Below are 144,179 nucleotides of genomic sequence, written 5' to 3'. Positions count from 1 at the left end.
ACAGAAACTGGTGAGGGATAAAAAGATGTAGAACTTCCTAGGCCTTATAGGTATAGAGAAGTGGCCGGGGAGGGATTGGGGTATGGGGGGGTGGGAAATGAAGAGGCAGTGAGTGAGCTTAGAGCATGAAGACCGGAGTCCCAGAGGAGAGATCTTTCAAGGTTAAATAGGAAAATACATTTCTCAATCAGGGACCAGACCAGAATCCCAGGAAGCTAAAAAGTTGCTTAGTATCATGCAACTGAAGGCTGGAGGGGATGAGCTGAGGTGTCCACATATAGAGCTAAGACTAGATATCAGGCTCTTACAGAGACAGCAGATGCCAAGAGGCCTGGAAGCAGTGCCAATCCAAATCTACCTCTGGCTAGGAGTCTTTGTTTAGCATCTGCTACAGACGAGGTTGAGATGAGAAAGACTAGCTAGGGCTGGAGGCCTTATATACTATGCCAACCAGGGCCATGTTTGGCTTAGATGGTGTTTGAAGTCAGGATTATGAATTTGAACTCAGGAAATTAATTTATTTTAATGTTTGGGTTTTTTTTAACACAGCCTTAAAAAGCTGTTTCCCCTTATTTTTTTAACAAAATTTCTCATTGAGAAAATAAAATTTTCTTTCAAGGGGTAAAAAGACCTCTCTCATGCTTCAGTAAAGGCTTTATAGAAGGGGGTCAATGTCTTCTTAATGTCCTGGTATGGTGGGGACAGTAGAACTGGAGCAGTTTGAGTGTGGCAACCCAGAAGGGAAGAAGGACAAAGACTCCCATCTCCTGACTACCAGGCCAGTGCTCTTCTATTTGGCCATACTAGCTCTGCGATCTTAAATCCCTACGATCTAAAACTATCTCTGAGATTTGAGAAGGTCTTAAAGATCTCCTCAGTGTCCCTATTTGCCACCTGGATGAGCTCATTTTAGATATCCTAGATTTCTTTGGCTGTCCTGCTTTTGGACTTCTTGGACTTCCCGCCATGACCCTATGCGTAGGTACCTTTCCCGATTTCCCTTGCCATCTCCTTTTCCAACTTTATTTTGTGTGTTATCTTCTCATGTTAGATTGTAAACTCCTTGAGATCAGGGTCTGTATTTCTTCTTCATATTGTATCCCCAGCACTTAGCAGCGTTCCTGGCATAATAGTAGTTGTTTAATAAATGTTTATTGATAATTGACTCAATTGTATCACCATAGGGAATTAAATAAATTTACTAAGCACTCAGTACATGCATTGGCAGGTAGGTGGCACAGTGGTAGAGTGCTGGGCCTGGAGTCAAGAAGACTCATCTTCCAGAGATCAAATCCAGCCTCAGCTGTGTGACCCTGGGCAAGTCATTCAACCCTCTTTGCCTCAGTTCCTCATCTGTAAAATGAGCTGAAGAAGGAAATGGAAATCCACTCTAGTATCTTTGCCAAGAAAACTCCAGGACTGAAATGACCAAATAATAAGAAAGTATACACATGGGCATGAAAGCAAAAATATTCTCTTGGCTTCATTGCAAGACCTGAATTTCAGAGACATCTGTTGCCACCCCACCCAATTCCAGAGCCTTTTCTCATGCGCTGGATCCTCCGTTATTCATGCCTCTATCCTCTGGCCCCTCCATTGCCATCTTGGGCTCTGCCATCCTTCCTTCACGCTGTGTGCTGCAGCATGCATCCTGAGAGCCTTAGGCTGCTTCATCATTTTCTCCGTGCACTGCAGGGTATCCCCACTTACTCACATTTCTATGATTTTTATCCTCCTCTGTTCCTCATTTTAGATGATAATGCAAGGATTTAGCTACAGGAGAGCTGACCTGGGTCAAGTACAGATTTGTATGTAGTGCTTTTGTCCATCTGAGAATGTATGTGACTCCACATTAGGATGTGAGTCCCAATGTGATGATGTACCTCTATCTAAATTTAAGTACATAAATATGACTGTGATGTGCACAACAGAGAAAGATATTGATGCATTTCACCACAAGAAAATCCAATATTCATGGAACACACGGCCTAGAACCAAAAGTTCAATCTTGGCAGTTTCACTAATTATTTTTCACTAATTTATCTCACTAATGCTTCTACTCAGGGTTCTCCTGGGAACATCAGAATTTGACTCATTACATAGGTTTTTAGTCTCTCTGCTAACAAAACATTGAATATGGAACAGGCTTATTTAATCTGACCAAAAAAATAAAATGCAAAGGATTCATACTTCAGTCCCAAGACAGCAGAGACAACTCTCTCCCTTTTTGTTAAGTCACCACCTCTCAGTAACCTATATAAAGTCTTCTAGATTTATGGTGGCTCAGTGGATAGAGTTTCAGGGCCTAGAATCAGGAAGACTTATCTTTCTGAGTTCAAATCTGACCTCAGACACTTACTAGCTGTGTGACCCCGGGCAGGTCACTTTACTCTGTTTGCCTCCGTTTCCTCATCTATAAAAATGAACTAGAGAAGGAAATGGCAAACCACTCTAGTATCTTTGCCAAGAAAACTCCGAATGAGATCACAAATAGTCAGACACAAATGAAAGCCTGAATTACTCCTGGGAAGTTGTGTATAGCTCCTCTCTTCTCTAAGTATCTTTATCTCCAGTTTTCCATCTTCAACCTCCTGACCTTTTTATTTTAAAGGTCAAGGCCCAAGAATATAGCCCAGAGACATGAACTGGGCATTAAACAATCAGACCAGCCTAATCTACATCTTATCAAAGAGCTAATCTTATCAAGAGAAATTAACCCCTTGGTAAGGAGGCTCAGTAGAGATTCTTGAGTTCTGTTCAGCTTCACCTGAACACAAACATTACAAAAAAATTAAATTTATATAACTAATCAATGTGGAAGCTGCCATAGAAGAGGAAATAATTATTCCCTTTATAAATGACTTTACCCCAAGATTCTTATTGCCAATACCTTCAGTGCACTTGAAATTTAATTTAATTTAATTTACAAGCATCCTACTTTTATACAACTTTTCTGAAAGTAATTTGTCATTTAAACTGCAATAACTCAGGAAGGTGCCAAGGATGGTACGTATAGGGTCTCAGGTTCATGAATGGTTGAAGAAATTAGTAATGTTTAGGCTGGAGGAGAGAAGACTTGGAGGGACATCATGGCTATCTTCAAATATATAAAAAGCCACCCAATGGCAGCTAGATGGCTTGGTGGATAGACTGCTGGGCTTGGAGTTAGAAAAACCTGAGTTCTAATTTTGCCTTAGACACTTACTTCACTGTGTGACCCTGTGCAAGTCATTTAAACCCTCTATTACCTCAGTTTCCTCATGTGTAAAAAGAGAATAGTAATGTCACCTACTTCACAAGGTTGTTGTGAGGATCAAATGATACATGCAAAGCTAGCATATAAATACTAGCTATTATGGAAGAGGGATTGTATTAGGGATTCTCTTGTGTGTATGAATGAAAATACATATTTAAAACCGCTTACACATAGTGTGCCAAGCAATGCTAAGCACTGGGTATATAAGTAGAAAAGTGAGACAGTCCCTGCTTGAAAAGATTTTCCATTCTAGTAGAGGGAGACAGCACACATAAGATGGTCCAACTGCAGGGAAAATGGAAAAATCCTAAGGATATGCCTGCAGAGTGGATAGGGTCCTTAGAGTGGATCAACAGGTCATGTGGTAGTGCCTTAGGGTCTGGAGGGTAGAACAAAAAGGAAGCACAGAGGACCTTAAGACACAGTAGAAAGGCAGATAGTAAGGACTGGTGACCAGAATTGTAGCTGGTGACGCTATTCATCCAAGTGGTGGAGTAGCTCTGTCTACTCTAAGGGCAAGTAGGGCCTAGAAGGACCTGGACTGGGAAGGAAGAATGGGCCTATTCCTCCTTCAAGATGTCATTGGTTCTCTTCAAAAACAAAGGATGAACAACTATAACAACTCTGTACCTGAAATGAGTAGGTAAGACGAGATGGCCTCTGAGACCTCTTCTAGCTCTATATCTATGATATCTCTTCTGTGTCCCCAAGACTGTTCATTAGACAGTTCAACTGGTAAGAACGACTAGTTTATCACTTGGTACTCTAGGCCTTGTCTCAGAAAAGTAAACTCATAAGGAAAAATTTCCTAACAATTAAAGCCAATACTGGAATAGCCTTCTTAGGGAGGTGGTAGATTTCCCCCAAGTTGGGGTCTGTAAGTAAAGAAGCTTTTCATAGAGTTATAGATGGGTTCCTTCTTCATTTATGGCCCAGACCAGAAGGCCTCTGAGGTCTGTTCCAACGCTGAGGTTCTGTGACAGAAACTGTCAGTGGGGGGTGGAGAGTCTGGCCTGTGTCTAGCCTAGCCCTTAGCTGAACTTCTTTTGGAATCTTGTAAGCTTCCACTCTAGGGAGCAATAAATGATGCATTGCACAAATCCTGAGTTTTGATCCGGGTGCAGCCTCTAGCTGAGAAGATGCTGATCAAGTAAAGTTGAGCATTGAGGAGACAGACAGGGCCTGGAGGACCCTGCAGAGCTAGGCTTATGGGCTGCCAGACCACAGGAAAAGACAGCAGGAGCCAAAAGCTAACAAAACGGACCCCTGCACACAGCACGACATATTAAAGAGTGGGGTGCTTCTCTCCCTTCCCCTTTGAAGACAAGCCCAAAGTTTCCCATTCTTGGTGGTATTCAGGAAGCTGCATGGCCATTTGTCAGGTTGTGGTAGAGGGGTGCTGGGTAGGGGGTTACAGTTAGGGAAGAAATTGGACTTGGTGACCTCTGTGGTCCCTTGCAAACTCAGGTTACAGTGTAAGAGTTCTATGATTCAGTCTGGTTCTAAAGTTCTCTTCCCAAGGACAAGCATACAGCTGCACATGGGAACAGAGTGAATGTTTCTGCTATCTAGAAACTGGGTGATTCTGGGAAGATTTAAGGCTCACAAAACATCTGTCACTGGGTTTCAAATACTGCTTTTTTGACAAAACTCAGGATGCCTTTCAACTAGTTACTCCTCTCCCTTCCCCCAGCCCCTTCCGTTACACCCCCTGTGTATTTGAGGGGAAATTTAATCCTTATGTTTGGGATGGATTTACTCCTGACTCATCAAAATGCAGTTTTGTAAGACCTGATTTTTGACATGAGCTGGATTCTCTTTCTATCTGACTCTGAGTCGGGAGGTCTGCTTTGGCTGGAACACCAAGGCTCCGAGGGTGGGTGATTTAGAGGGATGGGAGAAACTGATAGATTTTGACCTCTCTGGGGCTCTTTCTTTGGTTTCTCTCACTTGCTTGCTCTAACCCAAAGTCTTGAGTTTTAAAACATTCACCCTGGCTCCAGTTTCTTCCTTCTCCACTCCATCCTACTCACAGCATCCAGCAGACATCCACCCTTGCACGGGTGATTATCCAATCAGTGTGGGTGCTTCCTCCATAACTGACACTCACAATTCTCCCAACCTTCAGGTCCCATGCAGTCGAGAAGTGTGTATTTAGCACTTCCTACTTGCCAAGCACTGTGCTCCTCAGCCAGCGGGACTCTTGTCCGTGTCTTCCTGTAGATCCTTCATGGCAGCTCTCCCCAGTGTGCTAGAAACCTTCCTCTGGTTCTTCTGATAAGATAAGTGGAGCACTTTGGCTTGACCATCAGTCTTGCTCCAGAGGCTCTCATGGTCTTGTCATACATTTCCTTGATGATGTCTTTCCTACCCCTTCTCATGCTCCAGTTGTCTCATGCAATTTGTGGCAGCCCACATTCTCTCAACTTGCATTTTTCCATTGCTTTTTAGGATAGTCATCTTCCTAAACTATCATTTTGTGCATTCTTTGCTGCCCCCTTTACTCCCCTTCATAACTCCAAAACATTCAATGACTTCCCAGTGCCTATGGGACGAAGTCCAAATTCCTTAATGTTGAATTCAAGGTCCTTTAATCTATTTCCCCAAATTCCTCTCACAATTTTCTGACATAAGCCTTGCACTATAACCTCAGCATCTACAAAACATACCAGTACATCCCTCTCTTCCTTTGCTAATACTATTCTCCCTCCTTGAAATTCCCTTCCTATTCATCTATATTTATCTAAAGTTTAGATTTATTATATCTAAAGTTTTGAATTATTCTAAACCCTACATATACTTCAAGCCCCAGGTCAGCTCCTCCATGATGCCTTCCCTATCAACCCCAATCCTCAGTACCTTCTCTTGACCTGAACTCAGGGGTGTGCTGGACCCAGCTCCCAAGAGTTGATGGTTAAAATTTCAGTGTGAACATTTACACCTCAGAAATCAGAAAATGCTATAAATCTGGGCTTGATTTATTGTTTTCTTGATTTCCAGACTTAAGAAAGTGATGGAGAAAATGTTAATAATGCCTATTAATCTTTTAAAATACATCATTTTTTCCAGAGAACCAATTGTTAAACATTTACCATCACATACCTGCTTGAATTCCTGGCTCAGCCCACCTATTATCTATAATAGTGATCTCCAAATTTCTTTGATTATGTAGAAAATTTTTTTAGCATACTTTTCAATTAGTTTTTAGTAATCAGCTCTGATTTCTAGCTATGTTGTCATAGAGTAAGGAATAGTTATTGAGGGAAATAATTCAGTTCAATGCAATAAACATTTATTAAGTACCTACTCCCTACCAGGCTTTGTGCTAAGCACTAGGATACAAGACAATTCCTGCCCTCAAGGATCTTACAATCTGAAGGAGAAGATAAGATACAAACAAATCTATGCAAAGGAAGCTATATACTGGATAAACAAGAAAGAATTTAAAATAATGCAAGAAAAGAAATCAGGGCCCATAAGACAGAATGGAATATGTAGATTAGTGACTACTTCTGGAGACAAAATGTGAGGAGACAAGGGCAGAGCCTTGGAATCATACTCAGGGTATAGAAGTAAGAGGAAAGGCTTCTACTTGAGGAGCCTTGGATTTCCATGGCAGGTGTGTGGGGAGAGATTTCTGGGCCAGGCTAAGTATGTGAACCCTGGGTGCTATATCAGTCCCCATAGGCAGGGGTGGGAAACCTAAGGCCTCGAGGCCACATGTGGCCCTCTGGGTCCTCAAATGCAGCCCTTTGAGTGATCCAAACTTCACCGAACAAATCCCTTTAATAAAAGGATAGTAAAATAAAAGTGCACCCTTGTACTCTATGGCATAGAGTGATATCTGCTTTTGGAAAGTAGGAGGCCTTTGATGACGCCCTAAGGTAAATTTCTTACTTTCTTTCTTATTCTTCAGCCTCATTATTTTTTCCACAAAGAAAGAGGGTCAGGAAGAAGACATCAAAGTCTAGGTAGAAGCATAATTAGCAGTAATTAATATTTAGCTAATAATTTTAGCTAATTAATATTTAGCAGTAAAAAATACTTTATGAGCATATTTGTATGGGTCTGCATCACAGAGCTTCACAAGTCCAAATTTTAGTCCTATCACAAACAGGTTTAACAACCTTGGAATGTCACTTACCTCTAGACATCCATTCTGTTCATGAAAGACAGGTAGATTTCATCCCCAAGCACTATTTTACGAGTGTGTGTGTGTGTGTGTGTGTGTGTGTGTGTGTGTGTGTGTGTGTGTGTAGAGGGGAAGAGTATAGGAGGAGGGGGTAATACATAGAAGCACTAATAAAAAAGGCATATAATCCATTGGTTTAAAACAATGGGTCTTTGATTCCACTTTCCCAAGAAATAGGGTGATGTTTTGTGTCATTGGGTACACAGAAGTAGGCCTACTCTTCCTGGAGCACCATTTCATTCTGCTCTAACCCATTCCAAAGCTCATCGTCCCCTGACAGCCAAATGAGAGCTGGTCAGAAGGTGTCATTTATCATCTAAAAATGTGTGTCTGCTTGGAGTCACAAAGCTCCCCCCCCCAGCATTCATATATTGGCAGGCATGAACACACACACACACACACACACACACACACACACACACACACACCCCCTTCTGTTCTCCTCGCTTCTGGCCATTCCCTTCCAACTCAGCATAGCCACCATGTCTTCAGAGGCATCTCTGGATGTTTCTTGCATGATGTCATTTCTTACAGTTTGCCAGGCAAATGAAACTTGTAAATCTCCCTTCAGGGATGCTTTCCATGGGATAGTATTTGCAAATAGCCCAGATGGCTCTCTGCTGAGGGGGATTCTGGGAGCAAGGAAGGGGTTGTGTCTGCTCTGAGGACGCAACATGGGACAATAGAAAGAATAGTGGCACTGGCATCAGAGGACCTGGGTTCAAATCCTTAATCTGCTGTTTACTACTTATGTGACCTTAGCAAAGCAGTGGTCTTTTTTAGGCTCTTCTGCAAAATAAGGAACTTGGAACACACAACCTCAACACTCCCTTGTAGCAAGTAACTCCTCTCCCTTCCCAGGAAAACCCCCAAAACTTCAAACCCAGAAACTTATATTAGAGAATATAAAATGACTACAACTATACAAATAGGGGACAGCTAGGTGACATGGTAGATAGAGTGCTGGGCCAGGAGTGAGGAAGACTTCCCTTCCTGAGTTCAGATCCAGCCTCACAGACTAGCTGGGTGACCCCGGGCAAGTCGCTTAAACCTGTTTGTCTCAGGTTCCTCATCTGTAAAATGAGCTGGAGAAGGAAATGGCAAACCACTCCAGTATTTTTGCTAAGGAAACCCCAAATGAGGTCACAGAGTCAGAGATGATTGAAATGACTAAACAACAACAACTATGCAAAACAACAACGGCAACAATGACAAACACCCTATATACCAGGTGTCCCAAAAGCGTAAGTGCAGGCTTACTTAAACCTGCACTAAGACTTTTGGGACACTTCGGATCTAATACCCATACTAATCGTACAAATACGGAAAAAAACAAGAGGAAGTTATTAACAAGCTGGTGATGAGCAATGACTGGAATTTATAGAGGGGCGACTTGAGGAATGATGTAAGGAAAATCTTCCTAAAAATGATAGCTGTCTACAAGCAGAACATATTGCTTAGAAAGGTAATAAGATCCTCAAGGAAGCAATGACAATGTCAGGGGCGTGCCGGTAAATGTTTAACAACCAGGTCTCTAGGTGGGGGGAGAATGTATTGAAGCTACACTTTTTAATTTAATCTGCATTATCAACCTTGAAGGCTAGACATCTAGACAACTAGTAAGTCAAACCTAGTGTATAGCCTTTGCTGATTTTCAAGGTCCAAATGCTCACCTCAAAAAGTTAACAATCAAAAAAAAAGTTAACAATCAGCTCTTAAGGGATGATATGTTGTTCTTCTGTTGTTTTTCAGTCATGTCAGACTCTTTATGACCACATTTGGGTTCACATTTCCTTCTCCAGCTCATTTTTTTTACAGATGAGGAAACTGAGGCAAACAGGATTAAGTGACTTGTCCAGGGTCACACAGCTAGTTCAGTATCTGAAGCCTAACTTGAACTCACAAAGATGAATCTTCCTAATTCTAAGCCCAGAACTCTATCCACTGTACCACATAGCTGCCCCAGAGTTGGTATGATCTAGCAGCTCCAAAATACCTCTGAAAGAAACACAGGATCTTAAAATAGATGACCCAGGTTTATGTCTTGTCTCTGTCCTTTATTACTCTGGTGACCTCAGGCTATTCATTTGATCTCACTAGACCTATTCATCTGTGAAATGAAAAGCTTGGACTTGATGTTGGACTTGGCGCCTAAGGTCTGATCCAGCTTCAAGCTTAGGATCCTATGATTCTCCTCCCCTCCCTCCACCCTCAGATCTTTGAGTCAATGCCAAGTGACCAGGTATTGTTTAGACTGGATAATCTCTGAGGTTGCTCCTAGCGAAGAGATTCTGTGATTTGAGCATACTTTTTTCTCATAAGTAGTTTAGGATTCAATATTCATTGGATTCTTTCGTTCCTGTGAAGTTACATATATTTATAATATGGGATATTTAAATAAATAAAAGCAGAAAGACAGTTGTTTTGAAAGGGGAAAATGAGCCGAGATAGTCTTATTTTTATTGTTGTTGGTTGGGTAATGGGGGTTAAGTGACTTGCCCAGAGTCACACAGCTAGTAAGTGTTATGCATCTGAATCCAGATTTGAACTCAGGTCCTCCTGCATCCAGGCCTGGTGCTCTATCCACCGCACCACCTAGCTGCCCTAAACTAAGACAATCTTCATGAAATTCATAGGAACAAAGCACTCCGGAACTCAATCCACTCACCAGTATCTGTTCAGTCCTTACTATGGTCCTCAATACTATGTTAGTGGAGAATACAAGAAAAAAGCATAGACTTGTCCCTGCCCTCAGGGAGTTTACAACCCAGCTGAGAGAAACGAAACTGAAATACACAAAATAAACATATACTGACACAATCACAGAAAGAGAAACTTAGATTTGTAGAATTTCTGAACTGGAAGGAACCCATAGAAATCATCTGGTCCAATTTCTATCATTGGAAAGATGAGGAAATTAAAGAAAAGAGACCTTGCTTCTCAGGCTCCATGTACTCAAAGACCTTTCTGGTTGGTGTCAGGGCTTGCCAAGAAGAAAGATAGATGGCTAGTTATGGAATAAGACAAACGGTACAATACTAGTTAGAATCCATATCCTCTGGTCATGACAAAACAAAACACGTTATGTATCAGGAGTCTGGGCAGAGCCTTGGGTTATAAATTAGTTTGTAATGAAGAATCTGTAAGAGGAGAATATGTGCTTAATATTCTGCTCTGTGCCTTCTTCATTCAACTCTTTTCTTCAGGGAACTCAAAATGACTTTTAAATAAAGATTACCTCTTTATCCTGGCAAGCTTAGATGGAAGGAAAGTTTACTGTTATGTCTTTGGCTTTAAGGGTCCATTGACTGGGACTATAACAAACAGTATGTTAATGGGGGGAAAACAAACCAGAAGTAGATTGCTTGCCCTATTTGGCCTTTGGCCTTCTCTAGCAGGTCACCTTACCACCCGATCAAAAGGTAAGTAAATGAATTGCTTGTTTCTCTCTTCTATTCTTTGATCATCTCTCAACTGGTACCATATTCCAGTCCTGAGAAGGGAATGTGCTACTGTGAACAAGTATTTGATTTGGAGTCAGAGGGCTTGGGTTTAAATCCTGTTTCTTCTGTTTATTGTCTATGTGACCTTAGGCAAGTCACTTAACCTCTTGAAAAATAAAGGAGATGAACTGGATGACCTCTAAGGTTCCTTGCAGTTCCCTATCTATGTTTCTAAAGATCACTTGTTCCAGTACTCACAGCAAATAACAATTTACATCAAATGAATTGTAAAGAATGATTGGAGGTGGGGGAGGGGAGGGAGAATGGGATTTTTGGTGGGATTATGCAGCAGGCTTTTATTTGTCTATGTTCTACTTCTTATTTAATTTGTGCATGATTTGAGTCTGGATTCTTTGACTTTTCTTTTTCTACCTAGCATTTGGTCCTGTTACTTTCCATTTACATTGCTTCCAGAGGACATGGGAAAGAAAAAAAGAGGTTGATGGGATCTCAGCTTTAGAGCCAGAAAGTATCTTAAAGATAATCTGGTCTAGCATACTCATTTTCAAAAAAAAAGGAAACTGAGCTTTAGAAAGATTAAGTGATTTGCCCAAGGTTATACAAGTAACCTTTTTGTTGTTTTTCAGCAGTGTCAGCATCTTCATGACCCCATTTGGGGTTTTCTTGGCAAAAATACTAGAGTGGTTTACTATTTCCTTCTCCAGCTTTTTTTTTACAGATGTGGAAACTGAGGCAAACAGGTTTAAGTGACTTGCCCAGGGTCACACAGCTATTACATGTCTGAGGACAGATTTGAACCCAGGAAGATGAATCTTTTTGATTCTAAGCCAGGCACTCTATCCACTGTATCAGCTAGCTGCCATGTAACCTTTACAGAATAAGGATTTAAATCTAAGCGTTCTGATGTGAAATTTAACACTCTTTTCACTATTAAATGCAAGTCAATCAATTCCATTTCAGTTTCTATAAAGGCCTTATGAGGGAGAAAGTGGAAGCTAGTGAAATGGTTGTCATATTTTGGGTTGGTCTGGATTTTACTTTCCCCATGCTTTCTCTTCTCACCAATCTGTGAACTAGCCTGGCATTTATTAGTCAACATGGGGCTGTACTTCACACAGCTCATCCCAAATTCAAGGAAATAGGATCCTGCAGCAAAACATAACAAATCCTGACCATTTAATATTTCCAAAAAAAAAAATAATAAGCCTGGCTCTTCAAAGTGTGATATCTACCAAGGGAGTTCTGTTACCAATGAGCCTGCCTGGAAGAATAAAGTTAAATCTTACATAAAGACTGCCCATCCTTCTCCCCTCTCTCACCCCCAAACTGTTTTAACCCCATGTCTGTCCAAGTATATATCTTACATTATCACGGTAGGAATTACCAGGGGGAAGAGAAAAGAGTATGGGGGAGAAATGACAGATCAACCAGTCAACAAGCATTTCCTAAACTCTTACTCTGTACCATGTTGGGAATACAAATGCAAGCAAAAGGAAGATAGTCCCTGGCCTTACAGAGCTTCTATTCTAATGGAGGAAGACAACATTTAAAATAGAGCTGAGAAGCATGGGGGAGGGAGGGGAGAAGATAGTCACTCCAGGTAAGAAATCTGAATAATCAAGGGTGAAAGCAGAAGAGGAGAAAGGCTGGGAGGGTGGTGCCCACACTGGTAAACACGGTTAGCTTGAGCACTTCCTCAAAATAGGAGAACTCAGAGGAACTCAGTAATAAGAGGAAGGGGCACCAGGGGAAGAGAGATCTTCTAGGGGCGATGGCTATATAAGAAGGGGAATCTCCCAGGGTCAGAAGGCAATAGAAAAAGAGACATCTTCCAGAGTGGGAAGGAAGGAAAGAAGGAAGGAAGGAAAGGAGGGAGACAAGGAAGGAAGGGAGAGGGGAAGGAGGGAAGGAATGTAGGATGGAAAGATAGCATTTATTAAGTACCTTCTATCTGCCAGGCACTGTGCTAAATACTTTAAAAATATTACCTCATTTGATCTTTACTGCTACCCAAGGAGGTAAGTGCTATTGTTACTATCTCCATTTTTATAGATGAGGATACTGAGGCAGACAGAAAGTAAATGATTTGAATCACATAGTTAATAAGTATCTGAGGCTGGATGTGAACTCAGGTCTTCCTGACTCTTGGTCCAGAGCTCTATGTAGCTTACCATCAATCTGCTTCTATGCCCTACTTTCTGGGGAACAGCAAAAGAATCCAAAGAGTGAGGAATAGAGCTGGGAAAGGAGTGAAAGATGAAGACTACTTGGACATTTCCTTAAAATGGAGGCTTTTTGGAGGAACTCACCAAATGGGGAAAGAAAATTTAGAGATGGAGGGATCTTTCAGAGTGAGAAGGCTGCTTGGAATAGTGGAGAAGTTCAGAGAGTCAGAAGTAGAACTGAGAGAGGAGGGGCAAAACAAACCTTGTTTAATCTGCTACCTTGGACAGTTAACTTCATGATGTACCCTTTTTGCCCATACTAACATAAAGCAACTAACATACATATGTGTGCGCGCACACATACACACACACACACACACACACACACTATATATATATATATATATATACATATATATATACATATATATATATATATAAGCACACATGTACATACATTTCTATCATCTATCTGTCTATATTTGTTATTATGAACATTTTGGTTGCTGAAAGAGGCGGAAAAAAAAGACTTTGCATAAGAAACACTGAAGAAATACATCCTCTCAGATGAAAATACTTGAAAGATATAGACTGTTTTGAGGATCTGAGATAAAACTGACCCCTCAGATAAATGCACTGAGAAGATTTGTTTTAAGGCAGATCACTAATTAAGTTAAAGGTGGCTGTAGTGCACTGTGATCAGTCAGCAACTTTACATATGACCATTTTTGAGAGTTATGAGGTACTGAGCTGATAAACTATAAAGCAAATAACTGTTGAGAGGCTATTCATAGAAAAATTATACAGGGTGTCTCAAGACTCTTAGTGTGATTTTGAGTTTTAACAGCTTAAAACCACACTAAAATTTTTGGGATGCCTTGTAAAAGAACTACTGGGGCAATACTTGGTGGGGTTTTTTGTTTGTTTTACATTATAAATTAGAGTCAGGTCACTAAATGGAAAGAAATCCTTATCTGAGGCATTAGAAGTTGCAGGTAGAAGGTGAGGCAAGGAGAGGAATCTCCTAGAAGAATCAGGAAAGGAAGCTCAGGAGGTCAGTACAGAAAACACAACAGGCAATGGGAGAAGTTACATAACAGACAATAACAGAAGGTGCCAGGAGGTGGGCTTACAGGGAAGCTCTGTAGTTGTTTTGCTAGGAGATGTGCTGATTAGAAGAGATATGTTGCTTTGCTGAGAGCTGATTGGAGAAAGGCTAAGTCATCTGTGACCGCTGACTACAATTTCACAAGATCTACAGCTTCTGGAATTTGACTGGAGGAAAGCACAATCTTCTCCTACCTGAATAGCTACCTGTCTTCTAGAGCCTCCTGCAGCCTAGGAAAGGAGAAACACCTCAGCAGTATCTGTTGCTCCTTACTGACTTCTATAGCTTCAGAGAGGGGAAAGGAGAAGGAGAAAGACAACTATTTTAAGCTATCTGGATCTTTTTTGCTAAAAGAATGCAATGCTTTCTCAGAACCTTGTTAAAGGTGGCAATGTGATAGAAAGACTTGACATAACTTCAGCAGTCCAAGATCAGCACAGGAAGTAGCTTTGCCTAACAAGAGAATGTAAAACCAGAAAGAAAGCATATAGCAGGGAGGTGGCTTTGCCCAACTGGTGACTCAGGGTGCAGACTGCTATCTAAAAGTGATCTAAAAAGATCAAGGCTATCAAGCCAATCCAGGGTCATGAATTGCCCAGGGCACATGAGCTTCCTTACTCATATAACTCCCTGTTAGGTTTCTATAAATGTGTGCCCAGTCTCCCCTAAAAGATACTGTGTGCATTATTGTGAGACTCTAATCCATTTTTATGGTTGACATTTTGATTATTGCTGCTTTTGCCTTCCATTGAGTTCATTACGATTATTTCTGTTCTTGTTTTCTATTAAAGGAATGCTATGATTTTTTTCTGGTTTTTATGAGTATTTTTTTCTTTCTATTGAGAAAATACCATGATTATTGCTGCTCTGATTGCGTCAGAGGTATAACCACTGGTTTCATACAAAGAAGAAATCAGGCAATCATTCATTTTTGAGGGAAAGAAGACATTTCCTATGAATAGCCTCTCAACAGTTATTTGCTTTATAGCTTATCAGCTCAGTACCTCATAACTCTCAAAAATGGTCATATGTAAAGTTGCTGACTGATCACAATGCACTACAGCCATCTTTAACTTAATTAGTGATCTGCCTTAAAACAAGTCTTCTCAGTGCATTTATCTGAGGGGTCAGTTTTATCTCAGATCCTCAAAACAGTCTATGTCTTTCAAGTATTTTTATCTGAGGGGATGTATTTCTTCAGTGTTTCTTATACAAAGTCTTTTTTTTCTGCCTCTTTCAGCAACCAAAATGTTCATAATAATAAATATATCCTCAGAGAAACAGACACCTTCATTTACCATTCCTTCCTTCAATTTTTCCCATATAGTTTTGCTTTCTATTTGCTAGTCTGTACAGCAGTGTGCTATGAGGCAAAAGCATTTACTCTGAAGCCAAAGGACTTGGGATCAAATCCTGCCTTTGACAGATACCCATATTACTTTGGACATGTCATTTAACCTCCCTGTGATTGAGCTTTCTCATCTAGAAAATGAGAGGATTAGCCAAGGTGCCTCTGAGGCCCCTTCCAGATATAAATCTGTGGCATTTAACTGACATTCACCATCATCTTTTTATTTTCTAAATTACCTTGAGGGGCAGCTAGGTAGTGCAATGGATAGAGCACCAGCTTTGAAGTCAGGAGGACCTGAGTTCAAATCTGGCCTCAGACCAAACACTCGACACTTACTAGCTGTGCGACCCTGGGCAAGTCACTTACCCCCAGTTGCCTTTAAAAAAAATTAATTAATTAAAATAAAAAATAAATTACCTTGACCATTTTTACTATATACTATTTAAAAAATACACTGAAAACCACATCAATTCCACTTTGGATTTAGCCTCTGCAGCAAAGGAAATCATTCCATCACATTGCCAAGTTTATCTCCACAGATAGAAACTGTTACTTTCTCTCTCTCTCTCTCTCTCTCTCTCTCTCTCTCTCTCTCTCCTCTCTCTCTCTCTCTCTCTCTTTCTCCTCTTTCTATCTCTTTTTCCTTCCTTTCTCCTTTCCTCCTTTTTTCCTTCCTTCCCTCTCTTCCTTTCTTCCTTTCTTCCTCCTTTCTTTTCTTTTTCTTTCTTTTCCTAGTATCTCAGTGTCAGTAAGTCTCTCAGACATGATGAGATAATAAGCATCATTCGATCTATCATAGTCTAATACCCTGGAGTTTCCATCAAGGTGTTTTCTTAAATAGAACAATAGTCTCCCTTTACCCACCTATCTGGAGCCAAAACGATGGCTCATATTGAATAGAACTGAGGTTTAAAATTTGGTTTCAAAAACTTGCCTTTTGTACTCAAGGGATATGAAAGAGATTTGCTAAACCATGAGTCAGATGCTGGGAGGAGGGTAACTGTGTAGATAGACAAAGCAGCCATTATATGTTCAGAAATTTCCCTCGTGTAGCTTTGGGCATTTGAACTTATTCCATTGAGGGGAAGTGACCAGGGCAGTGGGGTGATCCCTGGTTCTTTTTGAAGAATGCTATGGGATCTTTCATTCCCCCCTGGGGACAAGCAGAAGGAACCCTGATTTAATGTCTCCTTTGTGCCAGGGGTAGCATTATTAGATTACCCATTCTCTTCCTTACCCAGTTGCATAATGGTAGCCCAGTTTCTATGTGTAATCTGGCTGACCGTGAAACCCCACTTCACTTTATTTCTGGGGTAGAAAGATTTGTGACAGTTGGCTTTCCCAAGCCAGCAGGGATTCAGAAAGTCGGCAAGTCTGGGGTCTGATCACTCTTAGGTAAGATCCTTTCTGTTCTTTGAACAAGACACACACACACACACACACACACTCTCTCTCTCTCTCTCTCTCTCTCTCTCTTCTCTCTCCTCTCTCTCTCTCTCTCTCTCTCTCTCGCTTTCTCCCCCCCCCTTCTTGTCAGGACATTTTCATTCCTCATGAGGTAAGAGTGAGGGGTGAACAATCTATCCTCATCTACAATTCAGGAATGCCCTTACCCCTCAGTTCCTCTTTTAAAATCAGAAGCTATAAGGGATCTTAGAGATCATTTTGTTCAACCCCACACACCTTCATTTTTATAGATGAGACTCCAAGAGTTTGAGTATTTCCAAAGCCACACAGCTTACTCTCAATTTAATGTTCTTTTCATTTGATCATAGATTTAGAATTTTACAAACCATTGAACCTGCCCCCCTCCCCTCTCAGTTTATAGATGAGGAAACTAAGATACAGAATAGTTAGGTATCTTATGCAGGGTTACACAGCTGGTAAGTGTCTGAGTGAAGATGTGAACCCAAGTCTTTCTGGTTCTCAAAGGAAATGGCAAAACCACAAACTCTACATTCCTCCACCCCCACCCCAAGATCATGGAGTTAAAACTAGAAAGGGCCTTAGAAGTCTTCTAGTCCAATTCTTTCATTTTACAAATGAAGAAACTGAGGCACAATGATGGTAAGTGACTTGCCCAGAATCCCACAGAGCTAGCCAGGGTCTGAAGTGGAAATCATACTAAGTCTTCCTGACTCTAGGTCTAGCACTCTACCCATTACATCATATTTCTTCTATGTATCCTGTGAATGTTTGAACTAAGAGCTGGATTTCTAGATGAGAAAACAAAAGGAACTCCATTCCTTCACCATAGCCATCAAGCTTGCAGAGTGTCTACCAGGAGTATGGAAGAGAAAGGTAACACTACCATTGTGCAAGAAGGTTCTCATCTATTCATGCCTAGACTATTGCAATAGCCTTCTAAATGAGGATTTGGCAAGCCCTCCTGACCCATACACCAAGACGGTACATCCAGCATTTGGTCTTTCTTATTTTGGAGTGTATAAGAGGTGCTACAGACAATGTAAGCCAGGCTAACGGAGAAAAAAGGAGCCTCTATGAACAAGCATGAGACAGCTCAAAGGACATGTTTAATTCCCTTTGTGAACAGCTTAGCAATGGGGTATTTTAACACAGATTAGGAAATCTAACATCACTGGCTTCCAAAAAGAATAACTGAAATCATGATGCAATCAAAACTCAATTATCCATTATAATTGAATGGGAATGGTATGTGTGTGGGGGGGAAACGGGGGGGGGGGAAGTAGATACAGGGCTAGTAAGTGGAGCTAAGCCAAGGACTTTGTGGACCCTAGCCTTGGTTTAAAAATTGTCTTCCCCTGGGAGTTTCTGGCAATCTGAGGTCCTGAGCTTTTGCTGTAAACTTTATGAGATGGCCATCATCATCTCATTAATCTACGGCTGTGATCTGCATGGATTTATACAATTAGTTTCTTGATTCAGCCCCTGGCTAGGAGACTCCACCCTCTTCCCTTCCATGCTATATTTCAATAGACTCAAATCATATGAGCATGGCATCATTGAGTCAGTTCACGCAAGCATGAATTGACTGCATAAGCATGAATTTGCTCATGACCAGTAAAACAAAAGAAATAAAGTTAACTGTATTTTTAAAACTACAGTACAGATGGCACAAGGACAGATGTTCCCAAACCTAGGCAACTGAAAGCAGTCTGAACACGTCCCCAAGCCTAGGAGTTCAAGAAAAGAAACAGTTTAGGTGTGGACTCAAACTTTTCCTTCCCCCTGCTGCAGTGAGAATGAAGGATTAGCCACAAATGAGGTTTTGGCTATCTAGTTACTGTAGGATCCTGCTGGCTCCCCTATGTAGACATTCTTCCCCATATATTTCTCTTCAGGAGGTACAGAGGATATGGGTTCTCATAGGACATAACCAACTGGGGTCTCCCAGTCATGTATAACAGCCAGGGAATAACATTCACGATGGTATCTCGGTGCCATTATCCAGGGTTCTCTCCATTCTTGCTTCTTCTCTTGGCTGTCACGTTTTCTGCCATTTCTGTCCTAGTTGTCCCACTAGCTGTTTAGCTGTTTATGTATTATCTTGGCTTTATGGATGGCACCAACCTGAGGCATGGAGTTTCCAACTCATTCTCTTCTTAGCAACTCCTGTTAAAGCAGAGTATAGAGGGTCATAAGACCTATAGGGAGTAGAAAGTAAAACTCTCAGGAATTCAAAATATGGACAATTATTAAAAGTGTACCTTGTAGAATTTTAGAGCAATAAATAGCAATTTTTGCAACTATGGCAAGTCAAGCATAATGACACCCTTGTTACAAGTGAGTTAGGGGTGGACATGGAGAACCTGGGATACTGCCTAGGAAGATTCTAGGGGGTGTAGAAGACCCCTACATACCATTGGATGTGGGGTAGATTCCAGCATCCTACTGGAAAAGCTATAGGGGAATGGGGCATAGGAGAACCTGGGATATTACTAAAGAGGTTTGGGAGGGTGTTAAATATCCTATGACATTACTGGGTCTGCCAGTTTGAAGGAGAAGAAGATCAAGTCAGGGAGGAGCTCATTGAGTTTTGTTGTTTCTACGTTGCTGAAGGATTACGAGTGCTTACACTTGTACAAAGCCCTGACTGCCCTTACCTAGTTATTGTTCTGGCGAATTGTGCTGCACATTGTATCTGGAGGTTGCTGCTTTGCCCTTTTACCAGATCTGAGAGCAAGGACAAAAGAGATTCACCGATGACTGCAAAAATCTCATGGTAATCATTCATCTCAAGCCCAATCAATTAACAAGCATTTATTAAGCACTTAATATGTATAGACAATGTGCTAAGTGCCTAGGATGCAAAAACTAAAGTGAAATACATCCTGCTCTCAAGGACCTTACATTCTAATGAGGGAGACAACATGTACACATGTTCATATAGATATAATATATAACAATATATTCACTTACATACATATGTATATATACATAGACATGTAGACACATATATGTATGTGTATATATACATACCTATGTATGTAAAATGAATACAAGGTAGTTTGGAAAGGGAATGAACTAGTTGCTAATGGAATCAGGAAAGGTTTCATATAGCAGGGGGTGCTGGAGCTGGGTCTTGGAGGAAATCAAGGATGCTAAGAGGCAGAATTTAGGGGGGAGTGAACTCCAGGCAGGGTACACAGCCCATGCAAATATATGGGGATGGAAGATGAAGGCATCATGTGTGTCAAAGAGTGAGTATGACTGGATTACACAATACAAGAAAGAAATTAATGTGTGAGAAGACTAAAAAGATAGGAAGGGGCTGAGATAGGAAGATATTTAGATGTCAAACAGGAGTTTATATTTGATCCTAGAGGTAACAGGGGGCCACTAGACTTTAATTGAACAAGGAGGAGACGTGGTTAAACTTTGCTTCAGGAAAAGCACCTTGGTGGCATGATGTCATTGGGAAAGCACTCTACTGGGAATCAAGTGACCTCGGCTCTACCTACCTGGGCCTAAATTTTCTCATCTGTAATAATAATAGCTAACCTTGATACAATACTTTAAGGTTTATAAAGCACTTTATATTTATTATCTCATTTGTTCCATAAAATTAGAGGGTTGGATTGGATTGTCTCTGAAGTTACAGATCTATGATTCTATGATTCAAAGTCACCAATCCCTCACCCAACTCTGCTAAAAAGAAGAAACACTGATAGTTTAAGTGTCTGCCCTGAGGAAGACTACATCCTCATTAAGCATAAAGGATCAGATCAAGAAAAATCTTTCAATTAGGTAGAGTTTCTCAGCTAATAGAAGGTTTATCCATGGTATGTTGCCAAACAATGCTGTTCTTTTTTCACTATGTCATTCATACAAGCAGGCCTCTCTCTGTCACCTGGCCACCTTCCAGTAACTCCCTCCCGCCCCATACTGAAACTTGTTTCTAGGAAGTGAGTTTTCCCCCCAGGTTTTCCAGGGTCTGCCTGGGGACACAACAGTTCAGGCTTCAGCCTCTTTTTAAAAAGAGAGAAGCAAGAAGTAGACTGTGAACTCATAGGTACCTCATATTCTCAGCCCCAAACATCCTCATTTCCTGTCCTATGACTTCTCAAATGCCAAAATCATTTACGTAAAATGCAGACCAAGTGATGGTGTACTAATTAACCCAGACCTTGGATCTGATCCAGAATCATAAGCCCTAGATCAATAATTACTGATTAGGAAAATGGATGGAGCAAAAGGCAGATGAGGGTGAGGATCAACAATATTGACTCTGGGAACCCACTATCCCGTCATTGTTATTTGATCAAAAGTCTGGCCTGCTGGTAGAACCAGTGAGACATGGGGCAATGCTCTTTCATATGTGTCCTTTTTTCCCTCCCCATCCTTTTCTTGTTCCAACATTATTTCTATCCCTGCTGACCAGTTTGTGATCCTCTTCTTCTAGTCTGTTTTATTTTAATACAAAATTTCATGCCAAGGAATGCCAGCTATACATGTAGGTGAAATAGATTGTGGTCTGGATGTTAATTGAAGGTTATGGCTAAAAGACCTCCCCATTACCTCAAACATCTCCCCATTTGTCTTGCCATGATATCTGGGACTACTATATTACTCTTTCTTTAGGACTGACATTGAAGTTCCCCATTAAAATACAAATACATTATTTAAGAGTCCTAATGCATTCCACTATCACAACATAATATGAATTAATTGATCTGATTAGCCAAGAGTTGGGCCCTAAAAGGATAGCACACTTGACACTTAATAGAAAGAAGGGTCAGAAAAGATTCACTACAGGGATAACTCTTTGAGAGAATTCTTTCAACTGAATTCTAGAGATAAACTACTATAGTTGCCACAGCTCTATAAATAATAAGTGACAACTACATAAATTTTTAAAGTTTACAAAGTACTTTACATATATTATTTCATTGTGTCTCACAACAGTAGTTGTGTACTACAGAAATTAACCTCATTTGACAGATAAAGAAACTGGAGATCAAGGCTTGTCCAAGGCCACCTATAGTAAGGATCAAAGGTAGGAGTCAAACCTAAAATGTCCTAACTCCAAGGCCCATGCCCTCTCTGCTGTGTCACATTGCCTCAGCACCAGAAATAGCAGGAGCTACTTGCTTTGTGTCATGTTTCTTTCCTTTTCCTTTTTTTATTCTTCTCTATGTCTCTCATCTCTACCACACTTCCAAGTCAACAATCTGACATTCTGGCATTTTAAGATTTTGGTGATGCTGTTCTATAAGCATAATGCATAAGATGATATAATATCATGGAAAGAGTGCTAGACTCAGAGTCAGACAACCCTTATAAGATTCCTGGCTCTGTCTTTTCTAGCCATGTGATCACAGACAAATCTTTGAGCCTCCATGTTCTCATTCATAAAATGGGCATCATAATGTTTATAACACACATTTTCCAGAGCTGTTGAGAAAGATGCATTTTGTAAACTAAAAAAATATCATATGAATTATTTATTGTATGTTTAGGCTTCTATTGGAAGGATAACAGTGAGACTCGCTGCAAAGTGCCATGGTTGCTAGGAATGGGCATGATGGATCACCAAGGGGTAACATGAAGACATTAGACACCTTGGGGAAGAGGGAAGAAAGGTTAGATGAAGGAAAAGAGAAGGAGAAGGAAGAAGACCAGTTTTGCCTGAGCTTTGCTTATTTAAGACAAGCCCTGTGGCCAAGTCTCTCAATCCGCTATGGTTAAGGACCACATTAGGAATGTTAAGTTGGGACCACCTTGGCACAAACTCCCTAGGTCTTTTATGGTCAAAGGAAAAGAAAATTAGTCCGGCTTTGAGAAGCACTAGATCCCTTGAAGGGGCAGCTAAGTGGCTCAGTGGATAGAGTGCTGGGCCTGGAGTCAGGAAGTCTCATCTTCATGGGTTCAAATCTAGCCTCAGACATTTACTATGTGACCCTGGGCAAAATCACTTAACCTTGTTTGCTTCAGTTTCTTCACCTGTCAAATGAGCTGGAGAAGAAAATGGCAAACCACTCCAGTATCTTCGCCAAGAAAACCCTCAATGGGGTCACGAAGAGTCAGTCATGACTGAAAAATGACTCAACAACAACAACAACAACAAAAGAGGCCTTGAAGTCAACACTTGGAAATTCGAAAGGGAAAAGAGACCCACCTCAAAGCGAGAATGGCCTTCTGTGATCTAAAGACAAGGGAAAGCAAGGCCTTCCTGCACCAAGAGGCTTCCTCCTCGCCCAAGCACACGTCAAAAGGAAAGAATTTGCATGTGATTCCTATTATAAGGGAAAGATGGTTTTCTCACAAGCTCATGAGGGCCCATCAAAATGTTAAATTTGGCTAAAATCATTTCTTGCTTTATGAATTCTCTCTCTAAATACTTCTGTGGTAAAGTTTGATTTGCATGTTAGGTGGTTTAAAAAAACAAAACCAAAAAACTTCTTTGCCTCCCTTCAGAAGAATTAGTTCCACTCACTTCAACACAATGAGGCAACCCTCTGAAATCTTCAAGTGAAAGGGCATTGATTTATATGGAATTAATTCACTCAGCACATATGGGCCATACCAAGACCCCGTGGGTTTGTGGGAAGTAACTGCCATTTTTACACTAGGCAACACTGACTCTTCAAAAGCATAACCAATCCTCCAGGCCACAGGATTGCCTCCCCTTTCCTTTTTAATTCCCCCCATATACACTTCTTATTTCTGCTTAGGATTCCTCAGGTTCTGTGCCCCATCTTCAAAAAGATTTCAATTTGTTTACCAAGATGTGCACCAGTTCCCTTCTCAGCCTCTTTTCCCCAACAAGCAACCACAATACCAACATGTCTGGACAGTGGCTGTCATGGAAGCTTTTGGGGTGCCAGGATAGATGGGCTACCCCATCCATCCCTCTCAACCAGGGGTTCTTGACCTTTCTTATGTCATGCACCACTTTGGTGAAGCCTATGGACTTCTTCTCAGAATAATGTTTTTAAATGTGTAAAATACAATACATTGGATTACAGAGAAAACAAAATTATATGGAAATAGAGTCACTGGAATTTTTTTTTTAAAAAGGAGATCAAAGAATCTCTAAGAGTCTCCACCTTCCCTGACAAAAACACACTCAGGCCCACAGAAGCAACTCCAGAAAAGATGCCTCACTCAGAAAACCTCCTTCTAGCCTAGGGACAATAGCCTGGGTTCCCCAGGGGCTGGGGGGGGGGGAGTTGTGAGGTTTCAGTGTGGAGGGCTGGGGACATTATACATGGATTCCCAGCTGACCCTGGAATCTTGGGGTCTAGCAGCATCAGTGCCTGCTGAGTTCAGCTAACTACCAGGAAGAGACTGAATTTTAAAACAGGCCCAACATTGGCTAGGGCTTCTCCCTCGAGCTGATGCTCTGGGCTCCTTAAGAAAGCAGTCATAGAGTCATTCTATTAGCATGAACCCACACCCCAGGAAGGGTTTTATCTATGTCTGGCACATTTTTAATATACCTCATTAATTCTTCCAAGAAGATTCTTTCTGAGGGGTTGGCATGGTTGCTGATGTCCTGGAAACAGGGCGGCTTTCCCAGCATTCTTTTTTCACTCCCTTTACCAGACTCCCCCTGCCCCTCAACTCTTTTGCCCCTTAAAAATAAAGGTTTCCTGCTATATCCTTACCTATGACATTTTAAGGGGCAGGGGATAAGTGAAGGGAAGCATATATCTGAGAGTCTACATGAAGGACAAGTCAGGAGACAGCAGCCTAGTACCTGGCATCTGCCCAGGACAGCTATCTTCACATATTCAGTTCACGCATCAGTAAATATTGTTCACTGCTCCTTCCAAAGTCAAAGAGCATGTGTAGGGAAATTGAATTATCAATGGCACCTACAGAAACATACTGGTCCTCCTCAGGGCCAGTAAGCAGACAGCTTCCTAGTAATGTGGTTTGAGGGTGCCCTAAATTACAAAAAAACCTCAACCCCAAACAAACAAACCAAAAAAACCCTCCTTCTGACCCAAAGTAATTACTCAAGTAGGCAACTAGGTGGTATAGTGGATAGAGTGTTGGGTTTGAAGTCACGAAGACATGAGTTCAAACCTAGCTTTGGACAGTTATTAGCTGTATGACCTTGTGTAAGTCATTAACCTGTTTGCCTCAGTTTCCTTAACTATAAAATGGGGATGATAACAGCACCTACCTCCTAGGGTTGTTTAAGTATTAAATGATAATATTTGTAAAGAATTTAGCACAGTACCTGACACAGGTGCTTTACAAATGCTAGCTATTATTATTACTCCTAAAAAGATGAGGCACTATGTTTTCTAGTTGGAACAGTATGTTAGCCCCTTACCACAGAGTCATTTCTCCCATTAATCCATTGTGAAGTGGAGGTCAATAGAACCTGTAGGGAACTGGATACTAGTGGAGATCGGGGGCACCATAGTAGGAGTCTTTGGGAGTTGAACCAGGCCAAATGAGGATACATGTATGGGAGTAGGGGGTTCAGGAAAGAGGTACACAGCACCAGAATTAGGGCAGAAGGGCAGAAAGCAGAGGACTAGAAGGCCAATAAAGGTTAATTAAATAATTCTTATACTCTGCATTTCACAAATTTAATTCCCTTGCTGGAAGAAGGATTGGTGGTCTCCTAGAGTGGGGAGGATGCTTCCACTCCCAGGGTTCTTGTGAGCTCTGTTCTATAGTGGCAGCTCTTCTATGGTGCCATCACCAGCTGGCATTGGTGATCCCCTTGTCCACAGTGATTGTTCTCCACAGTACTGATTTGGGAACCCCAGCTAGAAGCAGGGATGGAGATCATCACTATAATCAAAACTCTCAGACTTAGTCTCTGGGGCCATTTTAACTGGGGTTTGAGGGGAGTTGGTGAGTATGCACAAGGGTGGTAGGATGTTCCAATAAGTGAGGAGGCCCTAGCTACTGAAGGAAGTTCAAGGGTAAGACAGCAGTAAAAGCATGATTTTGAAGTCCAGAATGTCAGGAACAGAGCCCTTGAGGGGCCTAAAGTCTGCCATGACTTACAATATTTTGGAAATTCTTTTTTGACATTTATTTTCAAAAGCTGCAGCTTGTCCTTTTAAATTTCCTTTTTCTCCTTTGAGTGTCAATTTGATTTGAAAGACAACCAACAGTCATATGGAGTCCTGTGAAAAAGAGGAGAAAGCAAACTGGGTAATACCGTTTCGGGTCAAGAACAAGGTGTGCCTATAAAGTGATTTGATTACTTTTCCTTTGTGGTTCATAAAATTGCTCTGAAGGCAATTGTAAAAGAGGAGCCTTCAAAATCATCTGAGCAGCAGTAGCATCATTGGAATAAGCTTCACATGGGGACTACTTTGGAGGAAGACTTTTTAATCAGATAACTTTTGCAATGTTTATTTGAAAATCATTTTGACTACTACATTAGCAAGCCTCATATACTATACTAGGAAGGTACATCTCTTATGCCATATACTCTGCTAGATAGACACACCTCAGAAAAAGGGAGCCTAGAAACCTGGCTTCTCTTCCCTAATTCCTTTGTAACAAGTTTTTTCATCAGCACCAGCTTCTCCCCTCCCCCCACCTCACCACCAAGAGGAATAAATAAGGCAGGAGGGATAAGGATTGACAGATTTAGCACTTACTGACTACACTCAGAATGTGGCTTTGGTTCTTTACTTTCTCATGAGCAAGCACTTATGGAAAAGGTAATCAGATCAATATTTATAAGATATTTAGCTTAGAAAAGAGATGTTGGAGTCAGGGGCAATGATTCCCTGAAAATATGTATGCAAAGGTTGTCTGGAAACAAAATGTCTAAGAAGGGACCAGATAGCACCAGGGTGAGTATTTAAAAAAAAGACAAAAACATAACCTGACCCTTGTACCAATACTCAGTGTGTCTTCTTCCAAAGGCCTATACGCAGATCTGATCAATGCCTCCCAATCAAAGTAAAATAGATGGCATTTATTGAGTGCTTTCAGGGGTAATGAGGTGGCTCAGTTGGATAGGGTGCTGGGCCTGGAGTCAGGAAGACTTACCTTCCTGAGTTCAAATCTGGCCTCATACATACACTAGCTGTGTTACCCTGAGCAAGTCACTTAACCTTGTTTGCCTCAGTTTCCTCATCTGTCAAATGAGCTGGAGAAGGACATGTCAAACCGCTCCAGTACCTTTGCCAAGAAAACTCCAAATGAGGTCACAAAGAGTCAGGCATGACTGAACAGCAACAAATTAAGGTTTGCAAAACCCTGTATGACATTTTATTCAATTTTATCCTCACAACAGAAGGTGGGTGCTATTCAATAGGTAAGTTCACTAAAGCTCAGAGAGTTCAAGGTGTCTTGCTTAGGGTCACACAGCTAGTAAATATCTAAGGTGGAATTTAAATGCAGAACTTCTTGACTTCTAGCCCTATGACAAGCTACCTAAAGATGGAGACACAGAAAGACCTAATAGACCTTGGAAAAGTCTAGGGAGACTAGAATGATCAAAGGGGCCAATGGACTTTTCTGAGGAGAAACTAAAAAAACGAAGACTCTTCCATTAAGAAAGGTAAAAGCTGAAAGGCGATATGATAGAAGTCTGTACCAAGTATGAACTTTATAGATAGGGTAAATGGAGTTGTTCTCCATATCCTGGAATACTAGAATTAGGGGGCACCTCTTGAAGGAGGCCAGGAAAGGTAGGAACTACTTTGTATAACAAGTATAAATATAGGCAAATCATTACCCCCAAGCACCACAGGATGTGAGATTTAGATCCAATCCTCCAATTAGATTGTAAGCATCTCGAGGGTAGGGACCACCTTTTGTCTTTCTTCGAATCCCCAGCACTTAGTACAATGACTGGCACATAGCGGTCACGTAATAAAATTTCATTGACGATCTGATTTTATAAATGAAGGAGTGAAGGCCCAGAGAGGTTGAGGTGATTTTGCCAAGATCACACAGGTAAGCAAGTGGCAAAACTGAGATATTGTTCTCCCTATTATACAGGTAAACTCCACATAATCTTCAGATACAGAGAAAGATGAAGAACTGGACTAGATGACATCTATGGTACCTTCTAGTTCTCTGGTTTTTCCATCAGAGCTATAGTTATATTATTATCTTGTATAAATATTTTCATTTCTATTGCCACTCCAAGTCTGTTGTTATTTGTGACCTGGGGGATTGTGTCTTCTTCTCAACTCCCTTTCATTGCTTTCAAACTCCTGCCGGAGGCAAGAAACCCTGCTCCCCTACACACAAACCAGTTTTCATAAGGGATTTTGAAGTCTGTAGATGAGTAAACACCAAGCAATGTATTAACATGATTGTTCTGAGCTTTTGCTTCCACTTGGCTGTTAGGACCTTGGATTTCAGAGGGGAAGGGGAATGGCAAGTGGAGAATGTGGAAATGATCAAGTCTCATGAATAGAAAGGCCCCTCTCTGGTTGGCTTTGAAGTCCCACGTCCTTATCTCTCCCCTGAGCCTTGTAAGGCTCACCATCCCTAAGCACTCCTGGTACCAGAAGGAAGTAAACATGCCTAAACCTGCCAGTCTTCTAGGGCAAGGGCATTAAGCTATATTTTGACAACTTCCTCTTCCTGTTTTCAAATTGGTAAACGGTTCACATGAAAAGCCCCTGTTTAATACAGGCCAAGTTCCTTGTCCGCATTACATTCTTCCGTTCTGCTCTCTCCACTCCACAGTAAGACACCTCTTTTACAGGCTAAGTGCAAGGGTGGAGGGAGGAAGGGAGGAAGGTGTATTGGGACTCCTGACATCTTCTGTGTCAATTACTAGATGGCACTCACTCTACCTTCAAGATCAGCTCCCTTTCTTGAGCAAATAAAAAAAACCCCACATTTATTAAGCACTTACTACGTGCCAAGCACTGTACTAACTCTCAGCTTCTTTCCTTACTCTTGGGACTTTCTCACAGCCTCACCAGCAGACTTGTCACTCAGGAGATGACTCCATCTTTTCACACTCTCTTCTAACAGGTGAGTCTCTAGCCTGGAAATTCATTTCATTGAGTGCCTAGACCATGCTCAATTCACTCCCAGTTCCACTCATCACGCTTCAGATTCCTCCCTCCCCAGCTCTCTTTTATGTATTGCCTTCCCTCATTAGAATGAAAGTAACTTGATGGTAGGAAATATTCTTATTGCTTGTATTTGTACTCTCAGTACTTAGCTCAGTTCCTGACTCATAGTTAGGGCTTAATAAATGTGTCTATCTATCTATCTATCTATCTATCTATCTATCTATCTATCTATCTATCTAATCTATCTAGTGCTAGGAATACAAAAGCAAAGGCAGTTCCTGCCCTCAAGAAGCTTACATTCTAATGAGGGGAACTTCACATATAATGAAGATGGAAGGAAGGAAGGGGCATTTTGGTCCAGAAAGTTACAGCGATAATGTGTGGAGCTAGAGAGAAGTAGATTGACATACCCTATCCAGGAACAATGATAAAGTCGATTTGATCTTAGTTCAAGCTCTAGAGTTGGCATGGGGGATGGGGGAGGGAAGGAGCATGGGTAGAAGAAACGACAGCAGAGGAGAGATAGACAGGGGAGGACAGGAGAGGTTGAGAGGAGAGAAGAGGAAAGAAAAGAAGAGAGGTGGAGAGGGAAGGAGAAGAGAAGAGAGGGAAAGAAAGGAGAGGAAAAGGGAGGAGAGAAGAGGAAAGAAAAGGGGAGGGGAGGGAGGAGTGAAGCATAAAAGAGATCTTTCATTTTAAGTTTAGGGCAAGGCATCCAAATCCCTTAGATTGGGGGTTATAAACCTCTGGCACAGCTGGTCAGCAGCATTCTACCATTCCCCACCATATACATCTCTTTTTTCTTTCCTTTTCTTTTGTCTCTTCATCATCTTTGCTTCCTCACTTCCTTTCTGTTTTTCCTATTCCCTTTCTTCCTGATATCAGTGAGAACAGCAAATGTTCTCTCTCTCCCTTTCACTTTTTCCTTCTTCCCTCTGTGATTTAGCTACCCACTAATACTACCTTGGTTTTGTTGATGACTTAGAGGGCCAAAGAGACTGCTAACCTCAGGCTTAAAGGAAGCTCCTTTTTGCTTAGCCAAATCTCCAGAATAGGTAGGAAGCCATATGTCAAAAAAGTAAGAGAAACTGATTTCCCAGGTGGGGAGAAAACTAAAAACCCTTTCAGGTCTCTGATCTTTATAGAACACTCCAAGGCTCCTGCTTAAAACGAAACAGCAAAGGACCCTCACTCTTTCCTAGGAAACACAGACCACTTTCCTTTCCAGGCCACTTTTAAATAGCCACCTCACTCTCAAAGAATTTCAAAGCAAATTCTATGTTGGGTGTCTTAATAGGCACCTGTCATGCAGCCTGAGTCAGCAGGAAAAGTGGTAAGCAATCCACAGAGGCAAATTATAGTGTTTTAGTCCCATTATTACGTTCAAAACTAAAGCAGCACTCTCCCTTATCACCTAGGCGAGAATTCTGCTGAACAGATGGATCCTCAAGGTGGAGGGGATTTGTAGCCTACATTCTTAATAACATTCATGCTGTGATGAAGCCAATGATTCGAAATTCAGAATCTTGCCTCACTGCCTGTTGGAAAAGCCAGGTCTGGTCCCGGCAGAGGCCACTGGGAACTTCATTCTTTCCAGGATAAAATTACTTTTCTGTGCCAATTCTTTCAGGCGTCAGAGTGTTACTTGTCTTTCTGAGCAGCTCTTATGATAGGCAAAACAGGAAGGCTGTTTATTCATATAGTGTTTTTGTTCTCTGGACAAAACTATATGACTATAGCCTTGGCAAGGCACCCATGTGTATATGTTGCAGCCCAAGTCCAAACTCTAGGCAATCTTAACATTAACCAGTTAATCTTGGTGACAGTCTAGATATAGCTAATACCTTTTCTCTCCTCTGACTCTGCCACCACATAGAACTTCATGTCAAATCAAATGAATAGGCATTTAAATTATGTACCAGGCACTGTGCTAAATGCTAGAAAGACAAAGGAGCTTACCCTCTAAAGGGGAAGACAATACATAAAAGTAAGCTGAAAAGCAAGGTGGGAATGAGGTAGGAAATGGAAGTACTGGCTTTGGGGCATGAAAACAAAGTCCTGTGGGTCATCAGGAATTGATACATACTAGCTCAGAGACTCATATAGATATATGTAGATATAGGTGGACATGCATATACTCATATAATAGCCTTATAAATAATTATTCCTTCAAATAATATAATAAGCTTCCTAATCATATAAGTATCATGTATTTATATAGCCAGGATGGAGGCTTCATAGAAATGAAGACATAGTTGTCATGGATCTCTTCCTTAAAATGTATATTCTAGGAGAACCAGTCAATCAGAGGGAAAGGCCAAAGGGGTAGAAAATATTTGCAATGTGAGTTGTGCTGGGGTAGAGGGACCTTCTAGAGTAAGGAAGTAGACATGGAATGGTAGACAAAATCCTGTGGAAAGTCAGGAGTGTAGTCTAGAAAAGTGTGAGAAATGAATATTTCTCTCTTGTATTTAATAACTCCAAGGTTTTCCCCCTTTTCTACTTCCTTATCCAGAAACCAACCAGTGTGGGACATTAGTCTTAAAGATTTACCTAGGCCAAGATCTAATCAGACAGTAAAAGAAATTCTAAGTTTGGGCTAATGGGTATATTCCTGTTCATTGTGTTTGCACAGGCAGGTCTGGGGAAAATGTTGATTCTCCCTATTATCAGGACAGATGAAATGGAAATTGATGTCTCTCTGACTAAGATTTGGGTGACCTAAGTCACTTACCCCAAGACGATTTGGGTGACCTAAGTCACTTACCCCAACACCCTCATTTTAATATATCCCACCTCCCATTGTGTTAACCAGAGTTGATTGGCACCCTCAGGAACACCTACTCTTCTAAGTGCATATAAACTGTGAGCCCACTGCCATTAGGAGACTAAGGTCTAAGAGAGACCATCCTTTTATTAATTAACTAATAACATGCTGGCCTTATTAATAAAATGATTAAATTACCCAGAAACTATGTCTCCCGAATTTTTTAATCCCCACAAAGGAATGAAGACTTCATCACCTCACACTTGTACTATTGTAATAGATTTCTGGCTAGTCTCTTCCCTGCTCCAATCCATCTTTCATTCAGCTACCAAAGTATCTTCCTAAAGGGTGGATCTGACCATGTCATTCCCCTACTCAAGAAACTTCTGTTGTCTCCCTATAAAATCCAGGATCAAATATAAAATACTCTTTTTGGCACTTAAAACTTCTTCCCACTACCTTTCCAGTTTTCTTACACTTGACATTTTACTCCATCTATTCTTTGATTTAATGACACTGGCCTTCCCGCTGTTCCTTGCACAAAGTACTCCCATCTCCCAACTGGGCATTTGTCTTAGCTGTCTCCCATGCATGGAATTTTCTCACTCTTCTTCACCAGCACCTCTTGGTTTCCTTAACTTTCTCTAAGTGTCAGCTAAAATCCATCTTCTGCAAAAGAGCCTTTCCCAGTCCTCTTCAATACTAGTGCCTTCCCTCTGAGATTATCTCCAATTTATCTTGTATACATCTTGAATGCACATAGTTTTTTTATATGTTGTCTTCCCTCATTAGACCATGAGCTCCTGGAGAACAGGGGCTGTTTTTGCCTTTCTTTACATCACCAGTACTTAGCACAGTAAGACTGGCACATAGTCAGCTTGTTGACTGACTGACTGACTGACTGTTATAATTTTTTAAGAATGAGAAAGTTTGCTTTTTTAAGCAAGAACTGACGCCATATATTAAGTGTACTGGTAATTCCTAATCCTAATAGCAGAGCTTTAGCTAGAATTTAGCAAGAACAGTGTCAGAAATTTCTGCATGTTCACTTATTTTTAGGAACTTAAATAATTAATAAATTCCCTTAAGAAGTCATAGGAAACTTTAACAATCCATCTCCTGACTCCATGGCTTTGCCTAGACTGTAGACTCATGCCTGGGATGAAACACCATCCTCACCTGCCATTTAGAACCTTCCTTTAAAGCTCAGATAAGGGGCCACTTCTTTCTTTTAGGGGACCTTTCCTGAGCCTCCTCCCTAAATGGTTAGTGCTTTCTCTCTTCTGAAATTACCTTGTATTAACTTCTCAGAGCACATGCTGTATCCCTTGAACAAAAGTTCCTCAAGGTCAGAAATTGTTTCATTTTATCCCTAGTGCCTACCATAGGGCCTTACACATACACATTAGGAATTTACTAAATATTTGTTGAATTGGAGTTAATCATAAAATAATTTGACATGTTCTAGCTCAGAGACTCACATAGCTACATGTAGATATAGGTGGGCATACATATATTCATATAATAGCTTTACAAATAATTATTCCTTTAAATAATATAATGTGCTTCCTAATCTTATAAGTATATATTTATATAGCCAGGGTGAAGGCCGTCCCAAAAATCATAGTACAATGTAAAGTTTTAATAGCTTAAATATATGTGTGTATATAATAATAATAATGACAATTTGTATAGTGTTTACTATGTACCAGGCAGTGTGCTAAGTGCTTTACAATTATTATCTCATTTGATCCTCATAGGTACTATTATTATCTCCATTTCACAAATGAGGAAACTGAAGCAAACAGAGGTTAAATATTTGTCCAGGGTATGTAGCTAGTAAGTATCTGAGGTCACATTTGAACTCATTTCCTGATGGCAGGCCCAGTGCTCTATGCAGCTAGAATCACATCATATCCACATTTAACTTATGTAAATTAACTGCACATATGTGGCAAAATAGAAAATAACCATTTGCATAGGCTCCACCACTCAATTAACATAATCCCCAGAATGAGTGTGATGCAGGAAATCTGCCCAACAACCTCCATTGCCAACCCACCCCCACAACCTTCTACCACCCCTTTACCCAAGACTCCTTATGGGGCAGCGGTACATAGGGGCTGAACCAGGGCTGCAGCAGGGATTGGGGGAGCCCTGGGCAGGGAAGTTGTGTCATCCAGACACAACTTGTGTCCAGCCACATTCACTGCCTGCCCCCATCCCAGTGGACCGACTCAGACCTTAAAACCAATCCTGATCCAGAAATTATAGACCACACTTGCAAAATTCCCTTGGTTACTGCCCTTTATGAGCAATTTAAGGATTGTGCGCATGCGTGTGTGCGTGCGTGTGTGTGTGTGTGTGTGTGTGTGTGTGAGAGAGAGAGAGAGAAAGACAGAGAGAGAGAGAGAGAGAGAGATTTTGACTCTGATTTGCACCCCATGTCCCGACTTTTGAACCTAACCCTTATATAAGATGTGATTCCATTGTCTATGTATACATATCACATACCATAGGAATATGGCATCATATATATATAGGATCAGACTAGCCATTGTACAGTTCTGGCAAAGGATGAGAGAATCTAGTCTCCATCAGCTCTCAGTCCCATCCTCCAGAATACATTCACTCTAGGTGGACGCTATCCTTCCTGGGGTGGGGAAAGGAGGTGGATAAGATTGTAGCACCTTCTATACAATCATATGAGAGAATTAGAATCAAAATTCTACAATTACTCGTGTGCGTTATAAGCCTGTGAGCTTTCGTTCATTGATTGAAAAGATCCAAACATATACACATCCACTCACTGAAGAGGTTCAAATACACATATTCAACAATAGATGCAGCTTTATTCTTTGACTCAGTGATGCCTCTACTAGGCATATAGACAAAGAGATGAAAAAAAAAGATGGAAAGGTCCCCTACGGACAAAAATATACGAATAGCACTTTTTGTTATGGCAAATAACTAGAAACTACAGTGGTGGCCATCAGTTGAGGAGTGGTTGAACAAATTATGGCATATGAATTTAATGAAATTGTAATATGTCATAAGAAATGACAAAATGGGAAGATTCAGAGAAGACTGGGAGGACTTGTATGGACTGATGCAGAGCAAAGTGAGCAGAACAAAAAGTATAAGTTATACAATGACTAGAGTATTGTAAAGAAAAACAATCATGACAGGCTTATGGACTCTATATCAGTGCAGTGACCAAATATCCAGAAAAATGATGATAAATTTAGTTACTTTATTTTCATAATTTCAAACTTTTCCAAAATAATGGGACCAATTTGTGCCTCTACCAACACTGGAGATACATTAAGTGCTAATAATTAATAATGCTTACTTAATAATTCTCAATAGTTATAAAGAAGTAATAATTAATATTATTAATTCCAAAAAATAGCTGATTCTATCTAATGATTTTCCTACCTTATCTTATCTCAATTCTGTATCTCACCCACAGTTTAGGACAATGCTTTAAGCTTATAGAGGATAGGGACTGTTTCATTTTTGTCTCGTATTCCCAGCCCTTAGCACAGTTAGCCTTTGTAGTAGGTGCTTAATAAATTCTTGTTGGTTGATATACAGCCCATAGGCCCCTGATAAACAGTGGGGGTTTTTGCTTGTTTGTTTAAGTGGAAGGGACTCAAGGAGAGCCAAAATTCTCAGCTTAGCTGTTTTCGTGATTAGCAAAACTGGTTTTAAAAGAATCCTTAAATCAGTAGGACAAAAGTAAAAGGTGAAACATTGCAGATCCACATCCAACTTAATCAAATACTCATTTAAGAAGAAAAAGGAAAGAGAAAATTGATGCTGTGTTATCTACCTCTGTACACCATAAACTGAAAGAAACCTGGAAGAAGCCTGCTGGCTGGCATTCAGTTCAGATAATTCTTCTGATATACATTATGCTGCCGTCATTTCTTTCTTCTGTGGTATTCAGCAAGCAGGGAAATGTCTGACATGCTAGATTTCTTTGTAAACCACACGTAAGACGAGAAGTTCTGAATATGATTGGGAGCATTAAGGCACCTTTAGCTCGAAAGTGCCAGAGAGAAGGAGGCAGGGCATGATCAGGGATCAGGTAGAGGGATGAGGAAAGAAAAGAGCAGAGCCCAAGTAGAAAAGAGGGAGGAGATGCAGGGGGAGAGGGGAGAAAGCAGGCAAGTGAGTCGTAGAGGACTACATGTTGGCCAGACAAGCTAAACCTAGCCACACCAGAAGGATGACATTCCCTCAGAAAAAAAACTTATTCCAATAAATACATTCCTTAATTGCAGACACATGATCTCGGGGCTCCCAAAGAAATTTCTAAATAGAGGGGAGAAAAAAAAAACCAGCAAGTTTTTGATCAAGAATTAAAATTCTTACCCAGTGGATTGATTGCCCACAGGGCAGTCTGCTTCAGCAATAGCCTCCAGGTGTCAGGCCTGGCAGGCAGTGAAACCATAGAGAGTGAGAGGCTTGGAGGAAAAGGGGGAATGGAGTAAGGGTGGAGAGAAAGCCATGGATGGCAAGGAGCCAACTTGGAAATCAAAACCAGAACAGCCAGAGCAACCATGTCTATCCCACGAGTGATCTGGAAGCCAAAAGGGAAAGACTTGGTTCCACTGCCCACACTGGCGATCAGCAAACCACAAAACAAACTCTTCAATGATCCCCAAAGTCGTCAACTTAAACTTTTTTTTTAAGCCGGCTTGGAACTTCCCCTCTTTACATACTTCTTCCTGCCATGGGTAAGATGAGTTGGAGATTGTTGATGTACGGAGTGGACTGGGCATGTTCTGATAAAATCAGAAAAGATCTGAACCTGGAGTACAAATCTGAAATGAATTGGAATCTGGAAAAAATAGTCTATGAAACATTGAAATGTAGAAGTTTGACTCAGGAAGATGTTTTCTTCCTTTTCTCTCTTCACATACCTTTAGACTTTGGAAAGAGTCGTAAGTGTATTCCCAAAAACAGGGCAAAGAACTCTGAAATCTTCAAAACTGAATAGAGTTCAAGCATGAGGGACTTGATGGATGGAGAATTTTGGAATCCAGGAGAACTGGGTTCAAGTCCTGACTCTGGCCAGTCAGCGCTGTGTGACTTTGGGAGAGACATTTAACCTCTCAGTGTCCCCAGGCAACTCTCAAAGACTAAGTCACAAAGCGAGTGCCTCTTAGCTTTGGTAGATGGAGTTTCCTCATGAAGAGTTTCCAATACCAATTAAATCACATAAAGTTCCTTACTCTGGTTTCCCAGCTCCCCCTTCACTCTCCCTCCCTACCCCCCACTTCCCAAAACATTTCTGTGGCTACAGAATCTTAGGAAAATAGAGGGTTGGTTTTTTTATATTTAATTTGCCAGGGACATTAGCTAGGATCATAGAGTTGTTAGGGGTCTTGAGAAAATCTAGTACTCTCTCATTTTACAGATAAAGAGCCTGAACGTCAGAGTGGTTAAGTACCCCAGCTCTCACAGAGAGGTAGTATCAGAACCAGGATTTAAACCTAGGTCTTCTAATTCCAAATTACTCTTTTCACTACAACATGTGTTTTAAACCTCTTATGATCTTTTAGTCATTTTTACTACATGGACTGCCAACTTTTTTCCTATGAGAAGCTACCTATAATTTTAGGTTCTAGCAAGATGTGCCTAATGAAGCATTAATGAGATGCCTAGCACAAAGCATCATTAGTCAATTTGTTTTTGGTAAGTATTTGGTGAAAACAAGCCCTATGTAGTCATCAGGAAGTGAGAGGTAGAAATGGAAGAGGTAGTAGTAAAAATGACATGGTACAGAGCCCCACTTAGTCAAGAATGGGTACACCAAGGAAACAGGCATAGTCAAAGTAACTCATGCTCCTAGGGCTTCATACGGACTAGAATAACTGCTGGAGGCCCTCTCTGCCTCCAAGGCTTCTGCAGGGCTGCTAGTGTGATTTGCAGGTCTCATAATGCCCTCAGGCTGTGAGGTGCTTCTTTCCCCCTGCTGCAAACTTCTAGTTCAGTCTCGGTCAGACTCTTCATGACCTCATTTGGGTTTTTTTTTGGCAAAGATACTGGAGGGATTTGCCATTTCCTTCTCCAACTCATTTTACAGATGAGAAAACAGAGGCAAGCTGGGTTAAGTGACTTGTTCAGGGTCACACAGGTAGCAAGTGTCTGAGGACAGATTTGAACTCAGAAAGATGAATCTTCCTGACTCCAGGCCTGGCACGCTATTCACTGTGCCAGCAAACTGTTGGAGTCCTCTGCTAATCCATTTGCTCTGCTGTGCTTTGAGGTTGTGATGTCCGCTGAGCTGTCCTCTGTTGGGTTTCTGCTGAATGTGCAACTGATAGATCTTTCCAGAAAGAGCCACACTTTTATCTCATAGCCCCAGGCGCTATCTCAGGTCTTTGTGATTTCTATCCATAGCCACTCAGAGAGTATATAGCCTTTCAGCTCCAGAGCTCCTGTCATCTCCTCCTGCCTCCCTCTTACCACTGTCCGGATAGCCTCCAGGAGGTAGCCTCCAGCCACCTAGTGGCTGGAAAGTGTTTCACTTTCCTCCCTGTGTATCTTCTTACCTGTCACATCAACACTCTAGTCTCTCCTCCTTTTTCATAATCAGATACCGGAAGATTTGTCCATTTACTCCCTTAAGGGCTCAATCCACCATTCCTGTGTTTGTATCCCCAGAGCTTGGCACAGTGCTTGGCCCATTGTAAAGGCTTAATAAATGCTCCTTTATTAATTTCTTCATTCATTCAGGAAATCCTTGGGCATTATTTGTCTTTTAAATGCTTTTCTTCATGGGGCAGCTAAGTGGCGCAGTGGATAGAGCACCTGCCCTGGAGCCAGGAGGACCTGAGTTCAAACGTGGCCACACTTACTAACTGTGTGACCCTGGGCAAGTCACTTAACCCCATTGCCTAGCCAAAAAAAAAAAAAATTAAAAAATTTCTTCTGTCTCAGCTGCCACTTCCTGAATATGGCTACTCTGGGTAAAATAGCTTACAACTCCCATCATTCACCTGGTCCATGCAAATCAACCTGGGAGCTTCATCTAGCAAGACTGAAAATTTTGGGCAGGGTTGGGCACCTTTATCCTGCTTTCTTTCCTGCAACAAAGGCACCACTCCTTAAATCCAATCCTTCCAATACTACTTTCGTGACCAAAGTCAAAGTTGGATTCCCCTCAGGTACCTGTATAAAACTCCATACTACAGTGGGTCTTATTTAAGCACATTTGTCATTGGTCCTCTTCAAGAGGAAAGATGAACAACATTCTTGCCATTTCCAATAGGAAAGCTGAGCCCCAATTCCCATCTGTCTCCCTGCCCCTTCTATACATGTATCTAGTATCTATCACTGCTACCTGGAGATGCACATGTACTCATCCAGAGAGAGAATTTGGCCGACAACATCCATACCTAACAAGGCATATCATTGAATTACTTTGTCGTTTTTATTTAGTCATTTTAGTTGTGACTAACTCTTTGTGACCCCATTTGGGGTTTTCTTGGCAAATATACTGTACTGGTTTGCCATTTCCTTCTCCAGTTCATTTTATAGATGAGGAAACTGAGGCAAATAGGGTTAAGTAACTTACCCAGGATCACAGGGCTAGGAAGTATCTGAGGTTGGATTTGAATTCAGGTCTTCCTGCCTCCAGGTCCAGTGCTGTATCCATTTCGACACTCTGATGCTCTTTAACTTAAGAAAATGAAATTTAAAAATTCCAAGTTACCGCTTTAAAAGAAAGATGTGGAAATTGGTGTCAGGGGGAAAAAACATCAAAGCTTTTATGGAAATGTATTAGAGAGATTCAGAAAGATCAAGAAAGATAAACAAAGATTATCTCTCTCTGAACAGGGGAAGGGATTAGGGAAAGAAAATTAGGAGAATAGCAGCCAGAGCTTTTTCACTGTCTCTCTTCTTTCCCAGAGAGAGATTGCTACATGCTTCTCCGTGAAGCTGGGAAAATGGTGCCTAAATCAGTTGGTGGAGACAGAACCATTTAACTGGCAGACAGACAACATTCTACTGCATGCAAGGAAGCTTGTAGGCTGCTCTCTTTGCAAGCAGAAAAGGCCCAGGCACAGCAATCTTCTTGGTGGGTATTTTTGGCTCTGGGCTGTTTGATGGGGTAGCCTGTGGAGAGAACAGAGAGAAGGTAAGGGCACAAGGCAATAGAAATAAAATTGTACTATACTTCATCTTTAGAGTATACCCTAAATTAGCTAGGTAATTGCTCCAGTTCTGGAGTCAGGAAGACTTGAAGGAAATAAATATTTATACAGTTCCTCCTCTGTGCTGGCAACATTACAAATATCTCATTTGAATTTCACAACAACTGTGGGAGGTAGGTGTTATAATCCCCATTTTACAGTTGAGGAAACTGAAGCAAACAGAGGTCAAGTGACTTGCTCAGGGTCACATAAATGTCATCTGAGGCTGGATTTGAACTTAGGTTTTCCTGATTCCAGGCCCAGCACTCTATGCACTGGGGCCACTTAGCTGCTATTTCTGAACTTGAGTTCAAAATCCAGCCTGATATTAGTTTTGTGGCAATTTACTTGACCTCTCTCTGCTTCAGTTTCCTCATTTGGAAAACAGGGATAATAACAATCACACCTATCTCCCAAGATTGTTGCAAGGATAAAATGAGATCTTATTTAACAAGCACTTTGCAAACTTTAAAATGCTATATAATGCTGCCTGTTGTAAATGCTAACTAGGTACCTCATTTTCAGAGCTTGGGATCACATAAACTTATTAACTGGTTTTAATGTAAGGATCACTGAACAAAGGCCCATCTTTTTAATATCACTGTTCTTCTGGTGATGTTGTATGGTGATGGACCTCTGAAGAAATAAAGTGGATGATCATGGGCTGAGAGCTGGAAGGAGCCTTAGAGACTAGTTCAACCCCTTGATTTTATAGAGGAGGAAAAAGAGACTCATAGAGGTCCAATCAGTGATAGTCATCAGAGGCAGAATTGGAACACAGGTCCTCTGAATCCCAAGCCGAGGTTCTTGCCACTTGGTCATATTTCTTCCTTGAATCATACAAACAGCAATAGCCAAGGGCATGGTGGGTGCAATCGGGCTACAAGACATTACAATGAACTAGAGAAGACAAGTCATAGAATGAGGGTTACCAAAGAAATGGGTGACCAGATGATAAAAGTGAAGCACAACTGATGGACAGCCCAAAGCTCTCTGCTGGCGCACTCATGGTATCAAAAGAACCCAACACATTGGACACTCTCAGCACATTCTGTGGACCCCGTGACAAACATGTGGGAAGACTTGGAAGAGTCACACAAGATAGGCAGACATGGCTGGGTTAATATCTGTATAACTGGGGGGAATACCCATATCAGTGAAATCACAGGATACTAGAGAAATGTGAGGGACCTGGGAGTAGATTAGGACTAGAATTCAGGTCGCTTAGGGGATCTTAGAAAGATCTTAGAAAGAAATATGAACAAAGAGAATCCTTCACTTGGATAAATGGAATAAACTAGTCACACGTACTTCCTCATACTTCAGGTCACTTATCAACCATGTGACAAATCACTTAACCTCTCATAGCCTCAGTTTTCCCATCTGCAAAATGTATCCAGTAACATTTGTACTATCCACTTCCCAAGGTAGTTATGAAGAAAACACTTTGCAAACTCTAAAGGGCTATAGAAATATTAGCTATCCTGCCTGTGGAGTAATTCCATTTTTTTTAAGAGGAGCTTGAAGAGAAAAGGAAAAGAGGAAGGAAAGATAAGACTATTCCAATTTTACAAACTGACTAAGGAACTCAGAAGTAAAGTACTTACGCAGCATCAAGGACTGTTCTACGACAAATGGCTGCTGACTCAAAAGCAAATATTCTTATGTCCAAGCCCACTGCACTTTCTACCAATGATAAACCCCCTGAGGCAAGGACCTAGCTCTATGCATGGCAAGTGCCATGCTACAGCCACTTTTGCTATAACAAGACTCTAAAATATGCTTTCCATTTTATGGCTGGGGAAACTGAGGCACATGGAAATAAAGCGACATTTTTGTTTCCTGGTCTCTGGTAGCACTACATTTTTAATCCCTCAGAGGAGCTTTCCAGAAATCTCCATGTTCCACTCACCCCTATATTGTCTTTGCAGAATAAGTAGGAAACAATTTTAATGAGTTGGGAAAAGCCAGGGGAAAAATGCTGTCTTGCCCAAGTCAAGTCAACTTAAGAGAAACCTAGTTCTCTGACTAGACACTCTCCCCTCCTCCCCCATAACTACCTCCTCCAGCCTTAAGAAAAAAACCCTCTGAGCTATATAAGTACAAAATTACAAAATGGCATTATTACTAATGCAGGCTAGAAAGCAGCAGGTTCTAACACCTTAGCTGCCACTTCCCATAATGGCAGCTCAAATAGCTTGAAGTTAATTAAAATCTGTTTGCCGCCACTAGGCGCGTCAGCAGAAACATTAGTTAATGCCTTGTAAGGAGATCAAACCCAGGAAACATTTAAATATGATCTCAGGCCCAGTGTGAAACGCAAATCATTTCCATCACGGGGTGCAGGGAGGAGGGAGGGGGAAGGAAAAAGCAAGTGAAAACAATAGCACATTGAAACCAGTTATGCAATGAAGTCTCCTGTGATCAAAGCCATCTTTGGTTTTTAATTAACACAACAAGAATTTGGCTTAAGGAAGCATGCTGCACACTCACTGACTGCCAGAGGAAACCCCATCTATTCTCTGCTTTCCCCAGTAATATGGGGAGGGGCCTGACAGCCTGGGTGGTTGAGGAAGAGAAATCTACAACCAACTTTAAGTTACAAATGGGCTTTATTTTGTATGATCTGAGTAGAAATCTTGGTTAGAGGCTTCTTAGCGAAGCCCATTAGCTAGAAAGTATAGAACGGTGAAGTCACAGTTCCTCTAGCTAATTAATTAAGCACAGCAACTTTTGGCCTGCCAGGTCTATTGAGACCAGGAAATATAATTTAGTTTTGCAAAATAAGGGCAGGCCTGTAGCTAGGATCTGATCCCGATAGAAAGCAGCTGGAGGTCAATTCAAATTAAAAACAGCAACAACAACAACATTTATCAAGTCCCTGGCAGGTGCTGGGAGAGATGCAAAGTTTAGGTAAGACAGATCACTGCCCACAGGAAGCTCAAGTCTATCCCCTGCCTCATGACCCAACTGACAATTTTAGGGGTCCCAAAACTATTTCTGTAACCCTAGTTGTGCAAAATTCTTGCAGGCTGCTCCAGGGCTACAGTGGCACCTCCCACTGTCAATTTGCTGTCTCAGAACTAGAAAACTAGGGAGCTCAAAAGGCAGAGACAAAAGGCGCAGCTAGATGGCGCAATGGATAGAGCTCTGGGACTGTGTCAGAAAGAACTGAGTTCAAATTCGACCTCAGACACTTACCAGCCAAAGCGATATTCCTGAAGCATGGATCTGACCATGTCACTCCCTTGCTCAACGCCAGTGGTCCCCTGTAACCACTAGGATCGAATACTTAATTCCGTCTCCTGCTTGTTACCTACCTAGCTTGGTCCAAGTTTTTGCATAGGCTGGTCCCACATGCCTGAAAGATATTTCCTCTAATAATATCTAGCATTTACCTGGTGCTTAAAAGTTTGCAAGGTGTTTTACAAATATTATGTCATTTTATCCTCAAAACACCCCTGGGAAATAAGTGCTATTATTATCCCCATTTTACAGATGGGGAAACTGAGGCAGACAGCTGTTAAGTGACTTGCCGACAGTCACACAGCTAGTAAGTGTCTGAGGCTGGATTTGAATGCAGGTCCATGTGCTATCCACTGAACCACCTAGCTGCCTCAAACTCAGTCCTAGCCCTCCTTATTTACTTACCTCCTCTGACTTCCCTTTTGTTTCACCCACTAGACTCTTCTTTATTACAGTTCAGGGTAAAGTCCCATATGTTTAGAGTAAGAAAATCTGAATTCAAATCTAAAGTCACTTTATTCTCTAGGCCTCAGTTTCCTCATCTGCTGAATAAAGAAGTTGGATTAAATACTTATAAGGTCCCTTCAAGTTCTAAATCTCTAATCCCAATTCTCTTCCTCTTAAATTCCTTCTATCTTTCTTGCCTACAGAACTGAGCTTAGCTTCTTCCTGAAGATACTTCATCTTTTCTCACCCTCTCCTAATAATAATTGATTATTATTATTATCTTCTAATTGATGATAGACTATGATGATGATGCTGATGATGATGCTGGTGATGCTGGTGATGATGATGATGATGATGATGAGGAGGAGGAGGAGGAGGAGGAGGAGGCGGCAGCAGTATAGTGCTTGGAGAGCTGTCCTCAAAGCCAAGGAGACTCTGGGTTCATACTGCCTGAATGACAATGGACAGGTCCCATCTAAGTTCTAAGAGATCCCATCTAGTTCTTGGTTACCATCTCAGTGCTCTAGGCCAGTGATGTCAAACTCAAATAGACCCAGGGGCCACTAAACCACATGAAATGATCTCTTATTGGTACATATTGACTTAGAAAACCACATATTAACATTTATCTATGTTTTATTATATTTTTATTTATTTTGTTAAATATTTCCCAATTAATTTTATTCTGGTTGGACTGCACTGGGGAGAATTATGTGCCACATGAGTCCCAGGACCTCTGGTCTAGGCGCAGTGCCTCTTAAACTGTGGATCACCACCCTATATGGGTGCAAAAAATTTTGGCAACAGTAAAAGGTTTCTGAAGGTATAATGACAAAAAATTAATGCAAAAATCAAATGCATTATGAATCCCAGGTGTTTCTGGCAGCACTTTCCAGTGTTGCATCTCAACTTCACTACAGCCTTGGTTCTGAACACAAAGCATGCACATTTTGTACTGCTAATGTCCTTAGGCCACGCAACCAACTTGAGGGAGGGTTGGGGGGGAAGAGGAGGGGAGTGAGAGTGGAAAAAGTTTAAGAAGGCCTACCCTAGGCAATTCTCTAAGACTATAAATTGCAGAGAAGGTACTGACCTGCATTGGGAAGAGGGTTTCATCCTTCCAGAGTTCCCCATACCAACAGAATCACAGGTTCAGTCCCAATCTGTAACAACAACAACAGCTAACAATTATATAGTGTGTTAAGGTTCACTATCTTATTATCTCTCCAAGGCTGGATGCTCTCATTTTCCCTGACACAAAGGGCCATGGGAGGAATTGGAACACTCTTTGCTCTCCACTGACATTTTCAGACCCTCTATCTTCCACCATTACTCAACAAACACATGTCCCCTTTTGATACTTATTTCATTCTGTCCAAATCCTTCTGGCTGCCATTTATGGTCCTCCAGGTGACTCTTTCTATTCTCCCATAAGTACAGTATCTTCTTTTCCCACTCCAAGCTGTAGCCATTTTGGATACTCTGACCCACTCCCCCAGTTTCGCAATCCTCTTAGCTCCCATGATTTTTATCTCCTTAAACTCTTTCTACATTAGCTACCAAGCCCCCACCCTGGACACACACACATATACACACTCAGCTGAATTTTCTCTAAGTGCCAAAATTCCTAATGGTGACTCTGGTTGAACTTGAATACTCAGAGGGAGCACTTGAATACACTTTCTTAATTCAGGCACATAGAGACAAGTCAGTCAGTAAGTTCCCAAACATTAATGGCTGTGAAGTCACTTTGAGAAGATACAAAAGAAAGAGGAGATAAGCTCACAGTTTTTAAGAAGACCACAATCTACCAAAGAAAGCAGTTTGATGTCATGCCAAGATGGTAAAAGACTGTAAAAAAAGAACAAGTGAAAAGTGAAATGAAGTAAGCAGCAGGATATTAATAAGAAGTATCCACAAGAGGGCTACCAGGATAGTGAAGAGCCTTGAGATCAAACCATATGTGTATCAGTTGGTGGGACTGGAGATGTCTAATCCAGAGAAGAGAGGACCTAGGTGGCCAAGAAATCTATCTTCATATATCTGAAGGACTGCTGTGAACCAGCAAAAATAGGTGTGATGGGTTTGGGCCCAAGATGCATGTATTCTAAGACTTAACTGACTGAGAAACTGGCCTGTCCCTCACTCTTCATCCTTTATTAAGTAATTCAGAAAACACCCTGATTTCAGTGGTCTTGAAACCTACAGGAGTAGGTTTTTTTAGTGTTATGTCAACTCTTTATCTAAACTCGGCATAAGTTTGAGTCCTGAGTAGCTGGGACCTTGAATTAGAGCGTGTATTTTGCTGTGTGACTGAGCCACGTGTCTGTGGAGCTAGAGGTGATAAAGGCCAAATACTTATGTTGGTCTCCATTGGCATCTGCCCACTTCTTAAAACTGCCATTCTTGTGATACTGTGTTGCTCTTTGGAGAATAACTCTCTCTCCTTTTGCCCTACAGCTATCACATGGAGAGAGGGATGAGACTTATTCTATTCAGCCTCAGGCATCAGAACTTATTGCTATGGGAGGAAAATTGTAGAGAGGAAGACTTAATTCTAACATTAGGAAAAAACAGAACAAGACAAAACCCAACAGTTATCTGAAAGTAGAATGGGCTGCCTCAAGAGGCTTCCCTCAGAAGAGCTATTCAAGAGAAGACCATCTGATGGCCATTCCTTGGACTAGAGGGCCTCTAAGATCCCTTCCAATGCTGAAATTCTGTGTGACTCTCGATGGAATATGGAATTATCTAAGATCAGTGCATCTCATGGTATCCTAGGAACCTAAGATGCACTATGAGTGAAATGTGCAAATTTAGAGACATCTCCATTCCAAATGTTCATATGGACTACTTGTGCCCAATCTGTGGGAGATCTTCTGAGCTCATATTGGTATGATCAGCCACAGCTGAACACTCTGTTTCTTGGCCCCCCCCCCACATAATGACATCATTTTGGTCCTCTTCGAGAACAAAGGACAACTATGTGCCTAAAAGGGCTTAAAAATTAATTGTTTAATAGAATAGATATTCTATTCCCTTTTTGCTTATTGTTCTATCAGAAAAAATGTTTCGATCTAAAAAGTGGATTGGATTAATCTATTCATTATCATTGAGGCACTGAATTCAATACTTCTGAAAAGATGGGAAACTAAGAAATTTGATCAGAATTTCAGCTTGGAGTTAAAATAAGCTGATCACAGCTTTGGGTTTTGGAGCACAAATATTGCTTCCCATTTGTGAAAATATGGTATACAAACAGAACTGCAGACTCTTAGAACTAGATAGAACTTCGAAGGTTATCCAGCCTTTCTCTGATGCAAGAATTCCCTCGACAATATCTCTGTCACTTCATCATCCAACTTGTCATTGACTCTATTAGTAAATGCTTCTCTCCTTTAATACACTGCTGTAATACACTACATTATCTTAAATGCAGCTCTGGCACTTAACTTGCACCTTGAACAGGGCACTTAAGCAAGCAAAGGAAGATTTGCATGTAATGGAATGGTTCTCATGAAGTGAGTAAATGAATCCAGGTGAGGGGCTAAGAATAGAATGTATTCACCTGCACCCAGATGCATAAAATGCAAACCTCCGAATTTGGTGTAGGCATATGCACACACACACACACACACACACACACACACACACACACATGAACACACACACAAATATTAGTGTGATTCAACCAAGTGTGGTTTTATTTTCCTAAGAGATGGCACAGCAAAAGCAGGAGGGCCCAATTAACAAATCTGGTCCAGAGAATCAAACTCTCACGGTACCCTATGAACCTAAGATGCACCATCAGTGAAATGTGAAAATCAAGGGTCAAAGAACCACAGAATATAAGAGTTGGGAGGAAACTCAAGAGTCACCTAGCCCACCTCGTACCTGAACATGAATCCCCTCAATGTCCCTAACAGATGGTGATATAGCCTCCGCAGGAAAATCTCCAGTGATGGAGAGCTCATTACCCCCAAAGCTGCCCATTATACCTCTGCACAGCTCTAATTGCTAAGGAACTTCCACCTCACATGGACTCAAAACCTTCCTCTCTTCAACTTCTACCCACTGACCCTAAGTCTTCCAAATGGCATCAACATATACGATTGGTTTCCAAGTCTTGCTGCTTCGCCTTCCATGACATCTCTCACATCTGATCCCCTTCTTTTTATTTCTACAGCTGCTGCCTTAGTTCAGGGTCTTATTCACTCTTACCTAGATTTTCTCAGTCATCTTTTCATTGATCTTCCTGCCTCAAGTCTCTCCACATTTTAGTCCATCCTCTACAGTGCTCTCCAAGTGATTTTCCTTAAGAGCAGATTTTACCACATGACTCAACCAACTTCATTAGCTCAGTATTGCCTCCAAGATAAAATACAAACTCCTCTGTTTGGCTTTTCAAACCCCTCACAACTTGGCCCTAACCAATCTCTGTAGCCTCATTTGACATTAACCCTATGTCTGCATCCTGCATGACATTGTCTTATTTCTTCCTGCCTTTGTTCAGCTGTCCCTGGTTCATGGAAAGCCCTCTGGCCTCATCTCTGCCCCACAGAATCCCTCTCTTCCTTAAAATGCAGATCAGGAACCCCCTTCTACAGGAAGCCTTTCCTGATCCCCCCAACTGCTTGTGCTCTTCCTCCCAAAATACTTTGTACTTAACTACTTTGTATATATTCTCTTTATGTTTATTCTATATACACAAACACATATATATGTATACACACATATATTTACATACATATCTTATGGATATAGACAAAATGTGTATGTGTGTATGTGTACGTGTGTATGTATATATGTGTGTGTGTGTATTTAACTTCTTGAGGACAGGGATTATTTCCTTTACTTGTACCCCCAATACCTAGCACATATAGTGTTGTTTTCAATTGTGTCCAACTCTTTATGACCCCATTTGGGGTTTTCTTGGCAAAGATACTGGAGTGGTTTGCCATTTCCTTCTCCAGCTCATTTTATAGATGAGGAAACTGAGGCAAACAAGGTTAAGTGAGTTGCCTAGAGTCACACAATTAGTAAGTGTCTAAGGCCAGATTTGAACTCAGGAAGATGAGTCTAGCTGTGCTGTCTAGCTGGCCATCTGACACATAGTAGCTGATTAATACATATTATTGATTGATTTATTAGGAGAGGAGAGGAGAAAAGAGGAGAGATGAGGAGAGGGGAGGGAAAAGGAGGTGAGAGAATAGTGAGGGAAGGGAAGGGAGAGGAAGGGAAAAGAATAGCAAGGAAGAGGAAGGGGAAGAAGAAATAGTATGAGGGAGGAGGAGAGAAAAAGACATCTCATGGTCCTTTTTCAACAATGAGGGACAACACTTATTCCTATCCAGCCAAATTCTTCATGGATTTGAAGAAGTTGACTTTAATTAACTCTAGGATATCATTAAAATGATTTTTTTTCTTTGCCAAAAGATGTTAAATTTCTTCTTTATTATTCACGCATTGCCCAGAAGCTCCTGGCTTCCTAGGATTCATGATACAAATTTAAAATCTCTTTGCAATAACTTCCTATTGCTACATTTTTTTTGCAGTCAGGCACATGAACAAATTTCCCTTTCATCATCCTAGGGTGAGCACTCCCAGCACACAGGAAGAGAGGTAGGCAGTTACAGACATGGACACCCTTCACATTAGATTTTCTAGGACAGTCCCATTTTCATGAAAAGAAAGAATACTAGTGCAGAATTTTGCAAAAGAACTATTATCACACTAAGGGTACCAGTTTTTGGTTCAGAGAGTGTCCCCTCCCCTCACCCAACTATGAGGTTGTTCCTATAGAGAGACAGGGAAAGAAGGATGCCTTTCTAGCTGGGTATATTCAGGGCTGCAGCATCTGGGCCACCTTCCTGTTTTTCTTCTTTTGATGTCTTTTTATATGTCTAATAAATCTGGGCCATAGGGGAGAAAAGGGTTTTTACTGCATTCTGCTTTTTAGGGAGGGAAGAGGATGATATATATCTGATCACAGGGAATAGACCAGTTTTCTAAATCTCTTATTTTCCCACTTCCGTAGGACCAGGAAAGAGTACTTCACACAAAGGGTCAGTGTTTTCACCTGGTATTTCTTGCCCTGTCTACCAAAGTTCCTTAAACTTCTTGCTCCCTGTGTGTGATTTAGTCGCCTCCCTCAAGGAAGTCCACAGGCTGTCCATAACCTAACTATACCCCTTTCCAGTTCTAGCACTTACCTTCCCTCAACAGTTTGGCAGACTAATGACCAGACCACAAGACTGTTTCTGGAGACTGGAGACTGATGTTTTTCCCTCCCTGTTTTCCCTCTGACTACAGGGCACTGGGGGATTTCCCAGTTGTCTACTTGGACTATCTAATTCTACATTAATTAATAATAAATATAATATAATAAATTAATCCCATTTAAAAATGATGCAGCTCTATTTACAGCAACAATTTTTGTAGTAGGCAAAAACTGGAAACAAAGTAAATGATCATCAATGGGGGGATGACTAAATAAATTATGGTACATGAATATAATAGAATATTTCTGTACTATAAAACAATATTTATGAAGAATGCAGAGAAGTATGGGAAGACTTACATGAACTAATAGAGAGTAAGCAGAATCAGGAAAATAATAGATGTAATGCTATAAAAAATGTAAATGGAGGTTAAAATGAAACTGAATACTACGTAATTATAATAACTAAACTTGGCTCCAAAGAAGAAATGAGAAAATATATCTCCCTCCTTTCTTTACAGAGGTGAAAACTATGGATATGGAACATTACATATGCATTGTCAGTCTGGGTTGATAGGTTGGTTATTTTTGCTGAAATAACTTTTTTATTCTTTGTTACAAAGTATAGCTCTTTAGATGGGGCTAAAAGAAAAATACATTTGCAAACAAAGATGATAGAAAAATGAAAAATAGCAACAAAATATTTTTAAAATGTAAGATAGCCCAAAAATATCCATTGCTTCCAGAAAGACTTAAATAAATTTGGGAGTGACAAATCAATAATTCAATATAAGTACTTAGTAAATATCTTCTGAATGCTGAGTACTGTACTATATATATATATATATATATATATATATATATATATATATATATATATATATACAATGAAGGATCCCAAAGATGGACAGTCCCTGCATCCTATGTACCTCACAGTTTTCTTGGAGAGTCAAGACCTATTAAAGCAAGCCAGTACAGAACTACCTGTTAGAGTGAGAGGTATAGACAATAAATGCTATAGGGATTTGGAGGGAGAGTCCTAGACTCATCACATATAGGCTTCATGAAATAGATAGGATTTGAACTGGATTTAAAGGATAGAAAGGATTCTGTTAAGAGGAAATAAGATACTTTAGAGAAAGCATCTTTCACCTGCCACAGTTACAGCGATGGAATAGAAAGACGATTTGGTCTTAAAAGCAGGAGACATGGGCTCAATAGTAGCTCTGCTTTTTACTAGTTGAGTGACATTTCTGGGTCTGAATTTCCTTAGCCAATTAATAAAGAAGTGGGATCCTGACTCAGGATAAGAAACTCAGACTGAGTCTCAGTCAGATTCAGATAAGAAAGCTCACTAGGTGGTAAATAAAAGAGCTTAGATTTGAATGCAGTCCTTTCCACTTTAAAAAAAAAGGTTTTATTGTTATTTTCTGTTTCTTATATCACCATTTCGTTGTTGTACACTCATTCAGTCATCTCCGACTCTTTGGAGTTTTCTTGGCAAAGATACTGGAGTGGTTTGCCATTTCTTTCTCCAGTGGATTCAGGCAAACAGAAGTTAAGTGACTTACCCAGGGTCACACAGCTAGTGAATGTTTGAGGCCAGATTTGAACTCAGATCTTTTTGAGTCCAGGCCCAATGCTCCATTCACTGAGCCATTTAGCTGCCTCTTTTCTTTTCTTTTCTTTTCTTTTCTTTTCTTTTCTTTTCTTTTCTTTTCTTTTCTTTTCTTTTCTTTTCTTTTTTTTTTTTAACTTTCCAGGCATTCCTTTTATTCTTTGGCCTCCTTTGGCATCTGGCCTACAGGTGTCCAATAGTTTCTGTGTAGCTTTGGGTTGTTACCTAAGCTCTCTGGTCTTCAGTTCCCTCCTCCATAAAGTGAGGGGGTTGGGGCAGATGTCCTCTAAGCTCCGTTTCAATCTTATAGTTGGGATGACTATGACTATGTGAACTAAGGTCCATTCCAGCCCTAACATTTTAGAATAGAAGAAAACCATATTTTTCTTAAAAAAAAATTCTCAATGTCAATATCAATGACGGCCTGATGCGCCAGATGGAATAGAGCCCTGGGCTCAAAGTCAGAAAGACTATTAGATTTCAGCCTCAGACACTTGCTAGCTGTATGACCCTGGCAAATCACTCAACCTCTCAATGGCAGCTTCCTCATATGGAAAACAGGGATCATCACACCTCCACAGAGTTGTTGTAAAGATCAGTCAATGAGCAGGCAATTTACAGATTGCCAACTATGTGCCAGGATCAAATGAAATTACACATGCAAGGCACCTGATCAACCTAAAGCAGACACTAAGGCGAGGAGAAGTTGTGATTTGTTTTGTGTTCTTTCAGAGACGGTATTCTCCAAGCAGCAGACTATGAGATGAACTCATGTCCTCTCTTTCTTCTTGGGCTCTCCACGGACCTATCTGGCATGCCTCTATTATTCGTGGTGGTGCATAGGAGAGAAGGAAGGGTGAACATTGGAAATTGAGTCTGGAGCAATGTTCATCCGGTATTTTTCAGCATCACTCAACTGATTAGCCCCCCTGTGAAAATTAAGGGGAGAAAGAGAAAAGAAACATACCTTTAGTAAAGTGCCTACTATATGCCAAGCACTTTATGAATTTGATCTCCTTGTGATCCTTAGAATGATCCCATGAGATAGGTGCTATTATTATCCACATTTTACAGATGAGGAAACAGACACAGAGGCTAAGTGACTTGTCCAGGATTACAGCTAGTAAGTGCCTCAGACCAGATTTCAAAGTTAAACATTAGAGAAAGGAACTAAAGGCCAGCTAGCAATATTTTATAATTGTTTTGGTTTGAAAGAATGAGGATAAACTTATATTGCCTGGAGAAGATAAGAACATTGCACAAGCACATTTTTTTGGTGGGGTATACAGACCACAGGAGTGGGGTGGGGACCGAGGGTAGGGTGAATTCTATTATCTGCTTAAACTATCTAAATCTACATAGAGAATACAGTTCATAGTAGCTGTCCAAAGTAGCTCATCAAATCCTGGGACTACCAAGCCCATCAATGACTGCCTGTAGTGTTAGGAAAAGCCCTATGGCTAAAGTGCATAGTTTTTGGTTTATGAGAAGCATTTATCATACAAGCATATGATGAAACCTTGCAAATATATAACCATTCAGCCATCTGGGGTGGATAGTAATAATGATATAATTTATTAAATTTAGTTCCTAGGGAGAAAGCAGGATTGTGTGTGTGTGTGTGTGTGGTGTGTGTGTGTGTGTGTGTGTATGTGAGAGATATATAGAGAGAGAAAAATAGAGAGAGAAGGAGAGAGAAAGAGAGAGAAAGGGCAGGAGAGAGAGAGAGAGAGAGAGAGAGAGAGAGAGAGAGAGAGAGAGAGAGAGAGAGAGAGAGAGAGCTGGTCTGTTTTGGGGAAACTTATTTGCCAGGCTATGAGATACAGGGCGCATTATGATATAACCATAATAAAAGCCAAAAATATACGACTAGTATAATTGGAAGGAAAATTGTTTTGAGCAGTTTTAGAGAAGTGAACAGGGAAGGGAGGTATTCTAAGTGACTTCTTTGTGGGTCTGGACAATGTGATTTCCATCAACCAAATATAATTCCATGTAGCAATGAGAAAAATCTGGAACAAGTAAATCAAAGATCAATAGAGGCCATAGTGTGCCATTCCTCATTAGTATTCTGGAAGCCATGGGGGCAGAGATGATATCAAGCACTGGCCCCTTTCTCCACTACCGATAAATACTGTCAACAGTGAACCATTCAGCCCTGGAGAAGGCTTGGGTGGCAAAAAGGTCCAGCATTTGCAAAGCAAGGTCTTGGTCGTAAACATTAACCTCTTTCAGAAAAACTTGATTTATAGCAATACTGTACCCAGAAGACATTTTTTTCTCCCAGTAATGCCAATTAACTGAACTGTGCCTTGTTGCCCAGAGAATATGATATCCGCTAATTACTATAAAATCAAAGTACAAGCACCCATTACCACTTCACAAGCCAATGTAGTAGAAATGGCCCCTCAACTTGGAGTCAGGGTCTGAGTTCAAATCCCAATGCTGCTATTTAGTGCCTGTGACCTTGGGCAAGATATTTCACCTTGTGAAGCCTTAGTCTTCTCATCTTTGAAATTAAAGGGTTAAGCTAGGTGACCCCTGATCATCCTTTCACCTTTAAATCTATAATTCTATGATCTTTCATCTAAGCACCTTGATATGTCATCATAATAAGGTTCATAGTAGGAGATGTTGTAAGCAAAGGTTAGTCCTCTCATTTTACAACTCGGAATATTGAGACCCAGAAAGGTTTAGTATCTCACAGAATCAAAGTTTACATCTAGGGATAAATAATAGTCTTCAGGTTGTCTTTCCTATTTCACTAGACATCACTGTCTCTTCCAAGGTGTAATCCATGTTTCAGAGCATCAGATTGTAGGTTTGCATGGATTAGGTTCAATTTTGTAAGTGGCTCTCAAATCATGTCTCTTTTACTTGCTTTTCCCTGCTCCCAGAGTTAGCTTATGTCTACTTCTCTACAGATATGAGTAAAAGTATTCCTAGTTTCTATATAAGCCCTCAGCATATTAATGTATATTGGTAACAGGACAGCTCTTATATCACCCTACAGAAAGAATAAAGAAAACACAAAGGACTCATAATAACTCATAAACATTTGATACAATTCGCCTCCCTCTCCACTGTATCTAGTCATCACCCACTAACTATACACCTTTTGATATATACTACTATCCCAAATGCTTAGACTTTCCTCAGAAAGAAAACAAACTTGGTATTAGAAGACAGCTAAGCCCCTTCCTGTCAGACCTACACCATCCAAATAATTCAACATAGTAGCAGAGGTTAAAATCTAAGTTGTTTCTGTTTTTGTTTTAACTTTTCCAAATTAGTGATTCAATCCTTCTCTGTTTCTCTAGCTCCAGCATCATTTGGGAATTCTCTTCTCTCTAAGAAACTCATGCAGCCTAACTTCTTTTTTCCTATCTCTTAAAGGCTGGGGTTTCAGAAACTCAGCATTCTTCCAGCAGACTGGAATTCAGGAATACCCATCCTCTGTCCTGGGGGGTTGCCCTCTCCTGGGGTGATGTGGATGGGTGCATCTGCACTAGCTACATGCCTCTGTTATCCTCTCTCCTTGAGTGCATGTGGGCATTCAAGGCTTACGAATTAGATTTCTAGGCACTCTTGTTACTTTACCACTGCCTCTGGCTGCTGCCATCTCCTGATCTGACAGTTTTCATATTCTCAAGGAAAATTTAAAGAGTAAAATTTTAACATGATAAGAAGACAAAGCTGGAAGAAATCTGTCTCATTTGGATTTTTGGATTATTTAGTGTATAAGATATTGATTTTATAAATATAAAGAGACCACAAAAAATGTAAAGTTAAACACAAAGATGGCTATATGTCAGTAGTGAATAATATGAGCAAATAAATAATAAATGTGAGAGACATCGTTATATAAAGGATCACAGAATCAGATTTAGAGCTGGGACCTTAGAGGTCATCTAGTCTAAATTCGTCATTTTACAGATAAGGAAGCCAAGGCCTAGAGAGGTCAAGTGACTTATCCAAAGTCATTCAGCTAATAAGTGGCAGAACCTTGTCCCCTTTCTTTAAATCCAGCATACTTTGCACTGTACCTCCCTCTCCCCAGCCCTCCTTAAAGCAAACACAGGGGCTAGAAGCTGGTTTCACAATGTGAATTACAGTTTCTTAAAGCTGAAAGATACCTAAGAGATCATGTAGCCCAATTCTCTCATTTTCCAGATGAGAAAACTGAGTTTTAGACTAAGTAATGATTTATACAAGGTTATACAGTTGCATGAGAATCAGAACCAAGACCCAGGACTCTCAAATACCCAGCCACCTTTCCCCTATAGTACTACTCTTTTCCCTTGAAATACCTGTGAGATTCACCCTTGCTTCTTAAGTCCCATTGCCACCATGACAGTCTAGGCCATTCTCAGATCACACTTAACAATGGTGTAACAACCTCTTGATTGACCTCCATGTCTCTGGTCTTTCTTCATTGGATCCATCCTACACAGGGCTGTCCACTCTGCTGACCATTCTGTGAGTGTTCAACTTACATCATACCATTCCCCTACTCAAGAACATATAAACTTTCAAGGCTCTCCAATGTCTTGATCCATTTCATCTATTCAACCTTATTTCCTTGTCCTTCTGTGCAAGAAGGAAAGCCTATTCACTGGCTTTCATGCATACCATCTCTGCCTCTGCTCTTCACCAACCTGAATGTCCTCTTCTCTTTCCCTCCCCTTATCTAAAGGCTACATCTTTCCAGACTCACTCCAAGTTTCATTTACAAGGGTGGGGGTCAATTGATCAAGTCAATCAAATTATCCCACCCCTCCTAAAGTAAGTGATAAATTGTTTTGCTCTCATACCTTAACCAGGTGCAAACAGATCTCTATTGAATTAAACCAACCAAAGGCATTCTAATAAAGTGTAAAAATAACTTGATCCATATGGCTGTCTCTGACGAGCCAGTGGATAAACTAGAAGTGATAGGAAGTGCTCAGATTGCCTGAAGGAATTTGATAACACTCTGAAGGGCCAGGCTTACATAAAACCAGGGAGCTACATTTCTCTAATTTCTTTAAGATGTGACCTTTTAAATCCAGGTCAAGTATCCAGTTGGAACTTATCTTGGTATAAGGTGTGAGGTGTTGGCCTAAATCAAATTTTTTCTGTATTGCTGTACAATTTCCTCAGCAGTTTTCGACAAATAGTGAATCCTTATTCCAGTAACTGGGGTTTTTGTGTTTATAGAATAGTAGGTTCATTTGTTTCTGTATGTTATATACCTTATCTCGACTGATTGATCTCTTTACTTGTTTAATAGGTACCAAATTGTTTGGAAATGTTTGTTTTTTACTGTAGTTTGAGATCTGGCACTTCTGGGTCCTTTTCATTCCCACTTATTTTAATTATTTCCCTTGAGATTTTTGGCCTTCTTCTCCCCCTCTATATGAATTTTCTTTTTATTTTTCTAGTTCTATAAAGTAAGACTTTCAGAATTTAATTGCTATGGCATTGAATAAATAAATTGATTTTAAGAAGTATTGCAATTTTTATTATATTGATTCACCCAATCCATGAACAATTAATATTTTTCATTATTTTGGTCTGTATTTCTATAAATAGTGGTTTGTAGCTGTATTTATATAGTTCTTGTGTGTTTCTTGAAAGGTAGACTCCCCAGTATTTTATGGATTCTGTAGTAATTTTAAATGGAATTTCTCTATCTCTTCCTGCTGAGTTTTATTGGTATTATATAAAAAGGCTGATGATTTATATGGATTTATTTTATATCCTGCAAGTCTGCTGAAGTTATTGTTTCAATTAACTTTTTGGCTGACTCGCTACAATTTTTCAAAGTATGTCTTCATAATATCTGGGGGGAAAGAGATAATTGTTTCTTCTTTACCTATGCTCATTCCCTTAATTCCTTTTTCCTATCTTATTGCTATAGCCATTTCTAATATTATTTCTAGCATTAAGTCAACTAGATGTGGTGATGATGGGCATCTTTGTTTCACCCCTGATTTTATGTAAAAAGATTCTGATTTATCTCCATTGCATATAATGGGAGTTCTTTGTTCAAGATAGATTGTTGTTGTTCAGTCATTTCCGACTCTTCATGACCTCATTTGGGGTTTTCTTGGCAGAGATACTGGAGTGGTTCACCATTTCCTTCTCCAGCTCATTTGGCAGAAGAAACTGATGCAAACAGAGTCAGGTGACTTGCCTAGGGCCATACAGCTAATAAGTATATGAGACCAGATTAGAACTCAAGAAGATGAGTCTTCCTGACTCTGAGCCTTGCACTTTTTCCACTGTGCCACCTAGCTGCCCCTCTGGCCAGATACTATTGACCATTTTAAGGAAAAGTATATTTAGTCCTATGTTTTTGAGTATTTTAAACACAAATGGGTATCGTATTTTGTCAAAAGCTTTTTTCTGTACCTATTGACATAATTATGATTTTTGATTTTTTTTCTGTTAATATCATTGAGTTTATAGTTTTCCTAGTATTAAATAACCTTCATTCCTAGTATAAATCCAACCTAATCATAGTGTATAATCTTTGTTGTATGTTGTTTTAGCCTCTTTGCTAATATTTTATTTAAGGTTTTTTTGTGGTTTCTTTTTTGTTTGTTTTTTGCATTGCTTTATAGTTTTCTTTTTCTGTTTTGACTCTTCCTTGATTTATATATCAGGACCTTTCTTATCCATGTAATAGAAGGAATTTGGTAGGATTTTTACTTTTAATATTTTTCCAAATGTTTTATGTAATATTAGAATTAGTTGTTCTTTAAAGGTTTGATAGAATTTGTTTGTGAATCCCTCTGGTCCTAGAGTTTTTCTCTCCTTTGGAAGTTCATTTATGGCTTATTCAATTTCTTCCTCTGAAACTGGGTTGTTTAACTTTTCCATTTCTTATTCTATTGAGTTAGATATTTTATTTCATTTAAATTTTTGGTTTTGTTGGCATGTAGTGGGACAAAAATAATTTCTAATAGTAGCCTTTTTATTTGTTGTGAATTCTTCATTTTTAATATTGGTAATTTGGTTTTCTTCTTTCTTCTTTTTAATCAAATTAGCTAATGGTATGCCTTTATTATTTTTTAAAATAATTCCAAGTTTTATTTGTTAATTCAACGGGTCTTTTTCTGTTTGTTTTTTACTTTGTTAATCTCTTTGGTTTTCGGGATTTCTATTTTATTATTTAATTTGGATTTTAAATTTTGCTAATGTTTTAGTATTTTTAATTGCATTCACAATTCATGAAGTTTTCATCAATGCATCAATCTTTTGTTGACCAAATGAGATAGTATATATAAAGTACTTTGCATATCTTAAAGCTACATAAGAATGTGAATTATCATTAATATCTCTTCCTTTTCTGAACTACCATTCTACATAAAGTCAGTACCACTGAGTTCAATCATTAATTGTTCTCTAATTGTTCCATGTATGCATCACGATGGTGAATGAAGAGGCTATGTAATATTATAGAAAGAGTTCTGAGGTTGGAATCCTGGATTTAAACCTTATACAGGTGGTACAATGGATAGAGTTGTTGTTGTTCAGTTGTGTCCGACTCTTTGTGACCCCATTTGGGGTTTTCTTGGTTTGTTGTGTCCTTCTCCAACTCATCTTATAGATAAGGAAACTGAAGCAATCAGGGTTAAGTAACTTGACCAGGGTCACACGGTTAGTATCGAGGCCAGGTTTGAACTCAGGAAGAGTCTTCCTGACTCCACAACTAGCACTCTGTCCTCTGCACCACTTCTGAACTTGAATTCAGGAAGACATGAGTTCATATCCTACCTCAGACACTTATTAGCTGTGTGACAAGCCTGAACAAGTCATCTAACCTCGGTAAGCCTCAGTTTCCTCATCTTTAAGATAGGAATAATATTAGCACCTACCTGCCAGGGTTGTTGTGAGGATCAAAGGAGATAACGCCAGTAAAGTGTTTTGCAAACCTTAAAGCACTGTGTAAATGCTAGTGATGATAAGCATGAACATGACCTACCTACCCTTTATCAGCTGTGTAATCTTGGGCAATTTACTTAATTTCTTTAGGCCCTAGCTTTCTCATCTGCAAAATGAAGGGCTAAGATCCCTTTCAGCTCTAACATTCTATGAGTCTATAGGTTTCAGTATCTTTCAGGGATTGGTAAGCATAGATTTCTTTTTAAAGTTTTTGCTGATATGTTGGTGTTTGTATATCACCTTCATCTCCCAATATGTCCTCCCCACCTAGAGAGCCATCCTTCTTTTTTTTTTTAAACAAAGAACAAAAAGAGAAAGGGGGAAAAACACTTAACCAAATTAACTAACATATCAACCACTTCTGGTAGCATATATGGTATTCCACATCTGTAGCTCCTCAATAGAGACTTCATCAGCCTGAAACGGGCTTCAGAAAGCACGTCAAGCTTTTTTTATTATTACCTACCACTCATCAGATGTGTAACCTTGAGTAATATCTAGTCTAGTGTATTTCTTATCTGTAAAATGAAGGGCTAAAATCCCTTTCAACTAAAAAATGTTATGTGTCTATAGGTTTCAAACACTGGCAGATAGTTGAGGAGGCCCACTGTTGGCTTCCCATCATGGGGATGACTAGTCAAAATTGTATGAACTTGTAAAAAACTTCTCATAAAACCAGAACCTTCAAATTTGACTTTAGTTGACTATTTTCGGGGTTCCCATTTCTCTTCATTTCTAAACAGCATTAAAAATGGAATTTGAAAGGAGTTCTGAAACCTCTATGTCTATCCAATATTTTGTTGTTGTTGTTCAATGTGTCTGACTTTTCATGACCCCATGAACCATGGCACCCCAGGCACTTCTGTTCTTTCTTATCTCCCAGAGTCTGTCCAAGCTCATGTTCCTTGCTTCCATGACACTATTTATCCATCTCATCCTCTGCCATCCCCTTGTTTGGATTGTGAGCTCTTAGAGGGCACAGATCACGCATATTTTGCTCACTTGGAGTAGCCTTCAGGACAGTGATATGTGCAGAGGCACACATGCTTTTGGATGAGTCTGAATGACAATATATATGAAATGGGGTATTCCTGTGTCTTTGTTTAAGGGTTACAAAGAACTGGTTCAAGCCATTGGCTAGCCATTTCAAAGCAAATTTTACGGTTTCTATATTCCAGAGGATATCCTAACCTAGGCCTTTAAAAAAAGATCTTTAACACAATTGAGGCTTAATTGATATCCAATAGGCAACATGCCTCTGATTCCCTCCTATTTAATTATAGCCCTCAAACTTGGTTATTTGCCATTATTTATATAACCCAGCCCTCCTCTGCTACCATTCATCCTCAGCTGCTCTTCTTTGGTCACAAAGGACTAGATTTTACTAATGAAGTTTTCATGGTCTGATGGTTCAGAGAATTGTCAAGCTGTTTGCAGCAGCAATACTAGAAGACGAAGGGGAAGATAATGTCAATCCCTACTGGCCATTCAAGGCTAATAGGATTGTGTTTCATGTCCTGGTACCAGATTGCCGCAGTTTCCTTATGTGGTACATCTGGGGGTAAAGCCACTTTGTGAACAAAAGCCCCAGATTCTGACATCCACAACCTGATTTAACCTAACAGTGATTAATTGGCAAATATCAGAGCTTTTTATTTTTTGTGTTTTAAATAATAGATCAGAACAAAACAAAATGCATTATGGAGGGATCAGCTGCTCCCACCAAATGTAAGGGTTCTGCATAGGCTCACCATGGAGGCAAATTCAAGCTTTTTGTCAGGGATAAGCAATAGTGCTAAAAAGAACCCTTTCGCTAGTTTAGGAATAAAGAAGGCAGCTCAGTATACCAGCAGAGCTAGAATAGATTCAAATGGGCTCAAGTACTACCTCTGACATGCACTGACTGGTTGTGTGATCCTGGACAATTCATTTTACTTCTCAATGGTCTAAGATACTAAGTTGCAGAGCAGATGCTGATTTGATTGGTAGACAAGTCTCCTCACTGGAAGTGTCCAATATCAGTGAAATCATAAGCCTTGTCCAGAAAAAAAAAATAAAAGTGGGATGAGGTAGAGAGGAATTATTGCGAACTTTCCAGGAAGGGAAAGGTTCTAATGTAGGAAGATATGGTAGGGCCATCCCAGTTGCCCTCATGTCTAGAAGCTCCTAGGGCACTCCCTGCACAAAGGGGCCCAAAGAAAGCTACCCCAGATTCAAAACATTCTGTGTATCACTATCCACTGAAAACCATAGCTCATAAGCCCATACCAATGTACTTTTCCCAATCAGCCAGGAAACAAAATAATTCCTAACAAAGGACATTTCATCGACTAATACAGCAAATAAAATAATGGAAAAGGATTATTCCTACCCACCATGCACACACAGGACAATCTCCCAAATGGTACTACACCATCTAGGGGGAATGCACCCAGGAGAAAACACTGGAACACTGCAATTTCCACCGTACCATCCTGACACAGAGGGAATGTTTGCAGAGAGTACACATGTAGGGGATGCATGTGACCTAGGCATATGCATTTTTGGGACAATTCACACAGGACTTGGCTCGGTCCCATAATGATGTCTCTGATGGACATTGTGTCTCCAGTAGGCATCACATTGTTTCTGGTGAGCATCTCTGGCAGAACTGCTCGTTGCCACTACCACTTCATTTTAGTTCATCAGGGACATTGACTAGGATGGACTTCAGTTAAGAAGTTCCAAGTTTATATTCTGCCTCAGACATTTAAAAGCTGTGTTAACATGGGGAAAAAATCACTTAATATCTTTGGACTTCAGTTTTCCACTCTATAAAATGGGAGTAGTATCTGCTTCAATGAGGTAGGTTCCCCATCAACTGATGGAGCATTTATTAAGCACTTTTTACATCCCAGGCATTGTGAAAAGTGCTGAGGATACAAATAAAAGGGGGGGAAAGTTCCTAAACTCAAGGAGCTACATTCTAACTCAGGAAGACAACATACAAAAGGTATATGGAAAGCTGCAGGGCAAGATGGAGGGAAGGCGGCCACTGAGGGGGAGGTAGAAAAGTCCAGAGAGTGAGAAGTAGAGCCAGGGGTGAAGTGATGTTGACCTGGGCACATCATGCAATTAGGGTGCAGGCAAAAGCTCACTAATCAAAGTTATTGTGATTATCAAACTAGATAATATATGTAAATTGCTTTGCAAAACTTAATGTAATTTATAAACTGAGGCAGCTAGGTGGCTCAGTGAATAGGGAGTTGGCCCTGGAGTCAAGAAGACGTGAGTTCAAATCTGGTCTCTAACACTTACTAGCAGTGTGATCTTAGACAAATCACTTAACCTCTGTTTACCTCAATTTCCTCAGCTATAAAATGGGGATAATAATAACACTTACTTCCCAGGGTTGTTGTGAATCTCAAGTAAGATATTTATAAAGTGCTTAGCACAGTGCCCTGACACATAATAGGCACTATAAAAATGCTAGTTGTGAGCTATTACTATAAAGTGAGGTGACAAGAAAGCCTTTAACTGACAAATGCAGCTAAGATCTTTTCATTCATAGCCACTGGAGTTATAAGCTATCACGCCTGGCCAGAGCCAACAAAAGCAAGCCAGAATACCCTGAGCTAAGATTTTCTATTTTTTTCTTTTATCTTTGGTGCTGATTTGAAGCCATAGTTCCAGACAAGTATCTGAGTTGTAGTTAGAAGTTCTTTGTAACCCCATTTAATCATCCACAGAGAGTTTATCCCCTCCTTCTCCAAATCCACTTCAAGTTCCTTGTCCAAAAGAAAAAAAGGGCAGATTAATAATGAGTGTGGAGTGATAAAGCCCACTTTTCTCCATAGATTCTCACTGATTGATTGATCATTCTCATACACAAAAAGTTGAGCAGGAACAAAAGTCAAGAAGACAAGGTTATTGTCCTTCACTTTCCTGGTTCACATTCACTCCCTGATCATGTGTATCTTTCAGAAACAACACCACCCTGAGTTTTATGCTTCATTTTAGCTGGTGTAAAACCTCACTGCACTGACTTCCTACATTTCTTCCAAAGATCTTCCAAAGATCCAAAGATGATGCCTCTTTGACTGTACAAATATACTTTTATGCTCTCTTTGAAAGGACTGATGTCACAAATCTTAGGAGCTGAAAACAGTTCTTCATTACCATCTAATCCAGGGGTGGGGAACCTGTGCCCTCTAGGCCACATGTGGCCTTCTAGGTTCTTGGGTGCGGCCTTTTGACTGAGTCCAAGTTTTACACAACAAATCCTCTTATTAAGCGTATTTGTCCTGTGAAGTTTGGATTCAGTTAAAGGGCTGCACTTGAGGACCTAGAGGGCCTTGAGGCTGCAGGTTCCTCACCCCCAAATCCAACCTTCTCCTTTTACAGATAAGGAAAATGAAGATCAGAAAGGCTAAGGGAGTCCAATGTCACAGAGGTAGTAAATAGTAAAGCCAGATTTTCAACCTAGTTCTTCAGACTACAAATCCAGCACTCTTTCCATCACATGCCACTACTTCATCTAGAAATACCGAGTAGGAAAGTACTACAGTGAACACCTGAGTAGCCTATTTCTTCCTATGACAAAAGAATCATGGTTATCATGTAATTTTATAGTCAGAGGAGACTTTAAATTCTGCTTCAACCATATCATTTTATGGGCTAAGGCTGAGGAACATCAAATGACTTGCCCCAAGATCAAGTGTAGTTAACAGTTAGGTCTAAACTGGAACTCAGTTCTGCTAGCTTATGGACATACCTAGTGTGTTCCAGACTGCAAATGGCATCCATACCCCCATCCTATAAACTGTCTGCAACTAATCAGGCAATATGCTTTAGGTATCTACTGTGTACAAGACACTCTGTTACGTGCTTTGGGGAAAAATAAAAATAATATAAATTTGTTCTTTTAAAATAAATATAAATCTGTGCCATCCAAGAGCTTTCAAATATAGTTGGGGAAGAAAACACAAAAATTTAAATAACAGATAATACATGTGCAAAAGATGTGTCAAGTAGGACTTGATTATTAAATGAGCGGCGCCTATTAGTTTAGGGCAAGGGTTCTTAACTATTCTTATGTTATAGGCCCCTTTGGAAGAGCCTATCGACCTTTCTCAGAATAAAGTTTTTTAAATACATAAAATACATAGTATTATTATGGAAACCAATTATATAGGGATACAGATATTAAAATGTTTTTTAAACATACAATTTCACGTATCTCAGGCCATAAACCCCTGGTTTAGAAGAAAGCAAAATCACCATGTAAGGAAAAACAGGAATGAAGGAATGGAGATTGGAAAATTTATTGGATAATGAGATCAACCTGATTCAAGTTCAATGTAAGCAGTTGGGGGAGGGAGAAGAAGGAGAGGAGGGATGCTGGATAGCTAAGAAAGTGCAAGATTATAAAGCACTTTGAAAGCCAGACATAGGAATATTGCCTTCATTCTGTCATAAAGAAACACCAAAAGTTGTTGAGGAAGAAGGTGACATTATAAAATCTAAGTGTAAGGAAGACTACTAGTCTGGCTACACTGGATAGATTAGTATAGGGGGAAAGATCAGAAGAAAAAAGGTCATTGAGGAGGCTGTAGCAGTAATTCACCTGTCAAGTAATACGATCCTGAATTACAGTGATAGTAGTGGAGAGAACAGATTGGATATAAATGGACATGACAGATAATTCAATGGAAGAATAAACATGACTTAATGATTGACTGGTTATGAAGGAAGGAGAGAGATGATTTTAATCTATGTAAGTAAAAGATTGACAGAGACAAAGAATTTAGGAAAGGCAGCTGATTAGGGAAAGATGGCAAGTTCAGTTTCAGAAACGCTGAATCCGAAGTGATGGTAAGATATAGAAATGGAAGTGCCTGATAGGGACATATATAGGCTTCAAGATCAGGTGAGAGGATAGAAAAGGAGAAGTGGATAGATCTGGGAATTCTTAGCAAAGAAATAATTGTTGAATTAGATGGCTCAAGGGAAAAAAAACATTGTGAAGGAAAAGCAAAGAATCATGGATTGGGAAAATACCAACAATTGAAGGGATGAGGAGGGGGAGAGGAGGAGGCAGTATGCAAGAGGAAAATTTATCGAGAGGGAGAACGATTAGAAAGTCATGAAACCCAAGGGAGGATGGAGTTTCAAGGAGGAAGTGGGCAGTAGCCTCGTTAAGTGTCATCCTATAAGATGAAGACAGAGAAAAGGTCAATAGAACGGCAGGTAAGGAAGTCATTAGCAACTTCTGAGAGAGATTTCAATAGAGAGGGAGCGCTGAAGACGGACTGCAGGGGGTTAAGGAGGGATTGAATGGTGAGGAAATGAAGGTAATTGGATATAAGAGATCCAGGCCTGAACATTTCATTCCAGATGGGATTTCAGATGCTGCCCACCCCCCCAACCCCCTCCGCCTTCAAGTGACAACCTATTTCTTTCCTTGATCCCCCTGGAGGGCAGCAGGAACAGGGTCTTACAGGCCTCTTTTGTAGAGTTGTGTTTGATATGGATCACCCTACAGGGATCTAGGTCTTTATGACCCTCATACTGAATTCTGGCAAAGCACCTTACTTGAGATTTCCCTGAAAAGCCACTGGCTTCCTTCAGGGCACTGGTCACATTGAGTAATTTACATCTATGTGTTGGAGATTTTGATCTCTTGAAAATCGCTAATGATTTCTTTTGGCAACTCTAATGTTCTTTTCTATATTTTGACTGAGATACTAGTCCAGGAAGCCCTTAATAAAGTACAGAGCCTGGCAAGCCTTAAAAAGGACTGTACAGAGGTGTAATGGACTTAAAATAAAGAATAAGTTATATATTTTTGGATATGGTCAATGTTGGAATTTATTTTGCTGGACTGTTCTTTTGTTATGAGAGTTTTCTTCTGTTTTTAATTGTTCACTTGGAAGGAGCTGGTGGGAGGCAGAGATAATTGATGCTTGCAAAATTAATTAGCTAATTTTTAAAAAGAAACACATTAGCATCTAGGGTGGACTGTGGGAATATAGCCCTTACGTAGGACTTCCATCTAGGTGGCACAGTGGATAATGCCGGGCCTGGAGTCAGGAAGATTCATCTTCTTTAGTTCAAATCTGCCCTCAGACCTTATTATGTGGCCCTGGGCAAATCTCTTAACCGTGTTTACCTCAGTTTCCTCACCTATAAAATGAGCTAGAGAAGGAAATGGCAAACCACTCCAGTGTCTTTGCCAAGAAAATTCCAAATGGGGGTCATGAAGAATTAGACATGACTGAAACACAACTGAACCAAATAATAGATTTAGAGCTTGAAGAGAGACCTCTGTGGAACACTGATATGTTATACTAATATGCTGAAGCCTATATTTGAGATGGTCCCCTGACACAATTTTAGTTGATATATTATTTGTCTGATATCTGAGTTGTAAAGAATACCTGGTATTTGCATTTCATCTACAATTCACATGCTTCATTAAACTTGACTCAGGTGTGTGTGTGTGTGTGTGTGTGTGTGTGTGTGTGTGTGTGTGTGTGTGTGTGTGTGTGTTAATGGTATACCAAAGTTCCAAATTTTGCCTTTTTTGGCATATACAGTGGAAAAATCGATAGTCAATGTATTGATTTTGTGAGGTTGGGAGGGAACAGTGTTATGGGGTGGCAGATGCATAATTAATACACTGATTTTGTGGGATTCGGAAGGGAGTAATGCTATGAGGTGGAAGATGTATAGTCAATGTATTGACTTTGTGGGGCTGGGAAGGGAGCAAAGTTCATTTATTCAAAGTGTTTATTCAGCACCTACTAAACCAAAGTCACTGTGCTCAGTAACAGAGATAAAAAGATAAAAATGAAAGAGAAACTACATTTAAGAAGCTACACTCCACTTGAGAGAGAAAGGTGTGGTGAAGGTCAGGGATACAACAAGTAAACAGTTACGTGAATATAAGCTACATACTAAATACAAAGTACTTTCAGTGGGAGGGGAGAGGATACGAAATACTGGGGAAGCAGGAAAGATCTACTGCTGGTGGCAGCATCTGTGAGCCTTGAAATGAGTTAGAGGTTCCAAGAGGTGGAGATGAGCAGTGAAAGCATTCTAGGCATGTGGGGACAATCTGTGCCAAGGTGCAGATGTATGCACCTTGGAATGACTCAGAAAGGAACATCAGGTAGTTTGGTGGAAGTATACCTAAAGTATGCCACATGAAATTAGCCAAGAAAGATAGACTGGAGCCAGATTATGAGGGCACGTTAGAGGCTGAGTAAATGGGGGACAACAACTTACCAAGACACTCAAGAAGAAAGAGAATGGGGTATATGCCAGCTGTCAGCTACTTCAAAGAAGGACATGTTTTCTGGACTGGGCCTGACTCAGGCCAGTCCACTGGTAGCTTGTGTTCAACATTGGGACAAAACAAAACTTCACAGGTGATCCAAAAGTTAACAAAAGGATATTTATCTAGCTATAACAATAGAAGGATATTCAGTAAGGATAGGCACTGAGGACATCCCAACTTGATTCACCTGAGCAAAACTTCTCTTGCCAAAGCTGCCCATTATTTTCCACCAGCTAAGCATCATTACTAAAGCTCCCAAAGGCTGCTTTGTACTCAGGCAACCAGGAAATGATGTCAATAGGCTGAACCTTTAGTTTCAGGAGACAATCAAGTTTCAGGATGGTTTCAATCCCTTTTAAGGAAAACTTTGCCTAATTTGCATGGGGGCAGGGGTTAGGATGTTATACCTACCACAGCATGCCTCAAGGTAGAGGTCATTCTCAAATGGGAAGCATAATGAAAGATCGAGACAGCAGGCATAGGCCCATCAGGTAATGAAAACTGGTCCACATACCCCAAGGAAGATACGCTTTACGACATCATCAAAGATCTCTTGGTTGCTAAATCCAATGGCCTTTTCTCAATCCTCAATCTCTTTGACCTCTCTGTAACCTTAGACACTGGTGATCAACTTCTCCTTGCTACCCTCCTCTCCAGGTTTTTGGGACACTACTCTCTTCTAGTTCTCTGCTTTCCTGTCTCACTGATCCTTCTCTGTCTCCTTTGCTGGATCCTCATCCATACCACAAACTCTAACCATATCTATCCCACAGGGCTTTGTACTGGACCCTCTTCTCTTCTACCTCTATACTGTTTCATTTGGTGATCTCATTAGCTCCTATTGATTTAATTACTATCTCTATGCTAATGATGCTCAAATCTACCTATTCTGCCTTAAAACCTCTGACCTCCAATCTCACTTCTCATGTCCAGTAGACATCTTGAACTCAACACGTCCAAAACCAAAATCATTATATTTCCCCACAAACCCTTCCCTGTCCCCTACCACACACCTCCACCTTCCCTATTACTATGGAAGGCAATACCATTCTCCCAGCTCCTCAGGCTCACAACCTAGAGGTGACTTGATTTCTCATTATCTCTCACCCTCCATATCCAATCTGTTGCCAAGATCTGTGCATTTCACCTTTGCGACATGTCTTTTATATATCCCCTTCTCTCCTCTGACACTCCACCCCTTTAGAGCAGGCCCTTATCATCTCATGGCTGTGTTATTGCAGTAACCTGCTGGGAGATCTGCCTGCCTCAAATCTCTCCCCATTCCAATCCATCTTCCATTTAGTCAGCAAAGTGATTTTCTGAAAGTGCAGATCAGACCATGTCATCCCCCCTCTGGTGACTCCCTATTACCTCCACGATCAAAAAATGCAAAATCCTCTGCTTGGTGTTCAAAGTTCATCTCCCCTCCCCTTTCCAATCTTATTAGTCCTTACTCCTTCTGCTTACATTCTTCAATTCAGTGACACTAGTTCCTGTTTATTACACAAACAAGACACTCTGGTTGTCCCCCATGCCTGGAATGTTTTCCCTCCTCATCTTCACCTACAGAATTCCCTGGCTTCCTTTAAGTCCCGACTAAAATCTACAAAAAGCCTTTCCTAATCCCTCTTAATTCTAGTGTCTTCACCCTCTGAATTATTTCTTATTTATCCTGAATATAGCTTATTTGTACATATTTGTTTGCTTACTGTCTCTCCCATTAGACTGTGGGCAGGGACTATCTTCTGCCTTTTCTTTTCTTTTTTTGTATCAGCAGATCTTAGCACAGTGCCTGGCACATAGTAGGAGCTGAACAAATGTTTATTGACTGATTGTTTTTTCTTTCCATAGTTTTTTTTTTGTCTGTCATCTACCCCATTAGATTGTGAGCTCCTTGAGGGAAGGACATATCATTTGCTTTTTTTTTTAATAACCCAGTGCTTAGCACAGTGCCTAGGATATAGTAGGTACTTAGTAAATGTTTGGACTCATTGACTGACTGACTAACTGACTGACTAAAAGTGTAATTTTCTCCACATCCAAGTACACAAACTTCTTGGGAGGTCTATGGACCCTAAAGTAAGTACCCCTGTTCTAAAGGCATGAGATAATTCTATTGATTATGAAAGTGGCGAAGCCTCACTTCGGAAATGTCTTCTTTTTATTTTCTACTTAAATTTATATCCCCATTCATCACTTAGTACAGTGTCTGGCAAATTTGTTGTTGTTGCTTAGCCATTTTTCAGTCATGTTGGACTCTTTGTCACCCCAACTGAAGTTTTCTTGGCAAAGAAACTGGAGTGGTTTGCCTTCTCCAGCTCATTTTTTAAAACTGAGGCAAACAGGGTGAAGTGACTTGTCCAGGATCACACAGCTAGTAAGTGTCTGAGGCCAGATTTGAACTCAAGAAGATGAATCTTCCTGACTCCAGGCCCAGTACTCTACCCACTGTTCCACTTAGGTGCCCCGTCTGGCACATAGTCAGCATTCAATAAATTCTTGTTGCACTAAGCTAAGCTGTCTCTGGACAATAGCATTTGACCGTTCCTTTTCTGCTTCTATAGCTTTCTTCCTGGAATTCTCTACACCTAGAACGTCCTCTCCACCCTTGTTGTATTCCCTTTCTTCAAGGCCCAACTCCCATTCCATTTCCTCTCTGGTCTTCCATAAGTACTTTTGCCTACTATAATTTTCCTTTTCTCTAAATTCCTAAAACATGAACAGTTTCTCCCATAAAACGTAGTACTTAATTATTTATTGTCTTACATCATTCACTTGTATAGTTTAATGGGTATTAGTCTTTTCTCCCCAAATGGGTTGTACACTCCATGATATATTTCTTTATCCCCCCAGCTGGTCCAGTGTGGTGCTTGACATATATTAGAATTATAGGGTCATAAGTTCACAGATAAAAACTGGAAGGCAGCTTTGAGGTAATCGAGTCCAATGCCATCATTCTGCAGAAGGGGAAATAGAGACCCAGAGAGGTTAAGTGACTTGTCACTAATTTCTGAAGTAGGATTCAAACCCAGATCTTCTTGACTACAAGTCCAACAAGCTATTCACTATGCATGCTCCCTCTTCAGCTGCTAAGTAAATAATTATTAATTGACTCATCATCAGAAGGAATTTACTGTCTCCAGATGAAGCAAAAGAGACACAGAGAGCCACTGCAAATTCTACATAAATTGCTATAGTATAAAAAAAAAATCTAATGCAGGGTTTTGCTGGAACCAGCTCTTACAGACCAGGAACCAGCCGTGAAATTGTCAGTGTAGGCATTTGCACCTTAGAAATCACCAAATATTACAAATCAGGTATTAATTTATTGTTTTGTTAAATGTCTAGACGTAAGCGATAAAGAAAATGTTAATAATGCAGATTAGCCTTAAAAATGTCTTTTTTCCCCCAGAGCTAGTTGTTAAGCATTTAATAGCACATCTCTGAAGATAAGTCTCTCCTGACTCAATCAAGACCACCTGTCATAGCAACTTGGCAGTTAAATTTTTTTTAATAGTATCTAATGTAATAGACACTATTTGTCAAATCTTAACTATTTGGCTAAGTAAAAAATGCACATGGAATTGGCATCCTTTCTCCCACTCTTTACCTGAAATATCATCAGGTCAGTTTTCTAATGAGCTGTGAAGCCGCCACAAGTCATATAAAGTGGCAGCCTTTCAAGTCCAGGCTCAGAAATGCCTGCCAACTCTCTAAGTGAGGTTATGACAACCTGTCAGAAACCTGTACTTTGCCAAGTAAGTCTCAGAATAGGGTCAGGCTCTTTGCTGCAGAGATCAGCCAGTCCATGCACGTCAGTTGAGACCCCAGGCACAGTACTCTGTGGAAAGCCCTTGCTGGCTGGCTTATGCCTGACAAAGTACTTTTTGTACCATGGAACCACAAGAGATAGCCTGCCTTTTTGCTTCTACTGCTTCCTGAGATACTTGTTCAGTTGTTGTCCAGTCATATCTGGGTCTTAGTGACCCCACTGGGGGGGGTGGTTTCCTGACAAAGATACTTAAGTGGTTTGCCATTTCCTTCTCTAGCTCATTTTGCAGATGAGGAAACTGAGGCAAACAGGGTTAAGTGACTTGACTAGGGTCACACAGCTATTAAGTGTTTGAGGACAGATTTGAACTCAGGAAGATGAGTCTTCCTGACTCTAGGCCCAGCACTGTTCCACCTAATTGCTCTCCTGGGATACTGCAAGAGTGAATTTGGCATGTTATAAAAACAAAACGGCAATCATGGATACCATCCTTTTTGAATCTATTTATGTATAAGCCAACTTTTTCCAAGGACACCTATAGGGTCTGTGTGAGCACAGACCACAAGGAAATTCACCAGCCTTTTCACTCTGATCCTAAATCACATGGCAGGAAGCCTTAGAATCCTAGAAACTTCTCACAATAATAATAGTAACAACAGGGTGAGCTGGTGGCACAGTGGATAGAGTGCAGGATCTGAGTTAAAATCTGGCCTCCCACACTTACTAACTTTATGACCCTAGGCAAGTCACTTAACCTCTGTTTGCCTCAGTTCCCTCTTCTGTAAAATGGTAATAATAATAGCAGCACCCTCCCCCCCAGCAAATGAGATATTTCTAAAAGGTGCTTAACAGGGCAAATAGTAGGCGCTATATTATTGCTTATTCTCTTCTTCCCAACAACAATAAGAACTTATGTATTTGTAGCCTTTTACTATTACAAAGCATTTACATTCCTCATTTGAGCTTTACTACCCTTTAAAGTAATATTTACACGTTTCCCATTTTACAGATAAGGTAACTGATGCTCAGAGACATTTGGTGATTCATTAAAGATTGCAAAGACAGTAAGGACCCCATTGAGGGAAAAGTTTTGTAGCAAGCTTCTCTAACAAAGATCTAATTTCTCAAATATATAAGGAACTGAGCCAAATTTAAAAGACTAAGTCATTCCCCAATTGATAAATGGTCAAGGCATATGAAGAGACAATTTTGAGAGGAAGAAATTGATAATCATATGAAAAATTGCTCTAAATCACTAATGATTTGAGAAATGCAAAAATTAAAACTCTGTGGTACCGCTTCACACCCGTCAGATCAGCCAAGATGACAAAAAGGGAAAATGACAATACTGGAGGGGGTATGGGAAAATAGGTACGTTGGTGCACTGTCAGTGGAGCTGTGAGCTAATTCAGCCCCTTTGGAAAGCAATTTGGAATCATGCCCACAAATTTATTAAATTACGCATACCCTTTGACCTGGCAACACCACTACTGGGTCCATACCCTAAAGAGACCACAAGGAAAAGGACCCATATGTACAAAAAATTTATAGTAGCTCTTTGAGTGGGGGCGAAGAATTGGAAACTGAAGAGACGTGCATCAATTGGGGAATAACTGAATAAGTTGTGCTATGTGAATATGGTGGAATAGTATTATGCTGTAAGAGATGATGAAGAGGATGGTTTCAAAAAGACCTTATATAAACTGATGCAAAGTGAAGTAAGTAGAACCAGGAGAACACTGCAAAGTAACAGCAATAGTGTAAAAATAATCAACTGTGAAAGACAACTCCAATCAATATAAAATGACCTACCACAGCTCTAGACTTACAATGAAAAATGTTATCCACTTCCAATAGAGAACTTAGGGACTGCAGATTGAAGTATGTTTTTTTTCTTTTTTTTCTTTCTTGTTTTTTTTTTTTTTGACAGGACATGGCCAATGCAGAAATTTTTTTCCTTGACTTCATATCTGTAATGGATTTTATATTTTTTGCCTTCTCAATGGGCAGGATAGGAAGTTAGGGGAGGGAGAGAATTTGGAACTGAAAATAAAATAAAATTGAATTTCAAAAAGAGGGGGAGGGTAGATGGTAAGCACCAAAACATGGATTCTAACCCATGTCTCCAGATTTCAAAAACAGTTCCCTTAAAAAAGGCTACAGATCACATTTCATTAAAATTCTTACCAATTTATAATAGGGCTTGTTTTGAGCTCTTACACCTGCTGTGAGCCTTAGCCAATTTTCATGGTTGTTACATGGAAATTTAATTAAACTACATCTGACTAATCTACCTAGTGCCCATTTCATAGATTAGAAAACTTGTGCACAGATTGGTTAAGCAAAACTCAGGACCATGTAATAGAACCCAAGTAGCCTTTGCTCAAAATTTTCGCAGCTAGAAGATCAGTAAAGCTGTAATCTACCAGAGTCTACCAGGCTGTCTTGGGATGCTACTGAGAAGGTGAGAAGAGGATAAGCAGGAATGAAAAGTAGAAAATCCAAAGTCTAGCAGGAAAGCTAGAATAAGTTAATCTAGAATTAAGTTGACACTTCAATTCTCAAATCTACAGAAATCTGTAGATCTACAGAAATCAGATCTACAGAGACTGAAGGAATCAACAGAGCCTGGTTTATATTGGATCTGGAGAAAAATAAGCTTGCTCATAGATTTCCAGCCCCAGGCCTGTTTTTAACTTTATCTTCATATCGCACTGATGCAGTTATGGGGCATTGGCACTAAGTACTCCTTTCCTAGTGACTTCCCCAGGCCTCAGAAGAAAGATTGGTACATGTAGGTCATTGGCAGGCTTGTGCTCTAACCAGCTTGCAAGAGTCATTTATTCAGTATGAGCATTCACACCTTGGAAATTGGTAATTGCTAGAAATCAGGGCTTGATTTATTATTCTGTCAATTGTCTAGACCTAAGTAAGTGTCAATAATGCAGATTAAACTTAAATATGTGTGCATAAGGGCAGCTAGGTGGCCCAGTGGATAGAGCACTGGCCCTGGAGTCAGGAGGATTTTAGTTCAAATCCCATCTCAGACCAGATACTTGATACCAGCTGTGTGACCCTGGGCAAGTCACTTAACCCAAATTGCCTTGCCAAAAAAAAATGCGTGTGTGTATGTTTTATACATACATATATATATATATATATATATATGTTTCTTTATTTTTCCAGAAAACCCAGTTGTTAAGCATTTATCATCACCCCTTTGGAAACAGGATCATGGGAACATAGATGTTGAGCTGGAAAGGAGCTTGCAGGCCATCTCATACAACCTCTTCATTTTATGAATTAGGAAATTGAGGTCCAGAAAGAAGTAGTTTGCCTAAGTTCATACATATTATAAAATGGCAGAACCAGGACTGAAACTCAGACCCTAATATCAGACCTAGTACTCCTTTTTTAAAAATGATATTTTCTTACAAAGCCAATTTTTAACATTCATTTGTTTTAAATTTTGAGTTCCAAATTCTATCCCTCCCTCCTTCCCTCCCTCCTCTCCCCTCTCCTTGAGACAGTAAGCAACCTGACATAGGTTACACCTGACATAGGTTATGTCAGTTTTACTTGTGCTATACCAATCTTCCTCCCAATCAGTTAAACTAGGATGAGCATGTGAAGATTCTGGGAAGATTACCATACAAGAACTTCACCTTTCCAGTCAACCAAGTAGTATCCTTAACATGTCTTCATTGTGAATCCAATATGTACCGGTCCACAAATTCCTCTTGACTATCTACAAGTATTAGTGGTGGACATTGTTCAGCAAAAGGTAATATCTGATCTTTGTGGATTTACTGGATCAGGGACTGGGTAGGACTGTTGCCTGTATAACTGTGAAGGGGTTGATGCCTCTTATTTCCAGTTTCCTGGAGAGATATGAGACCAGAGTTGTTTCATAGTTAACGATATCTTGTCCCCTACCCATGAAGATTCTCCATAGCTCTGGGGGCTATTTTCAGCCCATTTATAGGTGACTGCAGTTGCATCCTATACAGGCACATACACACATCCTTTAGTTTATTTTAGTGGGAAAAACATTGGAGTTGGAGTCAAAGGACCTGGGTTCCCACCTTGTCTCTGCCATTACAACCTAAGGAATTTGGGCAAGTCTATTAACCTCTCTGGGCCTCAATTTCCTCAACTATAAAATTAAAAGGTTGAGCTAGATGACTTTTAATAGCCCTTCTATCTTTAAACTAATGATCTTATGACCCTCCAGGAATTAGTTTACCACAGTATAGGAGTAAACAGAGAGAACTGCCAGGGGTAGAAATTCCAGTTCCAAAAGAGGGGAGGGGTTGTTCATGGTTTATTAAAACAAAACTTAGCAGTGAGTAACGGAAGTGCTCGTTTTCCTGCTGATGGAATATATAACAGTCTCAATATTTTTCAAGGATAGTGTTTTCTAATTATAAGTTTACAGAACAGCAAAGTTTTACCCAGCCCAAAAAACTACCCTGAAGGGTCTTACTTCTTTCAAATGTATAAACTAAAATAAACAAATAAATAAACAAACAACAAATAACTTCTTCCCCCAGCATCCTGCTCCTCCCATCTCTAACTCCGCCCCCTTCTTGGTTCCCTTAACCTTGAACTCTCAATGGCCACATTCTTAGAGGCTGAGACTAAGAAGGGAGGAAGCATTATGGAGGATATTTGGGAGAGCATCTGGGCATCTGTTGAAGTATTTTGATCTGCATCAACATCAGAGGAGGAGATATTCTTGACCTGCTTTATGATAATTTAATCCTTCAAAAAGTATAGAAAGTGATCATGGGACCCTTGCATTATGGACCTTATTTGAATCAATAAGAAAGAACTAGTTTTTGAAATGGAAATAATGAGAACTGATACAGGAAGCAACCACTCCATCTTAGAGTTCAGACTAGAGAGCAGGAGAAAAGATGAACATAGCTCTTGTTGTTATTGTTTTAGTCACATCCAACTCTCCATGACCCCATTTTGGGGTTTTCTTGGAAAAGATATTGGAGTAATTTGCTGTTTCCTTCTCCAGCTCATTTTACTTAGGCAAACAGGGTTAAGTGACTTACCTAGAGTCACACAGCTAGTTTGTGTCTGAGGCCAGATTTGAACTCATAAGGATGAGTATTTCTGGTTCCAAGTCCAGTGCTCTGTCCACTGCACCACATAGTTGCCTTTGAGCATAGTTTACATGAGTCCTAATTTGAAGAGAGTAAATTTAAGAGTTCAGAGAAAGGATAGTTGGAATTCCATAACTACAATCCTACAAAGGAGGTCAGCCTGGAAGAAATGGAAAGCTCTCCAAAATGAAATATTTAAGACACCAACACAAACCTTTCCAATGAGGAGTAAAAGTAAGACACGTTTAAAGAGACTAATGTGATGGACTCTATCAACAGCCACATGGAGAAAAAAGTCCCAAATCACAAGTAGCAAGAAAAATGAAAAAGGAAACCACATCAAGATTTAACATCTCATCTATCAAATAGACAAGATGATAAAAGAGGAACATAGCTAATGTTTGAGGAGCTATGGGAAAACAGGCAAACTAATATACTGCTGATGGAGCTGTGAATTGTGTCAACTATTCTGGAGAACAATTTGGAATAATGTGAGAAAAATTACTAAACTGTTTATACCCTTTGATGGAGTAATACAACTACTCTATAATGTACCCAAAGGAAATCAAAGGCAGAAAGAAATATCTCAAAATATTCATAGCAGCACTTTATTTAGAGACAGAAAACTGCAAACAAAGTATGTGTCCATCAAATATGAAACAAAATGATAAAATCTGTGGCATACGAATGCTATCATACTGTAAGAAGTAACAAATTAGATGAATTCAGAAGAAAATATGGGAACAGCTGATGAAAAGCAAAGAAAGAAGAACCAGGAGAACAATATGTAGAGGATTACAACAATTTAAATGTATAATAACAGTAAAAGGTATTCAGTCTCAGAGTAAATATAACAACCAATCTTGGTTACAATTAAGAGAGGATAAAAATATTTCCCTCCTTTCAATAGAAAGACGGGTGATGATAGGTATGGAATGTTGCGTGTTTTGTTTGATGGTGTTTGTTGGTTTGGCTTAACTGTTTTTATTTGTTACAAAAGTGGGTTCCAGGGGCAGCTAGGTGGCGCAGTGGAAAGAGCACCAACCCTGAATTCAGGAGTACCTGAGTTCAAATCCAGCCTCAGACACATAACACTTACTAGCTCTGTGACCCTGGGCAAGTCACTTAACCCCATTGCCTAGCCAAAAAAAAAAAGTGGGTTCCTTTGGGGGCAGGGTTGACTGTGATTTCTTTAAAAAGCATTAATAGAACTTTTAAAAAAGAGATCAATATGAATACACAGAGAACACATCAACCAATTTAAGAGAAGCATAGCCACCAGGATTAACATGTTCCCACTATAATGTGCCTTTGTTAGAACATAATTTGGTGAATTATACTCAATTCTTGTCACTATAGTTTAGGAAGGGCAGTGTAATGGGGGGACTGGCCAACCACAGCCCTTCTGAGCATGCTCAGTATGCTCAGCCAATGCAATGGACAAATGGAAGAAGCTGGGAGCCTGCTTTCAGGAAGGCATGATGCTGTATAAAGGAAGGGTTCTGCTCCCCAGTTCAGAGTACCCACATATAGTATATTGTTTCTGGTCTGCTTAACATGTGAAGAAGAGAAGCCTTTCAGTTGGCTGCTAAGAAATGAGAATGCATTCTAAAGGGACTAATAAGTCTAGGTTTGTTTTTTCCTGTTTTAGATAAAGGTGAATTAGGAAAAGATATGCCCTCCTGAGCTCTGAAAGATCAAAAGGGTATACTGTTATAAGTCAGGACTGAATTCCAAGTAAGAATTTGCTGCCAGTCAAGGTACCTGTAACCCTCCAAAGTGATTTTTTCCAAAATGCATGCCTGACCAGATCATTCCCCTACTCAACAAACTCTAGTTGGTTCCCTATTGCCCTCTGTCTGGTATTTAAAGCCTTCTTTTTCCTACCTTTCTAGTCTTCTTGCACTTTATTCCCCTCCTCCAACTCCAGCATTGTTATTCCAGACATATCACATACCATCTCTCATCTCCAGACCTTTGTATGATCTCTCATGTTTAGAATATACTCTCTCCTCACCTTCAACTCTCAGAGTCTCCAGTTTCCTTCAAGACTCAGTTCAAACACCAAGGTTTTCCTGACTCCCCAGATGCAAGGGCATGCTCTCACAAAACTACTTTGCATTCATTTCACATATATTCCATATTATACTTATATGTATCTATGGTGCCACTCCCATTAGAATGTAAGCTCTTTGAGGACAAGGACTGTTTCACTTTCGTCTTTGTGTTGCTAACATTTATCATAGTGCCTCCCACATAGTAAATGCTTAATAAATTCTTGTGGATTGATTGATTTTTGATTTGGGAAGCCAAGAGGAAGAGGCAAGAAGGATTATTATTTGGGTGAATGAGTCAATTATAATGGACAAAGGAGAGAAATTGCAAACAACAATCGTTTGGTCCTGCTTTCTCTACCAAGGTTATATCATCTTTGGATTGGAAAGGATAGGACAGACATAGTAAAAAGAGAACTGAAATTTAAAACATAAGTGAAGTGATGGTGGCTACATCACAAAGAACACTTTGCTACACTTAATGAGTTAAAGTGCCAAGACTCAGATGAGCTATGTCCCAGGATATTTAAAGAATTAGTCAATGTGATTGCTGAGGCATAACCACTGATCCTTAAAAGGTTGCGGAAAATAGGATGGATGACTCCAGATTAGAAATGGGTAAATGTCCCAATTTTCAAAAAAGGAAAGAGAGCAGTATTCAAACCATAGACCAGGGAGCTTAATTGTAGAATATATAATTAAAGGGGTGGTTTCTGAGCATTTCGAAAGGGTAGTGGCGATTACTAAGAACCAACACGATTTCTGGAAGAACAAGTCACACCAAACTAAATTCCTTTCCAATTTTTGACAGGATTACTAGATTGGTAGATCAGTTGAATTCATACCTGGATTTCATAAAGATGACAAAATTTCTCATGTTATCCTTGTTGACAAGATGAAATATGTGGACTAGATAACAACACAGGCAGGAGGATTTAGAAGTGGTTTAAGGATCAGATCTACAAAATAGTTATTAATGGATCAATGGCACTTAGAGGAAGTTCTCTATTGGACTGCTGCAAGTAGTATCTGTCCTCGTCAAGATGTAAAGAAGGGACTCAGTTATTGGAACAAGCAAGATAATAGTTCCAGCCATTCAGGGAAAGCCATAATCAAAGTTAGTAAGACAGTACTTGTTATCTAGAAGAAAAAGTAATAAGTAGACATCAAAATCAGTGGTATGTCATTGACAGGAAAGTATGGATGGGTTAATGTCCTTCAAAATAAACACAAAGTCGAGGTTTATTACACAGAAGGAATCGACAGAGATCAGGGTGGGATTCTATTGAGCGTACACTTAAACATTGTGGCATGACTATGTTATCTTCTCTGAATGCACAGCAACTGGGAGGGTACAATAATAAAGAATGCCTCCACTGTCATGCCAATAGGTTTGGTTTTTTCCTGCAAGATTCAGCCAGATTTATCTGAGGCCAAGCCAATCCCATAAACTAGGCCAAGTTTTTCTAAACCAAAAGAGGAAAAAGTTGGCACAGTCTGGAGTCTCTCCCTAGAAACAATGGCATCAGAAGCTGGTTATAGGCTATCCACCCCTGGAATCTGTCTTGAAATCCCAGTGTTGGCCATCTATGGATAAGGGTATTTTCCAATTGTCCATGTGAGAAACCAGGTGGTAGGCTTCCCTTCCTTTGGAGTAGAAGATTTGTTGAAATGTTTCAAACATGGCTATCGAGGACAAATGTGTAACAGACAGACAAGAGCTACCATGGTGTCTGGGCAGGGCTTACAGGACCTGAAAAGGAAGACTTCTCTTGGTTCCTAGGTCACTGACTCCCTAAGTTGTATAAAGTGGAAGCCCCAAGTCTAGATGAAACAGAGATCTGGTTGGGCTCTGTGGTTGTCCAAACTGCCTCCTGAGTCCAAGTCCAGTCTTCTTTCAAACACACCACAGTGTCCTAGATCAGGACTGGGTCAAATTGATACAGTTCCCTTCCATTGAGAATAGCAAGACTCCTTAGCATCCTGGAGCCCAACCAGATCTCTGTTTCATCTAGACTGAATCCTCATTGCCCCACTGACGCAACCTCTGACCTGACATGTCTCAAGCCCCAGCTTCTTCAGAGCAGCAGTAAGGATCACTGAATTTATACCTCAGGAATGATAACATTAACACTCTGGAAATGCCCCTTGGGCTACATATCAGACTACTTTAGTTGCTCTGATGGGAAATTATTGCCAGAGAGATAGTATGTCATAGGGTCATTGAATGTTAGAGTTAAAAGGAAGTTTGGAGATCATCTAATCCAACTTTTTCATTTTACAGATGATGGAACTGAGACCCATTGAAGGGACATGACTTGCCCAAGGTCTTATAATGAGCCAATGGCAAAGTCATGACCAGACTCAGGTTTTCTGATGTCATCTCCGATGTTCTTTGCACTATGCCATATTGTGGGTTACCCTTAGACAATGACAGATCCCGTTGAGATTGGGAATTTTAAGCCAAAGGCTGCCATTCATGTATTTATCTTAGATTTGTAATTCTTGAGATGGGAATAAAACTAACAATAACCCAAGGAAGACCCGAGAAAATATTATTACAAAGCACTTTCAGAAGGCACAATGAGCTATGTCAGTGCATCAAAATAGCAGCAACTAGTATTTCTTTGTCTCTGGATCCCACAGATGTCCCGATGTCTCACACTGGGAGAGAAGCCTTTGATAAAGAGAATCCTGGGGCGTCAGAAAACTCCCTGATAAACACTGTGTTTATAATGTTAGTTTGACTATCAGTGCCCAAAATAGAAGCCAACCTCTGTAATAACAATTCCTCATCTTTTATCACCAAGTGGGCTGGAAAAGTTTTCTAGAAGACTGGAAATTCTCTGTATAGGGAGGAGAACTGTTCATGTAGGGGACCACCAACCTAAGCAAACTTCTCCATAATCAGGGACACTGCCAACCCTTCCCCTTCTTATCAGATATTCTGAGTGGGTTGCCTTCAGAATGGAAAGGAAATGCCAGAGGGGAATAGTTCTCTGAAAACAAAAGTAAGCTTTGTCCAGGAAGCTTTCTTCAAGGGAAGAAAAATAAATGGAAAATGTTAGTCACATAAAAGCAAGAGGTAGGGAGGTGAGGAGAGGAAGTGGGGAATAGGACATGGGGGAAAGGTAATCTATTAATCCTACCTGGCACTGAAAGAGAGAAGAATGCTTTTCACTTGAGATTTTCAAATTGTTTGCTGTAGATTAAGTTCACTAATTAACAATACTCTACTCCCCACCTCACCCAGGAAGGGCCTGACAAATGTGCTCACTTTTGTTCTCTACCTTAGAATGGGGAAACTGAGGTACAGGAGGGTTTATGGTAAGGAACTTTTCAATGATCACAGACTAAGTAAGTGGAAAATCCAGGATTAAAATACAGTCATACAAACCCTTAAAACTGGCAGCTGGAGCTCACTCCTTTTTCTCCTCATGGGCCTCCCCAGGAAGGCAGCTACAATAAACACCTCTCTTGAGGACTACTATTCCATTACAAACCCTCCTTACTGATGTAAGAAGGCATTTAGCTTTAGTTTGCTGAGGTTAACACAATGACCTCATACATTCTCTGGAAGAGACCCAGTAAGCAATATCGTTGCCCTTACTTTTTAGATGGAAAATGTGAGGCATAAACAAGAAGACTAAGTTACCAGTGTCAAGTGAGGAGTCAGTAGCAGAAACAGAACTAGGAAACAAAGTTACTTCAAGAGGTGCTGCGAGCACCTGCACCTGTGGCCCGTGGTCTGATGCTGGCAGAGTGTGAAGAAAGAAAGAAATCACAGGCCAGAAGGAAGATGTGAAGAACGATCTTCATTTATTGAACTGAGGGCTCAGGCTTATATAGTACTGGATCAAGCAATAGTGACATTATTTTCCATAAAAAGCACAAACCTAATTAAGTGATTTCCTTACTTTCTCGTACCTTGTCTGTTACTTTCTTTCCTGCGTCCTATCCTGTACCCTTTCTGTTTCCTCCCTTCCTGCATACTGTTCTCAAGAGACGGAACAGGGGGGTGGTGAGCTGACATCCTGAGTTTCACAGCTGTCGGGCTTAGTACAAACTACAGGTAAGACCCGGGCTGGCCTAAGCCCTCCAACTCCCCAAACCGGCCCTCTACAAGGAGGGCCCCAAGGGCCCTCCTTGTAGAGGGCCGGCTTTGGGGGCAGCTAGGTGGTGCAGTGAATAGAGCTCTGGCCTTGGAGTTAGAGGACCTGAGTGCAAATTCAGCCTCAGACCTTTAACACTTACTAGCTGTGTGACCCTGGGCAAGTCACTTAACCCCAATTACCTTACCAAAAAGCAAAAAAAAAAAAAGGGGGCCTTTTGAATGTATATGGAAGGTTAGGGATGAGACTTGTCATTTCATTCATATGAGCAGCTCCATGATGAACAAAATTCAGCAACTGGAAGTTGTTCTCTTCTCTGCAACTTAGGTTAGGACAAATCATGGATTTAGAACTAAAAGCAAACTTTGAGTCTGACTTCCTCATTTTACAGATGAGGAAACTGAGGCCTAGAGGTTAAGTCATTTATCCAGGGTCACCCAGTCAGTATGTGTCACAGGAGGGACATAAACTTATGTCTTCCTGGTTCTGAGGCCAGCTCTCCATCCACTCAGGGGTGGGGAACCTGCTACCATTCTGTGCCTTGCAGTATGGCTTGATGTATATGCATATATGTATGCAAATTAAATGTATACATACAAATGTATATGTATATGTATGTATGTACGTATGTATGTATGTATGTATGTACATATATATGTATGTATTTATGAAGAGGTAAAATGTATACTGGTTAGAGAGTCAGTCTTAAAGCCAGGAAGACATGGGTTCAAATCTTGCTTCTGGCACATATTGGCTGTGTGACCCTGAGCAAGTTAACTTAATCTCTCAGTGTTCTAAGCAACTCTGTGAAACTATAAGATGCAGACAGGGTGGTACAGTGGATAGATCTCTGGCCTTGGAGTCAGGAGGACCTGAGTTCAAATCTGGCCTCAGACACTTGATACTTACCTGGGCTATGTGACCCTGGGCAAGTCACTTAACCCTGATTGCCTCACAAAAACAAACAAACAAACAACAAAACAAATAAACAAAAAACTATAAGGTGCAGAGAAGATTCTTATTTGCGTTGATCTAGACCAAGGAGCTACCTATATCAATAAATTCACAGATCTAGTCCCTGTCCCTATGTAGATATAATAACTACCATTAATATAGCACTTTAAGGTTTGCGAAGCACTGTACATGTCATCTCATTTGATCCTCACAAGAGCCCTGTGAAATAGGTGGTATTATCCCCATTTTACAGATGAGGAAACTGAGGCTGAGAGGCTAAGTGACTTGCCCAGGTCACACAGCTAGTAAGCATAAATCCAGTGCTCTTAACCACTGTGCCACCTGGTTGCCTAGGATTAGATAGATAGATAGATATGAGAAATATATCTCATATCCATAATATATGCTAAAACTTTGTTAATGTACCATTCAAACTCTCTATCTCTGTGTATCTGACTCATTGTGTGTCTCCTATCTCATCTCTCTTGTCTCTATCTCTTTCCATCTTTCCATTTTTCTGTCACACATACATATACACAGACTCACAGACTCTTTGATACTTTCAATGGGTCTTCCCTCCACCATGCAGATTGTGATTCTTCACAACTCAACCCATGTAATTCTTGTTTATGTTGTTCAGTCATTTTTCAGTCCTGTCCAGCTCTTCATGACCCCATTTTGGAATTTTCTTGGCAAAGACACTGGAGTGGTTTGCCATTTCCTTCTCCAGATCATTTGACAAATGAGGAAACTGAGGTAAACAGGGCTAAGAGATTTGCCCAGGGTCATACAGCTAGTAAGTGTCTGAGACCAGATTTGAACTCAGGAAGATGAGTCTTCCTGACTCTAGGCTTGGCACTATATTCATAGTGCCACCTAGCTGTTTCTCCCCCCCACCCCCGTTCTTTCTTACATCTTTCCATAAAACCTAGCCAAGATATCAATCTTACCCTATCCTCTAGAGGTCTTCTCTTGGTCTTTTAAATATTTCACAGCTACCAGTATACCACTCAAGCTGCCTATTTACTATCTTTTGCTCATGCTCTATAAACACTTCCCACTTTCTCCACTCACACATAGCATCACACCTAGACCTAGAAGCAACCCCAGAGTTCACATCTTTGATGATCTAAAATTCGAATCCTTACCCTTATGGGTAGTATGCTGCAGCCTATTCATACTCACTCTTCATCTTTTCATTGTCTTTGGGGTCATCTGTAATTTTGATACTTCCAAGACTGAGGCGTTCCTTAATGTTCAGTCACATAGCATCATTGAGAGAATACTGATGTCAAAAGACAGATTTGGGTGACAGAAAGCAGCTACTTAGGATCATTGAAGGCATATACAATTTCTCAAATGTGATCCAGTTTGGGCCCAGTTCATTTTCCATTTGAAGCACTTTTCAAGGGTTCTTCACCAAAAAAAATTTAAAAAAAGCCTATGAGAGATGCTTTATTTTTTTGGCCACAGCACCCCATGTATCAAGAAAAACAATGCTACAGCTATACCTTAATATCATAGACATGTTTCAGAAAAGTTGTATGAAATAAAATAGATTATAATAGTAATTGAGTCCCATCTGTCAACTGAATACTTTAAATGTTCACTAGTGAAAGAACTCATAAGGTAAATCCTTTTATAACAAAAAGAGCCCTTACCTCTCCCTTTCAAATCTAAATTTTCCTATAACACCTTTCTACTAAGCACCTGGTTGATATGAAGCATGATTCATCATTAAATACTTTAACCAGAGCTTTTGGTTAATGTGGGAAATTGTCCTTTACTACTTCTAACACCAATGAAGGAAATGCTGGAAAAGCTCATTTAGAGAAAAGGAAGGTCATTAGAATCATAGATTCTAGAGCTGGAAAGCACATTAGAGATGTTCTGCTCCAACACTCTTATTTTACAAATGCTTACACTGGAGACTTATGGAGTTTAAAGGATTTGCCCAAAGTCATACAGTCACTAAGTGTCAGAGGTGGGATTTGAATTCGGGTCTTCCAACTCTAAGGCTAGTGATCTTTACATTGTACCAGGTAAGACAGGTGTCTTAGTAGCATGATCATGGGCAACTGTTGAGCAAATGCTGAGCATTCTTAAGAGGACTGAACCAAAGAAGATTGTAGCATGACAAGAGTTCAGCCAGTCACAAGAGAGATCATTTTGACTGTTATGGGTAAGTGAATGCCTAGTAGTATTGCCCAGAAATGTAGAACTGACATTCTCTAGCCTGGGCTGTTTAGTATTGGACCTGGCTGAAGGTAGAGGAGTAACCATGTGACCTGGGGAGGAGAGAAGAGAATGGAGGGGAGGGAATGGAGTGAAGAGAAAAGAGGAGAGAAGAAGAAGGGAAAGGAGGGGAAAGGAGTGGACGGGAAAGGTAGCAGAAGGAAAATATCTCTGTGATCCCTGATTATGCACCAGTCTAGCAAACAGATATTCCACTCATTCTAAACAGGTGGTAGAAACTTGAGTATTATAGGTGTGCAGAGAAATCCTAACGTCATACTGATAAATTAGGGGGTGATTATTTACACTACCAAAAGATTCTGTGCTTCACTGAAGAATTCTCTCACAATAGCTAGTACCCTTAAATAGAAACCTCCCCTAGTTCTCTTTAAGTATTCCCATATCATTAACTATATGAAAAATTTGAAGTTAAAGATTTTGAGATTCACAATCCATCAAAGATCAGTCTGGAAAATAGATAAAGCATCCCTGGAAAAAAATCTTGTAAATGATAAGAAAAATTAGAAATCAAATTAGAAAAGTTGAGCAACAATTTTTTTTCCAGGTAAACATTTATGGCAAGGCAGGGTATACCAGTATAGTTCTACTTCACTGGGAGGAAGATGAGGAGGGGTTATGAAAATTAATCATGTTTACCAAGAGCTTTAAGATTTTCTTATGAAAGACATATTCTAGTGTTTCTTTTTTATCATATCAACTAAAATTATGCTAGTTCCTTATTAAACTATTTTCCCAGAATCACTAAATTTCAGAGTTGGAAGGTACCTCAGAGGTCATTTAGTTCCATTTATATTTAATGATTTTTTTAATGGTCTATAATTATTGTCAAGAACTGAGTTCACCTTATCTGTCTGGGGCTTATTTCTCAAGTTCCCCTCATTAAGCAGAACACATGTCTGTTTCACCTAAAAAAAATCCCTCTTTTCTTATTCTAATATGTGAGGAAAGGACTTTGTCAACCTGTGAGCTGCTCGGAGAGCCCAGCAGGGTACAAGCGCTGAGGATTCCACAGGAGACTTCAGAACAAGGTGCTGCTCTAACCCAAAAGCTTGTTCTGTTACATAACCCTAAATCATGTGTTTACTTTGGTGCCAAACACCAGCAGGTGAACAGTTGGGTAAATCAGGCCCCATCCTTCTGTGCACCTCTGCAGGATGGCTCAGGGAAGGCTTAGTCTGAAGGAAGAGATAGTCTAAAGGGAATTCCATTCAATTGAAACTAACAGGTACTTATTGAACACTTACTATAAACCAGGTACCATGCTAGGCACTGAGCATGCAAAGACAAAAAAAAAATCCTTGACTTCAAGTTACTTATATTTCTGCTGGGAGATGTGGGAACAACGGTTAGATAAACATATGCAAAATAGTTTTGGGTTGGATTGTGATTTCATAAGTATAAGGAAATCCTGAGCTGTATTTGAAAGAAGTTAGACACTCTAGGGCAGAAATGAGGAAGAAATGCTTTCCAGACTTGGGGGATAGCTCAGGCAAAGGCTTAATGGGAGATGGAGTGTCATGTACCAGGAGCAGAAAGTAGGTGAGTTTCACTAGAATGTAGAATACATGAAGAGGAGTGAAATAAACCCACAAATAATGGCTGGAGCCAAACTGTGAAGGGTTTTATACATATGCCAAACAAAGAAATCCATGGGGTTTTTTTTCTAGAGAAACAGTCACTGGAGTTTCTTGGGCAAGGGTATGACATGGTGAGACCTGTCCTTTAAGAATATCAATATGGCAGTTATGCAAAGAATGATTTGGAGAGCATAAGGCTAGATGAAGAGAGGCCAATAAAGAGGCTTCTGAAGGCAATAAGGAGGTGAGAGGTGATCAGGGTCTGAGGAGGGTGGTAATTATATGAGTGGAGAGAAGGGGACAGAGATAGAGGTGCTTTATAGGTAGAACTGACAGAACTTGGTGACTCATTGGATATGGGTAGTGAGGTAGAATAAAGAGTTGAGGATGACTGCAAGGTTGCCAATCTTGGTGACAGAAAGAATGATGCTGTCCCCTAACAAAAACTTTCCCTTATATACAGAATCATTCCCTACTGCCTAAAAACACTCTTGGAGTTCTCCCATCTTGGGGCAGAGGGGAAACCCTGATACACTCTAAGTCATCATCCATTGTCTCCCCTTCCGTTTTCAATTAAACATCTAAAAGAAAGTAATCTACATTTGTTATCTATACACTTCTGCTTTAATTGTCTCACCTTCTTGCAATCTGGCTTTTGAACCTACCACTCTACTGAAACTGCCCTCTCAAACATTTCCAGAGATCTCTTAATTGTTAAATTAGAAGACCTTTTATCAGTTTTCATTCTTCTTGATTTTCCTGCAACTTATGACCCTGTCCTCTTCCTCCTGGTCATTCTCTTCTTCCCTTGGGTTCTATGATGCTGTTTTCTCCTGGTTTTCTCCTACCTAACTGACTACTCTTTCTTAGCCTCACCACAATCTCTAAGAGCAAGCCTTTCCCCCAAGGCTCTGTCCCAGGCTTTCTTCTCTTTTTTCCAATCTCTGCACTCTTTTGGTGAATCTCATCTGCTCCCAAGGGGTTAGTCATCAAATCTTTGCAGATAGTTCCTATATCTAGCCCCAGTATCTCTCCAGAGCTTTAGGCTGATCACATCTCTAAGAACCCACTGGATCTCTCCAACCGGAAATCCTTCGGGCCTCACAAATGCAATATTGTCAAAACTAAATTTTATACTCCACTCCAAACTTTCTACTTCTACTGAGGGCAACACTATCCTTCCAGTCACCCCCACTAAAAACTTCTAAACTGTCTTTGACTCTTCCCTCCTTATCAGCCTCCACAGCTAGTCTGTTGCCAAGTCCTGTTGGCAATCAGCCTGTTGTCTTATTTCCACGGCATCTCTTACATCCATATTGTCTCCACTCATATTGGACTATTTTAATTGCCTCATGCCTAGTCTCCCTGCCTCCTGTCCTTTAATCTCTTCTTAAAACAGCTTTCAAGGAAGCTAGGTGATGCAATGGATAGAGCTCAGGTCCTGGAATCAGGAAGATCTGAATCCAAATCTGGCCTCAGACATTTTCTAGCTGTGTAACCCTGGGCAAGTCACTTTACCCTGTTTGCCTCAGTTTCCTCATCTATAAAATGAGCTGGAAAAGGAAATGGCAAACCACTCCAGTATCTTTGCCAAGAAAACCCCAAATGGAGTCACAGAGAGTTGGACATGATTAAAAAAATTACTGAACAACAACAATACAACTTTCAAAAAAATCTAACAAAGGCACATGCTGTCCATGTTGTTTTTCTGGTTCAAAAATCATCAGCGGCTTCTCAGCCTCTAGGACCAAACAGAAACTTTGTTCTCCAGCCTTATCTCATTTAACTTCTAATTTACCTTCTAATTTACACCTTCTGGCCAAAATGGACTACCTGGTGTTCCCCAAACTCAGCACGTTGTTTCTCTACTCTAGGCACTTGTGCAGATTGTCTTCCATCCCTGCACGGAATATATACATGTCCTCTTCATCTCTGTCTGTCAAAATCATTCTCTGCTTTCAAGACTCAGCTCAGGTACCACCTCCTCCATGAAGTTTTTCCCAACCCCCTCAGCTTAAATTGTTCCCTCCCTCATTCATTTCCCCCCCCCCCGTCTGGATCTTCCCTTTACTCCTAACACATTCTACTTTGTAGTTTGCCCCTAATGCATTCTCCACAGCATGGCATCATGAATGGTCATTGTAGTTGCTGTTGTTGCTTAGTCATATCAATCATGACCCGCTTTGGGGTTTTCTTGGCAAAGATCAGTATCTCTGGCTTGCCATTTCCTTCCCCAGCTTATTTTACAGATGAGTAACTGAGGCTCACAGTGTTAAGTAACTTGCACAGGGTCACAGAGCTAGGAAGTGTCTGAGGCCAGATTTGAACTTGGGTCTTCCTGACTCCAGGCCACTATACCACCTGACTCTATCCACTGTGCCACCTAGTTGCCCTATAATGAACAGAGCACAGGACTTCGAGTCAAGAAGAGCTAGCTTCAAACTCTTACTTAGCTGTGGCACCCTGGACATCTCATTAACTTCTCTGTACCTCACTTTCCCCAACTATAAAATGGGAGAGTTATAATCAACGTCCTCTCAAGTCCCTTCTAGCTTTACATCTATGATCCTATAGCCTCATTCTTCTATGTGTCTTGTATGCATTTTATTTCCTCCTTGGTGGGACACATTTCGATTCTAACAGCATAGTCCTAGATGTACTTATGGAGGAGGTAGAAATAGGGCCTAAGAGGGAAAAGCAGTTAGATTAGACAAAGGAGATGTCCATGTTAGAGATGATACTGTTGTGAAGGCAATGAGAATCTGGCTCACAAGATACTTGAAGGAGGGGATTAAGCCAAAGATGTAGAAAAAGTTTCAGATTTCATCAATGTCTTTCCCTAAAAAGGTGAGCAAGAGAACATCATCATCTACTGATATATATATATATATATTCCTACTTTCCTATCTATATAAAAATTTTAGAATAATTTATGCTTGCATCAAGGGTATCCTTGATAAGGGTATTAACAGAGAACAGCAATATTCCACAGTAATATACATCTTTACTATCACAAATGTTTACTGAAAGATGTAGAGATCTAGATCAAGACCCCACTGAGTTCATTGATTATTGACTATTTTTATGAGTATTTGATTCAGTAGAACAAAATACTTCCTTCAAGTCTCTCTTCCAACAAGGTATCTCCCATGCATGTATCAAAAGTACACCTAGCATAATTAATGGTCAATAACATTTGTTGAGAAACCACAGGACTTGGTTTCAGATTGGATAGAAAGGAGGGAAGAATCCATAATGGCGCCCAACTTTCTATCATCAGAAATGTCTCAATCCTACAAGTTCCACATAAAGAATCCCCACACTTTAACTTCTCTAGAGAAAGTGTACACCATCTTCTCCTTGCCTGGTGAACTGTCTTTCATTGTCAGGAAAGTCATGTTCATAGAATAGAGTCACCTTCATGTGGGGGAAAAATTTTAAAGTAGAAGCATACATTGGGTTTCTCTATAACAGAGACTATTAGATCTCAACTGGTTAACTCTGCCTTCTTAATATCAAACCAGTCTCATTCTATGCCTCACCACCCCCTCATACCCCTCCCCCCCCACCAAGCACTCAGGATGAAATTGACAACAAACATCAAGGGGGTTTTAGGAAGAATTCCAGGTCTCTCAACCTCATGCAAGCCCAGGTTCAGTTTTGTAAGTGATGCAATTAAGTGGGAAGGAGATAACAAGGTTTGGGGGCTGGAGGAGGATGGTGATGGGGGAAGGAAAGGAAAAGGTCCTTAAGCCAACCAAACACTAGGCACAGGCAACATGACCTGGATAGTTTGATTTGAAAATCAAATCATTCCCACTCCTTCCTTCACCTTCTCCTTCCCAAAAAGAAAACGCTTTCTCATTAAGCTGTCTTTCTCTGCTTTGCCGGTTTTAAATTTTCCAGCCATTAGAGTCACCCTTCATGATTAAAAAGATGAGGAAGAGGAATGTCTTTAGAATGTTCCCATTAGAATGCATTTATGTTACCTGGAGAGAGAGAGAAGTCCCAGAGGGAATTAGTTGCATTCATCTATCATTTTAGGTAGCTTTTACCTGTTTAAGATACAAGAGCCTAGTTTTAAAAGGGGTGAGACACAGGAAAGGTAAATTTCTATGGGGGAAAGTGTGAAGTAATTAGCCCAGGAAAAGAAGCAGAATGCTTACTGATGAGGATATATCTGATTGAGTGCCACAGAGGGAACCCATCTTACATTATTAAAATAGCAGGGCAAGAGTTGGGATTGAGGGATGGGAGGAAGTTGCTATCATCCCCTACTCACTTTATCCTTGGTTCTTCTCTCCTATACCTTTCTCCTTTTCCCAAATTCTGAAAAATATTCAAAGAAGTCCTTCTATTTTGGAAGAATAATTTAAAAAAAGATGTGTATATGTAGCACCTCCTCCATGGCCACTCACCCAACTCTTTCCAGAAGTTTTGGTCCCCAGAGGGATGAATACTACTGTTCCCCTTGGGATTCCAGGGGTAACCCTGATGGGTTGTGGCTTCTAACACTGTAGCTCTTGTGACCCCATTCAGTACACCCTGCCTCCATGTATATTAAACAATTGACATTAGTTTTTGCACAAGACATATACTGAGAAGGTACAGCAAGGACAGAAATTATAAAAACATCTCCCAAGGTTGGGTCACACTCTCCCTTCAAACACACACACACACACACACACACACACACACACACACACACGGAGGGAGGGAGGGGGAGACAGTCAGAGAGAGAGAAAAACAGAGAGAGTTAGTTTTGGGGGAGACTGAGCTCAAGTTTAAAATATAATGGTAATGGAGGGCCATCTCCAGTGTCCTGAACTATATCTTCCCACTGGACCCAGATGGTTCCAGGGGAGAAAGTGAGGCTGGTGACTTTGCATAGCCCTCCCTCACTTAAATCCAATTCACTTGCATGTCATGGCATCACCTCTGTGATGTCATGGTCCTCTTCCAGAACGAAGGACAAACAACAACAATGGTAATGAGGCATATGTATATAAAAAGCGGGTTTTGCCAAGGGGTACCTCTCCACTCTTGGCCGTAGATATTCCTTTCTCTCTTTGTGGAGTCTTCATCAGGTTCACTTTAGGTATAATTCTCTACTGAGCTCAGCGAATCAGTGTCTTTCTAGAATTCATAGCTAGCATTTTTCATCATGACAGGTCAGGATCCTGAAGTTACCGGCATTCTTGGGGTATTGTCTTTCCACCTCTGTATTCAACCATAATCATTCCAGTAGACTCTGCTACCAAACACAGTTGAAGATAGCACCTCTGGTGGCTTTAATGGTCCTCTAAGTCCCCTGAATATTCATTTACTTAACATTAGGAAATATAAACACAAAAGAAACAGAGGTGCCATGTGCTCAGAGACACATGGCAGCCAGGAGTTCAGGAAAAACAAGAAAGTTCAAAGCAATTCTGTTGACTCAAAAGCCACCTGAGAAGGGAGTAAAAGATTGGCTGCTTGAACCTTTCGTATGCATGCTAAATTCCAGCTCCTCTTCTGGAGTCATTGGTCTCTCTAGCTGCAATACCAATTAGAAGGCTCTTCATCATCACACAGCAACTAACCTTGGGTCATCATGTCTAAAACTCAGCTCCCTAACCATCCCATCCCCCATCCCCATCCCATATTCTTTTGGACTGAGACCAGGCAAGGAATAACTGTGCATATTTTAGGCATGGGGCCCTCATTGGCCAGTTCCTCCACTGCGTGTATATGTGTATTCAATTAAAAAGAGAAAGTGTGTACATGCATTATGTACCTACATATATATATGTGTGTGTGTGTGTGTGTGTGTGTGTGTGTGTGTGTGTATACGTTCATCACCAACAAGTACTATTGACTGTGACACTCAGAGAGCTGGGTATCTCTCTCCCACCTTGCTGTATCTCTAGGTAGGTAGTAACACTAATCCCCTTGGTTTAAAGGTTGAGGTTATATAGATTTATCCAGACTGGACAATGCTTCTATCCACTGTGGGGCTGGGAGGGGAGGGGGAAGGGGACAACAACCATCCATCTTTCCATCCCTGCTGCTTTATGAAGGAGTTTACTCACAACAGCGAGATATAACTGTATATAGTTCTTTAATCATAAAAATTAAAATGAAACAAACCCCAATATGTTAAACTCAGTATGGACTGGAAGCACATGGCCATTTCTCAGAGAGGCAGCCCAGAATCTTTGTCTCCAGAGAAGTCAAAACTCAGGATTTCAAAACAACACCATTAAGAAGCTCAAAGTCAAACCTTTCCTTGCCTGTAGTCAAGCAAAATCTCAGAGCTCAGTCCCTCCTCCAGCTTATTCCATAGGAAGTAAGCAGGTATTAACCCCAGGGTTATTCCACTCACTGTGAAAGCCTGCAGAGGATCAATGTCTTTTGAGGTCACTAAGGGATTCACCCTGCCTTGGCTGGTCTCTCCTCCTACCCAGGAGCAGAGTAGGTTCTTGGCTTCAGTAGCAGTCTGGATTGCCTGCTGATTTCTCTTCCAAGTGACCCTAACTCCACCTACTGCCAGCAACTATTAATTGTTCTGCAGTGGTTAAGCCTCTCACTCCTTACCACATTGGCCACTAGCTCCTGAGCCTGCTCATGTCCAAAGGGCACAACCTTACTATTAAAGTCTCATCAACTGAAAGTAGCTTTAAGGCCCAAATCAGGCAGCCTCTATGCCAGTGGAATCTTGTCCCTCCCTCTCTTCTCTTCGAAAAGTTCACAAGTCTAGTCTGCGGACATTATGGGGTTTGAAACCTCAGTGTCATCCTCTACTACTCACTCTCACTAGTATCACCTAGCTAATCTATTGCCAAATTTTATCGTTTCTTTTTTCCACAACACCTCTTATATGCCCCCTTCTCTTCCATTCATAGTCACCTCCTTACTTCAGATTCTCATCAATCAGGCAGCCAGTCAGTCAATAAACATTTACTAAGCACCTGCTATGTACCAGGTATGAGAAACCAGTAAATGAGAGTAAGAAGGATTTTTCAGATAGGCAGAAGGAGAACCAGAAGAAAGTGGTGTCCTGAAAACACAGAGACAAAGAAGCATCAAAGAGAAGGTCATCAACAGTGTCAAAGACTTCAAGAAGAAAAAGAGTATTGAGAATAGGTCATTGGGTTTGGTAATTCAGAAATCACTGGTGGATTTGGAGAGAGCAGTTTCAGTGGAATGATGAGATCAGAAGCCAGATTGTAAAGGGTTGAGAAAAGAGTGAGAAGAGAGTGGGAGAGGAAAAGATTTAGGATGAAAAGAAGTTTTTTGCCTATGGAACTGGCATTTCAGAGAGCACAGTGGAAAGGGATGGTATGTTTGGTTAGAACTTTAGGGTAAGAAGGTCGAAGTAAACTGGAATAAGGAATCAGGTGATGTGGGATGGGGAATGTGGTTTAGATAATGACCTACAGGAGTTTAGAATCACTGGGAGATGGGTCCCTACTATGGACCAGGCATTGTGCTAAAATATTAGGGATACAAAGACAGGCAAGAAAAATCCCTGCTCTCAAAGATCTCACAGTCTAATGAAGCAGACAACATGCAAACAACTATGCATAAACAAGTTATATAGAAAGTAAATTGGAGATGACCTTTCACCTGAACAATTGAAAATCTCCTAATTGTTTCTCCTGCTTCAAGTCTCTCTCCACTCCAGTCTATCTACCATACAGATGAAAGAATGATATCCCTACAGCACAGGACTGACTATATCCCTGCCATTAATCTATAGATTTTAATGGCTAGGGGCAGCTAGGTGGCACAGTGGATAGAGTACCAGCCCTGGAGTCAGGGGGACCTGAGTTCAAATCTGGCCTCATTCACACAACACTTACTAGCTGTATGACTCTGGGCAAGTCACTTAACCCCATTGCCTAGCCAAAAAAAAAAATTAATGGCTCTGTTACCTCTAAGATAAAATATAAATTCCTGTTTGGCATTTAAAACTCCTCATATCCTTCATCCTTTCTACCTTTCCTGTCTTCTTACACATTACTCCCATTCACACACTAGCCTAATTACTGTTTCTTACCCAACTCCATGCCTTTGTATTAGCTATCCCACATGCCTGAAATGCCCTCCCTCTTTAGTCTTAGAATTTCTAACTCTCTTCAAGATATGCCACTTTCTGGAGACCTATTCCAGTCCCTTTAGCTAGCTATGAGTGTCTTCCCCTCTAAACTTACTTTATATTTACACTGTATGAATCCTGTGTGTTTATATGTGTATACGCATATACCCACAAATATTGCCTCCTCCATTAGACTATAAGCTCCTTGAAGGCAGACACTCTTTTTGCTTTTTCTTTGTATCTCTAGCATTTGTCACAATATACTAATAGTAATAAATGCTTTACAACTTTACATTCTGCCCAGGTGTTTGTAAGGAGACAATTATACATCTTGCATCTTTCTCCTCCTCTACCCCATCCTTTTTTTTGCTTACAGGGCCTTGGGTACATTCTCATGCCATTAGGGTTGGTAAAGAGGACGAAGTGGAGCAGAGTGACTAATAAACTATCACAATAACTTACATTTACATAGCATCTACTATGTCCTGGCTCTGACACTGGGGAGACAATGAGCAAGCCACTTAATTAATCTGAGTCTCAGTTTCCTCACCTATGAAATGGAGATAAGAATACTTTCCTCACATAGTCATTGTGAAGAACATAAGCTATAAAGCAATATAAAAATATGAGTAGTGTTAATTTTTCTGTGGTCTATATTAGAAGAGAGGAAAGGAAAGGAAAGGGAAAGAAAGAGAAAGAAAGAAAGCCACTAGGGTCCCTCCTAGCTCTAAAATTCTATTATTCCGAGGTAAAGAGCAGCTAGATGGCACAGTGGATAGAGTGCCAGGACTGGAATCAGTAAGATTCATCTTCCTGAGTTTAAATCTGGCCTCAGATACTTACTAGCTGTGTGACCCTGGGCAAGTCACTTAACCCTATTTGCCTCCATTCCTCATCTGCAAAATGAGCTGGAGAAGGACATGGCAAACCATTCCAATATCCTTGCCAAGAAACTCCCAAATGGAATCATGAAGAGTCTGATACAACTAAAACCACAGAACAGCAACAAAATGAGGCAAAGGGTAGGATGGAATAAATAGTATAGAAGGTTTTCAAAAGGGATAAAAGCAGGAAATAGATAGGTAGGTATGGAGAAGACTGAGGAGAGGAAAGAACAAGAGGACAAGAAAAAACCAAGTGAAAAGTCATCAAAATAAGGTAAGTTTTGCATTGTATGCCTCCACCAAATTAATATACTGAATATGAATATTGATGAAGTTCACACCCAGAAAGTTTTTATTCTGTAACAGGGTATGCACAGAGCTACCCAGCCAACCACACTGGCTAACTCAGAGCTTCGGCAGTTTGAAGATGATGAACTCCCTCAGGGCTCTGGACAGACATGAGTGGCAGACCACTGAAAGACTCAGGAGCTTTGGGGTTGATGAAGCAATTCTCTTATCTGCCACTGAACAGGAAATGCTGATGAGTCAGTGGATCTTGAAAAAAAGAGTGACTGTCCCTTTCTCCTCTTTCTTCCATCGTCCAGTGGTGTCATGTGACACTGGGACTTCCTATGAGGTGTGGGGGAAGGTGGCCCTTCTCTACCATAGCAGCATGTCCATTGCTTTCAGGTGGCAGCTGGGAACTGGAAAAGGAGGGAGTCTATCTTGCTGAGCAGAAAGTGTTCTGTTTTAAGGTTTGTTTGTTTGTTCATCTAATCCTATGTGACTAAACTTTGATATCAAGTAGAAAGCAACCTTGTGAGCTAAAAAAGGTCTGGAGACCCAGGATCCTCAGACTATGGAAGCTGCACTTTGGTAGAAGTCCCCAGTGCTCTTGGAAAAAACAAGGCCTAGCCATACCAGATCTTAAACTGTATTATAAAGCAGTAATCATCAAAACTACTTGGTACTGGCTAAGAAATAGAATGGTGGATCAGTGGAATAGGTTAGGTACACAAGACACAGCAGTCAATGATTATAGTAATATACTGTTTGATAAACTCAAAGACCCTTCTGGGATAAGAACTCACTATTTGACAAAAATTGCTGGGAAAACTGGAAAAAAGTATGACAGAAACTAGACATAGAATAAAATCTTACATCCTACACCAAAATAAAGTTAAAAGGGGTACACGATTTTGATATAAAGGCTGATACTGTAAGCAAACTGGGACAGCAAGGAATAGTTTACCTGTCAGATTTATGGAGAACAGAAGAATTTATGACCAAACAAGAGTTAGAGTACATTACGAAATGCAAAATGGATAATTTTGATTACATTAAATTGAAAAGTTTTTGCATAAACAAAGCCAATGCAACCAAGATTAGGAGGGAAGCAGAAAACTGGGAAAGAATTTTTACAACCAGTATCTCTGATAAGGGCCTCATTTTTAAAATATATAGAGAACTGAGTCAAATTTATAAGAAAACAAGTCATTCCCCAATTGATAAATGGTCAAAGGATATGAACAGGCAGTTTTCAGATGAAGAAATTAAAGCTACTATAGTCATATGAAAAAATGCTCTAAATCACTATTGATTAGAGAAATGCAAATCAAAACAACTTTGAGGTACCACATCATACCTATCAGATTGGCCAACATGACAAAACAAGAAAATGATACATGTTGGAGAAGATGTGAGAAAGTTGAAATATTAATATATTGTTGGTGAAGTTGTGAACTGATTCAACCATTTTGGAGAGCAATTTGGAACTATGCCCAAAGGGCTATAAAAATGTGCATACCCTTTGACCCAGCAATAGCACTTCTAGGGCTATATCCCAAAAAGATCATACAAATGGGAAAAGGACCCACATATACAAAAATATTCATAGCAGTTCTTTCTGTGGTTGCAAAGAATTGGAAATGAGGGGATGCCCATCAACTGGGGAATGGCTGAACAAGTTGTGGTATATGAATGCAATGGAATACTATTGTGCTATAAGAAATGATGAGCAGGTGGACTTCAAAAAAAAAACCTGGAAAGACTTGTATGGACTGATGCTAAGTGAAATAAGCAGAACCAGGACACTGTACAAAGTAACAGTCACCTTGTGCGATGACTATCTCTTCTCAGCAATGCTAGGATCTAAGACATTTCCAAAAGTCTCATGATAAAAAATGCTATCCATATCCAGAGAAAGAACTATGGAATTTGAATGCATACTATCTGCTCTTTTTTTCCTTCTGTTTTGTTTCTTCTTTCTTGTGGAGGAATTCTATTGGTTCTAAGTCTTCTTTACAGCATGACTAATGTGAAAATATGTTTAATAGAAACATGTATGTAGAGCCCATATCAGATTGCACACTGTCTTGGGGAGGGAGAGAAAATTTAAAACTCAAAAGCTTATAGAAGTGAATATTAAAAACTAAAAATAAGTTAATAACAAAATTTTTAAAAGAAAAAGAAAAAATGGCCACCAAGTATAAGCCTAATTCCTGGCCTGGCTTGCTCAGACATCTATCTTAAGGAGGACAATGCTTAGCCAAGGTGAAATGTAAAATGTTTATTCAACAATCCCAGCTTTATAGTTTGATGATTTTAGTTTCAATTTCCTGGCATATTCTAACAATAGTTATTACTGCTATTTGTTTTAAATCTTCCCATTAATTACTACTCATGAAAGCCTTTTGTGTTAAGCATTTCTTTCATGCGTAGGAAATAAATACTCGTTCCATAACTGGTATAAATTGAACATTGAGTACGTTTCTACTCCTCTTCCCTTTTGGGGAGATGCTGGACATGAGTCAAACCTAAGCTTTAAATAATTTCTTCCCCAGGACGGAGCATAAGGAGATAAAGAATACTAGAAAGTGTATCTAACTCTTTCTTTAGGTGGTCAGGCTCCTCAGGATTGGAATCTAACCAACTGGTGCATGGATCCAGAGCTTAAGAAGAGTCTCTTAGTGGAAATGGAGAGGCCATAGTACCCCACTCCTCTGGGCCCAGAGATGGTTGTAAGTATTGGACTTAGAATAAGAAACTTACAATTAGTATGAGTAAGGGGAATGCCAAGATACTAGAGGGAGGCAGGGAGTTAGGTAGCACTCTAGATGAGAAAAATGATTATTTCTCTTACGTTAATAACCAACTAATATGGGGAAGGGGGAAATCCAGGTTGTTGTTGCTTTTTATTTCCTCATTCAAAGTCCAGTCTCTCAAGGAGATTTCTAACCTTGCCCAAAAATTTACCCCCACCTAGACCATCTTATCTAGGTGAAATTCTAACCCCACCCAAACAGAAAATTTTATAAAGACAATCTAATCTAGACAAATTCCAGTCCAGTGCATTTGTCTAGATTACCCAAGGCTGGGGGTAGTCTGGGTAGAGAGGAGTAAGGGTGACATAATCAAAGTCAGTCCCCTAGCCCCTCATTAGAATAGGTCCATCTCTCATTATAATATTCATTTGTTCATTAATTGTTAGCCAATCAGAGTTGATTTCTGCCTGTGAGAAACACCCACTCTTCCAAAAAGGCCTCCATGAGGGGGTCTTGGTTTACTAGACAAAGCCAAATGACTATCCTTTTATTAATTATTCACTACCTATAATTCATAAAATGATTATTAATTACCCAGAAATTATGTCTCTTGGACTCTTCATTCATCACATAGGTAAACCACCATTTTGTCTAAGCTACTGGAGTATGGATGGAGAATGGAATGCTTGGTATAACAGTTGAGTCTTCTGATAATTTTTTGGAGAAAACAACTGGGTGAGTTACCAAGGGAGGCTGTCAATCAATGCAAAAACTGTAGGAAGTGATCTCTTTCTAACAGGGAGTTCCACAAATTCTCTAGAATTGCAGATGAGAAAGGATGTCCTTAAGGATCATCTTCTATGTGCATCTAACAATACCTTCCAAGTCAGTAACACTGTCTAGCATCCTTGAGGGAAGAATAAGAAAGGCTCAGGAAACACTATTCCATGGCCTAAATTAGAATCTGGCCTCTCCATCCCCTCTTCTCTCCCCAACGGCTCAAGAAAGCATAGGGTGAATTTGAGAGAAAAAGGTGGGGGGAGGTAGAAAGAGGAGAGTCAGGGCAATCAGGTGAAGAGGTGCTTATACCTGCTTTTTAATCGGGACTTTCCTTACCCCTACATACATATATACATACATAGCCTCCTTTCCCCCTAAACAATCAGCACCACAGAACAATGTTCACCCCTAGTATTCTCCCAAAATCAAGTGATGAATAAAGTTATTGGTATAGAGCAGGTCATCAAAACACGTAGAATGGGGGACTGCAAAGAGGGCCTAGTCCTTACTAGCTCTGTCTGGTATTAACCCACATGCAGGCCTGGTGAACCTGCTTTCATGGATCAATCAATCAACAAACATTTATTGACTGCCTACTATGTGCCAGTCACTGTGCTAGGGATTCAAAAAGAGGCAAAAGACAGTCCCTGCCCTCAAGGAGCTTACAATCTAATGGGGGAGACAACATACAAACAAATATGTATATGTATGACAAATAGGAAATTGTTAAAAGAGGGAAGGCACTAGAATTAAGAGTAGTTGAGGAATGCTTCCTGTAGAAGGTGGGATTTTAACTGAGACTTAAAGGAAGCTAGGGAAATCAGTAGGTAGTGCTGAGGAAGGAGAGTGTTTCAGGAATGGCAGGCAGCCAGAGAAAATGCTGGGAGCAGAGAGATGGAGTGTCTTGTTTGCGGAACTGTCAGGAGGCCAAGGTCACTGGATCAAAGAGTATGTGTTGGGGAGTAAGGTGTAAGAGATCTAGGAAGGTCTAGTGGAGAGGCCCTGCCCCCAATTCAGAGCCTGTGCAGGTATCTTAACTGCTTCCTGTTGGCTTACTGAACAGTGACAAAAAGATTTTTAATTGGCTAAGCTAGAAGGGGATGTACACACAAAGATCTCAAACAAAGCAAAGTTTTCTCTCTTCCCCCGGTGATTTTCAAGTGAGGAGAAAGAGCTACTGTAAGCAGAAGAGGTAGCAGTGGTAACTGTTTTATCTCCCTGGGCAGTGAACGCATGGCACTGCTCTTTCTGTCTCTTTTCAAAGCTACCTTTATCCCTTTCTCCAGAATACATCAAGCTTAACTCTCTCCCAGGATTTTACAAGATCTGAATGGTTTAAGATGACCTCTCTCCTGGGCAAGCTTTGATTCAAGTGGTTGCTTTATGACTGACGAGGCTGCTATGTTATGGATCAGGTTATGGATCAGGTTATCAATCAATCAATCAACAGATATTTATTAAGCACCTACTAAGTGCCAGGCAATATGCTAGGAACAGGGAACGAAATAATCCCTATCTGCAATGACTTTTTAATCTCCAAAAGAGTACAAGAGTCACCAGAGGTCATAGAATCTATAACAGAGTTTGCCAATAGCCATATCAGCTGAGCCCAAGGAGTAGCTCTCCCTAAGAAGCAACATGCTTGACCCAGCCCAGGAGAGAATTGTCCCAGCAGTTGACACCATCTTCTTCAAGAAAGGGAGTGACTCATCCATAAGTTAAACAATTGCTAGATGTGAACATAATGGGGGAAATGTTGGTAGTCTTGAGCCCGTTCTCTCCAGGAACTGAGTGGTATGGGGCAAAGAGAATGTGCCCTAGTTCAAAAGGTTTTTTTAAACTTCTGTTCTTGCCTTACCTTCTCAGTAAACCTCCCTTTGTAAAAAACTAATTGGTATGAACTAGTTCATTGATGTTGAGAATTCAGTGGGTTAACAGATATTGAAAGGATGTGAAATGGTGATGCTATTGGGGAAAACTGGATGGGAGGTCTGTGAGTGATTGTAGAAATCCCCACAACCCTTCAAGTATCAATTTAAGGTGTCAAGATGGTATCAATTCCTGGGACAATTCTGACTTATTCCTATAACCCTGAAAGTAGAGGGTACTAGCCAAGTAATGGGGAACCTATATGTTGTTTGAACAGGGTGGGAGAGAGTGAACTTAGAGCTGATGTGTTACTCATATACTTAGCTTAAAGCCATCTTCAGAGATAAGAGTATAGAGTGCTATGCTTGGAGTCAGCAGGATATGAATCCGAATCCCACGTCTGAAACTTAATAGCTTTTTGACCATGGAAATACCATTTAACCTCCTTGAACCTCAGTTTCCCCATCTATAAAAAGATATCATAATACCTGAAGCACCTACCTCAGAGACATACTCATTAGAAATCCACTCAGAGCCTCAGTTTCCGGATCTGTAACTAGGTGGTGCAGTAGATAGAGCACTGAGCTTGGAATCAGGAAGACTCATCTTCTTGAGTTCAAATCTAACTTCAGACACTTACTAGCTGTGTGACCTTGGGTATATATTTATATATTTAACCCTGTTTGTCTCAGTTCTTCTTCTGTAAAATGAGTTAGAGAAGGAATGGCAAAACACTCCAGAATGTCTGCCAATAAGACCCCAAATGGGCTCATGAAGAGTCAGACATGACTAAAATAACTCAACAGAATGGAGATAAAATACCTGAAGTATAGTACCTGTCTCGCAGAGTTGTGATAACAGGTATGTGAAATGCTAATCAAATATTAAAGCATGGCATAAATGTCAGTTGTTATCATATATGGTGTAGGGTCTTAGAGCAGGCCTTTCTGATACTTAAGAGACTTGATTAACAAACTGGAAGGAGCACAGAGGTAGCCCTTAGATTAGGGACAACTCTATGGATGGTCTGGAGCTGTCTCAGGCCAGATCACAAAGCTAGGAGCTGGTGCAGGTAGGTACTGTTGAAGCATAAAAGCAGAAGGCAAGGGTCACTTGAGGTGCCAGCCTACAGCTGGCAAAAGATGGGGCCACTGTAGTCTATGCCAACTGCATGTCTTACTTTGCCAAAGTGTTCCTCTCAGCCACAATAGGGCATTGTTGAAAATGCCTGCAAAACCACAGATGGATAGAAGAGCCTTCCCCCAAACTAAACCCTACCCACAACTCTCCCCTCTCCCCCCACCCCCACCATAAACTCAAAGCAGAGAAACTATGGCAACAGCAAGGAAAGGAAAGGAAGGGGGAGGAAGCCGGGTAATTCATTTCAAAGCCATCAGCCTCATTTCAAAGCTACCTTTATCCCTTTCTCCAGAACACACCAAGATTAACTCTCTTCCAGGGTTTTACAAGACTTCTAGATGGCTTAAAACGACCTCTCTCCTGTGCAAGTTTTGATTCAAGTGGCTGCTTTATGACTGACAAGGTTGCTATGAAATGGGAAACAGAGTTTAGCCTCAGTGCACTAAGCAAAAGACCTACAACTCAGAGCCTATAAGTACAGTCCCTAGTGGGCAAGAAATACCCTTGTGGCACTCCGATCTACCACAGTGATGTGCAACTACATATTTAACAACTATGTCCTCTGGGGGAAAATATATACATATACACATACACATACATACACATACACATACACATACACATACACATACACATACACATACACATATACACATACACATACACATACACATACACACATACACATACATATACACATACACATACACACACATACACATACACATACACACATACACATACACATACATATACACATACACATACATACACATACACATACACATACACATACACAATATACATATACATATACACATACACACATACACATATACATACACACATACACATACATATATACATATACATACACATATACATATATACATATACATACACATACAGATATACATATACCTATATACATATATACATATACATATACATACACATACACATACACATACACATACACATACACATACACATACACATACACATACACATATACATATACATATACATATACATATACATATACATACATACATACAGAGAGAGAGAGAGGGTATATTCATAACACACCTTTAAGTTTAATATGCATTAACAATTTCTCCATCACTTAAGTGCAGACAATGAATAAAACAACAAATGAAGCCCTGATTTGTAACATTTATTGATTTCTAAGATGTAAATACCTGCACTGAAGACTTAACAATTAGCCGTCTCCAGGCAATATGAGCTGTCTCCAACACACCCAGCATCTATTCACATACCTGTTGTGTGAAATAGCAAGTGAAGATTGGAGACAATGTAGTATGGTGCGTGGTATGAAAAAAGGCCCAAACTAGGACTCAGGAAAGCTGAGTTCTAGTCATAACCCTTCCATTTCACTAGCTGTATATGAATTTGGACAAAAGACCATACCTGATGACTCATATATTAAATAAAAGAGTTAGACTGAATGGTCCAATGGGAAATAGTATGATACAGTAGAAAGAATTCTAGTTCTGGACTCAGAGGGTCTGGGTTCACATCTCACTCAGTACCTTTGAGACCTTGGGAAAGTCTCTTATAGGCCTTTGATTCCTCATCTCTAAAGGGATAAGGTTAGACTACATAACTCCCAAAGTTTCTTTCTTCCCCTCCAATATATTTCATTTATTTCACTAAATATTTCTTAGTTATAAGTTAAAAAATTAACTTTTTAAACAAATTTTGAGTTCAAATTCTCTCCTTCCCTCTCTCTACTCTCCCTTCCTTGAAAAGGCAAACAATCTGATATAGTTTATACTCAAATGGGGTCATGAAGAGTTGGACATGACTGAAACAACTCAACAATAACAATAGCATACACATAAGCCACTCAAAAGATATTTCTATATTAGTCATGTTGCAAAAGAAAACACATACTGCCCATCCCCCAAAAACCTAAGAAAAATAAAGTTTAAAAAACATGCCTTGATCTGCACTCAGACTCCATCAATTGTTTCTCTGGAGGTGGATAGCATTTTTCATTATAAGTTCTTCACAATTGTCTTAGATCACTGTATTGATCAGAATAGCTAAGTCATTCACAGTTGATCATTACACAATATTGCTGTTACTGTGTACAATGTCCTCCTGGTTCTGCTCACTTCACTTTGTATCAGTTCATGTAAGTCTTTCCAGGTTTTTCTGAAATCATTCTGCTCATCATTTCTTTTTTTTTTCTTTTTTTTCCTGCTCATCATTTCTTATAGCACAATAACATTCCATTACAATCATATACCATAGCTTGTTCAGCCATTCTAGAATCGATGGGCATCCCTCAATTTCCAATTCTTTGCCACCACAAAAAGAACTGCTATAAATATTTTTGTACATACAGATCCTTTTCTTTTTCTTTGATCTCTTTGGGATATAGACCTAGTGATGGTATTTCTGGGTCAGAGGGTATACACAGTTGTATAGCCCTTTGGGCATAATTCCAAATTGCTCTCCAGAATGGCTGGATCAGTTCACAACTCCAGCAACAGTGTGTTAGTGTTCCAATTTTTCCACAACCCCATCAACAATTGTCATTTTCCTTTTCTGCCGTATTAGCCAATCTGATAGGTATGAGGTGGTACTTCAGAGTTGTTTTAATTTGCATTTCTCTAATCAATAGTGATTTGGAGCATTTTTTCATATGACTATAGATAATTTTGATTTCTTCATCTGAAAACTGCCTGTTCATATCCTTTGACCATTTATCAATTACAGAGTGACTCATAGTCTATAAATTTGACTCAGTTCTCTACATATTTGAGAAATGAGGTCTTTATCAGATAAAGTTGCTATAAATTTTTCTCCCAGTTTCCTGCTTTCCTTCTAATCTTGGCTGCATTGATTTTGTTTGTGCAACACCTTTTTAATTTAATGTAATCAAAATTATTCATTTTACACCCCATGATGCTCTCTATCTCTTGTTCGATCATAAATTCTTCCCTTATTCATGGATCTGACAGGTACATTTTTCCATGCTCTCCTAATTTGCTTATGTTATCATCTTTTATGTCTAAATCAGTTATCCATTTTGATCTTATCTTGGTATACAGTGTGAGATGTTGGTCTGTTCCTAGTTTCTATCAAATTGCTTTCCAGTTTTCCCAGCAATTTTTGTCAAATAGCAAGTTCTTGTCCCAAAAGCTTGGATCTTTGGGTTGATCAATGGTTATTTACTACTGTGTTATGTACCTAATCTATTCCACTGATCAAGCCTGGATGTCAATGGTATATTTTAGGGGAAAAAAATCTGTACCCTTTTGAGCCTCTCTATTACCCTTCTGGACAAAGCTGCTTCTCTGCTATTCTCGGGCCAATGAAGCATGTTGAGCTATTTAAATAAAGCATTATACCCTTTCAGTGAAATAGCAGTCCTAAGCCTAGGGCATGAAGTTTTCTAGGTCTCCTCCTTGGCTGTGTGCTGTAGCAGTTTTAAGCTAGGTCAGTGACAAATACTTTGCTAAAACCATAGAAATGCAAGGCTCTTCAGCTTGAGTCTCCTGGGCTCTGTGAAGCCTCTCTCCTTGAAGCCAAAGAGGGCACTAGAAGAAAACATAGTTAAACTCCTAAAGGATTTCCTCCTTTCTCAAGTTCTAGATGGGCTAATGGGTAATAAGCCCAACCAGTTCTCACACAAGCAGAAGTATCCTGCTTTTACTCCAATCAGCTCCCAGAACAACTGCAAGATGTTTGTGTCTTTGGTTAGCTCTCAAGTTCTAGATGGCGCTACTGAACAACGATCCCAGCCAACTCTGTACATAGCAATGGAATGATGCTTTTCTTCTATCACTTTCCAGAAGATACAGAGATTTCCTCCAATAAGCTCCCAGCAGCTGCAGATCCTGTTGAGCTTCAGTCCACCCTCAACGGATTCAGCATGAAGCAGCTATACTGTTATTCTGAGTAGCGGGAGGTGGGGGATCCTCACTGTCCACTTCTCTGGCTTCTAATGCTTCAAATCAGATTGAACTCAGGTTGAAAAACTCAAAGTCCACAGTTCTCTCAAGTGTAATACAAATAATATGCAGTTTCCACACCACTGCCAAATAGCTCTGTGATTTGTAGTTTCTCATCTATATCCTTCAAAATCCTAAAAACAGTCATATATAAATGAACTGATGGACATTGACATCTTGAAGCTAAGTGGTGCAGGGGATAGAACACCAGACTTAAAGTCCATGCTGCAAATCCTGCCCGTAATGCTTTCCTAGCTGTGTGACTGTGGGCAAGTGACTTAACCTTTCTCAGCCTTACTTTCTACCTATACAAAATAGAGATAACAATAGCACAGTGGGTTGTTGTGAGATAACACATGTAAAACACTTCAAAACTGTGAAAGTACTATGTACATATAGCTATTATTATTACAGCCATCCCTACCTTCAGTAAGTTCTTGTGACTTTTAGCTGTTTTCAAACAGGTCCTTTCAGTACCTCTTTTTGAGGGGCAACTTTCAGTTCCTCAGAACTTTCAAGCTGTTTTTCTCATATGACTGACCCTTTTCTTTATATTTTTATATTTATATATTTCTTTATATTTTGGCAAATATAATGTCCATATACAAAGGATAAAGTATCTTCCACAATGCTGCCTTCCGCTCTGTACTAAAGTACTCTGTACTTCAAGACTCTGCTTCCCATGTCCAAATTGTTCAAAATCGTGCATACTCTTCAAGCCAGTAATACCACTTCTAGGTCTGTAGCCCAAAGAGATCAAAGAAAAAGGAAGAGGACCTATATGTACAAAAATATTTATAGCAGCTTTTTTTTTGTGGTGGCAAAGAACTGGAAATTGAGGGGATGCCCATCAATTGGGGCAAGTTGTGGTATATAATTGGGTTTTTTTGGTCTTTTTTGGGGGGGGGCTAGGCAATGGGGTTAAGTGACTTGCCCAGGGTCACACACCTAGTAAGTGTTACGTGTCTGAGGCCGGATTTGAACTCAGGTACTCCTGACTCCAGGGCCGGTGCTCTATCTACTGCGCCACCTAGCTGCCCCAAATTAATATTATTATTATTATTTTTTGGTGAGTCAATCAGGGTTAAGTGACTTGCCCGGGGTCACACAGCTAGTAAGTATCAAGTGTCTGGTCTGAGGCTGGATTTGAACTCAGGTCCTCCTGACTTCAGGCCTAGTGCTCTATCCACTGCACCACCTAGCTGCCCCATGGTATATAATTGTTAATGAATACTATTGTGCTATTAGAAGATGAGCAGGATGCTTTCAGAAGAACCTGAGAAGACTTGCACGAACGAATGCAAAGTAAAATGAACAGAACCAGGAGAAACACTGTACACAAGATCAACAATATTATTTGATGATCAACTGTGAATGACTTAGCTATTCTCATCAGTACAATGATCCAAGACAATTCTGAGGGACTTATGATGAAAAATACTATCCATTTCCAGAGAAAGAACTGATGGAGCTTAAATACAGATTTAAGAATACTATTTTTACTTTCTTTATTCTTGTTTCTTTTTGTCTACATTTTCTTTTGCCACATGGCTAATATAGAATTGTTTTTCATGACTACACATGTCTCCAATCTATATCAAATTGCTTTTGTTTTCAAGGAGAGAAGAGTGAAAGGAGGGAAGGAAAAAAATTTGGAACTCTAAACTTTAAAAAAAGTTAAAATTTTTCATTTACATGTAATTGAGAAAATAAAAATTAAATGTAAAAAAAAAATTACTCTGGTTCCCCCTCCTCCAGTTCTAATGTTTGAGGGTTGAATGAGTTCATGTTTACCTCCTCCGGCCCACTAACACTGGCCTCAACCAAAAGCTGGTATTTGCTGGATGATATCATCTCCTAGAAAGGACAGAGGAAAGGAGTACATGACTGAAGCTTGCTGAAATAATAGGAGTCTTTTGTTAAGGGTGCTCACTGGTCTGCCTTCCAAGAGGAGAGAAATATGATAATTTCAATACTTTGACAGTCAGCTTCAGCAAGACATTTATCTAACAGGGCAGTAGGGCTTCCAAATCCAGTTAAGAAATCAATGGATTTGTAGATTTGTTTTCTATTCTGTGTAACAGGGAAGAAAAAAAATTCTTTGATACTTTAAGCAAGAAAAACATAACCTTTTTTGCTTCTGTGGGCCAGTGAGAAGATTCTAGCTGGGGGGAAAATGATACTTTATGCTATAAACAAACAAAAATCAATCTCAAAGATTTTCTTCCTTTTGCATCAGATTTTGGTGCTTTAAAAAAACAACAATAAAACATGTTTAACTTCTTTGCTGGCTGTTTTTAGCACTTATTGGACTATTATGTTAAAAGCATCTGTTTACAGGAAAAGCCAGCCTTTGGGCCAAGAAATGAAGTAATTCTGTAAAAGAGATAAGAGAGACATTTGGAGGTTTTTGACATAGAAGTTCAAGGGCTGCTGATTGATACAGTGGATAGAGCACCAGGCCTGGAGTCTGGAAGATCTGAATTCAAATCTGGCCTCAGACACTTACTAGCTGTGTGACCCTGAAGAAGTCACTTAACCTTCTTTGCTTCAGTATCCTTATCTGTAAAATGAGATAGAGAGGGAAGTGGCAAACCACTCCAGTATCTTTGCCAGCATGAAATAACGTAAAATAAAATAAAATAAACAAACAAATTTGGGTTACAAAGAGTTGGACACAACCGGAATGATTCAACAGCAGCAACATCAACTAATATAAAAGCACCGAAATCTGATGGTAAGAGTCAGAATGGAAATGCTGGGATTGTCGCACCCTCCTTCTCCATCTCCTTCATAGAGCACGCCAAGCTGAAGAACTCAAAGCCCCTCAAAACTTTAAAAAATGAACTTCAAATGACAGGTTTTATACCACCCTCATTCCACACACCTCCTCTCCATAACTGGCATTGGGGGAAGAGTAGGAAGTGACCAAATTCTGCTACTGATTGGAATCATGAGAGGGGATATGGCATATCTCTCAGCCACCAGAAATGGAACCTAAAGATGCAAGATCAAAGTGTCAGACAGATGAGATGACAAAGGAGGCAAGATGGCCGCCAAGGCAGAGTTTCTCTCCACATTTGGCCAGTTTAAGCCTGAAGAAGCAATAAACTAGCCAGGGTGGCACAGTGGCACTGGACCTGGAGTCAGGAAGACTCATCTTCCTTGGTTCAAATCTGGCCTCAGACACTTCGTAGCTGTGTGACCTTGGACAAGTCACTTAACCCTGTTTGCCTCAGTTTCCTCATCTGTAACAAGGAGCTGGAGAAGGAAACAGCAAACCACTCCAGTATCTTTGCCAAGAAAACCCCAAATGGGGTCACAAAATGGGGACACGACTGAAAAAAGACTGAACAACAACAAATCCTTGGGTAAGAAGCAGTTGGAGGTCTCTGCTAGCTACAGAGTGCTGAATGGAGATGCACTGGCCATGAGTCCACAGGTCAGTACAAACGTCTCCTCTCAGGAAAGCCATCCCAGAACTGCCGGTGGTTAGCATCGCTGTCTTCATCTTTCCAGCTTCAACCCAGAGCTGACAAAAGTATTAAACCAGACGCCCTCCAGGGGAGATTAGCAAAAACACTGAGCATCTTCGTTAATTTGCTTCAGGGACTTAAATCTCCTTGGGGAGTCTGGGTAACGGACTCTATTCAAACAACCATGCTGGCACCCGGCTGGAACAGAATGTCTTGCAAATGATTTTCAAAGATTAGCCGCTGCTTTGCATCTATTTTTCACGTTGAACAGCAGGAACAAATATATCATAAATCAAGCTTTTCGAAATAAAAGGAAAGTCATTGTGTCAGGCTCCCTACCCGGCCTCACCCAACGGACTAGGTAACCTGAGCAGGTTGCAGGTTAAGTTTCATAAACAGAAATAAACTGAAAGAATGAATTCTAGGAAAAACCAACCAACCACTTCACTCATAGTTAATTAATAATCATAATTAAATACCTAGAATTCACATCAGGGCTTATCTCTAAAATCCCAAAGCCTTTCACAAAGATGTAGGTCTGGTCTACCCTGCCTTATGTCTCTATACATACATACATATGTTATCCACTTAACAGTTACAATCCCTCCCCTACCTCCTGGAAGCTAAGGTTCAGAGTAGGCAGTTTGTCTCAAACCCTCTATTCTGATTCTGCTCTTAGAACTCTTAGGGAGAAGAGGTCAAACCTCTTCTCCAGTCAATCCCTGCAGTACTTAGATGCCCACAATACAAAGAGATTTTTCAGGGAATCTGGCAAAAGGCATCTCTGGGCTGAGAAGCAAGGTGAACATTCTTAACCTTCAGGGCCAGAATTTAAACTTGTACCATGGAGGCTGGACTATGCATGGTGCATTAATTTTTTTTAATTAATTTACTCTGAAAGCCACAGCATGGATTTTTTTTTTTAGAGTTTTTTTAAAGATGAAAATACAAAACACAGAGAGGTGAGAGACTTGTTCAAGGTCACGCTGCAAGGCAGGAACAAAGCCAAATGGTTGGCCTGACTCCCAACCTTGGCATTCAAGCTACAAGCCACGCTGGTGCAGAATGGTACCAGTCTAAACCCACAGCTGTTGCTGCCGACAAGGACTGCCATTGTTCCCATGGCAACCGAGGTAACACACTAAAAGCCAGAAAAGTTAGATGTTTAAAGATGGGTGTGCCTACTGATTTTTCAAGGATGTGTCCTTGACTGATTCTTGACAATTAAGAACCTTTATGCCTCTTTAAAAGAAAAAAAAGTGCTTGGCTTTCATTGACAAAGTAAAGGCTCAGAAATCTTCTGGGGTTCCTTATTGCCTGTGGGATAAAATACAAACTCCTTAGTCTGCAGTTGCAAGGAATTTCACAACTGACTTCAACCTATCTTCCTATGCTCATTTCACATTTCTTCCTTTTCCTCTTTCTACGTTCTTGCCAAACTGGCCCACTTGCTATTCCCAGAACTTAAAATTATATTTCCAACTTCCATGAATTTTCAGAAACGGTCCCCCTGTGCCTAAAAACACTCCTTCCTTGTCTCCACCTCTCAGAATCCTTCTTTTTTTCAAGATTTGGTTTGAGTGCCACTTCCTCAATGAAGCCCTCTCTGATACCCCTTAGTTGTTAGAGTTTTCTCAACTCTCCCCACCCCCTCCCCCCATAGAAATGTAGACAAAGACTATAGAGTCAGATGACCAATGATCTGACAACTTAGTACTTACATGACCTTAGGCAAGTACTCCCTAGCCCTGTTCCCATATTTATAAAATGAAGAAACTGGACTGGATGACTGCTAAGGTTACATTCATTTCTGTATCTGTGATACTTAAGGTAGAGACTGTTTCCCCCCCCTATTTTGTCTTTGTATTTATGTCTTGCATACTTTATAATTATCTTAATTGAATTGAATTAAAACTATGTTGATCGGGGGAGGTTAGAGGAGCAAGAGACACATTGGTTAATTTATGACAAGAGCAGGAAACTGGGACAATTCTGGGACAATACAGGACTAGGGAGAGGGCAGGGTCTTAAAGGAAAGGAAGAACATCAGGAACCCAGTCTGCCACCATGATCAGATACCAGAAACTAAGGCAGATATTCATCCCATAAACATGAATTAAATTTAGGTGAAGCGTTGAACTTTTCAGCACAATATGATATCAAATATGCTCTCTGAAACCCTATTAAGAGTCAGCAAAAGGTGTGTGATGTTCCGAGGTATGACTCTGCTTTTTTAGGATCTTGCATTGTTTCTGAGTCTCTGATTAGATGGTCAGTCTCAAAGGGCAAAGATGCCAGTGGGTCAGTGTCATCTTGGAAAGGAGGGCAAGTGGTGTTACTGTGAGTTCTTTTGAGGATGTTTAATATCTTCATTAATGACCAATTTCCCTTTGTAACCATTTTAATTAAAGAGTTCCAATGGAATGACTGCTCCATTTTGTCAAAAATCATATTTCATGGAACCAATTAATGACATTAGGTAGGTTATGCCTTGTATTAGAACAGGATGTTTCAACCACAAACACTCCTATCTGCTTGCTGTTCAGAGTTTTCCCAGATATAGGCTGACTGCTACTCCACAACAAAGCAGCCCCAAGGCACTGGTATAAAGCTATAGAAGGTTATAAACAAGTTCCTAAACTTGACATCTGTGGTCACATTCTGCCCATAACCCACCATTCCTACCCTGCAGCATATCAGTATATAAGACAGCACAAAGGAGTTCCCAGTGCTGGTGATCCCGACTGACCCTTTCCTAACTTCAGTGAGGAAGTTGTCACAGACTCTCTGTGTGAATCCAGAACAAAGAGGCAAATTTCTGGACTTAGCACAGCTTACTTACAGTGTCCAGCATTTAACACAATCCAGAAGTCGCGTTATATGTTTTCCTTTATGTCAATAACTCAGGCACTTGTCCAGGGGAAATAATTCTGGTTTTCTAATGTCTCTGGGAGAGGATGACTCCTTGATTGGCTTCTTCTGAGTTATGTCTGTGAGTGGCAGGAGAGATTTGGTCAGCTAGTGCTAGCTAGTGAGGTTATTAGGGTTAGCCACTCTCATGTTCTGAGGCTGAGGAGAACTTGCTCCTGAGTAGCATGGGCAGGCTTGGGTCTGAAAATGAGGTCCTGAGTCTTCCTCCCACCTCCACCTTCTTTCCTTGTACCTCCGCCCCACTCCCACTCCACTCTCCTGTGTCTAATAGCTGGTGAGAGCTCCAGGAAAGAGGCACACTCAGACAGTCCCTTAGTATGCTGCCATCACTTTGAAAACTCAGTTGAATGTATTGAGAAAATAAGAGTCCCAGAAGTCACATGGTGGGCATTAATTGGAAAGAAAAGGGGTTATTTCTTCAGAACTGACCACTTAGATCTTATTTCTATTACATAATAAGATATTCTTTATTATTGATAGGTCACAGTTCTGCCCTCCTTTGGCTATGGCTGCAAGTGGCTGGTAAGCAAAATAGGAGACAGAAATAGGAATTAAGAAGGGTGAATTCCAGGAAAAAATTATAGACAACTTATACCAAGAACGTCCTCAGGAGGCAGCTACAGCATTTCCTAATGGTTGAGGGGAAAGTACGACCATCACTTTGTGACAACTGCACTTAAGGAATTAATGGATTGCTGCAAAGGTTTGATAGACATTGTTTTATGAAGATGAGGTAAGTGAGGCCCAGATGAAATAACTCGGGCGAGTGAGCATAGGCCAAGGTTACTAAATGAATCAACGGCCAATCCTGGAATAGAAAAGTACTTGTTCTAATTCCTTAGTCCAAGACCTTGGACATTTCTATAAAAGGAAGCTTTCCACAGATATGTGTTCCTTGCCTAGACCACCCAAGAAAATGAAATTATCTACATTTCTGGAAAGAGAAAATAAGATTCCCTGGACTTTTTTAATCAGTGGGTCTGCAATCCTTCAATGAAGACAATGAAATTACTCCACCCTGTTCCTTGGTTTAATGAGAAGTAACTTCTCTCAGCCGCCAAAGAGAACTAGGTTATTGATCTCTTCAGGATTTCTCTTATTTTACTTATATGTGTCTTGTAAATATGTGTCTATGTAAATACTCATGATTAGTGAGCATATCAGCAACTGAACCCAAGATGGCACTTATGTTAATTTATCTGTCCCTATTTAGTGCCTTCTAATACATATAAAGAAGACTTTTTAAAATTAGCTTTTCAAATGAAAAAAATTAAGAGAAAAGCAATGTTTTACTTTATTGAAGTTAATAAATAGCATTTGTAGTGTTATTTCTACATGAAGTTAAACGTCAAAAGTTGGGTTGTTGGGGGTTTTTTTAATTATTAAGTTGAGACCAGAAATGTAAGCACAAGTACAATTTTTTAATTAGCTGGTAACTAACAGACATTAAGCTATTCACAGAATTTAACTATTGCAGACACTAACCTGTAATCCGGGGTATGCTTGAGGCAGCTAGAATTTTCAGTGGAAGCACTGACACTTTGGAAATCAACAAATACTAAAAACTGGAGCTTGATTTATCATTTTGTTGATTGTCTAGATTAAATAAAGTGATGGAAAATGTAAATAATGCAGATTAAAATTGAGCTGATTTTACACACTGCAAAGTTAGGATACATACCTTCTACTGAGTCTTTACTATTTCTCAGTAATGATTCAGCTCTACAATATACTTTTCATCTCACTCTCTATAGATTCTTTTCTAAGCCTCCTATTTTTCCCCCAAAATCCACCTCTTTCCCCCCTACAGCAGATGACTTAATCTCTACTTCCCAGAGAAGGTTAACATGAGCTTCCTCTGTTCATTGTCTTTCAATGGATATTCCTCACAACTTTTCAGCATCATTCACTTCTTCCTTCGCTCTGCTCTGATCATAGAAAAACAATAATGACCAGCATTTGGATGGAGCTTTAAGGTTTGCAAAACTCCTTTCCCCAGTATTTTTCCAGTTCTGGAAACATAATCAAATTAGCACTGCCATTGCTACTAGAAAGGATGTATTGGTCTATTTTCCTGTAGTTCTCCTTGCCATTTCTATAAGTTTCCAAACCATTATACCACTCCCTGACCACACCATTGCCCTAGTTATGCTGTCTACCCTCATTAGAATATAAATGCCTTTAGAAAAGGAATTGCTTTGGATTTTGTATTTGTTTCCTCAGTGCTTAAAATAGCACTTAATAAATGCTTTTCCTTTCTTTCATTTATTCATTCATCTGAGCCTCACAACAACCTGGGAGGTAAGTACTTTTTTAAAATCAATTTTATTTTATTTTCCAAAAAGTCCACTTTATCTCCCTCTCACCCATCCATTGAAAAAAAGCCAGAAAAACAAGACTCCTATTACAAACATGTAGAATTAAGCAAAACAAATTCCTGTATTTGCCATTTCCAAATACACATACATACACATGTCTTATTCTCAACTCTGAGTTCACTGTCTCTCTATCAGGAGATGGGTGGCATGTTTTATCATGAGACCTCGGGAATTAGGGTTGATTATTTTGTTGATCAGAATTCTTGGATCTTTCAAATTTATTTGTCTTTATAACATTGCTGTCCTTGTATAGATTGTTCTCCAGGTTCTATTCACTTCATTCTGTATCAGTTCCCACAAATCTTCCTAAATTTCTAAGAGGTAGATATTTCAGGTATTATTATCCCCATTTTACTTATAAGAAACTGAGGCTGAGTTTAGTTAAGTGTCTCACAGCAATAAGCATCAGAAGAAGAATTTGAACCCAAGTCTTACTGATGCCAAATACAGTACTCTGGCCACTAAATTTTTTGTCTCTTTTGGCTAGGTATCTCTTTTCCTTATTAAAGCTAATCCCATTATTTTAACCCTTGATCCCCCTTTCCTTCTCCCTTCTCCAGGACTGCCAGCCATTCTGACCTGATACCAACCCTGTCCTGTCTGCTACTAGTACCAAGATAGTATTATTGCTACCAACATGTATTTCCTGCTTCCTCACTATGTCCAAGATCAGATACTGGATCTAGTCCTAGCAAATCTTAACTGCACAGGCAATATAAATTTACTCTTACAGCCTGAGATCCATGTCCTGAGAGAATTTGTAGTCACTATGAGAAAATGGGGATTCAGTTGATTAGTTACTTTTCCCACCAATAGACCTGAATTGTTGTCGTTATTGTTTTAAATGACCTCCTTGTCAGTCTCCTTTGCCAGTTCTTCAACTATGTTGTACCCATTAATCTTGGGTATTCCCTAAGGCTCTTTCCTGGGCCCCCTTTTTCTTTTCAATCTATGTTATCTCACTTGGTGATCTCATCAGCTCTCATGAGTTCAATTATCATCTCCTTGCAGATGATTCCCAGACCTACATCTCCAACCCTAGTCTCTCTACAGTTAATGAGCTTGTAGCTCATGCACCATGCCCCGCCAACTGCCTCTAGGTGATGTAGAGAGCACCACCATCCTCCCAGTCATGGAGGCCAGAAACCTCCATTTCAACTTCAACTCCTAACTTTCACTCACCCCACATCTAACCTATTACCAAAGTTGGTCATTTCTACCTTAACCACATTTCTCTGATACATCCCCTTCTTTCTGGTCATATATCTACAACCCTAATTCAGGCCCTTGACACCTCTCTTATACTACTACAATAGGCTAATTTGTCTTTCTGACTCAAGTGAGTCTTCTCATTCCAATCCTTCTTTTACACCTTGACAAGATTATTTTTGTCTAATTATGTCGCATTGTGTCTAATTATGTCGCATTCTTCCCCACTTCAGTGAGCCCCAGTGGCTGTATTTTTCATTTAGAGCGCTTCCTAATTTGGCTCCTTCCCATCTTTCTAGTCTTACGCCTTACTCTCCTAGGCTCTAACTATACTTGTAGTTCTCCTGTCTCATTGTCTTGGTACTAGCTGTCTCCCATGCCTGGAATACTCTGCCCCTCTTACCTCTTTCTCTTAATTTCCCTAGCATCCTTCAAGACAGTCAAAATCCTACCTTTTTCAGTAAACCTTTCCAAGTTATACACACATATACCCCACAATGCCTTCCTTTTTCAGATTACTTTCATTTATTTTGTATATATCTTGTGCAGACTTAATTATTTATATGACGTGTTCCATAATATGTCCCCCATTAGAATGTATACTCCATGAGGGCAGGAACTGTTGTTGTTGTTGTTGTTGTTGTTGTTGTTGCTGTTGTTGTTGTTGTTTTCACCTCTCTTTGTATCTCCATTGCCTAGCACAGTGCCAGGCTCATAATAAGCACTTAGTAAATGGAAGTTGTCTCACTTACTGGCCATTGTTACTCTTAATGGCATCACCATCTAGGAACTGATATCCATTTAAAGAACAATTAATTCCAATACTATATAAATAATTTGGAAAAATAGGCAGAGAAGGAGTCCTAACAAATTCCTTTTATGACACAAACATGGTGCTGATATCTAAACCAGGAAGAACAAAAACCAATAAAGAAAACTACAGACCAATTTCTGTTTCTTTCTTTCTTTTTTTTTTTTTGGCTAGGCAATGGGGTTAAGTGACCACCCAGGGTCACACAGCTAGTAAGTGTTATGTGTCTGAGGCTGGATTTGAACTCAGGTCCTCCTGAATCCTCCTGAATCCTGGCTCTATATAGACCAATTTCTCTAGTGAATATTGATACAAATCTGTTCATTGGGAAGGCTTGATTTTTTTTTTATTTCTAAAGTCTCTTCCAAATTTGGTGGTTCTTTAAAGTCAGGAATTTTGAGTCTGAGTTCATTCTAGATCAGAGGGGTTTAGCCATTCAGCAGCATTGTCCCTCCCCACCCTCCACCCTAAGGTGTACATTTCTCCTTACTCTGGATTCACAACGCACTTACTGCACTGAGTGGCATAGTGGATAGATTTCTGGTCCTTGAATCAAGAAAGACTAAATTTAAACCCCACCTTAGACACTTAGTAGTTATGTGACCCTGGGCAGATCACTTACCTTTTTTAGCCTCAATTTCCTTATCGGTAAAGTGGGGATAATAATAGCACTCCTTACTAGCTGTGTGCCCCTGGGCAAGTCACTTAACCCCATTACCTAACCAAATTTTAAAAAATAATAATAGCACTTACTTGCCAGGTTTGTTGTAAGGATTAAATGAGATAATATTTGTAAACCACTTTTCCAACTTTAAAGCACTATAGAAATGCTAGCAGTTATTAATAGCTATTATTAGTATCTATTAGCTATTATTAATATTATTAGCACCTAATAGTTATTAATAGCTATTTCAGTACTAATTATAATTAGTATTATGAAAACTTGATTTTATTCATCTCATAGAATTCTATAGCTGCAAAGTATTTTAGTGATTACCTTTTGTTTATGAGTTTCAAGTTGTTATATGTATATGAGTTTTGCCTCCCCCATTTTAAAAGTTCACTGACAGCAAGGACACTTTCTTCTACTTCTCTACTATCTCTTATAGCACCCAACAGAGTTGGGCACATTGCAGGCCCTCATTTATTACCTGTGAATTAGTTGGTTGAATCTAAAAAGTCAACGTTAAGAGGAGTGGCACTTGGAGGTACCTAAAATACTATTATAAACCATCTTTGCCAACTCTATCTCCTAACAAGTGGTCACACGCAATGGGTAAGATGTGGCAGGAAACAAGAAAATAAAAGTGGGGGGTCTGGCATGCCAGAAATGTGAGAGAAAAAACTAGGACCCCCAGATTCCAATCCCATTCATGAGTCACCATATCAATCAATAAGTATTTATCAAGTGTTCTTGCCTTTTGGTAGGTGGTATTAGGAGACACAGGAGGATTATAAGACATTGCCATTTATAGTACCCTTCTGACTACAGTCTCCACTGGAACCCTCTGAAACACGTAGCAATATGGTACTGGGCCATGGGGACTCAGAAAGGCAGGATAGTGTAACAACTAAAGAGCCAGCCTCCAAGCCAGATATGCCTGAGTTCAAGTCTTGACTCTCTAATGCATGCTGGCTGTGACCCTGGGCAAGACAATTAACCTCTCAGTGCTCTAGGCCACTCTCTAAGATTTTAAGTTGCAGAGAAGTTGCTGACATGCACTGGTAAAATGAGTTTCTTCATCAGGGAGTTCCCTTTACTAATGAAGTCACAGGCCCAGTCTGTATCACTATAGGGATGCAGCAGCTTTGTTTGCATGGAAAGAAAAAAAGAAATACATCAGAATTCTCCCCCAGAATCAGATCATAGGTATTGAAAACATAGTTCCAGCTTTACCTCTCTAGGGATTGAGGGTCAGAGATGAGGTCACTGACAGGACAGTGGAATGAGCTATTGCTCTTTCTTACCCCATGGCCAAACCTAGGAAGAAACAAAGGGTTTTTGTTTAAACAAGATAACCTTCCACCTGCTTTGATGCTAACCCATATGTACAAAACAAACTTTCCTTAGAAGTGGGAGGTCCTGCACAACCTGGATTGTATAGAGCAGAACAAAGTGACCAGGTTTAAGATGAAGTATTTAAAATTTTTGTCTAGTTTATGGGCCTCTATACTCCCTATCTCACTCCACCTCCTCCCACCACCCCCATGCACAAACCCATACACATGTACACCAAGGAATGGGTGTTTGGGGTGTTCAAGAAGGACTAGCAACTCTGATGTGAGAGCTTGCTGAGACCTTTTCAGGGCTACTCATCCACCTTTAGTGTCTACCTTCACCCAACTCTCACCAGTGGCTCCAAGAAGCTGTAGCATGTGTGGCAGCAACACCCCAGTAAAACCATCTTTACAGACAGACCAAACCAGGTCAAGGGTAACCAATGGGCCTCAAACCCAGCAGTAAGTTGGAGGGGTGAGGTGTCTACACTAAGCATGTGAAGACTTCCACCAGTGGATTGGGCAGATAACAATTTGTTCCAACAGCCATGAAGGTGGCTGAGGCAGGTGCTGTGGGATGCTGAGAGCTTGGTCAGACATCAAAGATGCCAAGGTTATCCACTGCATCCGGGCCATCACCAGTCATCCTGACTTTTGTCTTGCCACTGGGTTTTAATGACTCTGGAAGAGACAGTGAGGTTGATGACTTTGTGAAACTCTGCCTCACTTTAAATCCAATTATTCATGAGTCACAGGATCACCAGTGATGTCACTGGTTCTCTTTGAAAACAAATGACAAATAACAACACCAAGGAATCCAATATCAATCAGTCAACAGCATTTATTAAACACCTACTATTGCCAGAAACTGTGCTATGTGCTAGGAATATGAAGAATGGTGAAAACAATCTTTGCCTTCAAAGAGCTCCCATTCTAATGGAGAAGACAACATGCAAATAACTGTGTACAAACAAGACATAGCCAGGTTATTGGAGATAATCAACAGAGGAAAGGCACTAGTGTGAAGAGGGACTGGGAAAGGCTTTTTGCAGAAGGTGGGATTTCAGTTGAGACTTGAAGGAAGCTGGGGAAGCCAAAAGGCAGAGATGAGGATTAAGAGAATTCCACGCATGAGGAACAGCTGGGCAAAGCTACCTAAGTCTCCCCTGGGCTTGTGGTGATAACATATTGTAGAAAACCTCCTACTCAAATTCTGGAACTATTCAGCAGCTCCAAAAGGTGCGTGAACCAGGGCTTCAGGACCACCTCATTCTGCATCATTTCCAAAGCTGGAATCCCTTCTCATGGAGCCAAAAACCTTTGTTGAAGACTACACGAGCCCTTCCTATACATACTCCCAAATGTTTACCAATTGAAGAACCCACCATTTCCTGAAAGTAGTGTGTCTAATTAGCACTTTGTTGATCTGGATTTTAACAGAGCTCACACAAAAGATGTTTTGTCACTATTGAAAAAAGCTATTAAGCTTTTTATGGTATGATCATTTTTTTTTGTTTGCAACCTATTTCCTGACTTCAGGCTTTATGTTAGGGTTGGGCTCTGTCACCTTCTAGAAGGAATGGCTGGGCTGAGCTTGGGTCCTCAGAGCCTGCTGCTGATTTCTTGAGGTAATAAATATTGTATTACTCCAAGATCTCAAGGCTAGCTCAGTTTAGGGATCTACAGCTTTCAGTGTTCCCAGAATAGTCTGATCTGGGGCAAAGTCTGATCACTGCCTTCCTTGTATGAGCTCTGCAAGTTCTTAACCTAGGTTTAGATCTGAGCAATATGCCTATGACCTTTCTCTTGGCTGTAGTCCTAGTAGGCTGCTGCTGGAATCAGGCATTATCAGTCAACTGGAAAGATCTAGAGGGTCAGAATGACAACTATAGGCTCCCCTTTGGTCTGGGTTCCCTGCCCTATTATTCCTCTATAGGCTTCAGATTGCACTAGGGGCTATAACTGAGACTCTGTCCCATCCCTATGATCAGAAACACATAAATACTCATTGCTTTTGAACTTGCTCTTCGCTCAATAAAAAACAATCCTGTGAGGCACTTACTGTAGGTATTATTATCCCCACTTTACAGATAGGAATAGTAACAGTCTCAGAGAAGTTAATGGACTTGCTTAGGATCTCACAGTTAACAAATGTTGGAGGCTTGACTTGAGCCCAGGTCTAGGCCTTGAGCCTTAGCTCTAGGCACTCATTCTAATACCCCACACTGTTGTCACTTGTGAAAAGAAAGAAAAAGGAAGTATGGAAAGACATTATGGAGATACATGTAAGACTGGAAAGGAGAGATGACAAGTGGACCATTTGACTTGATCATTTACAAATGGTGGGATCAGGAAAGCTTTCACAGAGGATAGACACCTGATATGAACCTTCAAGGAAGAGAAGAATTTCAATTCGGGAGGAGGGAGAATTGTTCATTCTATGCATTGATGAGCAAATGTGCAGAGCCAGTATAGCATGGGCCAAGAGCAAAGTTAAATGTAAGGAAAAATCAAGGGGGCAGGACAGAGCATAGAAGGTGAAAAAAAAAAAAAATATATATATATATATATATAAAACCAACAGAGGGCCTATAGATTGGAAGAGAAAGACCAAGTCAACAGGCAGCTACTTTTGCTATGGTTTAGGGTTAGGCAATCAATGAAGACTTGCCATTGCCCAGTCTGGATTTAAAAGTCTCCTAGAATGCCTAAAGCTCCTTCCATAAGGGGTCTCCATGGTAAGGCAGGGTTACTTTGGTTGAACACCCAAACCTTGGGACAACCCTTGATGCTCCCAGCTGGAGATAGTCTTATTAGCCCTTACTAAATATAATGAAGTATATAATACCTTAAATGGGAGAATAATCATGGGGTACCACTCTTGGTTTCTCTTTCTCCTTGAAGTTTAGATTCAAGACCTCCCTGGGTGGCCAGAAATGAATTAGGTATGGCAAATGCCTAGGAAAATCTCTGCTAATTATTTATCAGTCTCCAAGCACAGTGATTTACAAAAAGGGGTCTAGAACTCACTGAAGGACTTTTTCAAGGGCAAATCAAAGTCATTTCCTCAGGAAACTGCCATGGCAATATTTTGCATGTGGTGGTAGAGAGGTTCCATGGTAGATCTTGTCTGTTTCATCTTCATGTACCCTGCAGGAGCAATCCAAAAATAGCCATTCCTTAGATATTACCCCCCAGTGCAGTGAGAGAAAGAAGGCCAAGACCCTAACTACTAGTCACTATTCAGTGTTAAAGAGCTAAAGTCCTACCTTGTTTCCAGTAAACCTCCTTCCCTCTAAAAATCAAAAGCCCATAATTAAAGGGCTGAAAGGGTGAAGGGAACAGGGGATAAAAGTAAACCTAACCTGCAAATGACTCAAGTTCAAAGAGAAGGCCAAAAAAAAAAAAGAAAAGAAAAAAGAAAAAAAGAGAGATCCCTGATAGGTACAGGGTTCATGAATAACCTGCCACTGTCTGAGCAGGGGAGAAATCCAAGCTCTCAGTTGGTGGGAAAATTGCCAGGAGCCATCAAGTCAGATTGCCCTCCAGAGGACTGACAAGAAGAGGGCTAAGGAAAGTAGATAGGAAATGTGTATGATGAGTGCCTGCAACACAGATCATCATGGCAAGACCTACTTTACAAACTTCGAAATCCAACCAAAATGTGTTCTTATTCTTACAGAAACAGAAATATCTCTAATAATGGTCATTCTTTCTCTTCCTCCTATCCACATTGACCAAAAGAATAGGAACATTTATTCATAGGAAAAATTGCAACCATCACTCACCAGGGAAGAGGTCCTGTTCTAGATTGGTGAATCAGGGTGCTTAGGATCAGATTGGTCCTCTTTCCACAAATTGCTACTTACATGACATAATTTGAGCAACTGAAGTTCTCATAACTACATTTCTAGTTCATTGTAAAGGCGAGAAATGCCAAACTCATAATCTTGTTGTCCTGTTTATGATTCCTACACTGCAGGACCAATGCATTTAGAAAATAAACACAGCCTTTTAAAAGGTGCTATGCCTATGTAAGCCTGAAAAGGAGAAGGCACTGGAAGAGAAGAAAGCCTCAAATTGCTCTACCTGGTCTCAAGGGGCAGAACTAGGGACAATGAGTGGAAACTGCAAAGAGGAAAATTCAGGTTTGATGTCAGGAAATATCTCCTTAAAACTTAGAGCCGCCTCAAGAAGTCATAGGAGCATAGAGGTTTTTTTGTTTGTTTGTTTTCTGGGTTGTTTTTTTTTATGTGAGGCAATTGAGACTAAGTGACTTGCCCTGTGTTTGAGGCCGGATTTGAACTCAAGTCTCCAGCGCCAGAGCTCTATCCATGAGCACAGGTTTTTTAAAAAGCATTTATTAAGAACCTACTATGCACTAGGCACTGTGCCAACTACATCTCATTTAATCCTCACAACAATTCCTGAGAAGTAGGTATTATCATTATGCCTACTTTACAGTTGAGGAAACTGAGGAAGACTGTTTAAGTAACTTCCCCAGGATTACACTTGCAATAAGTGACAGAGCTGAGATTTGAATCCAGGAACTTGTTCCAAGTCCAATTCTCTTTCAATAAAGCAATCAATACATAGTTATTAAGCACCTACTGTGTACTGAGTTCTATGCTAGGTGCTGAGGATAAAAAGACAGATATGAAAGTGTCTGCCCTCAAGGAACTTACAGTTTCTGCACAGTGTCTAGTGCACAGTAGGCTCTTAATAAATGCTTTTTTGAAAATCCATGTTCTTATGACCTCTTGAGGTATCTCTAGGTTTAAGGAGATATTTCCCGACATCAAACCTAACTTTTCCTCTCTGCAATTTCCACTCACTGCTCCTAGTTCTGCCTCCTGGGGCCAGGCAGAACAATTTGAGGCTTTCTTACATCAGAAGAGACAAAACATATATAAATAGGTATAAAATATAGACACATTAAATACAGGGTAGCATTAGAAGAGAAGGCACTGGGACATGGGCAGATGAAGGACAGCTTCAAGTAGGAGACAGTGCTTAAGCAGAGTCTTAAAGGAAACCCAGGATACCAAGAGGTCGAGGTGAGGAGGAACAAATTCCAGGCACAGGAGATGGTGACTAGCATTGACAGGGGAAGCAACTACAACGACAAAATCGAACACATACTGAAGTTATTGCTGCCAAAGCACACTAAATATACTTGTATTACTGCCTCAGTGTACTTATGGAGCTTGAGTAATAAAAGTATTGGTAAAGCACAACTTTGCAACCTTATCTTGGATGATTCTCCAAACTGCACCCTCTACTCTAGCTAGACTAGTCTACTAACTCTTTCCTGTAAAGACCGTGGGCACCCCCGTCTTCTTCTCCTCGCTCGTATCAGTTCATTTGCCTGCAGTCACAGATCTAACTGGGCAGTGACCAGGTTTTGAATCAGAGCAGTGAATTTAGAGGACATAGACTACACATGAGTGCTCCAGTAGCTTAGTTAGACAAAGTAAATAGGTTATTTTAGAAGCTGTTAGATGACAAAGTAGGGTTAGCTACTTTTCCTCCATGACCTGCTTCTCTCTCTGCTGGATACCAATTATCTGTTCAAATGAGAAATAGCATGAAAATAAACAATCCGGGTTGGGGGGAAAGGGCTTGGATGGCAGTGTGGGAAAAGCACTCACAGTCCACTTTCTGGCCTCCTGGTCCTACAATCTTCTTTCTTGAAGTGGATCTATTCCTTTCTAGTGTATCTAGGATTCTTTTTGCTGGCCTCTGTTGCCTGATAAATTGGCTTTGGTTCTTCGGCCTCCTGGGGCTGCAGGCTTTTTTATTTCCATTTTGAAATGTGAGTGAACTACACAGAAAATACAACATAGGGAACAGAAGGAGTGGAGCCTGAGGGCCAAATCCCACTTTATTACATCAAGTATAGGGAAAGATATGATTATTCCAGAGTGACATTAAGCAGCCCAGAATCCTAAGCTCTATGAAGTCATTTATATAACATCATTTAGGTGCTTTATCCAGAGCATCATTTGCTCCACCCCCTCCCCATTTGTGTTGAGCTCATGCTATAAATAAATGTTTATGAGAATCTGTATGAGAGAAATGAAAACTCCAGTTCTGCATACACTCATTTGGATAGGGAGGGCAGCACACTGATGGGATCACCACTTACTTTTGGACTCTTGAGTGAATCTCTAAGGTCACATCAGACAACCTAAGTACATTCAAGGAGCTCAGCCTTACTCTAAGAGAAATGGGGGAAAAGAGAGGATAGAGTAGGCAAGGCCTGATGGAAAGCATATGGTGAAAAGAGGGATAGACTTTGGCCATTTCAAGAATACTGTACTGGAAAGAAGTATGAAGGTTTAAGAAAAAAATTAGTTTATGCAAAAAAAAAATTCTAAAACAGTTTTAAGACAAGGCTTTGAGATTTTTTTCTTTTACTTTTTCTTTTTTTTTCTTTTTTTTTTTACTTTTGAGGCATTTGGGGTTAAGTGACTTGCCCAGGGTCACACAGCTAGTACATGTCAAGTGTTTGATCTGAGACTGACTTTGAACTCAGGTTCTCCTGACTTCAGGGCCGGTGTTTTATCCACCGCACCATCTAGCAGCCCCATTATTTTTTTTTCTTACGAAATGGATTCACTTCAGAGTTTCTTTTCCAGTGTGTTAAGAAAAAAGGATTGATTTATACTGAACTCTTTAGAAATATAATCTGATCTTACTCTACCTCTTCAGCTTTGTCTCATACAGTTCCTGTCTATGTACTATACACTGAGCCCAAATGGACTACCCACCATCCACAATACATGCCCCATACTTAATCACCTCGATGCCTTTTCTCACAGTGTTTCCTATATGTGGAATATCCTCTCTATCACCTCTCACTCCCCTATCCCTACCACTACAGTTTCTTAACTACCTATTGAATTTCCTCCCATGCTTCAAAACCCAAATGAAATGCTTTCCTCAGGAAGCATTCCCCAATCTTTCCAGAGACTAATGACCTTCCTCTGTGCCTCCTAAAGCATCTTGTTTGTTTTCTTTCACCTATTTATTATGAGTTATGTTTTATTATAGCTATCTGTTCATGTGTCATGTTCCCCTTATTATCATCAAGCAATAAGCATTTATTAAGTACTTTCTATATGACAAGTATGATGCTAGGCACTAACAATCCAAAGACAAAAGTGTCCTCCTTTGTCCTCAAAGAGCTTACATTCAATCAGAGAAAACAACATACAGACATATAAAGTAATCACGAAATATACATATATGTGTGTGTGTATCTTATGTTACATTATTTTAAATCACATCATTTTATATCATATTGTATTTGATTTCTATAGGTAATTTCAGGGGCTGGCTCTAGGAGGGGAGGTCAAGAAATCAGAAGAAATATCATGTAGAAGAAAGCACCTGTGCTAAGCTGAGCTCTGAAGGAAGCTAAAACTTCTAAGAAGCAGAGGTGAGGAGACATTTCCCAGGCATGGAAAATGATGTGGATATAGAAGGTAGATTGTCATGTGTGAGGAACAATAAGATGGACAGTAGGTTATGGAGTATATGAAGGAGAATAAAATATAAGGTTGGAAAATAATTTAGCACCAGGTGGTGAGCTTTAAATGCCAAACAGAGGGGTTTGTATTTGACCTTAGACACAAAATTGAAACATCAGGAGCCAGGAGTGATATGATTAAACCTATATTTTAGGAATATCACTGTGACAGCTGTGTGGAGAGTAGACTGGAAAGGGAGATTTGACTCAGAGAGAATAATCAGCAGGCTGTTGCAATAGACCAGGAGAGAGGTGATTAGGGTCTTAACTTGGGTGGGCTAGGTGAATAGAGAGAAAGGGTCAAATCAAATATATGTTATCGAGATAGAAACCATGAGACTTGGCAAACTGATTAGGTAAGTGGGGAGAGGAAGAGGGAGAAAGTGATGATTCCAAGATTGGTAACCTGGTGACTGGAAGAATGGTGGTGTCCCCAACAGAAAGGAAAAGATGATGAGTTCTATTTTGGATAGGCTGAGTTTCAGTTGCCTACTAAATTATGTATTCCATGAGGGTAGAGACCGTCTCTTACCTAAACTTTGTATGTCCTATAGCACCTAATACAATGATCTGCACATAGAAGGCTTTTAATAAATGTTTGGCAAATTGTTATTGAATATATTTATTACAAAGGATATGCCAGTATGAATTTATGGGAGAATGTTAGGTGGATACCTATGTACTTATACATTATAATAGCTAACATATATGACTCTTTAAGGTTTGCAAAATGCTTATTATCTTACTTCATCCTCACAAAAATTCTTTGAGATAGATACTATTTATCATCTCCATTTTATAGATTGGTGAACTACAGCTAGCTAGTAAGGATCTGAGAGAGAATTCAAACTCAAGTCTTCCTGTCACCAAGTCCAGTGTTCTATCTACTGCACCAAGCTGCCTCTCATGAGTGAGAGACAACAGCATGGTGAGTGGAAAGCTAGCTTTGGTGTTAGGAAAACCTGGGTTCAAATCGTGCCTTTACACTAGATGTGTGATTGTGGACAAGTCTTGAGACCTTCCACTCTCCCATAGTAATTCCCTAAAACTAAAAGTTACAAATATATTATGCATCCATGGAGAGGGTTGCGGAAGTGAAATCACAAATCTGGACAGGAGAGGAAAGGAGAGCAGGGGAGGGGAGGGGAGACGAGAGGAAACATATACCCTTCCACCATATAATCTAAAAAGGTAGTATCATCTAAAAATTTCAGTACTAATCTTGAAATACTGATATGAGGATGTTAGTTTCAATCACTTTCATAGACTGGCTTTTTTGGTGTTGAGGAAGTCACATAACTTCCCTGCATCTCCATTCTCTGTTTTACAAAGAAGAAAAAATAAGAATCTCGGGGCTCATAAAGGCCTCTTGATGAGGTCACCTACTCCATCCCCTTTCTGCAGGCAGGACCATTTCTCTAGCAGCTGAAATAAATTGTTTTCTATTCCATTAAAGACTTTCCGAGACAGCTATCTCACCACATCCCCAAGTACCTCATTCTAGGCAGAAAGTCCTTCCACATAGCTCATGCACAGATCTCTTAATTTCCCCAGAGCCAGTTTCTATGATCCTTCCTTAGTGGGAAATAATCCTGGAACACCTAATTCTTTTCCTATCTCACTGAGATACTGTGAGAGCAAATTAGATACTGTCTATGAAATGATTTCAGCTCCTGAGGCCACAAGCTGCACATAAATACAGAATATCATTTTTTATTAAAGGAGCTAGTGTTATAGAAGGTTCTTTGCACATTGAATTGTTATAGAAACAGGACAAAAAAAAGAAAAACAACATAGTTCCACACACTATCTAAAGTTCATGTTCTGTATATGTAAAGACCTCAAGAGAAAAAAAAAAGGTTTGTGAACTAACAAAAGAAGGATTTGTTATCTGGGAACAGACCTCTGGAGAATCACTACCATTATTTGAGCTAGTCTTATTCTTTTGGAGAGTTGATCAAAAAGTAATTTTGTAGGGTAAAGGCACCCATGGATTTCTATTTCTGGGAAAAAACTAGGCCTGACAGGTATCATGTCCCCTAGTTAGCATTCCAAGCCACACTGCCGAAGGTAATAGATGGCAACAGCAACAAACAAAGCTAGGTAGGGACAACCAAAGACAGATTTATCTAGTGTGTGTTGCCTGGGTCCTACCATCCATCAGACCAGCTCTCTTACATCCCAGGCTGAGCCCCCCCAGATTCAAAATTAAGTTCAAATCTGCTGGCCCCATAGCCAGAGAGCACAGTCTGCTATTCCAAATGTGCTCAGTTGGGGCAGCTAGGTGGCGTAGTGGATAGAGCACCGGCCCTGAAGTCAGGAGAACCTGAGTTCAAAGCCAGTTTCAGACCAAACATTTGATATTTACTAGCTGTGTGACCCTGGGCAAGTCACTTAACCCCAATTGCCTAAAATAACAAACAAACCAAATGTGCTTAGTTCACACTGACCACTTCCAGAAAATAGACTTTCAAAGCATCAGTCTCAGTTTTCACCATGGAAGGAGAAGCTGGTATGGCCTTGGATTTCATTTCCCAAGAAGAGAAAAGAGGATTTTGTTTGGTGTTCTTTTCTTCTTCCTTTTCCCTAGATGATTATAGTATGCAAACCAGTGTCATAATTGTAGAAAATGTATCCTTTTTTACCTTTTCTTTCCCAATGAGCAGTATTGTCAGATACTGTCTGAACCTGGTATCAATGGGTAGGACCTGCTTGGATATAAGTGAAGTGGTGTGCCCTGGTCCCCAAGGGCAACTTCTGTGAAGATAATGGTCAGCAGAGAAGAAACTCCAGAAATGAGATGCCTTGTCTGGTCCTATGGTAAAGGAATCATGTAGGGAGAATTGCCTCTCTTGCCAAGACAAGGAAATTAATAATAACAGTAGCCAAAAGTTACATAGTGATCGCCATGTGCCAGGCACTGTGCTAAATGCTTTACAATTATTATCTTATTGGATCCTCACAACAACCCTGAGAGGTAGGTGCTAGTATTGTCCCTATTTTACAATAATTATAATAAAATAATAGTAATAATAATAATAGCTAACATTTATATTGCACTTAATAGTGCCAGGCATTGTGCTTAGCACTTTACAATTATTATCTCATTTGGTCCGCATAACAACCCTGGAACTTAGGTATAATTATTATTCTCATTTTATAATAACTATCTTATATTTTAATATACAATAATTATATTTAATATAATTTTGTATATTATATAAATATGCTATTTATATAATATATAAATATAATGTTTACATGTGATATTATATATTATTCTAATATTTACTATATGATAAATATAATATATTTTATAATATAATAACCACTTTATAATAACTCTTTGCCAGGCACTATGCTAAGTGCTTTACAATTATTATCTCAATTGATTCTCATAACAACTTTGGAAAGCAGGTGCTACATTATTCCTATTTTATAAATAGGAAACTGAGGCAAACAGAGGCTATGTGACTTGCCCAGGTTCACATAGCTAATAAGTGCTTAGCACAGTGCCTGGCACATAGTAGGTGCTTAATAAATGTTTACTGATGTATCTGAGACCATATCTGAACTCAAATCTTCCTGACACCAGGCCTGGTGCTCTATCCACTTTACCACCTAGCTGGAGTATTCCTCTTATAAGTGTTACTATGGTCTCGATGATAGAGAAGAGTTTTCCCTGGCAAAGGTCATGGGTCTCCTAAAGCAAAGATGTCAAACACATTCCAAGTAGCCCAATTAGATTACAATGTCACTGGGAAATATCTAAAAATTAAGCATAAAATAATAATTAACATTAATAAAATTTACAAAACTACAATAGAACATAAATAATGAGAATGTGTGGTTTTCTAAGTCAATATGTGGCAGAGGCAATTCTTATGTAAGGTTAGTGGTCCCTGTTTCTATTTGAGCTGGACACCCCTGTCCTAAATTACCTTCATTCAGAATGGCTATGAGAAGCCCCATGAGAATGAAGACCACTGCCACCTGTTGGAATCTGTGCAAAACTACAGGAAGGCCCACCTTTTGGGAAACTAAGATGGCGCCTGCTGGGAGCCTTACCTAAGTGAAAGTGGCTGCTTATTGGGAGCTATCTTTATTTTTTCATGAGATATACTGTAAATTCTACCTTGTTTTCTTCAAAGTGTTAATACTTTCCTTCTTTGAATTTTGTGAACTGTGTGCTGGTAAGGAACATTAACGATGACCCACCAGAGGTTGTCACATAGCAAATTTCACAGAGCTTCTGGGTGGAGGTAGCCTGGAAGGTGAGAAATCCTAGAATGATATACCCTGTTTCATTAAAAGGCAGCATTGAACAGTGAGGAAAGCACTGGTATTTAGAATCAGAGGACACTAGGTTTGAATCCCAGGTCTGCCAATTTCTGTCACCAACTACATGAGTTTGGACAAGTCTTTGAGTGTCAGTTTTATCATCTGTAAAAGGCAGGTATTGAATTAGATCAATAGACTAGATCAATTAGAAAACCACAAATTAACACTATATGTTGCCTTGCAATTTTTTAAAATTTTGTTAATCATTTCCCAATTATATTTTAATGTGGTTTGGCAGCACTGCGACTTTGACATCTCTGTACTAGATAACCTTTAAGGTTATGATTTGCCTTAAACTTAAGTGAAAACCTCTGACACAAAAGTTACGTAGACAATACTGATATCCAATAAAAATGCATATCTTATTCCATTACATATACTCTTGGGGATGGTCCAAATTCTATAATTAAACTATTATTTTGTTCTACTAAATATTACTTGAAAAAGTTAAGGCCCCTTCTAGTTCAACTAAGTTAGGAAATTTTGTAAGTGGGTCAGAGCCTGAGTTGAATATTTTTCTACACACAGATTCTTATCATAGTATCTGCTTAATTGAGCTTTGGTTTATAGGTTAGTCAATCAATCAACAAGCATATAATAAATGCCTACTGTGTGCCAGGCACTGGAAATATAAATATAAAAGATAGTCCTCAAAGGATTTATGTTCTACTGAGCAGATACAACATGTTCACAGACAAACAAATACGAAGTTTACAAAATAAATACAAAATGATTAGGGAGGGAGCCCTAACAAGAGGAAATCTAGAAATCTCTTTTGAAAGAGATGACACTTTAATTAATGGATAAGAATCATTCTTTCCTAGGTGACTAAATGGTTGAGCCCTTACTTCAAGTCAAAACTCTGCCTGCTTTCAAATTCTTCTCTAATCTGGCAATACTCTATATCTAGTCAACCCTGAAGTTTTTTCCACTGAAGGGAAACCTCCTTGAAGTGAGGGTAGAGGAGTGAACTAAGATCTATAATCTAAGGTTTGTTTTATTTTTACCCCTCTGACAGGTGGCATAGTGCTGGGCTTGGAGACAGGAAGTCCTGAGTTCAAATATAGCCTCAGATATCTATTAGCTATGTGACCCTGGGCAAGTCACTTAACTTCTCTTTGCCTTGGTTTCCTCAACTGAAAGTTGGTGATAGTAATACTACATAGCTCCCAGGCTTGTTGTGAGAATCAAGTGAGATCATATTTGTAAAACACTTAGGAAAGTGCTTGACATATAGTAGAAGCTATATAAATATGTATTTCCTTCCTTCCACTGACCTCTTAGTTCACCAAGTCTCCTCTTTGCCACTAACTGCCCTTGGACAAGTTAGTCAACCTCTCTAAGGTTCAATTTCTTCATCTTTTAAATGAGGAGGCTGGACTAAATGGGTATTTTCCAACAATTTAGATATTTTAAACAGTCTGTAGTATAACTTGGGTTGACAAGCAGTGATGCAAATGCTCACTAATATCCTTTCCGGCTCTAAAATGCTATGGTTTTATTCTATGAGTCAATGAAACCAGGACCAGGATTCCATAAATCTCTCTTCCTCTTCAGCTCTTTCTTTGCTTCGGCAGCACTCTCATTCTTTCTAGCCAATATCCTTTGGATGAAGAAAACCTGAATAATCTCATTTGGGCAAGGCCAGGTTTATCTCTACATGTGGAGACAGAGAGAATATGAAGGGGGAGGGAGGTGGAGACAAGGGAGACAGGAAGAGAAAAGGAAAGGGAAGGGAAGAAAAGGGAGAAGAGTAAACAGAAGAGGAAGAGAAGGAGCAAGATGGAGCAGAGAGGAGGGGGAGGAAGGGAAAGAGGAGAAACATTTCAAATGTAAGGTAGTGGATCCCCAAGTCGCACCTAAGGTAAATTTATGCACAGCCTAAAGTAATTCGGCAAGCAATATAGCCATTGTAACTGTCTTTACGCTCTCCAGATCCAACTGAATGGTACATTTGGACTGTGCACAGCCTAAATGAATACCAAAAAAAGGTAGGGGTAGTCATCTGTGCAAAATTACAGCTGCAAAAATGATCCTAGGAAATGTTCAATATCTGGCCTTCCCAATAGCCAAAGGCGGTTGTAAAGCAATTCTACCCTGCTCATTTATAAAAATTGTATAACCAAAAAAAAAAAAAAAAAGACTTGGGTGTCTGCTGTAAATCACCAAGTTCTGCTTTGTGACCTCATGAATGCATATGTTGGAAGATGCTTAAGCATCATTTCTTGCTGCACTGTATTGTGAATCCTACCTACCCCCATGAAAAAGCAGTTCTCTACTCTTGCTACTCTAGGTTGGCTCCCAGAGGACAACTGGCCAACCAGAGTTTGCCCCGATGATGTAATGCTTTCAACCTGGTGTTTCATTGGTTGAGGTAGTTGTTACTTGATCAGTCAAAGCATTTCAGGGCTGACATTCTATGGGAAGAAAAGCATTTTGTTCCCTAATGTGCAACTCAGCTGAGGTCTGATCAAACCCAAGTAGCTAGGCTCTCTATTGCCTCCAGCTTCTGAAATTACATTCACAGTTTATGGTTGTTCAAGCTTTGGTGGATTCTACTTTAATTAATCTAAAAGCCCTGCTGTAAGTACTGCACTGCCTTACCCTAAGTACTTTACAGACTTTAATCTTCTCCACATCCCCCTGACTATCTTGGAAAGATATCATCAGCATTATCCCTAGTTTATCCATATAGATAGTGAAACCCAAGTAGGGGAATTGCCTTGCTTGCTTGAACTAAGTCTAGATACCAAAGCATTTACACCTCAGATTCAGAAACCAAATGAAATATTAGGCTTAAAAAATTTAACTCTGAGTCTACAGATATCTTAGTTTTCTACATTGTGAAATCAGCCCTACCCAAATATGCACATATCAAAATTTCATCTTCTCTGGTTAACTAAAATCACAGATTTAGAACTGGAAGGGACCTTAGCCATCACATAGTCCAATGCCTTCACTTTACAGATGAAAATACTGAGATCCAGAGAAATGACTTACCCAAAGTCACACAAGAAGTAAAAGAGATAATAATTAAACCTGGATCATAAGATTATAAATTTAAAGCTGAAAAGTACATTGGAGTTCATACAATCCAGCCCCTTCATTTTACAAATAAGGAAACTGAGTCCCAGAGATATGAAATGAATCAAAGTCACAAAGCTAGTAAATGACAGAGTCAAAATTTTAACTCAGAGCAAATCTAGGAATCAGGAGCAAATTTCCACTTCTCTGATTTGAAACCTACTCTTTTTATTATATCATACTTCTGAGCTACATTTCCTGTAGGCAACATTCCACATAAAAGACAATTATTTTATTTTCCCAAACAGCGGCTCTAGATCAGCATTCCTAACCTGAAATCTAGGTACTTGTCTTTTTAAATTAAAAAAAAAGTATTTTGATAACCGTATTTCAATAAAACTGGTTTCCTTTGTAATCCTACATATCTTATTTTCTACATTTAAGGCATAATTCTGAGAAGGGGACTATAGGCTTTAGCAGTCTCCCAAAGGGGTCCATGACACACAAAGGGTTAAGAACCCCTGTTATAGATACTTTCAGTTTGACTTTCTCCCCTTCCCACAATTCAGTTTAACTTAATAAACCTGCCCTGGGCGAGTCCAAGAAGGTACAAAAAGAAAGTGAAAGACAGCAGCTGCCCTCAAAGAGCTTACCATTCACTGGATAGTACACCATTACGCAGCAGAGCTGGCCTTTGCCAGTAATGGATACTTCTGGCACAGTCTCCATTTGCCCATAGGTCTTAGTCACTTGGATGCAGACTGTGTCATTCAGGCAGTGTGTTCTCTGGTTGCATCGGGTTGTTTGCTTCATACCTAAGAGACACCAGATGTTGATCTCCTGGGAAAGACAGAGGTGAGAAGGCTCCTAGCACCAAACACAGAGCTATAGGAGGGGACCAAGATGGAAAGAAAGCAGGAGATATATGGATGTGGAGTCAGGAACATTCCTTGGGTTTCATCTCCTTCACATCAGAGCTAGGTCAGGACCTCCCTACCATATTTTGTCCTAGGGCATGCTGGTGCCAGCAGTTTCTGATATTGAAGTAGTAGCACCTTTGGCACAGTGAAACTTCACAAGGTCCATGTTGAGAGATAATGCTGGAAGTTTCTAACATTTCCATTCTAATGCTGCAGCATCCTGGAACTTTACTATAACCATGCCGAGAAACAACATAATCCTAGGCATTGAGATTTCAGCTGCTGAGTATGACATCAATACCCTTTCTGTTTCTTACCTTGTAGCATTATGCTAATGAGGCATTGGAGGGAGTGAAGACAGTGGAGAGCCTCCTTCTACAGGGACTAACGACAATTTAGGGAAACAGGTGATGGAAAATCTGTTTAATTTCTTATTCTTTATCTTGAATTCTACTGTAAGTATATGTAATTTTTGCCTTAGATATTCCAATGAAACATGATTTGTTGTGGCCAATGCGGAAGAGATATCCTGTAGGAAAATGAAGGTCTCTGGGTTATATAGCTTTTAATAGATAGTAGATCCCAACAGGTTCTAGGAACCTGAATGTGGCAATAGGGACCACAAGCAAATACAAGATAATTTTAGGATGAAGAAAGCATTAACACCCAGAGCCAGGTAGCACCATTTGGAGAGAAGGGCTAAGGCTTAGCATGACTTGCCAGGGCTTCAAAGCAAATTAACAGGATGGGTTTAAGTGCAGTGTGTCACATAAGAGAGGGGAGCTTGGTTTGGAGTGCCAGAGAAGAGAACAAGATAGTAAGATTAGTTTGTCTGAGGAATGATACATGGTTGAGGCAAAACCCAATGATGAATGAATAGTGCTTTTCCAGGAGAATTAACTCAAAGTTCTCACACACAAAAACTTTTCCCCCAAGCACCCTCGGGTGGAGAAGCCCTGCCAACACAGTTTCCATACTCCCTACAAAGGTCATGTTTTGAAGAGGCCATTTTTCATTAAAAACCCTGCTCAACAAGATTGAACTACCCAAAAGGGTTGGGTATTCAGGCATTGGTCCAGAGGCCCAAAGGTTTTAGATAATATACTGTACTTGTTTTAGATAAAGGCAGAATGGCATATGTTCCATCTACTCAATGCCCTCTTGTAACATTATTCAGAATATTCCCAAACTCCAGAAATCAGGGGCAGCTAGATAGCACAGTGGATAGAGCACTGGCCCTGGAGTCAGGAGGACCTGAGTTCAAATCCAGCCTCAGACACATAATACTTCCTAGCTGTGTGACCCTGGGCAAGTCACTTAACCCCAATTGCCTCACTTTAAAAAAAAAACAAACTCCAGAAATCTATGACAGCCCTCCCATAACCTCTGGAATCATAGGAATCAGCTTCACCTACAGAGAAAAATCATTTCATGAGGGGCCTCAGCCATGTTCACTCCTAGCTTAACTCACTTCACTTCCAAGCCAGTAGCCAAGTCCTCCTGTCCACTCCCTACTTCCATGGATACCTTCTTCTCTCTTCTCTTTTCCAGTTTGCCTTATGGGTTGGCTTCCTCAGTTCAAATATAATTCCTTGAGAGCCCGGACTGTATTGTTCACTTGTATTTATATCTCTAGCACTTGGCACAGCACCTGACACATCACAAGCAACCAGGCTTAGTAGGGACAAGGGACAAAGCCATTGAACTGGGTCTAAAAATGGAATTCATGGCCAGGGCAACTAAGCAAACCAACTGCAGGCATCGGGAGTGCAAAAGTGACCATGTAACCACATGTCTGGACTATTGCAATAGCCTTCTGGCTGGTTTCTCTGCCTCAGGCCTCTCTCTGCTCCAAACCATCCTCTACTCAGCTGCTAAAGTTTTCTTCATAAAACTCAGATCTCACCATGTCACACCCTTTTCAATAAACTCCAGTAGTTTCCTGGCATAAAATCCTCTATTTGGAATTAAAGGCCCTTCATAACCTGGTTCCTTCCTACCTTTCCAGTCACCATGAACTTTACTCCCCTCTACATATTCTACAATTCAACAACATTGGCTATTTCTCCAACATGACGCTCCATCTCACAATTCTGGGCATTTGTCCTGGCATTCTCCATGCATGGAATGCTCTGTGCGACACACACACACACACACACACACACACACACACACACACACCTCTTGGCTTCCTTGGCCGTCTTCAAGACTCAGCTCAAATTCTATCTTCCACCCCACCCACCCCAGTGCCTTTCCTTTGAGATTACCTCACATTTACACTGTACATATCTTGTGTGTACATAGTTATTTGCATCTTGTCTTCTCTATTGGAATGTGAGCTCTTTGAAGGCAGACACTTATTTTGTATTCCTAGGACTTAGAACAGTACTAGCACATAGTAAGCACTTAATAAACTCATACTGACTGATTGAATGACCATATTTGCATATGATACCCTAGACTAACGAACAAAGAAGTCCTGGATATAGTCAACCAATCCCAATCGGTAGCGCATATAAAAATGTACTTTTAGTAAAACCCAAATGTCGCGGCAGCTAGGTGGTATAGTGAATAGAGCACCAGCCCTGAAGTCAGGAGAACCTGAGTTCAAATCCCGTCTCAGACCAAACACTTGACACTTACTAACTGTGTGACCCTTGGCAAGTCACTTAATCCCAACTGCCTAAAAACAAAAACAAACAAAAACAAACAAAAAAACCCCCAAATGTCATTATATGGACTCCATACCTGTGCTTGACCTATATATTTGGTAATAAACAACACCGATATGTGATGTATTCTATCTTGGCACACATCCTAAGTATTTGGTTTACTGTATGTAGCTTTAATGTGGATGGTATGTGCTATAGTATTATACAATTGTACAGGGATTGTATCTGTAATAATTTAACTAGGAAGAGAATGTAGCTGGTGGCTCCTTGGGTGCCCTGTGGACAGCTCCCTATCCCTCCTTTTATCAGTGAGGGAGAGAGGTTCATTGCACGTTTGGAGAGCACAGCAAAGGGTGTTTTTTACTCAAGGTGACTAAGGAGACAAGTTCTGATCCCTCCCTCATCTCAGTGAAATGTCTGGGGATGAGGTTTTTTTACTCACCAAGAAGATGCGGGAATAATGATCTTATTTGTCAGGGATCATAATCATGACGGCAGACGTGCTAGGCCGACCTGTTTTGAAGACTTGACAGTGACTAGTTTCTGCCATAGAGATGACAAGTGTTGCTGAGAAGGACAAACGTTGCCAAGCTAGAAGTCTACAGCTTCGTGGCAGACAGGGAGTGGCCAGGAAAGCAGCAAACATTAGACAGTAGATACTGACAGGAGCTTTTCCCAAGCACTGGTACCAAAACTGTTCACACTGAAGTTTCCCAGTCCTTCCTCAGGCTACAGAGGGATATTTCCTATACCTGGCCCCAATGGAAGACAAGTATTTTGGAGTATCCTATATCCCAAATTGTTCTTGGGAAAAGAGGATAAAGTTAAACCTATTTGGGAACGTATGCTGACATCATCATTGCTTTACTATTCATTTCTGTGCAAATTAAATATTTTGCTATGTCAACGTTACTCCTTACCTGGATTTGTTAGCATGATGAGCAATTAGACCTGAGATACCAAGTAATTAGTTCCCAATTTCCAAGCTGGGCAAGGGCAGACAAGCCAAGGTAGGCAAGTTACCATTGAAAATTCCCAGGGTAGCTAGGTAGGCAGTGGATAGAGCACGGGCCTTGAAGTCAGGAGTACCTAAGTTCAAATCCAGCCTCAGACCAAACACTTGACACTTACTATGTGACCCTGGGCAAGTCACTTAACCCCAATTGCCTAAAAAAAAAATCCCAATGATTTGAACCCAAATCTGTGAGGATCCAGAGGGAAAGAAACCACATGCTAAATTTTAGGGGATTTGTCTCAGTTGGAGATTGGTGTTTTAGGATAGAGGCTCCCTTCATTAGCACTGCAGGAATCCACTAAAGTTTTGAGAGAGAAGTCAAATCTACAATGATATTTTGGGGCCTAGAATATGTAGCTTTTTTGTGTGTTCAGGGTGCCATCATAGCAACTTATTTAACACAGATACTGCTCACAAACCACACAAGCTTAATTCTAGGAAACATTATAAATTTGTGTTTTGGAGATGAGTAGCTGCTATGCCTACTATTCAGCTATTGGAGTAGTACGTTACTACTCAATTATTGGTCCAGAGGTGATGGAACCCACATATTTCAACCATATTACAACTGAGATCTTCAGCAATCTCCATAGCAGAATTGCCCAAAGGCACCTAAAAGAACTAATTGCTCTCCCTCAGAATTAGTTCTATGGGTCCTACCTCTTTGAAGCCCTGGAAGAGATTAGTTTCCTGGGTAATAGTTAAGAACCCCATTAAATGAAAGGGGACTTTGTACTCCCCTCTAAGCAGCTAGGTTGATACAGTAGATAGAGAACCAGGCCTAGCGTCAGAAAAATCTGAGTTCAAATCCAGCCTCAGACACTTAGTTGTATAATCATGGGCAAGTATCTTTAGCCCAAGAGTAACCATTGCTATAGCACCCACTCTTACACACCCAAACACGTACATACATTTCCTGACCTTAACCTCTGTTTGCCTCAGTTTCCTCATAGAATGGGGATTTTAAAAGCAACTACCTCCTAGGGTTGTTGTAAGGATGGAATAAAATAATAATTGTTAAGCACTTAGGACAGTGCCTGCACACAGGAAGTGTCTTATTAATATTATTCTAGTAGTACTCATCTTGCCAGCTGGAGCTCAGGGAACTATGGGGGGAGGGGAAGGGGAGGAAGGGAGAGAGAGAAGGAGGAGATTGATTTTTTTTTCTATCAATTGACTGGCTGAACATCTGCTTTTTAGAATACAATTACTCCAGCCCAGACAGGAAAGTTGTAAGCCAGCTTTGGAGCAAGGATTAGGGAGGGAGGGAGGGAGAGAAAAGAAGGAAAAAGTGGGAGAAGAATAAAAATCAAGCCAGCAGGTCTGAACTACTCTAAGGGCTATAGTGGCAAAAGTATAACCTTCCTGCCTTAGACTAGCTTTAAATTCAGATTTATATACTCATCAGCAGACTAAGAAAACATGGCCTAGATCAGTGATTCCCAAAGTGGGAGGGGGGAAGAGGTCTGAGGAACAAGGAAAAGGAAGTCATACTTTTTCCCAGGTGCCTGTGGGGCATAGAGAGTTTGTTGTGTGTTTCAAGTAGAGTAGGGAAGTTCAGTGGTCTGTCATCCCTGAAATCTGAATCATCATGGGGTAGTAGAAATAGCACATGATTTGTAGTCAGAAGGTCTAAGCTCAAATTCTGCCCTATTCCTTATTGCCTATGTGATTTTATGCTAGTCACTTAACATCTCTGGCCCTCAGCTCTTCATCTGTAAAATAAGGATGCTGAACTAGAGATCCCACCCCCACATTATCACCACTGTTATTCTTTACCCAATCACTTGGAAACACAATCTGTTCCTCTGAAAACACCTCTGTCTTATGATCTCTTTCACCATCTACCATCCTTGCCACCTACTCCTTTAAAAGTATTACCCCATACAAGCATCTCTTCTCAAAAGCATGGAAATTCTGCCATGCTGGTGTGACATATGATGATGGTGGTGGTGATGGTGGTAGTGGGGAACGGGGAGGTGAAACAAGAGTTTTCTAGGGAGGAAAGCCAATTGATCTACTCTAGATTCTACTTATCACCCATCGGCACTTCCTGAATTTTTTCCATTTATGAATATAGAAGTAGTCCAAGCAGTGATACCCACGGCATCAGGAGCCACCTCCGAAAATTCTGCGATATACTCTTTATTGGAGTCATCTGGATGATTTGTAGGAACATCAATAACTTCGCAGTGATGTAATTAGCCATGCTTCGCTGCAAGACTGTTTCCAATTTACGACACCGTTCAGACTCAAGTTGTTTCCCTGGCATTTGGTACCATATATTTAAGTTCCTTCTGCCTGCAGAAACAAGGCTTTCCAAAGCTCAGCACTTGAAAGGGCTTAATTTCTTGCTCAGTAGAGACACAAAGAGGAGTGGAATTAGCAGCTTTCCTCTAATCCTTTGGTAGTACTTGGGTTCCTTATCTAGCATCATATGTAAATCAGCACATTAATGCCATGTGCTGTCTGAGATCCTTATTGCCAACCAGGTTGCTCAGCTGGGATTTGAGCCTGTCAGCTATGTCTGTCCCTGTTTGTCTTTAGTTAGCTCATGTCAAATGGAGATGAGCCCCTGTGTACATTCTCAGAGGCAAACTGTGAATCTCAGATATGCTTCCCTATTCAACATTTTCTGGACCAAAAATTGTACATGTGTGGAATCTCTTTAGCCCAAGAGTAGCCATTGCTATGGCACCCACCCTCACACACCCAAATACACATACATACATTGCCTAACTATGGTTAACCAATGACCCATGGTCCTTCTCCAGTTTTTTATTGATGACAGGTTAAAGGAAGTTCATCCCCCCCTCCACTCCTCCACCACCATCACCACAATTCTGTCTTTGTTGTTCAATCAGTTTCCCCCTGCTCCAAAGGGCACAACTCCTGTTCCTTTTTCCTTTTTATTTACTCCCAACTTTGGCACCTATCATTCCATTAGGTTGTAAGCTCCTTCAGGCCAGGGCCTCTCTTTCACCTCTTTTTGCATCAGCAGCACTTAGCAAAGTGCCTGGCACTTAGCAAATGCTTAATAAATGTTTATTGATTGGGGAATGGCTGAACAAGTTGCGGCATATGAATGTAATGGAAAACTATTGTGCTATAAGAAATGATGAGCAGGCAGACTTCAGAAAAACCTGGAAAGACTTGTATGGTCTGATGCTGAGTGAAGTGAGCAGAACCAGGAGAATGCTGTACACAGTAACAGCCATGTTGTGTGATGACTAATATTGATAGACTTAACTCTTCTCAGCAATGCAAGGATCTAAAATATCTCCAAAGGCCTCATGATGGAAAATGCTTTCCACATCCAAAGAAGGAACTATGGAGTTTGAATGCAGATCGAAGCATACTATTTGCTATTTTTTTTCTTCTGTTGTGTTTTGTTTCCTCTTTCTGGTGGTTCCTCCTATTGGTTCTAATTCTTCCTTACAACATCACTAATGTGAAAATATGTTTAATAGGAATGCATATGTACAGCCTGTGTCAGATTTCACACCGTCTTGGGGAGGGAGGGGGAGAAAAATTTGAAACTCAAAAGCTTATGGAAGTGATTAATGAAAAATGTTTATTGATTGATTGATGGGTACAGTACCTATACAGGACATGCTAACTAATCTACGTATTAGCCTGAACTTTTATACAGCATCTGTGATTTCTTCAGGGTAGGGTACTCCCAGTGAGGAAACACTCTTTACCAATTTATGTGAGCAACTTATAGTCTTAGAGAATTGCCTTGGGCACTGGGCAATTAAATGATAGGCCCAGTCACAAACCCAGGATGTATCTTGAATCCAAGTCTGCCCGACTTAGAGACAAACTCTCTATTACACCAGTTTCCTCCCTTAACCTGAATAAATCATAATTAAGAAAGGCAATTGCTTCTAAAATCAGTTTCTCTTAGCCTAAATAATGCATATTTAAAAAAGGGAAATAATTTCAGAAAGTAAAAAAAAAACTGCTGCAAACACACTCTGAAGCTCAACATATACAATTTGGAGATTATTGTATAGTTTGGATGATATGGACCATATCTCTCCTTTATGAGTAGAGATCATTGAGAGTTAATCATAATTAATACTTGCAATATGCTCTTTAAGGGCCCAACAAAGCTTACTTTTAATTCTAATGCTATATCTTGCCAGGCACATGGTTGTGCCTTTGGCATTTGCTGCTAAAAGTTTTTATGAAACAAGTAATGGTACCTGTATCACCAATGCCACATAGTTAATTTCCTGTGGTTCTAGATGATCTGATGGCATCTGGTCATTCATTAGTCCTTTCAGTTAAACACATAAAGATTAATGCATGGTAGAAAATGGCATTCCTAAGTATGAAAATGCAAACCAACAGTTAATTGATCATAGATTGCTGGAATTTTTAAGTATAGTAAGGGCTTCAATTCAATTCAGTAAGCATTTTCAAGGACCTACCATGTGCCGGGCACTAATGACATATAGATAAAAGTGAAAATTGTCCCTTCTCTCAA

At 40.2% G+C, this 144,179-nt stretch overlaps 2 long non-coding RNA genes across 2 annotated transcripts; one reads left to right on the top strand and one right to left on the bottom strand.

Moving 5' to 3' along the window:
- The first annotated feature begins 28,603 nt into the window (after positions 1-28,603).
- On the top strand, positions 28,604-136,588 carry LOC110217898 (uncharacterized). The gene is made up of 7 exons (XR_002327169.2): positions 28,604-28,651; positions 28,886-28,946; positions 99,455-99,576; positions 100,235-100,335; positions 114,263-116,083; positions 127,504-127,622; positions 136,322-136,588. It is a non-coding gene; the product is annotated as an uncharacterized LOC110217898 (long non-coding RNA).
- Positions 39,492-120,157, bottom strand: LOC110217897 (uncharacterized). The gene is made up of 3 exons (XR_002327168.2): positions 120,078-120,157; positions 44,754-44,823; positions 39,492-39,890 (listed from the first exon to the last, which is right to left on the bottom strand). It is a non-coding gene; the product is annotated as an uncharacterized LOC110217897 (long non-coding RNA).
- Positions 136,589-144,179: the final 7,591 nt, after the last annotated feature.

The sequence above is a fragment of the Phascolarctos cinereus genome, unplaced genomic scaffold, assembly GCF_003287225.1.
Source record: "Phascolarctos cinereus isolate Bilbo 61053 unplaced genomic scaffold, phaCin_HiC Scaffold_5;HRSCAF=322, whole genome shotgun sequence".
NCBI lineage: Eukaryota > Metazoa > Chordata > Mammalia > Diprotodontia > Phascolarctidae > Phascolarctos > Phascolarctos cinereus.
This window is presented reverse-complemented; position numbering and strand designations above follow the sequence as displayed.